A 144,179-nucleotide genomic window follows, 5' to 3' on the forward strand; every position below is an offset into this window, starting at 1 on the left:
CAAATCCCTCACCATGGCAAACTTTGGAGCTGTCTGAATTGTTCTTCAACCAGGGCAAGTGTAAGTTTAAAACCTGAGTGTTCTATATTTACTCGACGTGTCTAAATGTCCAGAAGAGAAAAAGCTGAGTAAATACAGAATAGCCACTTAGAATAATATGTAGCCCCCTTTGGAAGATGGTTATGAAAGCCATATTGCCATACAGAGACTGCTTATTATACAATGCTAAGTGAAAAGCAAGATGAAAAATGCATTTTTTTTCTATTAGGCACATGGCATTAAAATCCACAGGAAAGGAACCAGATCAAAATGTTAATAGGAGTTTTCTTTGCATGCTAGGATTGGATGCCATCTTTTTTCTTCTCTATATTCCAAACTTAGTAATGTACTTATAATGAAGAATATAGGTAGATAGACGAGAGTTTTTAGAAGCTTCTGGAAAAAATACAGTCCTAAGTTATTCTATTAGATATCACCCTTCTAGTAAGGACACCAGATGAGAAGTTGCAATGGAAAGAAAATGAGGACTCGTTTCTTATCCTGATCTCTCCTCTGTTTGGCTTCCTGGGGAGCAGGTTTGGAGGAAATTGCATCTGGTTTTAGACGATTTGTGACTGAGGTGCCTATGAGAATCACAAGTAGCAATGCCAAGTGAGTGATTGTGACTGTAAGTCTACAATGAAGAGGATTCTTTTAACTTTAATTTTTATGACCAGAGGACAATCCAGGAGAGAAAAATATTTTCAATCTTCAGATAACATTCTTTTGACTGCTTTTAATAAGTGAAATTATAATGTCACGAAGGAGCTTGGCCAACCTTTCAGATCCCACTTCAATGCATTTTGAGTTTAAGGTTCCATCCTACTGATATTCTGGGGTTCTATGGCAAATGCAAATAAACGATATGCTGAAACAGAATTTGTTTTTGCAAGCAATAGAAGCCAATCAGAATTAATCCAAACATAATTAAAAAAAAAAAAAAAAAACTACTGGGAAGTTTTGGGACCACAACAGAACTGAAGAAAATAATGAAGTACCAAGTGTCGGAAACCAAAGATTCAGAGGACCTTTGGGAGTTCAGGTAGCAGGAAATAATGATAACCTCTTCAGGAAGCAACTTTCGAGAAGAATCCATTCAAATGGCTTCCATCCTTTAAGTCAATATGCAGATTCCCAGGAGAGAGAATTCTGATTGGCTTAGCTTGGTCATGTACCCCTATCCTGGTCAAGCAAGGGGAGGGCATCTCAATTGAAAGTCCCACCAAGACTGCATATAATGAAGAAAGGATGTCACCGAAGAGGGGGAATGGATCCAGGGCGGGAAGATAACCAATAGCCCTTCTTTATTCCAAGCCTAAGAACACATGTTCCGTGTGCAGTGTTTTATACAGATGTGGTGCAGAAAGAAAACAAGAGCAAGAGTTTTTATCAGGTCTGTGGAAGCTTCTCTGGATTATGGCCATGTGCGTGGGTCACCCCTCCTGAGAAAAGACTTTGAGTATATCCACCACACACAGAATCCATGGCTCAGAGCTTCAGAAAATCAACAACAAAAAAAGACTCATAACAAAGACAGTGCCTTTGCAGTTATGTTTATGAGCCCTGAGTTCAAAATTAAATGAGCCAAATAGTGAGGGGGGAAAAACCCCAGATCTTTTGAGTTAAATGCTTTGAACAGTGAAATTAATACCAGAACAAGTCCCATTGTACCAGGAGGCTGTTTTATTGACTTGTTTTCTAATTCCGCTTTGAACACAATGAAAGTTGTGTGTCTTTTAAATAAAACAAATATTTCTTCCTCTTCCAATACTACATAGAAACCCCCAGGGCAAAGGAAAATAAAACCTCATTATTTCAGATTCCACTCATTCCAGAATTATAATAATTTGGCTCAAGCTGCATTGAAGCCTGCCTTTGTACTCTTTTTGAGAAGTGGCTTCGCTAAGCAAATCAGTAACACAAACAAGATTGATAGGGGTCCTACTGAAGCTACTCAAGGAAGGTCTCCATGTGCAATTTGCATACCATGCCAGCGGCTCATTATAGAGGCGTCTTGGCCGTTAAAACAAAATTGGCAGGGTTGTCAGCAGCTAGTTCAAATTTCTACAAGTCTTCCATATTTCTTCTAAAATTCAAATCTTCCGCTCGTTCCAATGTGTTTTCACTCTGTTGCTCTAATCAAGTGATGGGTGACCAAGTGTTTAGGTGCAAAAAAGTAGAGAGTGGAAGAACCTGTTTGCCAACCAGCCTTTAAGAAACTTCAGGGCTGCTGTTTCTATTTTGAAGAGAGGCAACTGGGGGGAAAAAAGTGTGTACAAGTGGAACAAACATACCAAAATTGGCACATCCTGAATGAAATACAAAGTAATATAAGCCTGTTATAAATACTGTGATAAACTGATAAAGTACTTTAATCCGTAATTTCATTTGAGCATCACAGAACATGCATGACACACACTGCAAAGACAGGAAGTAATCAGCAAGCAGCGCATTGTGCGCCCTCTTGCATTTCCCAGCCTTCCATGGATGGGGGTGTGACTTGCTCCCGTGGACAGATGATGAATGTCACTTCCCAGGCAAGGCAGGTGCTGGGCAGTGAGATTCTTCCCTATCCCTTTTTGCCTTGTTGTGACTTTGGGAGTCCCTTGGTGAGATGACAAAGAAAATACAAAGAGATCTTAATCTCTAAGTCACCACATGGAAAAGACTCTAAAGACCAGCAGGGAATGCTCAAGAATTAAATACATAAATTTCACTCAAGAAAAAAAATAAGGTCTTATGACAAAAACAAAAAGGTTTGGAGTGGTATTGATGACCTCAGCAGTGAGTTCTGACAGACACACTAGAAATTATTGTTTCCATCTTACAGGTGAGAAGACCCAGACCCACAGAGAAGACAAGCCATTGAAGATCATATTGATAACAAGTAACAGGACCCAGAATATAATTCAAAAATTCTAATTCCAGCCCTTTTTCCCCTAAGACCCAAATGAAGATGTTCCTTGAATGCATGAATTACTGACCATCTGGGATCCAATGACAATCTGTACAATATGCAATTTCAGAAGAGACAGTTCCTTTCCTAATTGTTTGTATAATCCAGGGCCTCTTCACTTCTTCACTTGTAGGGACTGGAGAAGAGAGACCCCACATACCAATGAAGCCTAGAACATGTCATAAACCTCTTCTGCACTTCATTCTTTTCTGTAAAGGCTTCTTCATAAAATCAAAAGAGTATTGTTAGTGGTGAATGGTGAGAACAGCCTTGGGAACAAAAAAAAAGTAAATATAAGTCCAGTTTTTCACTCTGCCAAATTCAAACAAACATCATTTTAATGACCTGGCAGCCCCCACAAATTCAGCAGCCACCAGTTAAATAAAAAGCCCATTCATTTAAAAAAAAGAAGTGTCAACACAGGCATTTAACATATGTCAGGTTTCAACAGCAGAGTGACCCTGTGTATGGTGGCAGGCACACATGGGCTGGGATAAGGCAAACAGCATCACCCAAAGTAAATTCAAGGACCGTATAGAAATCATCCCTCCATCCCTGACCCGACTCACATACCATCACAGGGGCAGATCAGGATGTAAACATGGGGAACTTAGTGGGGATTTTTAAAGCTCTCTGTAATTCATCAGTCTGCAAGGTGATGTCTCCATCCATGATCAGAAGTAATACAAAGTGCATATGCTCAATTGCTCAGTCGTGTTCAACTCTGAGACCCCATGGACTGTAGCCTGCCAGGCTCCTTTGTCCTTGGCATTTCCCAGGCAAGAATATTGGAGTGTGTTTTCATTTCCTCCTCCAGGGGATCTTCCTGATCCAGGGATCAAACTCATGTTTCCTTCGTGCCTTGCATTGGCTGGCAGATTCTCTACCACTGAGCCACCTGGGAAGCCCTCATAAAAAGTACTGACTACCAACTTTTTTTGGTAAGAAATACAAGTTGGCATATACTACGGAGAACAATTCTGCATGTGCCTTGTAAAACTACAAAGCTTCTACAAGCAAACCTAAGACTACCTTTTTACGACCTTGGAATAGGCAAAGATGATTTAGAGACAGACCAGAAAGCCCTAAACTTCAAAGAAAAAAACAATTATTGAACGAAGTCAAAATTTTACAATTCTGCTTGTCAATAGATGCTGTTAAGAAAATAAAAAGGCAAGCCATGAACTGAGAAAGAACATTTGCAACACATATATCTGATAAAGGACTTGATTCTGGGATATGTAAAGAATTCATAGCACTCCATAATAAAAAGACAAACAACCCAATAAAAATGAGCAAAAGATTTGAACAGACATTCACCAAAGAAAATATTCCAATGGCCAATACGCACATGAAAAAGCACACGGCTTCATTAGTCTTCAGGGAAATATAAATTAAACTGCAACGAAATCATGGTACCTACTCACTAGAATGGCTAAAGTGAAAAAGACTGAAAACACCAGATATTGGCAAGGCTATGGAGCTATCAGATCTCCAATACATTGCTGGTGGGAGTGTAACAAGTTACAACCACTTTTGTTATATAGTTAAGTATACAGCTATCTGATGACCCAGCAGTCTCTGATGTATTTACCCAAGGGAAATAGAAACACATGTCCAGAAAAACACTTGTTTATAGCAGCTTTATTCATAATAGTGAGGTACTGGAAACCACTCAAGTGTCAATCAATAGAAGAATGGATAAACAAATGGTGATGGATTTATACACTGGACTACTACATGAGAATAAAAAGTCACAAAACGCAGAGACATGAAACAATATGGGTGAATGTCCAGAACATCATGTTGAGTGAAAGGAACCACATACAAAACAGTACACAGCAGATGATCACATCTGTATGGAGTTTTAGATGAGAAAAATTAATATATGCTAATAGAAATCAAACCAGTGATGGCTTCTGGAGTTCAAGGGGTTGATTAGGAAGGCATCCAAGGATACTTCTGGGAAGATGGAAGTAGACTACATCTTGCTAGGGGTGGGGATCTCATACACAGGCTTATGCATTTATCAAAACTGATAAAATGGAACAGGTAACATCTGCCAAATCATGCCCTACACCTCACAGTTTCCACTTTCTGCCCTGGAGCTTCTCCAAGGCCCTGGGGTCTAATCTAGGACTCGCAAGTACATCCAGGAGGTGGATGAGCTGGGGTCCTCAGGGCCCCCCTAGCGAGTGCCAGGCGGGAGCTGGCATGCCAGTGCGTCCTTCCACATTACCTGTACAGACACACCTGCAGTGCATTTCCTAAGCTCCTCAAAAGGCCCCTCAGGAGGCAGCACCAGTTGTCTATACAATGGTCAACTCAGTTACACATCTCTTTACTGACATGTCTCCTTCCTTTGTCCACTCCCTCCATCCTTCATTCCCGCTGCCTTGTTCCGTCACTAAGTCGTGTCCGACTCTTTGCGACCCCTGGCATGCTGGACTGCAGCATGCCAGGCTTCCCTGTCCTTCATTGTCTCCTAGTGTTTGCCCAAACTCATGACCACTGAGTCGGTGATACCATCCAACCACCTCATCCTTTGTCTCCCCCTTCTCCTCCTACCCTCAATAATTTCCAGCATCAGTGTCTTTTCCAGTGAGTCAGCTCTTAGCATCAAGTGGCCAAAGTATTGGAGCTTCAGCTTCAGCATCAGTCCTTCCAATGAATATTCAGGGTTGATTTTCTTTAGGATTGACGGGTTTGATCTCCTTGCTGTCCAGGAGACTCTCTCCAACACCACAGTTTGAAAGCATCAGTTCTTTGGCGCTCAGCCTTCTTTATGGTCCAAGTCTCACATCCGTCCGTGACTACTGGAGAAGCATAGCTTTGACTAGATGGACCTTTGTCAGCAAAGTGATGTCTCTGCTTTTTAATACACTGTCTAGGTTTGTCATAGCTATTCTTCCAAGAAGCAAGTATCTTTTGCTTTTGTGACTGCAGTCACTGTCCACAGTGATTTTGGAACCCAAGAAAATAAAACCTGTCACTGTTTCCACTTTTCCCCCATCAGTGTGCCATGAAGAATCACTTTTTAAACAAACCATCTGTGTGCAAGCCTTCATCTCAGGCTCTGCTTTCAGGGGACCTGAGGCTGGATAAGGCTTGTGAATATATACGCACAGAAATATGCACCTACATACACAAACGCTTCCCCAGGTGCTGAAACTTTGTATAACACAGATCCCTGTTCAACTGGCTGCTTGCCTGGAATGCTGTCCCTCGTATAAACTAGAAAGAGACCGATGGCTCTTGCTGAGATACACACCTTGATAGGAAACATGACAAGAATTATGACCCAACGTCCACGTCAGAACCACTGCCTTTCCACGTAAATAACAACCCCATCCCTGGACTACGTTCAGCCCCAGAAGCGTCGGGTCACTGAGTGGTACCATTGGTTTTGCTCCACTGACTAACAACCGGATGATCCACGGGTTAACAGGTCTTCCAGGAAGCATCTATCTTGTCTAAAAAGAGCTTAAAACTTGTGATTTTCACTTTTGAATGACTATTTTATTTTCCAGGGGCAGGGAGTTACCGGGTAGTTTCAAGTCCATACTGATAAGACAGCAACCTGTGGTAAGCACCAACCATTTCTGGTTTCACCTCTTGTTGGGTGTCATGGTTTGCCCAATCCTCAACCTCCACAAAAGTGGCTACCTTTTTTTTTTTAAGAAATGTTGTTATTTATTTATCTAATAACATCTTGTTATACAAAAAATAGAAAGTACTCCTGAGGGGCAAAGAAGGGTTCGTCTTTCAGGGCTCGTGTGTCCGTTATATATGGCATAGACCATGTGGCTACAGGAAAACTTTGTGAACGAGAAAATTTCTGTCTTTACCCTGAAAAGGAACTCACCTTTTTTATTTCTCCTCTTTCTCTTTTTTTCTTTTTTAGCTTAAAAGGAAACTAGTAAGTGAAAGACATAGTGTAAATATGACAAAACTCTTTCAGTGCAGATAGCTCATGAAAATCAAATGGCTTGTTACAACAGGCTTTCTCTGAATTGCTTAATGTATGTTTTATGAAAACTTTACAAGGCATCTGCCAACGTTTAACCAGAGTGGCGGCTTGGTGTGTTGGTTTTCCTCTGCAGGGAAGATTCTAGAAAAATGGTAATGGGATGTGAAGACAATTACTTAGAAGCATGTTGATGAAGACTGGAAAAATAAATGAGGAGCTATTAAATCTGCCAGAATCAGGGCCAGGCTCCAACTGTGGAGAGACAGACAGACTTGGGCTCAGTCAAGGCACGCTGAGATCAAGGTCATGAAGGAGTCGTCCACTTTCATCATAATTGCAGCCCCTGCTTCAGCTGCATGTAGTTCTCACCCCACACGCTGGTGGTGTTGGGAGAACAGAGAATCCAGTAGAGAGTGGTTTCTATTTTGGAGTTCCAGTGTGTGTGGAGGAGAATGAGATGAGTCCTGACTTTGTGTTTTCTCTAGTTTACAGATGAGCCCAAAAGAGACTCTGGGTTTCATTATGAGAAAGAGGATACAAATCTCTACTGGGAGGAAGATCTGCCCTTAAGTGCACACAAAATTGCTCATGACTGAAGCTGCCCAAACCTAAATAGCAGGAAAGATTCATGCATATGGCATCCCAGGCTGCCTCTAAGCTCACCAGCTGGGTTCACGATCCCATGCGTCTGCTCATCCTGGCCCTGCCCTCCCACCCACCAAGATACCTGCTCTTCTCCTTGTCTCCAGGTCAACAGGACCTCATCTTTTATAACACAGCTTCTAGAGCATCTTCTCTAGGAAATTTTCCACTCCAACTCTTCCACTTGGAACTTGACTTGTCCCCCACCTCCTCCTTTTTTTTTTAAACTAGTATTCTCACTGTACCCTGGACCTCCTTCTACCCACAACACTAGAAAGCAAATTCCTTGGTGGGTAGAAGCTGTCTGACTCATTTCTGTCTCTACCACATTATTGAACTTACAGTACATTTTATGACTAAAGGAATGAATATTATAGGAGGCGACTTGATTTCTTTACTTGAGAAAATGAGAAAACACTGGAGGAGTGCTGCCTTGAAAACCATTTGGAAGCATTTCATCTAGAGACTCCAGAATATTGCACACAAAGCTCTGATAAAGCCAGAGAGAAAATACACTCGGTAAATTCATAAACATTTCCCTACCCAGGAAGCTAATGCCGATGTAGCTTTAATCGATGGGCTATTTCTTCTGCCCCTTCTCTTTTCCTGATTAAAGTGCACATGGGGTTTCCAGAAGGAAAACACAGGCAGTTCAGATAAACAAGAAAGGTAAGGGAAAACCATTCAGATGGCACACAAGGAAGGCGCTTAAAGGTGGACTTGACTAGCTTCAGAAAATATGCCTCCTGGATGAGCTTTTAGAGAAAAGTGCATGTCGATCCTAAGCACAACTTCTCTTGAAATCCATAGGATGGTGTTTGAAACCACAAAATTTGAAACCAAGGGATCCATGGACCCCTCATGGTATTTCCACTTCTTAACTAGATGATGGATATACAACAAAGCCCCTCAATGATGGAAAATTTACCTGGAGCAAAATTCAGAGACAAAATAAGGAAGGAAACAGCACAGGGGAAAGAATGTAATTTAGTAATCCTTTTCCTCCTGGGAGGGGAACAACTAGTCATTTAGCCACTTTAAAAACAATGGTCTCCTACAACTCATCAAAGGGAGAAATCTGCACACGCCAGACCTCTTCATTATCCCCTCGGTCTGACAAACTCCTAAAGACCCCAGGAGCCAATTTCTGAGCAGGCAAAAGGATCCAGGCTGTACACTCCACAGGGGAGAGAAGGCTAAATCAACTGGAAAAAGGTGGAATCGTACAGTTCGGTAAGCAGAGTGCAGACAAGCGTGGATAATTTTAACTCCCAGTACAGCTGGACTGACCACTAAACTGTCGCCTCATATCGAGCCTGTAACTGAGAAACCGCAATTATCCTTTGGAGCACATTTATGAGGAAGCATGGGGCGCCCAAGGCGTTATGGGTGAGACTATTCAGAGCAGGTGGATTGGGGCAATGAGCAAGGATTGTCGAATGTGGTTCCCTGCAGGGAAGGGAAAAGCAGCCAGAAGGCCAGCTCCAAGGAAGCTCTGCTATAAAAGGGATAGAGCAGAGCGGAGACAGGGGTGAAAGGAGATGAAAAAGGAGACAGTAAAGGAGGGAGGCAAAGACAATCCTGACTCCTTCAGAAGTCCCAACGGCTTCCAAAAATGGATAAGCCTGGGAGGCCAAAATGATAACTCGGAAGAGATGGAACAGTCTTTTTTTTTTTTTCTCCCTCCTTCCCCCCTCACCCCCGCCACGCCTGTCCTTGTACACGAAGAGTTATTCCCCAACTAAAACCACCTCTCCTCTTCCTTTCCAATTTCTAAGCCTCAGGCAGCAACATGTGTGCTTTTAACTGTAGCTCAGTCTGATACTGAACTACAAGCCCAGCATGCGATACGTATGCCTGACACCGGCTGCCATGTTTTGAATCATGAAGATAATGGATCATTCACATTCTACAAATTCCTTTTGAATTTTCCCAAAGAAATGATTCCTGGGTGCTGCCCCCAGTGTGGGAAGCACAGACCACTCCTGTTTCTGCTTCTCCCCATTAGAAACAGGGTTTCAATTGAGAAGGATGATCAAGCGGTGAAATTCTCTATTGCGTTCATGACGAGTCGATTTTGCTACTTGTTCCCTCTTAAAAATACTACAAAGTGGAAGACCTGACGCATTTCACCTTGATTTCATGTGATTTCATTTTGGGCGTGTGGTTTACTTTCCATAACCCTGAAGACTTCAACTGAAGGCAGTCTCGGGGTAAGGAAGGTTTAGGTGACAGTTTTTGAAATGTCTGCTAACATCGGATATGAAAATGCTCAGGTGACAATTAGAGAGCTAAATTCCAAGAGTGTGAAATACATAATCAGTCAATCCACAGGAATGGGAGAATTTTCTGCTGATGAGGGCAGTGCCAAGAGTTAAGGTAGAATGATCAGTAGCAAAGAGCCTGGCCAGAGCGCTTGCAGAATTGAGAAAACGGTACGGTCGCAACCCAGAATCCTACACCCAGGATGCCATGAGCATGACATGGAGCCCCTTCCTTAACTAAGCGCTCCTCCTTAGTGCTCCCAGGGAATTCCACCATAAGGGACTCTGTCCCTGACTTGATTGACAAGATCAGCAAGCGAATAGGATTCATCTATACTTTGTTCATTTGTTCATCTGTTTGTATGCTGCTTTGTTAAAATACATCTATTCTATGAAGCCAGGAATGACTGTTTGCACCTTTCAAGCCACGACAAAATTATCTTTTGTAAGATGTTATCACGTTTAAATGGGACAAAGAATTGAAGTATGGGGTTGACCAAAGGGTTTGTTCGGGTTTTTCCACAAGGTATTATGGACACACACAAACAAATTTTGGGGCCAAGCCAATATTCAGTCCGGCATGGAGTTTCATCCCCCTTTGACCTCCCTGTGGTTCCTCAGCAGTGATTCTCTACATGTGCTCCATGTAGACCAGCAGCGTTAGCATCCCCTAGAAGAAGGCAATGGCACCCCACTCCAGTACTCTCGCCTGGGAAATCCCATGGACGGAGGAGCCTGGTAGGCTGCAGTCCATGGGGTCGCTAAGAGTTGGACACGACTGAGCGACTTCACTTTCACTTTTCACTTTCACGCATTGGAGAAGGCAATGGCAACCCACTCCAGTGTTCTTGCCTGGAGAATCCCAGGGAGGGGGGAGCCTGGTGGGTCACTGTCTATGGGGTCACACAGAGTCGGACACGACTGATGCGACTTAGCAGCAGCAGCAGCAATAACTTGTTAGAAATGCTCTTCTCAAGAACACTCCCACCTCCTCACCATGCCCCCTCCACCACCAGCCGTGAGTGACTGATCGTAGACTCTGGAAATGGGCCCTCGAGTGCAGGTTTTCATCAATGCTCCCAGTGATTCTGATGCAGGCTCAAGTATGAGAACCCCTGCTCTACATTAACAGACCCCCTTCCTTGGAATTCCCGCTACTTACAGACAAACGCACGATGCAGTGAGGCCCAGAGGCTCCATAAGGCACTCTTAAGTAAACACTAACAAAGGGGTCCCCTCTGGTCTGTTCTCGGGTCTGCTTTATCCTTCCCATGTGTTTGATAGGCACGTGTTGAACCTAGAACAATATTTCTCTATAAACAGTGTCAGCATCTTGCACTAACTTTTTTTAGCCATTTCAGGTAACAATCCCCCACGTGGCCTTAACACCCAGAACTCTGGTGAATGTTACGATTGTTTTGCAGACAGGAAGTGACTGTTGCATTAACACTATCCAGAAGTGAGTGGTGATAAACTCTGGCACTGCTACAAAAAAAAAAAAAAAAAAATAACCCAGGCTCAGACTCAGGAACTGAAAGAATACATTCTGCAGTTGAGAGGAAAAACCCACACAAACTCAAAACAAAATCAGTTCAAATAAACCTCGTTCCTTGCCATCTATAAACAGAGTGAGTTCAAGGGAGAATCTTTTGGCCCCAAGAAGAACCGTGGGATGAGATAAGATGTTTCTCCTTTATTTGAATGTGTGGACTGCTTAGGCACCCTATTAGAAAGGCATTTCAAATATCCTTTAATGATTTTAATTGACTAAGTCCCATTCTTCCCTGACGACCACATTGGGTTTATCTGTACACAACTTCCTGCTATTATCTTAAGTCTCTGGTAGCTTAATGAAGGCTGTATGTCAGCAAACACTATTTTTAAAAAATTGGAGGATAAACTTACAAGGAATAAATGCTCCTTTAGATGTTAGAGGTCACTCATGCCCCAACTTAACTTGAATGTCTAACACAGCTGCTTCAAGAAGTCCACGTGGCCCTGGGCTCTTAAATCATGTTCACTTAGGACATACCTCTTTGGGCTTGAAACACAATCTGGTTAATGAATTTACCTTACCAGGTACCAGTCAGGATGCCCAACATGAAAATCTTTGCGCAAAATATTTTCAAATCTGTATCGCGTCAAATTCCTACAAGCAAGTCAGCATTTTGTCTTTTAAAAGGGACGCTCATATCCAGTCTGTTGTAACGTATCTGAACCTGTTCTACCTGGCTGCATTTTCCAGGAGCAAGAAGTGGAATTCACTGTAACCCGATCAGACTCTTTTTGACCAGATTGGGGGAATCAGCATGTTTGTGTTGGCTTGTTAAGCCTTCAAGGCTCAGAGACTTAGCCAGTTCAGGCAGAGATGGGCAGTCAGAGAAAGCATTTGTTTCCTCACGTATATCCCGCTGGCTTCATGGTCAATGGCAATGCCAGGGAGTTCAAGCGATTATTACTTACTTTAGGGAAACAAAAGCCAACAACCTGAGAATCAGCGTCCCCAAGAAAAGGTCAATAGGCCTCAGTGCTGTAATGGATGTAACAAATACTTGAATAAGAATAATATAAAATATGTTGGCTCATTTTGATTTATTTCCAATGTCCTGGCTTGTGCCCCGCTGAGTGGTTCACAAATTCAAACTTGATTTCTGCTGACTTGTTTAGCCACCCCACTTCTCTTTTCCTTCCTCCAAAGTGCCTTTCAATCATATTTCACAGTCCCTTCCAAAAGGACCACAAAGTATAGTACCAGAGATATTCTCAGTCTGTCAAATGACTATATATTAAATGGTTTTATGAAGCCGGGAGCCTGAGCCAGGCTTCTGAACAATGCCAAGGAACAGTCAGGGCTCCACAAAGACAGGCCAGTGTGCGTGGCCAGGCCCAGCTCAGTCTCAACAGATAGAGTAGCTTCTTCTCTCTCCAAGCTTGAGTCCTACCTACAGGGATGAAGAAGACAAGAACCACCTAGAATTTAGAATGTGTCTCAGTCGAAGAGGCCCCAGGACATCCCCTATTTGGTCCAAGGAAACAGAGGCTGGGCCATGATATAAAAAAAAAAAAAAAAATTGGAGGAGGAAATGGCAACCCACTCCAGTATTCTTGCCTGGAGAACTCCATGGACAGAGAGCCTGGCGGGCTACAGTCCATGGGGTGGCAATCAGATATGATCGAACTACTAACACTGGGGAGAGGTCAGAGGTGTCCCCATGGGGCTCTGCTCCGCCCTGCAGAGGCCCAGTGGTCCGTGCAGCCAGCCCCAAGGGCTAGACCTGCCCAGCAGACTCCTCAGAAGCAGCCAGCCCTGAAGACAGTATTTACAAGGAGAGGTTCTAGGGGCCAGTGCCCCCTTACCTACTGGGGCTCATCCACAGAGAGCGTCCCAAAAAGTTGAAGGCCAGAGGGTGGGGGTGAGGAGCTTGTGGAAAACATGCCAAATTCAGGTCCCAGGGCAGAGGCCAAGCCTAGTGCATCTTCCTGTCCACGGCTTCAGCTTATCTGTTCAGAAAATGGTCCAGGGAGAGCTGAGCAGCATTGGCTCCAAAACTGGGGGTGGAGCGGAGGGGCTAACGGCAAACAAAACCCCAGCCCGCCTCTTGCTCTTTGCCAAAATCGTTTCTGTTATCCCGAGATGGGGGTGAGTGGATGTTGGCTGCACAGCGGGGTTCAGAGAGGCCGCTGCCCTGCCCAGGGCCTTGCCTTGGGGGTCTGGCATGCCCTGGGTCACCAGCAGTACCAGTGGCACTTATATCTATCTGTCCCACGTTCTGGGCGCGGGGAGAACGGAGCAGCCCTGCCCAGGGCCCTCACACTTTCTTTCTTGAAGAAACACAAAACCCTTGAGATTCATGTACTGTATGACAGAGAGAAAAAAAGTACCTAATGCTCCCCCAAAAAAGACAGTATATTTTGTACTTTGTAAAGTGTTCATTAAAATGGAAGAAAAAACAAACAAACAAACAAAAATTGCAAGATCCTCAATGAGAAGGGACTTCCCTGGCAGGCCAGTTATCCTCCAGTGCAGAGGGCGAGAGTTCAATCCCTGGTCTGGGAGCTAGCATCCCACATGTCTCTGGCCAAAAAACCAAAACATAAAACAGAAGCAATATTGTAACAAATTCATTAAAGACTTAAAAAAAAAAAAAAGATCCTCAATGAGTATACAGTGAAGACAAGAGAGGAAGAACACTGGCCTGGGGAGGCTGCCCTCCTCTCCCTCCCACCCACCCAACTGCATGCACGCATGGGTGCTGCAACTTAATTATAAGTGAGCTTCAAATCAGAGCCGAGGTCTGCTCTGATGCTTGCTGGGAAATAATTCTAATGCCTTCTCTGGGTAGAGTGAGGTTCATGGGGTGGGAAGGGAGGTGCCAGGCAGGAGGTTTGCTGCCCAGACTGGAGCATAAACTCCGCCTCCATATGCATCCCCCACGTTCTCTGTCTCAGGAAACCAAGGGCACTAGTGTTTCTTTGGCAACTTTTTTTCCACGAAAAATGTTTCCATGGGCACATTAGCCCCATTTCAAGAGTATTTGCTACATCTTCACCACACCCACTGGTCTCTCCAAGAGGACAGAAAAAGCAATGGCCTTTAAACTACTGTTATTTCGCTCAGCTGACTGTTGGGTTGGTCAAAATGCTCACTCTGGCTTTTCTGTAAGATGTTACAAAAACACCCAAACTTTTTGGTCAACCCAATACCATTGGTTGGCACACATTACACACCAGCCACACAAGTGTGTTCCTCATTTAATCCTTGTAACATGTCCCTTGGACAAGTAGCACCGCTGCTCTATAAGGTAAGTACAGCTGACCCTTGAACAACACGGGTTTGATCTGGGTGAGTCCACTTATATGTGGACTTTTTAAAATAAATGTATGGAAAATTTCTTGGAGATTTAGGGCAACTTGAAAAACACTTTCAGACAAACCCTGCTGCCTAGAAATACCAAAAAAATTAAGAAAAAGTTAGTTACGTCATGAAGGTAAAATAGAGGTAGAGAGGGCCTAGACTATCCTTACAAAGGCATAAGATGAGTGATATTTAATATAAAATTAGTAATGTGTAGTTTTCTTACTATTTTATAACTTTGCTTTCAAAGAACTACATCATCATACGGTCAGCCTCTCTTCGTAATTGGATTATAATTGGAAAAACTGCATTTCAGCCTATGATCACATTAAGTGGGGATAATTAATGTAAAAATGTTTCCAATTCTGTATTATAAATATGACTGTAATACTGTATGTCATAAAAATTGTATATCGATTCCTTTATTAGTGTACAGGCTAGGCTACTGTGAAGCAATTATATGGATTACACTAGGCTACCATGAAATAATCATATTGCTACTCCTTCATTCTCAATGCATGAATAGTCATACCTGTAGATACAAATTTCTCTCTTACATTATCTTTTCATTTTCAATGTCTAGTGATAGTAATATGTATAACATCTACAATGTTTTGTATATTATAAAGCAGTATTGATATAATTACTGACAGATGATTCATTTTGTAAAGGAACAAAGTAAACTTAACGGCACCAATAAATACTAGTAAAAAAATTTTTTAAAAGTAAGTAAAAAAAATGCAGTATAGTACTACAAATATATTTTCTTTTTCTTATGATTTTCTTAATAACATTTTCCCCTAGTTTACTTTGAAGAATATAGTATATAATACACAAAACATACAAAATATGTCTTAATCAACTGTTTCTATTATCAGTAAGGTTTCCAGTCAACAACAGGCTAGGGATTTCCCTGGCTGCCCCAGTGGTTAAGACTTCACCTTCCAGCACAAGGGATATGGGTTTGATCGCTAGTTGGGGAGTGAAGCTCCCACATGCGTCACAGCCAAAAAACCAGAACATAAACAACAAAAGCAAAATTGTAACAAATTCAGTAAAGACTTTTAAATGGTCTACATTAAAAAAAAATCTTTATAAAAGATTAGGCTAGTCATAGCTAATTTGGGGGAAATCAAAAGTTGTACATGGATTTTCAAATGTGCTGGTGGTTGGTGCCCCTAATCCCTGAATTGCTCAAGGGTTAACTGTACTGTTATATTTGCACTACGTCGCTATTGTATTTTTTGTTTGTATTCTGTTTGTGCTCTAAGTTTCAACCCGAATGTGAACTCCACGAAAGGGGCAACTTTGCCTGTCTTGTTTGCAGTTCTTTACACAGCTCCTGAAACACGGCTTCACATAGAGCGGGTATTTAATAAGTGCTCGCTAAAACAAACCAGAGATCAAACTGCAAACATCCGTTGGTTCATAGAAAAATCAAGGGAATTCCAGAAAAACATCTACTTCTGTTTCACTGACTATGCTAAACCCTTTGACTGGTGGATCACAACAAACTGTGGAAAATTCTTAAAGAGATGGGAATACCAGAACACCTTACCTGCCTTCTGAGAAATGCGTATACAGGTCAAGAAGCAACAGTTAGAACCAGACACAGAACAATGGACTGGTTCCAAACTGGGAAAGGAGTACGTCAAGGCTCTATCTTGTCACCTTGCTTATTTAACTTGTATGCAGAGCACATCATTTGAAATGCCAGACTGGTTGAAGCACAAGCTGGAATTAAGATTGCAGGGAAAACATCAATAACCTCATATATGCAGATGACATCACCCTTATGGCAGAAAGCAAAGAGGAACTAAAGAGCTTCTTGATGAAGGTGAAAGAGGAGAGTGAAAAAGCTGATTTGAAACTCGACATTCAAAAAAACTTAGATCATGGCATCTGGTCCCACCACTTCATGGCAAACAGATGGGGAAATAATGGAAACAGTGACAGACTTTATTATCTTGGGCTCCAAAATCACTGTGGATGGTGACTGCAGCCATGAAATTAAAAGTGCTCACTCCTTGGAAGAAAAGCTATGACAAACCTAGACAGTGTATTAAAAAGCAGAGACATCACATTGCCGACGACGGTTGGAATAGTCAAAGCTATGGTTTTTCCAGTAGTCATGTACGGATGTGAGAGCTGGACCACAAAGAAGGCTGAGTGCCAAAGTATTCATGCTTTTGAATTGTGGTGTTGGAGAAGACTCTTGAGAATCCCTTGGACTTTGAGGAGAACAAAGCAGTCAACCTAAAGGAAATCAACCTTGAATATTCATTGGAAGGACTGATGCTGAAACTGAAGTTCCAATACTTTGGCCACCCGATATTTGGGCCAACTCATTGGAAAAGATTCCGATGCTGGGAAAGATTGAGGGCAAAAGGAGAAAGGAGTGACAGGGGATGAGATGGTTGGATGGCATCATTGACTCAATGGACCTGAGTATGAGCAAACAGTGGGAGTTAGTGAAGAACAGGGATGCCTGGTGTGCTGTAGTTCATAGGGTTGCCAAGAGTCGGACACAACTGAGTGACTGAACAACAACAAAACAAATATAGTATATCAACACATACACACACACACACATATATATATATGAAATCTAGAAAAAATGGTACTGATGAAACCTATTTGCAGGACAGGAATAGAGACTCAGGCAGAGAACTGACTTATGGATACACCAGAGGAAGGAGAGGGTGGGACGAATCGAGAGAGTAGCATTGAAACATATACATTACCATGTGTAAACAGATAGCTAATGGGAAGTTGCTCTATGATGCAGGGAGCTCAGCCTGGTGCTCTGTGACAACCTAGAGGGGTGGGAGGGAGGTATAAAAAGGGAGGGGACATGTGTTTACCTATGGCTGATTCATGTTGATGTATGGCAGAAACCATCACAGCATTGCTAAGCAATTACCCTCCAATTAAAAATAAATACATTAAAAACAAAACAAATAAAATAAGTGCTTGCTAAATGAATGAAGGAATTCTCATCTCATAGGTGAGGACACTTAAGCTAAGGAGAGGAATTAATATACACAAGGCCATCCAACTAATTAGAGGTAAAATTGCCTTCCAAACACAGATATGTTTCTATAAGTTTAATTAGACACAGAGATGTGCTCAAGATCAAGGGAACTGGAAACTGTCAAGATTCCCAATTATTCTACCCAGAGTCCCTGCAGCACAGGTGTGCACACTAAAGGCCTTGACCTCTGTGACCCCTGAACTTGTCATACCAAGAAATAGCAAAATTTAATACTTTTAATAAATGGAGTATTCTACATTAATGACATGTTTCTACCACTCAAGAGACTGGTAATTTGTGGAGAAACAGCATCTACTAACCTTACTTGAATGAGTCAGCACCAAATCTGTAGGAAAAACGTTAGGTTCTTCTGATAAGCTCTATATTGTGACAGATTCCATGTATGCCCACAATAATGAAATCTGTTATTAATAGGAAATCTGCTAAATACCTAGAATTACAGCCTTCCTCGGAATTTTCACCATTAGAAAGGTTGCTATAACAAAAATTGATTAGGGAGAGAAATAAAGACTGCTTGGGGAACTATTAAGAGGCTTAGATTCATGAACATTTATTGAACAAAGGATATTTTCCAGATGCTCTGTCTTCATTGAACAAAATAATAACTGAAGCTGAAACCAGCCTCGTGGAGGATGTGGGAATCACTATAAAGGGGAATTCCCTCACGAGGAGGCCAAATGGAGGTGGGAAAATACTAAGTCCAAGAGTTTTCTGAAAATAGAACCAATAAACCGAGATAGCTGTAACCAAAGCTGAAGGCAGGAGTTAGTTGAGCTGATCTATCTGGGGCCCTATAATGGTTTATTTTTTACTTTTAGGCAAGCATAAAGGCCACCGCAGAAGGAAAAGTCCCTGACATTCAATTAAGTCTCCTTTGTACCGCGTTACAAATAAAATTTAGGGAATCTAACAGACTCTTAATGAAAAAAAATAAATCTTGAGAAGTTATTATCTGGGAAACCTGGACATTGTCTGAGGACTTGGTTGCCTGTAACAACCTACGTTCGCCTTGTGGGATTGCCAAGGGATCAGATATCAGACCATAAAGCTGCTAATATAACTGATGCAGCTTGATGGAAGGGAAAGCATCAATCAATTAGAAAGTCTGTGTAGGCAAAATAGGGGGGCAGGCAGAGATGCCTGCTCTGAAGCCTTGATTTTGAAAACAGAAGGTCTCCCTGGAATTCTTCTGTAGGCTACAACAGGAGGCCAAGTAAAACCAGGTGTGAGGAACAGGTGATGAACGCTGGACTGAACCCCTCTAAATTAAGGATGGAGACCACTTGTTTCCTCCAGATTGCAGGAGCCGGAAATTTAGTTCTTCCTTTTAAAGGTGACTTAGTTTTAAAACCTCTCATATTAGGTTGTCCGTGTTTAGTGGCAAACGAGGAAACAGAGAAAACGTACGTGGGCAGAAACGTGTGCACATAGAGTTACTTTCCTGGCATTCTGGATTTCAGAGACAGACGGTTGAATTTATCTTACGTCTCATTCATAGCCTATTTTCTTCATCAATCCAGGCAAGTCTGCTCTCTTATTTTATTTACTTACTGACTTCCTTAAAAAAAGTTCCCACTCCCATTATCCCTCACAGGCAACAGTTCAAATGTACTTTATATGTATCCATAAATTTGTAGGTATCTCTGTAAAATTTTCAATTCAGTTCAGTTGTTCATTCATGTGCAACTCTTTGTGACCCCATGGACTGCAGCATGCCAAACTTCCTGTTCATTGCTAACTCTCGGAGCTTGCTCAAACTCATGTCCATCAAGTCAGTGATGCCATCCAACTATCTCACCCTTCGTTGTCCCCTTCTCCTCCAGCCTTCAATCCTTCCCAGCATCAGGGTCTTTTCCAATGAGCTGGCCCTTTGCATCAGGTGGCTGGTCACCCAGGAGAGAGCTGGAGTTTCAACTTCGGCATCAGTCCTTCCAAAGAATATGCAGGACTGATTTCCTTTAGGATGGACTGGTTTGATCTCCTTGCAGTCCAAGAGACACTCAAGAGTCTTCTCCAACACCACAGTTCAAAAGCATCAATTCTTTGGGGCTCAGCTTTCTTTATGGTCCAACTCTCACATCCATACATGACTATTGGAAAAACCATGGCTCTGTGAGGTGTAGAATTGTTTACTGTGTGTATATGCATTTTGCAATTTACGTAAGTAGCACTGAGCTATGAAACACATATTCTTCCTTTTTCAGTTGAGTTCTGTGTATTCAAGTTTGGTCCCTGTTGCTATGAGTACATCGATTCTGTGTCCTGTAGCTACTGCATGGCGTTTCATTATCTGCTCACCATGCTGTGCTGAACTACTTCCCCTCTGATATGTATGATGACACAAACAGTATATATGTACTGAGCATTTGCATCTGTGCCTTCCTCTGGATTCATGCAAAGACTTTTTTCTGAAATCACCCACAAGTGGGCTTTTGAGTCTCTACATCCTTACACACAAATCATTTAAGTAAGCCCTGCCCAGTTGCTCTCCCAGGTGACTGGCCAGTTTCCATTCCCACCAGTAGGATAGGAGGGTTCCTAGCATCCCATATCCAACCCATCTGTTAGCCAATTAAATTGATTATAAATTTTGCAATTAAAATGGGAATAGAATGTTATTCTATTCTTATTTTAAGTTGCATTTCTCTGAATATTGCTGAGTTTGAGCATCTCTTTATATTTTGCTAGTTATTTAGGTTTACCCCTTCTATGAATTGCTATTCACATCCTTTGTCCATTTTTTTCTGTAGTCTTTTCTCTTATTGGAAGAGTTCCTTATATTCTATACATTGGTTTCTCATTGGTCTTAGACATTGCAGATTTGTTTTCCTAATCTCTCATCTATACATTTTGTCTATGTTGTCTTTTTTAAGCTGAACTCTTTTTGTGTATAATTAAAAACATCAATTATCATCTAATGATTTGTTCTTTAGGCCATGTCGAAGAAGTCCTTCCTTCCCCCTAGGTCCCATCAGTCCTACCTCTTCTATGAACACCCTAGTTTTACTTTTCACATTATACCTCTTCATCTATCTGAGATGCACTTTGTATATGGTGTAAGGTAGGGATTTAGCTTTGTCTTTCTCTGTACAGTGAGCCAGTGTTCTCAACACCTTCTATTAAATGATGCTGAGAGCTCACTGACCTTTATCATGCCAATATAAGTTATGTCTGTTCATTTGGTCTATTTCTCTGTTCTCCTACCAATAGCACACTGTTCTTCTTTCTCTCTCTTTCTTTCTTTCTTTCTTTGTACTGTGTCTTAATATCTAGTAGTGGAAGTCTGCTTTCTTCCTCTTCTTTTCCAAACTAACTTATTTATTCATGGATTTACATTCTTCTGTATATAGAATAACTTTGTCACATCCCTTAGAAAAACTAATTAGAACTTTGTTTTGGATCACACTGAAATTGTACATGAATTCAGAGAAAACTGATATCTTTATAATGTTAAAGCACAACATTCATAAGCATGGAGAAGATAACCATATTTTCTTAAAACTTTATCCATAGATATGATGTATATTCTTTGTTCATTGCTAGATAATTATTGCCATTTTGAAGGCATCTTGTTTTCTATTTCATTTTCCAGTTGTTTGCTGGTGGTACAGAGAGCAACCATACCACCACAATTGATTTTTCTAAGTTTATCTATGTGTTGCACATTTCCTCAACTCTCTGTTCTAATCTTTTCCTGTTGATTCTTATAGATTTTTATTTAGATCATATCATCAGCAAATGACAATTTAGTACCCTCCCTTCAAATCATTAGACGGTATTGTTTTGTTTTGACTTGGTTTTATCTTACAGAGTTGGCCAGGACCTTTGGCACGGTGTTAAACACCAGCATATGTTTCTAATAATAAAGGGGACTGGTCCAGGGTTTCTCTGAAGTATGTTGTCTGCTGTAGGTTGGAGGCATACGTCTTTATCACATTAAGGAAGTCCCCTTCTAGATATAGTTTGCAAGATATTTTTATCATAAATTGATGTTGAACTTTATTAAGATGGCTTTTTATATCTAAGATGGCTTTTTTTTTCTTTTTGTCTTTTTGGTTTTTTTTTATTATTTTTTTAATTTTATTTTATTTTTAAACTTTACAATATTGTATTGGTTTTGCCAAATATCGAAATGAATCCGCCACAGGTATACATGTGTTCCCCATCCTGAACCCTCCTCCCTCCTCCCTCCCCATACCCTCCCTCTGGGTCGTCCCAGTGCACCAGCCCCAAGCATCCAGTATCGTGCGTCGAACCTGGACTGGTGACTCATTTCATACATGATAGTATACATGTTTCAGTGCCATTCTCCCAAATCTTCCCACCCTCTCCCTCTCCCACAGAGTCCATAAGACTGTTCTATCTGAGATGATTGAGTGGTTTTTCTCCCTTGGATTTATGTAGCAGTGCATTTTCTGAGGTTGAACCATCTCTGCTTTTCTGGGCTAAACTCTCCATGATCACCCGCTCCTTTTATTTTGTAGCTAGTATTTCTTCGTGCATTCTTATATCTACGTGTAAAAGCCAAATGACCTTGTGTATTGACTCATACAGAATTTGGAATCAATAATATACTACTCTTATAAAGTCATTTCTAATGCTTTTACACTTTTTCTATTTCCCAGAGCTATTTATTTTTACTGTTTTTTTATTTTGGTAGAACTTACAAATAAAACCACTGGATCTGGAGCCTTTGTGAGAGAAGAGTCTGAATATAATTTTAATTTCATTATTGATTATTGGTCTATTCAATATCGTTAGTTTCTCTTACACTATTTTGGTATTTTATATTTGTCTATCCGGAGAAGGCAATGGCACCCTACTCCAGTACTTTTGCCTGGAGAATCCCATGGATGGAGGAGCCTGGTGGGCTACAGTCCATGGGATTGCACAGAGTCAGACACGACTGAAGCAACTTAGCAGCAGTAGCAGCAACATATTTGTCTATACATGTAGTTTTCAAGTATATTGATAGTTATTCATAATAATTTTTCATATTTTTTCAGCTATATCTACTTTATTTCCCTGTTTTTCATTCTGTAAGTTTGTTATTTGTTCATTCTCTACTTATCCTGATCAGTCCACCCAAAGAGTATCTCTACTGTGGGTTTTTGTGTTTTTTTTGAAGTACAAGATTTTGGTTTCATTAATCTTTTCTATTATTTTTAAGTATTCTTTAAATTTATTATCTTATATTTATTATAGCTGTCTTTCTCATTTCTTTGTGTTTATTCTTTTTCCAATTCTCCTCTTGAACTCTTTGATACTGTGTTTTCAATCTTTCTTGTTTTCAAATAAATGTATCTAAAGCTATATTTTCCTCTAAGTGCTACTTTAGCTAATTTTGATAAGCAGTTTTTTTAGTTCTATTTAGTTCTAAGTATTTCATAACTTTCCTTTTAACTTGTGAGTTAGACTACAGATATGAGCTATATTTTCGCTTTCTCTTGATATTGATTTCTCATCTTATTGCATTTTTATTAAACAACATAACTCTCCATTAAATAGGCTTCTTTGTCATCAGAAGCCTTCCTGGATGAATTGCCATTTTTAAAAATATAATCCAGTCTGAAAAAAATACCTTTACTGTTTGTCGGATATAGTATTCTATACATATCTACTAGTTCCTCACCTTAATGTATTATTCACACCTATTATGGTTTAGTCGCTAAGTCGTGTCCAACTCTTACAGCCCCACAGACTGTAGCCTGCCAGGCTCCTCTGTCCATGGGGTTCTCCAGGCAAGAACACTGGAGCAGGTTGCCATTTCTTTGCTGATATTTGGCTTGCTTAAGCAGTTTGAGAGAGCCGCTTTAAAATTCCTACCCACAGTAATTTTTGTTGACTTACTTGTTCCTTCCCATAGTTCTATCAGTTGTCATTTATGTATTTCAAGATGATGTTATCAGGTGAGTTTATGTTCATTATATAGAAATTGAAAGTGAAAGTGAAGTCACTCAGTCGTGTCCGACTCTTAGCAACCCACGGACTACAGCCCACCAGGCCCTCCGTCCATGGGATTTTCCAGGCAAGAGTACTGGAGTGGGGTGCCATTGCCTTCTCCATTAACAGCGGCTAGGCATATTATATTTACTTGGAGCTGGTATACTTGGTGACAGCCTTCGTGCCCTCGGACACGGTGTGCTTGACCAGCTCCCCAGGTAGCAGCAAGCGCATGGCGGTCTACATGTACATATATATATGTACACATTCTTACTCTATGGTTATGTTTACAAGTGTATCACATCCCTCTTTGCCCTTAGTGGTTTTGCCTTTAATTCTGTTTCATCAGATATTTGTATTACTCTTCCAACTTTCTTTTGGTTCACATTTGTCTAGGATATATATTCTTTCCTCCTTTTGTTATTAGTCTAACCAATTTCTTTCCTTCAGTACTCTCTTAGTGACAAAGTATTGCCAGATTTTATGTTCTACATCCAATCTGAGTTCTTCTGCCTTTTAATTGGTGAGTTACTGTTTACTGTAATTACTGCTGCATTAGGATTTATTTCTGCCATCTAACTTTAATTTTATCCTAATTACTCAACTTTTTTTTTTTTACTTCTTTCCTGACTTCCATTAGATAGGTCAAACTCTTTGACTGTTTGAAAATTACATGACCCATTTTTGTTTTCTGATAGTTGTTCCTAATTTATGAAGATTCACCATCACATTTTCCCCGTTCACTGCTTAACCTTACCAATATTTACATCTTATCCTGAAGAAAACAAGTACCATGGAATGCCTTCACTTGCCTCTGTTCTCACCTTCCTCCCCCAGCCCATCCTCTCTAGGTTCATTATATATCAAATTGTAATTCTGTCTTGTTAAGCAAGTCAACCATGGTGGTCCTAGGAACATGCATCAGTCTCTCTGCTGGAGGTTGATGACTTCAAAAACACTTCTCTAGGCTCCTCCTTCTTAAAGAACTTGAAAGTGTGCACACTAGAAAATGAGCTACTTTCTCCTGGAAAAGCGTGGTATGGTTGTTGACTCACAGGCAATTAACAAAAATAAACTTTACCATGTGGATGAACATCATAAATAATACGTTAGCCTCAGACACCTCATGGGCGGAGAAGGGAATGTTTCACGATTCCCAGGGAATAAGCGATCCCACTTCACGGCTTGATGGTAGCCCAGAGTGCTACTTGACCCAACTCCCAAACCACACTTTCCTAAATAGCAGGGCATTTATGACCATAAAGGATTCTAAGTATTATGGAAGGTAAACCTTAAGCAAATGTATATAAGCCAAGATGTGCCCATAATAAATAATTTCACACATGTATACCACATACAGATATTACTGTTGCTATTTTAAGTCGCTGAGCTATGTCCAAAATGTAGATTGTCTGACTCCTCTGTCCATGGGACTTCCAAGGCAAGAATACTGGAGTGGGTTGCATTCCCTTCTCCAGGGGATCTTCCCGACCCAGGGATCGAATGTGCATCTCCTGCATTGGCAGGTGGGTTCTTTACTACTGAGCCACCAGGGAAGCCCACGTACAGATATACCTCATTAGTAGTTCTGCGTTTCTACACACACACACACACACAGCAACACTTTCAGAAAACAGTGATCAAACCAAGCTATTCGATATTCATTTTTTTAAATGTAACTGTCCATGTTACTGCTTTACTGACACACAAAAGCTATTTTGCTCAGTGAGAATCAATACTTAAATCAAAGGTCTATAATCTTTTCAGAGACTGCAATTTCACAGATCTTTAAAATCGTTCGTAAATCCTCACATAATTAGAATTTCCCCCAGGCTTCACAAGCCTTTGGATATGAAGGAGATTATATTAAGTTAATGCCCAGACTCTTCTGGTTCCAAAACTTCAGCTGCTTATTTGCAAGAGGTCAGCCCTCTGCCTTGGTCTTACTCCTGGGAGACCATAGGAGCAGCTCAACTACTTCCCCACCCCAGCCTCCTTATCATTGGCCACTGTACACTAAGCCACCTGAGAGAGCCATATCATTTTTCCTCTTCACTGCCAGGAAGACACCACCCCATTGTTGATGGGACCCCACTGGCTATCCATGGAGGCGTGAAGAGGCATCTCCTCTTTCCTACTCCACAATGTTCCATCATCAACAAGGCACCCACATTACACTACTTATATCCACAGTCTTTCAAAGTCAAACCCGCTCCTTAAGTTCTTCGTTTGTAGCTTGCTCTCTTCCCGCGGGCTCAGATCTTTTGGTCCACAGAGGCGGGCTGGGAAATAGGGGACAGATCACTACAATCTTCCAGAGACGAACATACAAAAATCTTTACACAAAACTCTGATTGTGGGACTTCCCTGGTGGTCCGGTGGTTAAAACTCCATGCTTCCTATGCAGGGAGCAGGGAGGGGGTTTGATGCCTAGTCAGGGAACTATGATCCCACATGCTACACAGCACAGCCAAACAAAAAAAAAATCAAAACAAAAACACTGATTGCACAACCCTCTGTTAATGTAGATAGACATTAGTAGGTCCTGGTAAGAGATATGGACAAGGCACAGTTCGTATGCAACCAGATCCTATATCTTGGTTTAAACTTGGTTGGAACATCTTCTGTACAGATGACTCCTGTGTAACTTTCTCTTCATAAAAAATACCTGGATATTTGGAGACACTCATTCTATCCAAAAAATATTTTTGAGGCCCTGTCATAAAGTAGCAAGGCATGGATGAATCATTTATGTATTGATTCTTCATTAACAGTTTGGCCATAATAGTACCATGCTTTGTATTTCAAAGCTGTGGTGATCATTGAAAGTGAAAGTCATTCAGTTATGTCTGACTCCGCGACTCCATGGACTATACAGCCCATGGAATTCTCCAGGCCAGAATACTGGAGTGCGTAGCCTTTTCCTTCTCTAGCAGATCTTCCCTACCCAGGAATTGAACCAGGGCGTCCTGCATTGCAGGTGGATTCTTTACCAGTTGAGCTATGAGGGGAAACCCATGGTGGTCATTAGGACTGCCCACAAATATTCTCACATGTCTCCTCCCAGATGCAAAGTAAAATTGTCCTTTCCTAACTCCCTGAGGTTAGGCATGGCCTCATGAATTGGTCTGGCCAGCAAAAAGTATGCACAAATGATGACTGTCATTTCCAGAAACATGATTGCCAGTGTGAGACATGGCAGTACCCACCCCTCTCTGCCATGAAGATTGGGGAAGCACATGTTGAGATATAGACCCTAGCATCTTGGGTTCCTTGAGTGACACCAAAGAGCAGGTCATCTCTGACCCTCATAGGAAATGTGTTGTGAATGAAAAATAAACCTTCAATGTTTTAAGCCACAGAGATTTGGGGGGATATTTGTTACCACAGCATAACCTTGCCCATCCTGACTAACATAAAGTGGGGCATATCTAGGAATCTCTTCAGGATCTGGAAATTCAGGGCCATGGCCATTCTCAGCTTTGAGGGGTGGAGCACCATTCAAGCTGCATTCTATGGGCGTTGCATGCATACAGCACAACCATTCACTCCGTCTTTTATGTTCTGCCCCTAGAATGAGGCATCACTTTGGCACTGAAAAAAATGCATGTATTTCCTGAGTTCTCTAAGTTAAACTTATGAATGGGGGCATTCTTACTGGGGTATAATAGTTTTGTGCCCAGAGAAGGAATATTTTATATTATTATATTTTTTCTTTTCTTTTTTTTGGAAGATCTTTATTCACAGTGCTATCAGAGTATTGAGGCAGCAGTTCTCAAATGTGGCCAGGAGTAGTGGGGAACTTTGCCCCATGCCAAAGTGACACTTGGAAACATGCGGAAACATTTTTGGTGGTTGGAAATGGTTTGCTGCTTGTATCTACTGCACAGCAGGCAGGGAGGCTGGTAAACCCCCTCACTAGGGCAAGTGAAAGTGAAGTCATTCAGTGGTGTCCAACTCTTTGCGACCCCATGGACTGTAGCCTACCAGGCTCCTCCATCCATGAAATTTTCCAGGCCAGAATACTGGAGTGGATTGCCATTTCCTTCTCCAGAGGATCTTCCTGACACAGAGATCGAACCCAGGTCTCCCAAATTGCAGGCAGACGCTTTACCATCTGAGCCACCAGGGAAGCCCACTAGGTGGGGTAGATGGTACCACAAAGGGCAAATGATACCACAAAGAATTATCTTCCCCCAAATGTCAGTAGGACCAGCATGGAGAACCCTTGCCCTAATGGAAGGCTGGAGAAAAACACAGTCATCCCATGTAGGTAATTCCCACTTTCTACTCCTTCACCGAGAACAGACAGGAGAGCAGTAGAAGGTGGTGTGAAGCTCTCAGAGGTGGAGTGTAAACTTTCACTCTTTCAGAGCAGATCACATAGTGATTTCCTTCCTGAGAGTACAAGATGGAAAGGAGGAAAGAGTACCTTTACAGCAGAGAGACCTGGCAAACGCAACCTCAGCCAGCTGGTCGAGCCCAGCATCCACAGTGATGAAGCCATGTTGACAGTATGGACCCTGGTGCATGTGTGCTGAGTCACTCAGTTCCTCAGACTTTTTGCAACCCCATGGACTGAAACCTGCCAGGATCCTCTGTCCTTGGGACTCTCCAGGCAAGAACACTGAAGTGGGTTGCCATGCCCTCCTCCAGAGGATCTTCCCCCATGGGATCAAACCTGTGTCTCCTGCATCTCCTGCACTGGCAGGTGGATTCTCTACCATGTAGCCTGATAAGATGCCTCCCTGGTAGATCAGATGGTTAAGAATCTGCCTGCAATGCAGGAGACCTGGGTTCGATCCCTGGGTCGGGGAGATCCCCTGGAGAAGGGAATGGCTACCTACTCCAGTATTCTTGCTTGGAGAATTCCACGAACAGAGGAGCCTGGCAAACTACAGTCCATGGGGTCCCAAAGAGTCGGACATGGCTGAGCAACTAACACTTTCACAATTTTCCACTTCTGATAAGACACAATAAAAATGACACCACCTCCCAAAGCCCATTACCCCAGTCTTGCCAAGAGGAAAACATCTGAAAAAAATCCCAGTCGAGGGACATTCTGTAAAACACCTGACCGGTATGCCTCAAAACTGTCAAGGTGAGACTTCCCTGCTGGTCCAGAGGCTAAGACTGTGAATTCCCAGTGCACGGGCCTGGGTTGATCCCTGGTTATGGAATTAGTTTCCACAAGCCACAGCTAAAGATCCTGCATGCCACGATGAAGACTGAAGATTCCCAAGTGCTGCAAATAAGACCTGGCTCAGCCAAGTAAATAAATATGCAAAAAAAACCTGTCAAGGTTATCGAAAGAAGGAAAGTCTGAGAAACTGTCGCAGCCAAGAGGAGCCTAAGAGGACATGACAACCAGATGGAATGTGGTGTCCCAGATGGAATTCTGGAAACAGGACATTCGATAAAAACAAAGGCAACCTGAACAAAACATGACTTGTTTAATAACGCTGTATTTGTATTGACTCATTCGTTGTGGCAAATGTACCACACTCGTGTAAGACATGAATAGAAGAGAAGATTGGGCATGGGATATATATCAGATCAGATCAGATCAGTCGCTCAGTAGTGTCTGACTCTTTGCGACCCCATGAATCGCAGCAAGCCAGGCCTTCCCGTCCATCACCAACTCCCGGAGTTCACTCAGACTCACGTCCATCGAGTCAGTGATGCCATCCAGCCATCTCATCCTCTGTTGTCCCCTTCTCCTCCTGCCCCCAATCCCTCCCAGCATCAGAGTCTTTTCCAATGAGTCAACTCTTCACATGAGGTGGCCAAAGTACTGGAGTTTCAGCTTTAGCATCATTCCTTCCAAAGAAATCCCAGGGCTGATCTTCAGAATGGACTGGTTGGATCTCCTTGCAGTCCAAGGGACTCTCAAGAGTCTTCTCCAACACCACAGTTTAAAAGCATACACACCTATATAAATATATATACATAGATACAGATATATTATATTTGCAATGTTTCTGTAAATCTGAAAGTATTCTGAAATAAGATATTTATTTCTTAAAAAACTAAGATGGGGATATAGGAGAACTCTAAATAATTTTCCAGTGGTTACAAAGGTCAAAAGTGAAATTGCTCATATAGAGACTATACAGAAATATATAATCACTCCACAAATGATCATTCATCAAGTCTGAGTCACAGCAGTTCTATCAATCCTGTTATTGAGTTGGCACTTTTTTGACCACATATTACACATAACATGTAAAAAAAATGGGCCACAAGGAGACAGAATTCTACTCAAAGGCATAAGAGGCACACATGATATGACTAAATAGGGCTAAATGGTTTCTGATCATGCAAGCAGTGGTTTTCAAACTGTGTTCTGTTGAAAGCAAGTGGCCCACAAGAGTCTGGTCTAGATCTGCTTAAATGTATTTTAACTATTTTTAAAACTGCAATAAAAAGCAACACAATATCAGAACTCTTTTCCAGAATCTAACACACAAGAGATCTATAACACGCATGTGATGATTAATTTTATGTGTCAACTTGATGGGATCGTGGGGTAACCAGATATTTGGCCAAACATTATTTCTGGATGTGTTACGAGTGTTTCTGGATAAAATTAGCCTTTGAATCAGTGGACTCAGGAAAGCAATTTGCCTTCCCCGTGTGGGTGGGCATCATGCAATCTGCTGAAGGGGTGAACAGAACAGAAAGGAGAGGGTCGGGCAGAATCTGGTCCCTCCTGCCCAATTGCCCCAGCTATGGCATGGGTTTTTCCTGCCCTGATGTTCCTGGTTCTCAGCCCTTGGGACTCAGACTTAATTATACCCTCATTCTTCCTGGGTCTCCAACTGTAGATGGAAGATCAGGGGATTTCTCATCCTTCATAATTTCATGAGCCTTATGCTAAATTTCTTCCTACCTGGAGAATCCCGTGGACAGAGGAGCCTGGTAGGCTATAGTCCATAGGGTCTCAAAGAGTCAGACATGACTGAGTGACTAACACACACACACACACACACACACACACATCACCTATTTGTCTTGTTTCATTGGAGAATGCTGACTATTACAATGTGGGTTTACGTTTGGTTCCCCACAAAGAACAAAGCTTCTCCTGCTATCCCTGAATCCGTCTTCAAACATCTAATAAAGCGGCGTTAACTAGGAGGAATAGAGAGTCATAGCACTCTTCTTACAAACCCTTGACTGTGTGTATTCTCTTTGTGTGGTTGTACAGGTGAAGGTTCTATACAACACTGAGCAAATTACCTCCTCTCACACTCAGTTTCATTCCAGGTAAGAGTGAGAAAACTGTCAGAGTTGTTGGGAGGATTAAACGACCTCATGGCGAAGCCCTTAGCTTTGCTGCCTGGCACATAGTAAGTGTTCAATAAGTGTGTGCTTGCTTTCTTTCCATTACACTGTTTCAAGCCTGCCCTACTCATCAAGTCTGCAAGAAGTTTCATGTTCCCAAAACAAATTCCGCTTGTTTAGACTTCCATATCCTACCTGCATCATTCCCTCTACCTGGAGCACAGTCCCTTCCTCTACAAGATGCTACCCAAATGAGGATGCCTCCTTCCACACCACTGTCCCATTCAACAGCCCCAGAGAGAGGCAGTTTCTTTCCACCCATGCTCCCACTGTACAAGGACCGCACATCTCTTATAGCCCTCATTAGGCCATGAATAGTTACTGAAGTTCTGTTTAACTAACTTATTTTTATTGGGGTAAAATTCACATCACATAAAATTAACCATTTAAAGTGCATAATTTGGTGTCATTGAGAACATTCACAACACCATGCATTCATCAGCACTAGATATTTTCATCTCTGAAATGACACCCCGTACCCATGAAGCAGTCACCTCCCACTCTGCCCTCCCCTCAGCCCCCAGTAATCACTAATGACTCTGTCTCTATGGATTTGTCTAGTCTTGATATTTCAAGGAAGTGGAATTATCAATACTCAATAGGTAGATTTTGTGTCTTAAATCTTTCACCTAACCTAATGCTTTTGAGGTTCATCTGTGTTGTGCTAAGTATCAGTTCTCCGTTCCTTTTTATGACTGAATTATAGTCCATTGTATGGATATATACCGATTTTTTGGAGATACACAAATGATCAACAAGCACATGAAAAGGTATTCAACACCTTTCGTCATGTTTGTTTTACCCATTCATCAGTTGATAGGCATTTGGGAAGTTTCCATTTTTTGGCTGTTGTCAATAGTGCTGCTATGAACATTCATGTATAAGTTTTTAACACCTGTTTCAATTCCTTTATTGTTCATACTTAGAAGTGGAATTGCTAGGTCATCTGCTAATTCTTTATCATTATTATTATTATTATTTTGGCTGTGCCACATGATTTATGGGATCTTAGTTCCCCAACCAGGAATGGAAATTTCACCCTCAGCAGTAAAAGCGCAGAGTTCTAACCACTGAGCCACCAGGGAATTCCCTACCTGCTAATTCTATGTTTAACTTTTTGAGGAACCTCTGAACTGGTTTCCACAGTGGTTGCACTATTTTACATTCCCACTCCATTGCATAAACATTACAATTTCTCCACATCCTCACCAACACTTGTTATTTTCTGTTTAATTATAGCCATGCTGGTGAGTATGAAGTGGTATCTCATGGTGGTTTTGACCAGCAGTTTCTTAATGACTAAAGACATTGAACATCTTTTCATGTGCTTATTGATCATTTGTATATCTTCTTTGGGCTCCCTGGTGGCTCAGTGGTAAAGAATCCACTGGCCAATGCAGGAGATGTGGGTTCAATCCTTGGGTCAGGAAGATCCTCTGGAGAAGGAAATGGCCAACTATTCCATATTCTTGCCTAAGAAATCCTATGGACAGAGGAGCCTGGTGGGCTCCAATCCATGAGGTCTCAAAAGAGTCAGACGTGACTCAGCAGCTGAACGGCAACAATAGCAGCGTATCTTCTTTGGAGAAATTGGCTTTTATATCGGCTTGGTTATCGGCTTTTATCCTTCCGCCTATGCAGTGGACTTCTTTGGGTCTTCAATACAAAGAGCAGCCCCTGGTAATGGCAAACACCCCAGGAAAAAAAAAAATTCCCTTATTTTAAAAACAGACAGAATGAGACGAGTAAAGAAAGGCCCAAAGTATTCTCCCCAGTGGTAGACTATAAGAATCAAGGTGTAAAGATACATACCTGGTGAAAAGACCACACAGACAAGGTGGAACTTCAGCTAGGACTTCAAGAGGAAGCAGAAGTTGATTCAAGGCCCCCATTTCCTGCTTTTGTCTCCAAGAGTCCATTCATTCATCAGTGTGATAAACAGACCCTGAGTGATTGTACCATGCTATAAGACTTGCTGGCCCCCTATTTGAGATGGAAGGTGTCTATCCTAGAGACCTCGCACCTGCCTTAGGTCCCCAGGCCCCCTCCCATTCCCTCAACTGGAGTTGCCCCCAACATTGGATGCTTCCCTCTCCATGGAGAGAGCTGTTATCATCCCAAGCTGATGCGCCCATCATCTGGGGAAATGAAAACAAGATGAGGGGCTCGCAGTCCTCCACTGGCTTAAACATCAGACCAAAACCTGCTGCAGACTTGTTCTCATTGTATTTCCCCTTGCCTTTGGTTGCAATCTGCTTCCCAACGTCTTCCAAGTCCATGACCCCCGAGTCAGAGCTGAAACGCTTGCCCTGACTCTTTCTTTTGATTGTTCAATGAAAGAGCCCCAGGAATTTTCAAATGTGTTGAGATTATTTCTGAACTCTTCATATCTGCAGTGCTCAGTAGTGACCCTTACCCCCTATCTTTGCCATCAGTAAAAGTTAGAATGCATGCTTGTGCCTGCTTGCAAGTTTAAAAAGGGCTTCTTGCAAACACGAACTCACTGCTTCTTCTAAGCCTGTGGGGTGTGCATTGCCCTTCCACCTTACAGATGAGTAAACGTAGGCACAGTGTGATGACTTGCCCATGCTCATGCCATCTGTAAGTCACAAAGCCAAGATTTCATAGTGGCCCTTTGACTTTTAAAGCTTCCAGGATTTCTACTCACCCATCAGAGCACACAGAAATACTAGGCTAGGAACAAATTATAAATTAGTAATGTAACAGAATTACTCAGCAATATTCTTTTCCAACAGGTTAGTAAGAGTTAAAACTTGGTGAGCTGAGTTCCCTGCCTTGGTTTCCAACTCTCTTAATGTTTGTCATATTGAATTTTTGGACGTCAATTTCTTGGCAAATGATCCAAACAAAATTTCAAACCTAAGCTGGATCCTTGATGAAATGACTGTTTTTTCCCGAAATAGTCCCCAGGCAAACTGTTACATGTTGTGCTCAATGACCAGGGACACAGCTGGTGAAAAGCTCCATATAAAGTTTCTCTATTTGCTAAGATGTTTTCATGCTTGGTCCTCATGGATTTGCTCTTAATAATTTAGTCACGCACTCCTTTGCAGTATATTGCTTCCACAACACTAATTTAAACCATGTCAGTGTGCTTGCAAGATGACTGACAATAGCCAAAATTTCAAAAAAAGAATTCATTCTTCAAATCAAATGTACACTATTCATCTGTGAACATCATGCTTGGGTTGCTAGTCAAAAATTTTCTTGCCATCTTTTCTCCCCCTGCGCCCACCCCGCCTCTCTCTCTGTCTCACACACACACACACATCTATGCATGCACAAAATGCCCATTGGACAATTTCCAAGAGTCTAACATACGCTTTACTGAAACAGGCTGGATTGGACCACACACACAATAGCAAATTGCCTAAATAAGTCAGATGCATAAGCAACAGCCACTCAAGTGCAGAGAATGTTTAAACTTTAGAGAAAAAAAAAAAAAACAATAAATTAAAGCACAGCCTTTCTTCTAAAGTGATTCCTTATTGAGGCTTCTGCTCTGAATTAGGAGGTTGTGTCAGAGTGGTGTACATATCTGGGGCCCACCCTGAACTCTCTTTCTCCCTGACAAGTCCACTGGTTCCCTGGGGAGGTACAGCCCCAAGAAACAGAGGGTCCATGCCCATCTCCAGTCAATCCTAAAGGAAATCAACCCTAAATATTCACTGGAAGGACTGATGCTGAAGCTGAAGTTCCAATACTTTGGCCACGATGCAAAGAGCCAACTCATTGGGAAAGACCCTAATGCTGGGAAAGATTGAGGGCAGGAGGAGAAGGCAGTGGCAGAGGATGAGACGGTTGGATGGCATCACTGACTCAACGGACATGAATTTGAGAAAACTCTGGGAGATAATGAAGGACAGGGAAGTCTGGTCTGCTTCAGTTCATAGGGTTACAAAGAATTGGACATGATTTAGCGACTGAACAACAAATGCCCATCTCCCAGGGTGAAGAACCAGAATCTAGGCTACATTATCCTGCAGTTTCCTAGGCTAGCATTCAAATCCCTTGAGAAAAAGCCCTGGGGGTTTCTGGTCATCCATCTTATAGGTTTTCAAAGCTGATCTAAGCTACTTGACTACTTGCCAGACAGTAGGTACCAGACATGGCCAGAGTTTTCTTTAGAAAACCTAAGTACACTTGTCATGCTCATTCTTCTCATTGCAAACCCAAACCCTCACTGTGACCTGTAAGACCCTCTGAGATCAAGCTTCTATAGACTCTGAATCTCTCTCTTGCCTCCCTCCTTCAGCCATACTTGAATCTTTCTGTTTCATCCAATCCCCCAAGCTTGTTCCTGCCGTGGACCTCCTCCCCACTGGGCCCTCTGCCTGGAATTCTTTCTTGAGATGATTGTAGGGCTGGTTCCTTCTGTTTGTGTAAGTCTCAACCGGCACATTACCTACACTGAGAGTTTCTGAGCTCTCCAGGGTAGACAGGATCATGGTTCCCAGCTCTTTGTTCCTTGTAAAAGGATGATACATCCACACTTCTGCAGGTGTCTTTCCAGTGCCTCTCACTGTAGGCAGAGAACATTTCTCCACTGATACTGATCATATGATTTGCTTTGGTCCTGAAATGTGGGTGAAAGTGACTGTGGGCCAGATCTGAGCTGAGGCCCTTAGATCAATTACATGTTTCCACTCACTCATTTTCTCTGCTAAGAAGAATATACCTAGATAATCACAGGTCCAAGGTGAATGAAGAACCCATAAACAGAGGAGGAACCTCAGAATAAACCCTTGTTGTTGAAATAAGCCACTGAGATTTTAAGGCTGCTTATTACACTGCAAAATATGCTACTACACTTTGCAACCTAAAATATCCCCCTCAGCCTCTACTGTTTCTCTTTGTTTTCAGTACAGTTTATATTCCTAATAGTTGTATATTTCATCTATTGTTTATTGCCTATTTCCTTCTACTATAAATTCCCTGAGGGCCTGGAATTCTCAGCCCCTGATAGAGTGCCTTATACATATTAGGCACTCAATAAATATTTGTTACATGAATAAATGAGATCCCAGTTCCTACCTTTGGGAGGATTTGTATTTCCAGTCTAGATGCCTAAGTTCTCCAAAACCTGAAGCAAAAGCACTATTTTTGTTAAAGTTAAAAAGATAACTAACAAATATATATAAATATCTGTGGCAACTTCATCAGAACTCTAGATGTTCCCATGAAACCAATGAATAACTGGTTATGTCTCATAAGAGGAAAATAACAACTGTCTAACTTTGACAGATTGGGGGCAGGAGGAGAAGGGGAAGACAGAGGATGAGATGGCTGGATGGCATCACTGACTCAATGGACGTGAGTTTGAGTGAACTCCGGGAGTTGGTGATGGACAGGGAGGCCTGGTGTGCTGCAATTCACGGGGGTTGCAAAGAGTCGGACACGACTGAGCGACTGAACTGAACTGATCTTGGACACCAGAGCTAAGAGCAACATGATGATCATGATGGTGGTGGTGGTGGTGATGATGGTGGTGATAGTAATGGCAGGTGGGGAGGATGTGTTTTGGCTAGAGCAGCTTGGATCAGGGTGGTAGTGACAGAAATGGAGAGAACTGTGTACCTACCAGAACTATATGGGAGCTAAAACGGGGCTGAACTAGATCTAGGGTGGAGATGGAGAGCTCAGTTCTCAATTCTCTGATATAAGTCATCCAAAAAAAAAAGGTAATTTATGATTCAGCTTTCTGGTGAGTAAAACCAACAACTATGTAGTGTCTTGAAAGAACAAAGACTGTGGAACCAGCAGGACAGGCTTCGATTTCTGCCTCTGCCTCTTATGGTCATAGTGACCTTGAACAAGCCCTTGACTTCTCTGACCCTAGTGTCCTCACAAGTAAAATGAGGACAACTTATTAGGCCAAGTAACTACTCCCCGGTCTTCTTTATTATTGTTCCGTGCCCTTCCTTCATCGCACTGGCCACTACCTCAAGTCGACTTATATTGCTTATTATCAATCTACTGTTACTTCTAAGTACATCATAAGTTCCATGAAGACAGAAAAACCCCACCTGTCCTATTAATGGATCTACCTTCTGGGCTTGATGAGCTTCCCACGTGGCTCAGTGGTAAAGAACCCACCTGCCAATTCAGGAGACACAGGATAAGTAGGTTCAATCCCTGGGTCAGGAGGTCTCCTGGAGGAGAAATGGCCATCCATCCCAACATTCTTGCCCAGGAAATCTCACGGGCAGAGGAGCCTGGTGGACTACAGTTTTTGGAGTTGCAAAGAGTCAGACACGACTGAGCAACTCACACACACACACACACACACACATACACACACACACCTCCAGGGCCTAACACACAGCAGAAGTGCAATAAGTGTTTGTGGGATGAATGGACAAAGACATGACTCAATTACACTGAAAGCATTAATCTTTTTTCACAGCTAGAATCTGAGCTCAGAGAAAGGAAAGATCTGTTGAAGGTCACATTTGGTAAAAGATGGAGAGGAGATTCAAACCAAAGTCCATTTCATTCTCAAGCCCACAGTGTCTCCAGGTCCCCAGTCTGTCTGCCCAGAGAAATTTGGAGTCTGCAAGTCTATGAGAGGCTCACCAATTCTTATAATTAAAATTCATGCTCTTATGCAAAGAGTTGGACATGACTTAGTGACTGAACAACAACAGTGTGTCTAAGATCCTGCCTTCTTTTCTGACCTCATCTCACACCAGGCTCCTTGTTCAAGCTCCAGCTTCATTAGCCCTATGCATCCCTCAGACACACAAAGCTTGCCCCCCATCCCCAGGGCCTTTGCACTTGCTCCCTGCTGCAACTAGAGCACTCTTTTTCCCAGGTCTTCCTAAAGCTGGCATTTTCTTATCATTCAAATTGAGTTCAAATACAAATGAAGGAAAAGCCATTCCCTGACGATATCAGCAGCCGAGCTTCATCTGCAGCTGTCCCCACCTCAGTCGCTGTCTAGTCCACGTGCCCGTTGTAACCTCTTTGCAGTGTTTATCAACTGCAGTTCTGAGCTTATCTCATCTGTTTTTACATGTTTATTGCCTGCACATCACCACCTCTACAAGAGTAAAAGCTTCACAAGAGATCAAGGACTCTGCAACAATGAGAATAGCACAAGGTACATAATAAGTGATCAATTAATACTTACCACATGAATAGCATTATTGCTATAACAGTTGTTTAAATCACTTTCTGCTGTAGACTTAGAAGAGGAAAAAATTCTCTTCTCAGAAGCAGACTCTGTATGTTGAAACTCTGATGAATCGGTTTTAAAGCTTGTGATGAGGACTCAAATGAAATGAGGCTACATTTCATTTTTATTCAAACTGCAGATTGCAATGACATCATACTTTAAAAAATATTTTTATTTTTTGCAGGCATACTATGTCCGAGAATTGGGGTTTTTACAATGAAAAGACAATTCTCAACCTCATAAAACTTAAAGTATGATGTCTAAAATATAATTACAAGAAAGCCTAGCAAAGGTTGGGGAAAGGATCGGGTTGGCTAGAAAGTTCATTCGAACTTTTTGAATTCAAACATACCAGACAAGGAGCAGGGCCACCTAATCCGACACAGGAATCAGGAAAGGTGGGGAAGGAGAGGTGACATTTAAATTGAGAACTCAAGGAAAAGGTAGGGAAGGTTGCCTTTTCCTCATAGAGGAAATAAAAGTGTGAAGTTGATAAGTGAGTTTAAGGTCCCAGCAAGCCCTGTAAATGAGCCTGGTCACCAGACATCTGTCAACATATGAAACACAAAGCATTCCACATTTCATCAAGCATACAGCCATCTGGGTAATTTTTTTTTTTTTTTTTGCCACTCTGTGCAGCATGTGGGTTTTTAGTTCCCTGCCCAGGGATCAAACCTGTGCCTCTTGCAGTGGAAGAGTGGCTTGCTAACCACTGTGTGCCTCTGTGTGCTCAGTGGCTAAGTCGCATCCAACTCCTTTGCATCCGTATGAACTGCAGCCTGCCAGCCTCCCCGTCTATGGGATTATCCTGGCAAGGATACTGGAGTGGGTTGCCATTTCCTCCTCCAGGGGAGCTTCCCCACTCCGGGATCAAATCCGCTTCTCCTGTGTCTCCTACACTGGCAGGCAGATTCTTTACCACTGAGCCACCTGGGAAGCTGGCTAGCCACCATACTGCCAGGGAATTCCCAAGGGTAAATTTTCTAAATTTCCATTTTGGATACAGACACAGATACAGAGAAACGTTGGGTTGGCCAAAAAGTTCAGTCGGGTATTTCCATGTCATTGTACAGAAAACCCAAACAAAATTTTTTAGGCAACTCAATATTTCTCTACTCTTAAGGGAAAAAAAAAAAAGTGTAATGACAAATTACAGACTGGCATTCAGCCTCAGGGGCAGGAATAATAGGAAGTGGTGGGGACTGTGAATTCGGGGTAAGCACTGGTCCTGGGTAAACCCTGTGTGATAGATCTTTTGCTATTTTCAGAGAAGCTGGAAATCCAGATTTTATTTTTAAAATCTCCTCCATATTGACTCAGAAAATATTTAAACAGTATAGAGACCAAGCAAAACATACTTACAGGGAGGATCAGGCTGATGGGTCTATAAAATGGGATACAAAAAAAAAAAAAAAAAACCAACTCTAAGCACACTCATTTTGAATTTAATAGAATTGATATTATTTTAGCCTATCACTTATCTTGAAAGTGCCCACCAAGCAGATAACTTACTCAATATTAGAAGGTAGGTAACAAGAAAGAGTTTTACTACAATTTTTCAATAAAGGCATAAATACTGATAATCTAGGTCTTTTCAAAATTACTACCGTATCATATCTATGCACAGGCTAAATTCAATAGACAATTATTAGGATTCTAAGTGCAAAAACACATTAATTTTTTTTCAGTGTCTAATTGCAGACATGTAGATTCAGAAAAAAACTTACGAAGTCAGTGCCAAGGTTTTCAGTCTAGCATCATAAATTTAAGCATGATATGGAATGCCACAAAGCAGGCAACTGAATCCCTCCCCTGCTTTCTTAGAATGGGGGTGGTCTTTTCTTACCTATTTTTTCCCCACTTTTCAAGTATGAGCTCCATTGAGCAAATGGTTTCTGTTCAACTCTCCAACTCAAACACCCTTGTCATTCTTCAGCAAGAGCTCTATTTAGAAGTTCCCAGAGAAATGAAAGTGAGAAAACTCAGTTCATAAAGGGAATGGATATAAAGAGCTCCATTAATACAGCTGCTGGGCTTGGACTCTCAACAGGGCCTGATAATGTGTTTTATTTGGACCTGTCCTCTGCTGTGCACTGGTGATAAGGAGGTACTTGAAGCTCAGACACTCACTGTGCTACGCGAACTCAGCCCCTTATTGATTCTGAAACAATGCGCCCTTTCAGATCACACCCGAGTAAGTGAATAATAATGAGGCGATACAGGGGAGAAATCGTGGTACCAAGCTTGGAGCAAAGGGAAGCAACACAGTGGGGCTTTATTTCAGGTGCTGCTCATGCCTTGTTGAGTCATTGTGGCCAATCCATTTAACTCACCATCCCCTCTTTTCCCTGCAAAATAGGGCTGAGCGCTTGCTTGTAGCAGCCTTACTCCTGCACATCTCATAAGAACTCTATTAGAAGGCCTGAACTCTCATTGGATGGCAAGCTTGCCGACCAGTCTCCATACAGCCCACGGAGGCAACAACCAGAGTTTCAGAATCAGATATCGAAGGCATCTGAATAGGGGCCTTGTCCAACTTAGGTACCACACCCATAGCCAATTCCAGCCTCCTCCAATGGCTTCCACAACTTTGTTTTCTTTTTTTAATTTTTTGTTGGAGTATAGTTGATTTATAATGTATTAGTTTCAGATGTGCAGTAAAGTGAATCAGTTATACATATACATTTTGTTGTTCAGTCGCCAAGTCATGTCTGACTCTTTGCGACCCCATGGACTGCAGCACGCCAGGCCTCCCTGTCCCTCACATATACATACATGTATACACGTATATACATATACGTGTATACATATACATACACATGGGCTTCCCTAGTGGCTCAGATGGTAAAGAATCTGCCTGCAATGTGAAAGACCTGGGTTCAATCCCTGGGTTGGGGAGATCTCCTGGAGAAGGGCATGGCAACCTACTCCAGTATTCTTGCTTGGGAAATCCCCACGGACAGAGGAGACTGACTGGCTACAGTCCATGGGGTCACAAAGAGTCAGACACGACTGAGCCACTAAGCATAGCACAGCATATATATATATGTATGTATAAGTATATATATATGTGTGTGTGTGTATAGACACATATATATATCCACTCTTCTGTAGATTCTTTTCCCTCATAGGCCATTACAGAGTATTGACTCAAGTTCCCTATGCTATGGGTTTCCCTGGTGCCTCAGTGGTAAAGAATCTGCCTCCCAATGCAGGAGACATTGGTTTGGGTCGGGAAGATTCCCTGGACAAGGAAATGGCTACTCACTCCAGTATTTTTGCCTGGGAAATCCATGGACAGAGGAGGCTGGCAGGCTACAGTTCATGGGGTTGCAAAGAGTCAGACACAACTTAGTGAATAAACAACAACAAAATCCCTGTGCTATACAGCAGGCCCTTATTAGTTATCTATTTTGTATATAGTACTGTGTACATGTCAATCCCATTCTCCCAGTTTAACCCTCTCTCCACATGCCTCCTAGTAGCCATAAGTCTGTTTTCTAATCTGCGACTCTGCTTCTGTCTTGCAGACCATGGCTTCCACACTCTGACTCCACCTGCGAGGACCACTGTACCTCTGTCATCCCCCTGCCATCCCTCACTCCACTCCAGCGCACTAGGCCTCTGCCATCTTATACCAGCCTCCCGAGTCGGAACTTGTTATTCCCTGGGCCTGGACTGCCACTCCCTCAAAGTCTCACAGGGCTCAGCTCAATGTCGCTCTCACGGTGACCATCCCCACCATCCCATGGAATGTTCCTCTTCTCTCACCCTCTGCCTTGTTACCTTCTACCATTTTCTGCAGGTCACACATCACTATCAAAAGAGATCTCGGAAGTTATTCGGGGGAGGAGTTTGTTCTGTTTCAGTCTCCCCTCCTAGAGCAAAAGCTTCACGAGGGCAGAGCTTTCCCTGTCCTGTCCACAGGTGGACATTCCCAGTGCCTGCGATCATATCTGGCAGGATCTCAGATGCCTTCAGAAGTCAGACAGGTGACAGCGATGAGTGATGAGGACCGGATGAAAGGCAAGAAAGAAGAATGTGTACTTCTATGAGTCCATGTTCCATGAAAAGCATTCAATATTGAAATCAAGCTGCAGGTCAAACAAAACACATCAGGCAGCTGAAAGCACTCTCTGCCACCATCTCCACCTTGACCAGGCTCGTCTTCAAATGCAGTTCCCAGTGTGGTACCTGCTGAGCCAGATGGTGTCTGGCAAGCCCAAAGACATTCTTTCCTCCCCACATGCAGTATCCTTCTTGGTTTTTGTTTTTGGTTTTTGGTTTTGGGCAACTATGTCTCACCACTGGCAAATTTATTCAACCCAAGACCCAGTTGGGTTTGTTCACCAATTGCCTTCCAAAACACAACTACCTTCTTTCAGAAAAGGCAACTGAAAATTTAAATCAAATGTTAATAAGAGAGCTAAAGAATTAGAGTAGAAAGAAATTGAGATTATCAAATTATCAAAAAAGATCAGTGATGGGAGAGGACAGAATGTAGTATCTGGCTTCTTTTGACTTGTTTTAGCCTCTGATCCCCACCAGATTCAGACTACCAAGAGAAAGAGATTTTTATCTCTTATCTTGGAATGTGCACTGACTGACACATGCTACCCAGAAGCAGAAAAACTATCACTGGAATTAAACATCTTGCTATAGGTAACCCACAATCAGTGTAATCCCCATGGATCTGAAATAGACTTCTTGCTACTCATCAGGAGTAGGAAAGACCACCAAGATAGGAAATTTTGATAGTCCTCAAGCAAATTTTGAGCAGATCTGAAATCAGAATATTCTTTTGAGGTTGGAAAAATTTGGCATTTCTCTAGCTCGGGAAAAAAAAAAATTTGAAAAGTGGAAGTTTATGTCCTCAGAAAGACTATTTGCTCTGGGTTTTCTGTTCAATCCAAACCAAAAAGCAATGGAAACACATCAGAAGCAAGGCTATATGTTTCATCCCAATTTTCACTGTGGTCGGGTACTTTTATGCAGGCAGAGACCTTTAAAGTTTTGGGGTGTACTTCTCCAAATAAAGTTAGACTTCTTAGGCTCTTCCCTCGCTAACCGGTATGATGCATGAATGGAATTAATCTGAAACTTCAGTTCTCTACATTTCTGAAATCAGAAATGGATGTGAAAAGAGAAAAGCTAAACTCCCTGAAAATCAAACAGTGATAACCCAATAGGATCCCTCCACCCTCCCGAATACTTTGGTATGGAGAAGTTCGAGTGTCAGCTCTTTAATAATAAGAACGATTTGGGGGCTACCCAATACTCCTCAAATTTTGCCAACGCAGAGTGATGACTGAAAGTATTTTTGATCTGCAGACTTAAGTCAGCTTCAAAGCAATGTCTTTCCTAGCCTGCTGGGGCCATCGGGTACAGGCAGTCCTCTCCCCAGTCTTTCAAAGAAAATCAGAAACTCTTAGGATCACGATCACTGCTCCCTGACAAAGCCATCGCCCCATTTCAGGCAGCCTAACATGGATTAATCTACATGAAGACTGCCTCCTCCCTTCAGTGACTTTCTTCCATCTGGAAACAAGACTTCAAGCAGAAACGCAAAAGCCCTGGCAAAGCTGCTTAGGTGTTGGCATTCCCACAATTCCATTGTTTGGTCCAATTTGGAAGGTCAGAGGAGGAGAGTTGAGAGGGGCGCCAGGGTTCTGAATTACAAAGCCCCGGGCTCCCATTGTTCCCAGAGTCGGCTCCCTCTCTCCTCTCTCTGAAGTGGCGGGACCCCCAGCGCCCTTTGCACGCCCCTCAGTCTTTGAAAAGCTCAGGCATCCGCTCCGCATAATGTCGTGGGAGGGATATTTAGGTTCTCGGAGACAAAGGTCCAGGCAGCTCAACGCCCTCTCTGCAGGACTGAACATCAGACAAGAAAAGAACCAGGCTGTCCTGAAGCCCTCGCCCTGGTGGCAGACTTTTAAATAAAGTTCTCGGGTGTCTGCATCCCTTTGGATGCGGTTCGGTCAAATGGGCGAAACATTAGTGGTGTCTTTATTATTTGTTTCATGCTTTCCCAGGTGGCAGCTTGGAGGGAAGCGGGGAGGGGACACAGACATTGATACCATCTCCCTCCCGTCTTGCCCAGAGTCCTGACAGTGGAAACAGACAACTGGAGGAGGCAACAGAAATCTACTTTGCCTCCTATTGCCCATTCAGAGGTTTATAAGAGAAAGCAGGAGAGGAATTTGAATGGGGGGTGGGGGGAGGCGGGGATGGGGACCCAGCCTATGAATGGGAGACAAATCATTGCAAAGCCATAAAACCCTTCTTTAGGGGCACAGAGCATTAAAAGGGGGCATGTTTAGGAGTCTTCTTGGACAAGACTTTTTGAAGGTTAATGTTGAGTGTGACACAGATGTTGGCAGCTGGGTTGCTTTTATACAAACATTACAGTTGGAAATAGAGATGGGTCCTGAAAGCCTTCTAACCCCCTACTGTTAACTAGGAATAAATGCATTACTGATTCTCAAGAGTTTCTCTCCTGGCAAAGAAGTCTTTATCAGAAAGAAAAATATATATATTTATCACTTGTCAAGTTACAAAATTCCTGCTGATACTAGAAGAAAAGTAGTCGATTTTCTTTGTCCAGTTACCCAGAAAATTGATGGGCAAGGGGAGAGCTCACTGTAGTACTGATCCAAGGCCAGCTGACTCCCCTGGCCTGAGAGTCTTCAAGTATTACCAACCCATTTCTTTGTTTTGGGCAGGCCTCCAGAGAATGACACTGGGGTGACTCCGAGGGGTTTCCTGGGAAGTGAATAGACAGGAGTTTGTGAAAGACCCCCAGGGGCCTTTTATCTGGCCCTTCAGCTGCCTGCAATCAGCTAGCCTATGAATGACCTCGGAGGCCAGTTGATGGCACAAAAGCCAGCTAGATGGTAGGGGATAGAGAGCACCCGAGCTGAGCTGTCCGCATCAGCTGCCACGGGGAAGCTGAAATTGAATACGCAGTCCTGTAAATTGGTTACAGAAACACAGTTCAGAAGGAGAAAGCTAGTCAGAATGATCAAAAGCAGGAGGGCCTAATACCAGTGGACACCTCGGTAAAACAATTGTAAAATTTGAGCCACTGCCCGGAGCGGAGAGATATCTGAGGATCTCCATTTATGCACCAAGCTGGAATCTGGTGAGCGCACCATAAAGATGGTTTTATATGGGGGGGTGGGGGGCGGTTCAATCTGACACTGACGACACATTTTTAAAAGTTCTACATGGATTCATCTCTTTTAAATTTGGAGGAATCATCCAGCCCAGATAACTTCTTCAAGCCTGTCCAGATTCTTAATATTAGCTTTGCATTTTTAATGAATAACAGTACAGCGCATCAGGTATTTGAACTGTGGAAGATAAACACATGAAACAGACATTTATTTTTAATTACCACCATAGTTGGTATTCTCTGGAGAAGAAGCGGGGAGGGGGGGTGCTGGGGGGGTGGGCACGGGCATCTGTTGCCACCCCAAGCCTTCACTCCCAGCTACAGTTGGGGCTGACCCTGTTCAGAGCCTGGCCAGGCATTTCCTGGGAATGAACTGCTCAACCATGTGAGATGAATTAACTGTTTAGGGCAAAGGAACCTGATACCGTTAGTTTCTTCTCACACCAGAGTGGGATTGTCAAATTGGAGTTGAGGGCAAGGCAATGACCCATATAATTTAGAGATGGTGGGGGAGGGAAAAGATGGTTTGAATGTATATCTTATGGCTAAACACCAAACACAGACTACCATCTAAGGCAGGATGGAACCACAAGAAACTAATGAATTAAGGACATTTTGTGCATCCTCCTGTTCTGAAAGATAATGATTTCTTTAAGGAAAATGGAATCTGTTGATGGTAGGAATCAGCACTTGAGAATGTTGACTCAGCCTGCTAAATTTAAGACCGTAATCTGTTTCTGGGAAGACAAACACATCTTCCCTTCTCCGTGATCACTATTGTCCTAAAAAAGAAGCCAAACAGCACATCAATCATTTCTTGGTTTCGTGGGAGACAACACCATGGAAAACAGAAATGTTAGGTGCTCAGGGAATGGGTACCCCATTTTTAATTTCCAGGTGCACTGGCTCATGGGCCATATTTGTTGATGATTCACATAAGTTTACTGACTTTCCTATTTGAGAGTTGCTCTTACGTGTCTCTGCTGGGAAGAAATACCAGAAAGTCTTTCTTCCTCCAGCTCCCCTCTCTCCAGTGAGTGCAATCTTGCTTATTTCTTCAAGTCTCGGTGCCGGCGCTACCTACTTTGAGGGGCCTTCCTTGGCTAGTTCTATATCCCTTCACCAACAGAATAAAGCACACCCTCTCTGTATTCTCAAAGTATTTTTCCTGTACACCTGAAACTAACCCAAGAGTGTGCATCAACTGTATTCCAACATAAAATTTTTAAAGATGTAAAGCATTTTTTGTTAGCAGTAAGTTAAGTGGCTTTCTCTCTCAAAGTTTCCATTTTTTCATCAGTAGGATGGAGGTTCTGCCTTGCAGAGGTGACTAAGAAAAATATATCACAAATACAGTAATGAGTATATACAGGCTATTTAAAAAAGGTGGTTTCCTCTCATCTGTCTATACCACTACTATTAAATATGCTTTAACATGTTCTTTTTACCTGTTTCCCAATATTAGTTTCTTGGGTGCAAGGAACATGTCTTTTGTTCATGCCCAGACTCTAGCATAAATCCTGGAACATGGTAGGCACATAATGTTGGATGAGTGAATTAAAGAATGATAATGAGCTAATGAATTCTTAATAAGTATTTATTTAGCACTTACTCTGAGCCGGGTAGTTTCCTAGATATTGAAGACAGGGGTGAACAAGACAGAGCAAATGTGAACTCCCATGGAAGTTAGTCTAGGGGATGTGCGGGAAGTGGACAGAAATAATACAGAGGCAAGCACACAGTGACACCTTGATCTGAGGCTGTCATTATTATATATTGCGTTCAGAGATGGACGGATGGATGAACAAATGGATGGATAGATGGACGAAGGGAGAGAGGGAAGAGTAGATGGAAAGACAGACAAGTATGGATGGGTAGATGGAGGGATGGAAGGAAGGATGGAGGGATATTAAAAAGGACCTACCTAGGAATCCTCTATGGCCCCAGAGAAGCTAAACTTTAAATTTGGATCTTCACATACACCTCACTGGCAATTACTAACACTATTTACAGTGCTGCCTTTAAAGACTCACAATTCATACAAAGCGTTTCTAGAAACAAAGGACTGGGCCCCCGACTTGGTGGCTGCCTGCGTTCTTGGTCTCCCTGCTGCCACCACTCACGGCAACCCTCCTCCCTGCCCAGGCTCACTGGGGCCTGCAGCGTGTCTTCTGGCTGCTTTTTCCAGCTGCTCTGTCTCAAGAGGTCCTCCTTCCTCCACCCCAAGACATTCTGTAGTATCCAATGAACATCTTCACCACCCTGGTCACTTTGAGTAATCTTCCCAAAAAAAGGTGTTTGAGATAAAATATCCTGGGTGTCAATGTAGCTCTCCCCAACTTGGCTTTAAATCATCAGATGCTGAAGAACTCCCTGCCTGAGAATAGTTTACTTCTTTCAATTCATCACAACATCACGGCCCCAAACAAAATAAGAAGTGCTTTGTTTTATTTTTAAATAAAAGAAGTGCCTTTTAAGTCCAAGATTTCTAAGTGCTCTTAGAATACATAATATTTCTCCCTCCTTGTAAGGGCTTTTGTTAGAGGAAAAGGAGAGGCGAGTGCAATAAAGTGACTTGATCATGAGAACAACCAGCGTCCTCATCAGACCCCACAAGAGGAAAAGACCCAGAATGCCCAATCTGACAGCCTCTTCCAAAGCAATGCTCGGTTTCCACTTCTGTCTCATGACCATCTGTGGTCCAGCCCCACTTTGCTTTCTGTTCCCAGGTACCATTGGATCTCTACTTACCCAGTCTCAGAACTCACTCTACTGTTTTGAGAACTCCACTTAAGCCAAAAGAAAGCAGTTGTGCCTCAAACAGCCCATAATCTCCCTGCCCACTCACCTTGCTACCTGCATGCTATTCGCTCCACACAAATTTGCCCCACACAAAATACTCTCCTTGTGTCTGTTGAAAGGCCATCTCCCTTTCAAGAGTCAATGCCACAGTCATTTTCTCTGTGAAATCTCAAACCTCCCCCAGCAAGTAAGCATGTTTCTTCCTTGTGTAGAACTTTGTTGTGCTAATTACATGGCATATTCCTATCCCAGTTTGTATCAATACTACTAAATCTATATGCCTTGAAATATCAATAAGAACTCAGATGTCAAAAATGATCTCCTATAATCTTTGTATCAATGAAGTTTAGCATGATGCAAGGCAGGTAGACACTTAATTAATGAAAGGAATAATTAAAGGATCAACTAATTAATTAATTGATGAGCTAATTAATTGAAAGAGTTAATTAATTAGTTAATTAATGAATTGCTGTTTGGGAGGGCTCATCTTTGACACTGGTTTTCCTCCATCACAGATCTAGTAACTATAAAGATGAGGAAGTTAATTTTTTTTTTTTTTTTCATCTTTAGGGTTTAATTGTAAGTCTCTTGAGTTAGGTTTTTCTATTAAAATACCTTTCAAAAGTCCCCTAGGCTTTGTTAATAAGACTAATGGAAATTTCATTTCCACCATGACTACCTTCTAATGGAAATTTCTAAAGGTACTTTTCCTCACTTTTTCAGACAAAAGACTATTTTTATTTTATATCAATATCTTTAAACTTCCAGAAACACTTATTCTAATGCATAACCACAGCCAAAACTGTCATTAAAAAAATTTTAAATCTCGGGGATAGTGAGAGAAAGAAATTTAACGCCATTTCCCTGTAATTAGGAGATTTCCAACGAGTTAGCTATTTGACAACTTTTATAGAGATATGGGAATACATTTTACTTCTAAAAATTGAGGCCAGGTGAACTAATTATTAATTTACATTCAGGTTTTAACTCCCAGAGACTTTCTCTGGCCAACTTTATAGTCAATAACTCATTCCCTCACAAAATGAGTAATTAAAGAACCAGGGAAAGGTTTTATAAAGATGAACTTCAACAAGCTGGTTGGTAACATGGGCTCTGGGGATAATCTTTACGTTAAATAGCACCTCACCACCATATTAATGTGCTGACACTTCCAGCTGTCTTTTCAATTTAATTTTGACAAAATTAAATCTTGCCCTTTTAGGAAGACTCTTTGAAGAAAAAAATAAATGCTATGAGAAATGCAACATATCTCAATTTACCTGGATAGTTATTAGAAAAGTAAATGTCATCTACCAAAATCAAAGTTTTGATATGGTTTCTTCTCTTTCTGAAAGGAATGTGCTTTGCTTCTCTCATGGCCTGAACTAAATACGCTGAAACAGATGAAGAGGGCTCCTGGGGTCCCAAGTAAGTTCTCTTATCTGGATCCCTGAACTATCAAACACACCAGGCATACTTGTTTGTTTCTTTGTCTCCATTGAGGTAAAATGCACATAACATGATATTTATCATCTTAACTATTTTTAAACATAAAATTCAGTGGCTTTCAGTATGCATACAACACTGCCACCATTAAATCCACCTGGTTCCAGAACATTTTTACCATCCCTAAAGGAAACTCCACCCTCGTTAACCTATCCTGCCCATTCCCCTCCTTGTCCCCACAGCCCTTAACAACCCCTAACCTACCTTCTGTCTCTGTATAAACTTGCCAATTCTGGATATTCCATATAAATAGAATCATGAAATGTGGGACCTTTTATGTCTGGCCTCTTTTACTCAGAATAATTTGCAAGTTCACCCATGTTTCAGCAAGTGTCAGAACTCCCTTTTTATGGCTGAATACTATTCCACTGGTGCATAGACCACATTTACTTTATCCATCACATCAGGTAGATCTCTTCTGTGATCTGTTAACTGTGTAAAGGGACACACATTTGGGGGCACGGGAATCCATTCTTGGTTTGGAAAATTGGAAGAAGGACACAAAAATGGGTGCCCCAGGAGCAGAAGCAAACTCGCCAAATGAAACGCTTTCTCCCATCTAAGAGCCAGGAGGTCTACAGTGGGCCCTGCCAGTTTGATATGGTATGCCAGAAGCCTAGAATGTGTTTATACTGCTTCACCCAGTAATTTATACATCTAGAAATTTATCCTAAGGAAATGAGATGAAAATAAATATCATATTCCAGACTGTTTATCATTCAGTTATCTGTATTAACAAATATTTGAAAGTAACAAAATTGCCTAACAAAATGAGAATGACTAAGGAAACTGTGGAACATCCTTTCCATAGAAATCTCTACAGCCATTAAGAAAACATTCTCAGAGACCATTTTGGGTTATAAAGCAACACTCACAATATATAATTAAATTAAAAATTTAAACAAAGTATTTTTTTCTAGTTCGTCAGGAAGCAACAGTTAGAACTGGACATGGAACAACAGACTGGTTCCAAATAGGAAAAGGAGTATGTCAAGGCTGTATATTGTCACCCTGCTTATTTAACTTATATGCAGAGTACATTATGAGAAACGCTAGACTGGAAGAAGCACAAGCTGGAATCAAGATTGCCAGGAGAAATATCAATAATCTCAGATATGCAGATGACACCACCCTTATGGCAGAAAGTGAAGAGGAACTCAAAAGCCTCTCGATGAAAGTGAAAGTGGAGAGTGAAAAAGTTGGCTTAAAGCTCAACATTCAGAAAATGAAGATCATGGCATCCGGTCCCATCACTTCATGGGAAATAGATGGGGAAACAGTGGAAACAGTGTCAGACTTTATTTTTGGGGGGCTCCAAAATCACTGCAGATGGTGACTGCAGCCATGAAATTAACAGACGCTTATTCTTTGGAAGGAAAGTTATGACCAACCTAGATAGCATATTCAAAAGCAGAGACATTACTTTGCCAACAAAGGTTCATCTAGTCAAGGCTATGGTTTTTCCTGTGGTCATGTATGGATGTGAGAGTTGGACTGTGAAGAAGACTGAGTGCCAAAGAATTGATGCTTTTGAACTGTGGTGTTGGAGAAGACTCTTGAGAGTCCCTTGGACTGCAAGGAGATCCAACCAGTCCATTCTGAAGGAGATCAGCCCTGGGATTTCTTTGGAAGGAATGATGCTAAAGCTGAAACTCCAGTACTTTGGCCGCCTGATGCGAAGAGTTGACTCATTAGAAAAGACTCTGATGCTGGGAGGGATTGGGGGCAAGAGGAGAAGGGGACGACAGAGGATGAGATGGCTGGATGGCATCACTGACTCGATGGATGTGGGTCTGGGTGAACTCCAGGAGTTGGTGATAGACAGGGAGGCCTGGCATGCTGCGATTCATGGGGTCGCAAAGAGTCGGACACGACTGAGCAACTGAACTGAACTGAACAATCATTTTCTTTCCAAAATGTATGTGTGTAACTATGGGCAAACACACACATGCATGTGTAAGTAAATACATTCAAATATTATGCTGACATAAGTTATTTCAGAACAGCAGGATTATGAACTATTCCTGTCCTTTATAGTTTTTTGGATTTCCCCATTCCTATATTTCATAGGCATGAATTTAAGTTAGAAGAATTTGGCAATAAAGAGTTCATGATCTGAGTCACAGTCAGCACCCAGTCTTACTTTTGCTGACTGTATAGAGCTTCTCTGTCTTTGGCTGCAAAGAATATAATCAATCTGATTTCGATATTGACCATCTGGTGATGTCCACGTGTAGAGTCTTCTCTTGTGTTGTTGGAAGGGGGTGTTTGCTATGATCAAGTGTGTTCTCTTGGCAAACCTCTGTTAGCCTTTGACCTGCTTCTTTTTGTACTCCAAGGCCAAATTTGCCTGTTACTCCAGGTAGCTCTTGACTTTCTACTTTTGCATTCCAGTCCCCTATAATGAAAAGGACATCTTTTGGGGGTGTTAGTTCTAGAAGGTCTTATAGGTCTTCATAGAATTGTTTAACTTGAGCTTCTTCAGCATTACTGGTCAGGGCATAGACTTGAATTACTGTGATATTGAATGGTTTGCCTTGGAAACGAACAGAGATCATTCTGTCACTTTTGAGATTGCATCCAAGTATTTCATTCTGGACTCTTTTGTTGACTATGAGGACTACTCCATTTCTTCTAAGGGATTCTTGCCCACAGTAGTAGACATAATGGTCATCTGAGTTAAATTCACCCATTCCAGTCCATTTTAGTTCACTGATTTCTAAAATGTCAATGTTCACTCTTGCCATCTCCTGTTTGACCACTTCCAATTTTCCTTGATTCATGGATCTAACATTCCGGGTTCCTATGCAATATTGCCCTTTACAGCATCAGACTTTACTTCCATCACCCATCACATCCACAACTGGGTGTTGTTTTTGCTTTGGCTCCGTCTCTTTATTCTTTCTGGGGTTATTTCTCCACTCTTCTCCAGTAGCATATTGGGCACCTACCAGCCTGGGGAGTTCATCTTTCAGTGTCATACCTTTTTTCCTTTTCATACTATTCATGGGGCTCTCAAGGCAAGAATACTGAAGTGGTTTGCCATTCCCTTCTCCAGTGGACCACATTTTGTCAAAACTCTCTGCCATGACCTGTCCATCTTGGGTGGCCCCACACAGCAAAAAACCACTAGACCATTCAGGTATCACCTAAATCAAATCCCTTACAATTATACAGTGGAAATGACAAATAGATTCAAGGGATTAAATCTGAGAGAAGAACTATGGACAGAGGTTCGTAGCATTGTACAAGAAACAGAGATCAAGACCATCCCCAAGAAAAAGAAATGCAAATAAGCAAAATGGTTATCTGAGAGGCCTTGCAAATCACTAAGAAAAGAAGAGAAGGGATAGGCAAAGGAGAAAAGGAAAGACATACCCATTTGAATGCAGAGTACCAAAGAATAGCAAGAAGAGATAAGAAAGCCTTCCTCAGCAATCAATGCAAAGAAACAGAGGAAAACAATAGAGTAGGAAAGACTAGAGATCTCTTCAAGAAAATTAGAGATACCAAGGGAACATTTCATGCAAAGATGAGCACAATAAAGGACAGAAATGGTAAGGACCTAATATAAGCAGAAGATATTAAGAAGAGGTGGCAAGAATACACAGAAGAACTATACAAAAAAGATCTTCATGACCCAGATAACCATGATTGTGTGATCACTCACCTAGAGCCTGACATCTTGGAATGTGAAGTTAAATGGGCCTTAGAAAGCATCACTACGAACAAAGCTAGTGGAGGTGATGGAATTCCAGCTGAGCTATATCAAATCCTGAAAGATGATGCTGTGAAAGTGCTGCACTCAATATGCCAGCAAATCTGGAAAACTCAGAAGTGGCCACAGGACTTGAAAAGGTCAGTTTTCATTCCAATCTCAAAGAAAGGCAATGCCAAATAATGTTCAAACTACCACACAACTGTACTCATCTCACACGCTAGTAAAGTAATGCTCAAAATTCTCCAAGCCAGGCTTCAACAACACGTGAACTGTGAACTTCCAGATGTTCAAGCTGGATTTAGAAAAAGCAGAGGTACCAGAGATCAAATTGCCAACATCCACTGGATCATCAAAAAAGCAAGAGAGTTCCAGAAAACATCTACTTTTGCTTTATTAACTACACCAAAACCTTTGACTGTGTGGATCACAACAAACCGTGGAAAATTCTTAAAGAAATGGGAATACCAGACCACCTGACCTGCCTCTTGAGAAATCTATATGCAGGTCAAGAAGCAACAGTTAGAACTGGACATGGAACAATAGACTGGGTCCAAATCGGGAAAGGAGTACATCAAGGCTTATATTGTCACCCTGCTTATTTAACTTAAACGCAGAGTACATCATGCAAAATGCTGGGCTGGTTAAAGCACAAGCTGGAATCAAGATTGCCAGGAGAAATATCAATAATCTCAGATATGCAGATGACACCACCCTTATGAAAGAAGAACTAAAGAGCCTCTTGATGAAAGTGAAAGAGGAGAGTAAAAAAGTAGGCATAACGCTCAACATTCAGAAAACTAAGATCATGGCATCTGGTCCCAACACTTCATAGCAAATAGACAGGGAAAGAGTGGAAACAGTGACAGACTTTATTTGGGGGGGCTCCAAAATCATTGCAGATGGTGATTGCAGCCATGAAATTAAAAGGGGCTTGTTCCTTGGAAGAAAAGCTATGACCAACCTAGACAGCATATTAAAAACCAGAGACATCACTTTGCCAACAAAGGTCCATCTAGTCAAGGCTATGGTTTTTCCAGTTGTCATGTATGGATGTGAGAGTTGGACTGTGAAGAAGACTGAGTGCCAAAGAATTGATGCTTTTGAACTGTGGTGTTGGAGAAGACTCTTGAGAGTCCCTTGGACAGCAAGGAGATCGAACCAGTCTATCCTGAAGGAAATCAGTCCTGAATATTCATTGGAAGGACTGATGTTGAAGCTGAAACTCCAATACTTTGGCCACCTGATGTGAACAACTGACTCACTGGAAAAGACCATGATGCTTGGAAGGACTGAAGATGGGATGATAAGGGGACAACAGAGGATGAGATGGTTGGATGGCATCACCAATGCAATGGACATGAGTTTGAGTAGGCTCCAGGAGTTGGTGATGGACAGGGAAGCCTTGAGTGCTGAAGCCCATGAGGTCGCAAAGAGTCGGACATGACTGAGCAACTGAACTGAACTGGACTGATGTTAGAAGAGACAAGTTGATAGCTGTGTGTGAAATCAACAAGAACGTGGTCCCTGAGCTATCTTTCCCTCTCTCCCACACCCAGATCATCTGTTGGTGATCTACAAGTTTCTCACCCACAACAGACCGTTCATCACATGTACAGGTGTCAACGCTTCATCTCAAAAGGTCATTTTCCAAATAAAATACAGGCTCAGATCAACCCCATGAAATAAGACCAGGTTCCCCCCCAGGCATCAGCCTTCACTACAGCTTCTGTACTCCTCTGTCCCAGCCACGGTCTGTCCCCTCCTCCTTGTCTTCCTGTGAGTATTCACCTGACATCTACACCTGCCTCCTCTTCCCCTCCTCCCACCTCCATTTCCAGATCCCCCTGCCCAAGGTATGGTCACATCCTTTGAATTCTAATTGACTTTTCCATTGTAACTATCAATGTGATGCTTTCCTAACAGTGCTTCTCAGGTGGAAGAACTTGTGTTTTATGTCTTCATTACAGCGTAAGCTCTGTAAAGATGGGGTGGAATTTTTTTCTTGGGGAGAGTAAGTCCCTTAGAAAACCTGATTCAGTACATGGCACATAGTAAACATTCACTATATACGTGCCCATTGGACCAACGGCAAGGAGCTCTTTACAGCCAATTCTGTGTACCTTAAAAGCCATTTTGGAAAGAAGTTTGGCAGAGTAAAAATAGTTGTTGTTGTTGTTATTGTTTTTTAATCCCATCACATAGTAGACAACTCAAGACTGTGGTTCAGACTGCTGCTTCAGCCATAATTTCACAGAATTTCTTCTGGGGTGACCTAGCCAAACTCCCACTAGACCTCGGAAGAGGTGGAAGAGATGTACATGAAGTTCTATTTTATTTCTAGTTTCTCATTTGGAGTCTCTTTGATAATAGTCTCAATGAAGACTTCTGTTTGAAAAGTTTGATTACAACATTTACCTCAAGGACTTGAATTTTTTTCCCCCCTGAAATCTGTGTGTTTCAAAATAACTAAAGGAATACAGATAGAGATGTATTGAAATGACAGAGATTTGTTGACATGAGGAAGTATATGAAAATAAAACTGAATAGATCTGTTGCAAATCTTCCCAGAGGATCAACTCTAACATGAGCCTTGTTCTTCTGGGGATTTATTTCTGTACAATAACTAGTAGACACAGGATTACTGAAACAATAAGACAGAAGTTTCCCACCCACACACTCTGGGAAGTGATTTATATCAGCAATAGGTTTAGAATTCCTGTTTGGATGCAGTACAGAGGGGGATATTTTTATTACATTGCCTTAAGGATATTTTATTTCCCCAAGTTGAATCAGAAGCTTCACGGGAACTGAAAGGAGGTTCCATTCTATTCCTTGTGAAGATGGGAAATGGAGTCCTCTCCCTGAGACACTCTCACTGCTTCCAACCAACCTCCTGTTATCCTTGCCCCACTTCCCACTCCTTGTTTCTCCACCATCTCTCTGCATCTCTCCCTCTGGATCCAGCCAAGACCTTCAACAGATCAAGCTCTTTCTTGTAACTTGACCTCAGCACATACCCTTTCCTCAAGCCTAGAAAGTTTTTGCCCCTCTCTTCCCTGGACAACTGTGGCTTCAATCCTCACTTTAAATGTCCACTTCCTGGGGAAGGGGACATCCCTCAAACATAGATGCATGTGTGCTAAGTCGCTTCAGTTGTGTCTGACTCTGTGCAAGGCTATGGACTGTAGCCCACCAGGCTCCTCTGTCCATGGGATTCTCCAGCAAGAATACTGGAGTGGGTTTCCATGCCCTCCTCCAGGGGATCTTCCCAGCCCAGAAGTGGAATGTCTCCTGCATTGCAGGCAATCTCTTTATAGACTGAGACACCAGGGAAGCCCACAGGACATCCCTCAGTGACCCCCCAAACCCTGACAACCCAAAATGAGGTCCCCTACTTTCACTCCCTTAGAGCACCCTATCCTTCACCACAGTAGCAGTTATCATAGTTTGCATTAAAAGTCTGTGTGATTGTTTATCTGAAGCCTGTCACCCCCACTAGAAGGGCAAGTTTGTAAAAGCAGGAGTCATCCTGTTTTGTTCATCCCGGGGGCTGGCACATAGAAGGTACTCAGTAAATATTTATAGCACGGAAGAATCAATGAGAGCCTCCAACACCTGGACCCAGACACTATGACTTGCTCTTTTCACAAACCTCCTCTCTCCCTTTACCCTTTATCCAGACTATTTCCATTTCCTAACCTGCACATTTAAAAGGAAGACAGATTTTGCCCACCTAGCTGGGCACTGAAGGACTCGTGCGTGCTGACTGGAAAACTCTGAGACATTGCAGAAGGGCTCAGTTACAATTAGCTTGCTTTCCAAATTTCCAAAATAAGAATATGATCACACAGATGTGATGTCCCACACATGTGTATGTTGGAGCTGAAGTGCTCTCCCTGGTGTCTGTTTACTTCCTGAATTTTATGATCCTTTTGGAAACTCAAATGAACAGTGAATTGAGTATGGAAATGGCTCTCTATTGGCATCTGCCAGAGGAGACGCTGCGCCTGCGCATGAACACAGAGACGGACCAACGCCCTGATTGGAGCTACAAATCCAACATGGCTGCCAGGCACGGCCAGGCTGAAGTCTTTAGGTTAGAAGCCAGTTTTCAAATGATATGTGCTTTTATGGATGATTATGTTTCTAGCTCCCTATATTTCATTATTAGATCTCCGGTGAATAATTCCTTGACATCTGCTGACAGTTCCATATTCCCTCTGATAATGTGCTCAGGTGTCAGCAGACAGAGGACGGGAGCTTTGATCTCCATGCGGTGATTGTCATCAGTCGCCATATTTTGGAGATGTTCCCCTTGGAAGCCCATCAACAAATTGAAACATTTACAGGGTGACCGTTTCAAATGTGGTCAGACTCTAAGGCCCCTGCCCCAAAATGGGCCTAAATGGCTCCCACTGAATAAAGCCAGCATCCTGATAAAAAATAATAATAAATAAGTACTTTCCCCCACCCATTTGCTTCTCTCCATCCCTAAAAACCCCCACCCTCAAAAAACAAGAAAAGAAAAGCTCGCAGCACTGCCAAAGTCTTTTAAGAACCATTCCAAGGAGCCTGGGACAGCTCTGGCTCTCTAAAAGGATACCATTGTAATGGCGAGCTCTCATATTTCAATGACATACGTATATGTCTCATAGAGACCAGGGTTTATGTGTCTCAGGATTTCTCCTTAGTTAACCACAATTGCAGGGAAATGGCACAACATTCATGGAGTTAAATGTGGTAGCAATTACTTTGCTGGCAAAGGAGAAGGAGGGTCTTGATGGCCTAAGTCCTACGAGTCAGGATTAAATAAACGTGTCTTTTAGAGTTACACTGATAACTTGGAACACTCTGTCTATGCAGACTGTTTGATGCTGCAACTGCTTCGGGAACCAACATTTCTCATAGACAAACCCATGACCAGAAGGCATGTGGGACAACTGCAGAATAAAAATCAGTTTAAGGAAAAAAAAAAATCAATACACATATATGTGTGCACGCATGCGTGTGTGTGTGTGTGAGCGAGCACATAAAGATACTGACTGAGAAAGTAACTCCAAAATATTCGACTTGTAGATTATTAAATGCTTTTAAATATCAGGAAATAACTTGAAAATTGCTTTCCTGTATCATATTTACTAAAATGGTGCTATCGCATACTTTAGGGAAGGAAAGATACGGTCGGGTAACCTGAGCATTGTTTAATGGTCACTGATTTTACTAATGGCCAGCCAGTCTCTTTTGGATTTCATTAGAACACAAGAATGCGATAAGATTCCTATGAGCTTGATAAAACTAGAGGGCCATTTTCAAATTCAATATGGTTTATGTTTAAGGTCCCAGTTCCAGCTGGAACAGAAAATGATTCTCTTTCTATATCTTTCCCCCAGTGGTTTGAATACCCACATACAAACAAATGAGACAAAGAGCTTCAGAGTCAACAAAAGGCAGAGAAATTTAGATCCCATCACTTCTTCTACCAGTAAAATATGTCAGGTCCTGGATTAGAATGGAGAAGCTCTGTGTAATAGGACACAAAAAAGAGCAAGTCAGGGAGGAAGCATTTTCCAGCATGAAAAATGGTGGAGGAGTCAGAAGTTTTCTTCTAATTGGGAACAGGAGAGATACTGAGTTCAGAAATCCAATAATCCCACAAATTCACTAGTGTGTGTATAACAGCTTGCCAGCCATTTGTTAAAAAATAATACCAAGAAGAATGACCCAAAGGAAATAGGTGAGGTGGACACAAGGGAAATAAGAAGTGTTGTATAGAGTGGACAATTTTCTTAGAAAAAAATGTTCTAGAAGAGAATGGAATTTTTAGATAGGCAGGTGGGTAAATGGATGGTTGGATGGATGGACAATAGATAGATAGAACTGAAGATTTAGATAAATAGATAAGATTTCTCTATTTCCATTTATCCTGGATTCTAACAGGTAGACGAGTGTTTCTTGTCTGTAGGTTGACCAACTCTAGTTCCAAAGACCTATTTTCCACAAATTCCTTTTTGAGACCAAGTGGCCATGACTGACTCTAACATTTGTAAGGCCCATAAAAAATAATAAATACCATAAATCTAAATATTTGAAAGTTATATATTATAATCAGAAACTGTTAACTAAAATCCAAAATGTTAACTAAAATCCATTCTGTCCTCCTACCTCAACAAATATGTCTTCCTAATTATAAATATGTCTTCCCTGATAGCTCAGTTGGTAAAGAATCCACCTGCAGTGCAGGAGACCCTGGTTCAATTCCTGGGTCAGGAAGATCTGCTGGAGGAGGGATAGGCTACCCACTCCAGTATTTGGGGGCTTCCCTTGTGGCTCAGCCAGTAAAGAATCTGCCTGCAATGCGGGAGGCCTGGGTTCGACCTCTGGGTTGGGAAGATCCCCTGGAGAAGGGAAAGGCTACCCACTCCAGTATTCTGGCCTGGAGAATTCCATGGACTGTATAGTCCATGGGGTCGCAAAGAGTCGGACACGACTGAGCAGCTGTCACTTTAATGACTTGAAAGGGCAAGTTCATACTTGAAAGGCTGGGTTCAGATGTAGAATCCTTAGAGTATCTTAGAGTATCTTGAAGAGGAAGAACCAAACCTAGGCCTGGAGCCTGGTCTTCTTATCTTCTTAATCCCTCACCATTGCACCCCATGAGGGTCCTATGAGCACCTGTGTGGACATCCTAGCCCACATATCCAAGATCTACCTGCATCCTCAGGAATAGTCATCCCTTTGATACCCACAAACTCAGGTTTGTTTCCAACAGCAGAGTTCACCCTCGTGTGATCAAGCCTTGTGTGATGGTGCCTCCCGGTCTCAGAAGCAGGTTTGGTTTCCTTTGAGCAGAGAGTCCCAGGTACTTGGATAGTTGCCATGTGGAAGTCAGGCAGTGAAGATTGCAGTCCTCTTGGCCCTGAAGATACTTAGCCCATGGAAAGAGACATGACTGGGTTTCCTAAGCATGGGGCCTGATGCAAGGCAGCTCTGCCCAAACCTGAGACCAATACTTCAAGCAGACATATTCTTGATTAGGAAATGCCAACTTTGGACAGTGGGAATAGGAAAGTAAATGAAGATGAAAGGAGGTAGGTAGCTGTTACACTAGTTATCTATTACCGTACGGACATGAGGGCTTCCCGGGTGGTGCTAGTGGTAAAGAATCTGCCTACCAATGCAGAAGATATGAGAGACCCAGGTTCAGCCCCTGGGTCAGAAAGATCTCCTGGATTAGGGCGTGGCAACCCACTCCAGTATTCTTGCCTAGAGAATCCTGTGGACAGAGGAGCCTGGCGGGCTACCATCCCTAGGGTCACACAGAGTCACACACGACTGAAACACCTTAGCACACACACATATGGACTTGAATTTGAACAAACTCCAGGAGATAGTGGAGGACAGAGGAGCCTGGCATGCTAGAGTCCACGCAGTCACAAAGAGTCAGACACAACTTAGCAACTGAATGACAACAACAAATTAACATATAAAAGATTAGTCCCAAATTTTGCATATTAAAATAATAAGCATTTATTAGACCAGGTTTCTCTGGGTCAGAAATCTAGGAACAGCTAAACTAGGTGGCCCTGAGGCTTCAGTCAGGCTGCTGGCTGGTCTCATCTGAAGGATCAGTCAGGGATGGGTGGACTCTGCTTCCCGGCTCACTTACGGTGCTTGTCGGCAGGCTTCAGTTCCTCACAAGGTTTTGGCTGGAAGCTTTCATTCCTCACCTCGTGAACGTCTGTGTAAGTGTCCTTGTGACAAGGCCACTAGCTCCCCCAGAGCAAGTGACCCAGGGGGGAGCGGACACGCCTGTGATGGAACCCGCTCTGTTTATAGCCTAGTCTCAGGGGTGACATACTGCTGTTTCTGCCATACGCCCTTAGTCACACAGACCAACCATGACAGAGCGGGAAGGGATCGCCCACAGATGGAATAGCAGGAGGCAGGCACAGTGGAGCCAGGCGCCCTACCCTCAGGAAACAAGGACTTGGGGGACCAGCTTTGGCTCAGAGAAGCCCTCCAATACATTCATTTGGAACAAAGGAAATGGGGGGAGGGAATAAGAAGGGGCAAGGATAAGTGAGGAACCTCTTCCCTTAGTCTAACTCTGTTCCCCACACCTCAAAGCTGCCCAAAGGATCAAAGGGCTGTTGCTCTCATTTCTCTGTGAGAAATCAGTCTTCAGTGCTTAGGCTTGGAGATGGAATGTCTTTTCCTAACTACCCCCATATCCCGCAAACCACTGCTTGCTCCTCAGATCCAGCTCAAATGTCCCACAGCCCTGTCTGTGAACAATTTCCTGGCTCTCCAAATCCCAGTCAGCCTCTGCCCTCCAGTTACCATACCCCTCTGTGGCACGTCTCACATTCTATGATAACTGCTTGTGGTTTGCTCTCAATATCCAGCTCTGAGGCTCAGCACTTGAGTGACCATGGAGCACTTCCTGAATGAATGGGGATGTGATCACAAGTCCTGTGAAGCCTGCTGCACAAGATGACGGCTTCCACCCACCCGCATCCTCAAGATCTCCAGTCCCTGGTTTGTGCAGGCCAGCCCGGCAGGGCACCCCACCACGTCTCCCTCCCTGAGTCAGATCAGGGCTGCAAAAGATCTCCAAAGCGCAGAGGCGCAGAGATGTGTGTGGAGGCAGGCCTGGCCCAGCCCCACCCCAGTGCCACAAGGGAGATTTTAGCCTAAAGAGGAAACACCTTTCTCTTTTCCTCAAATTTCCTTCCATCTCTCCCTGCCACCCTCTTTCCTAAATAACACTGGAGTTTGTGAACGTTCAGGGAGTCACACAGAAAATGGCACTGCTTTTTTCCTACTTAAGCCATGCTTTGTATAGCTTCACACTGCAGCAGCATCAGAGAAACTTGGGTTAATGCGTAGGAGTCATTTTAAGCCATCGCTTTTCACTAGAGCCTTTAAAGATATAGTCAGTTAAAACATTTTTGCTCTCCTAAAAGGATATTCTTTCCCCCTGATATGGCAGCTTACTGTAACAATATAACTGATCCCTTCTATAGGAAAAATAGAGTCCACACCTTTATTGATTCTCTAATTCTCTACTTCATTACATTCATAAAATCTCTTTAAAAATTTAATAAAATCTTAGGCAACTTATGACCACAACTGACTACTTAGCAGTTAGTAAATCACTTCTGATTTCTAAGGGTTGCTCAATGTCAGTTCAGTGGAAGCATAGCTGTTTTAAGTTGCAGTGAGATAAAGTATAACTGTCGCTGCCTCTCCCTTCCCAGCTGATGGGCAATGGAAAGCAGACCTTCTGTTTTTTAGAGCTGAGTTACATCGGTTCATGCTGCTAATGGTCCACAGTGGCCCACGTTCATTGTCATCTAATAGCTGCTTGGCCTTTGTCAGCACTGTCTAGAGTCCAGCCTGAAGCCTGGGACCCACATCTGCTGTGGGTCTTGGAATCCCTGCCCCTGGGACCTTCTTGCTGGCTTCCACAGAATCAAATGGACTGTGTATGTTAAGTGACCAGTCCTCTGACTTCAGGTTTGGGAAGGTGGCACGTGTGCATGGCTCTGTCATGTCTGACTCTTTGCAACCCTGTGGACTGTAGCCTGCCAGGCTCCTCTGTCCATGGGATTCTCTAGGCAAGAACACTGGAGTGGGTTGCCATTTCCTCTTCCAAGGGATCTTCCCCACCCAGGGATCGAATCTGCATTTCCTGTGTCTCCTGCCTTTGAAGGCAGATTCTTTACCACTGTGCTACCCGGGAAGCCCTGACTTCAGAGCCTCAGACATTTATACTGAATGGGACCTTGGAGATGATGGAGTGGAACCAACCCTGACAGCAGACAGAAAGAGTGGGGCCATTTATCCCAGGGCTCCAATCCTGTGGAGGGAGAGTAGCCCAGAGGATCTGTCCTGGGGAAGGGCTGCAAAGTTCAGGGGGTTGAGAGGGCAGACCCAGCCAGACAGCCTTGGGCTGGAGCGCCCGAAGTGCTCTGGACCTCAGTTTCCTCATTTACAAAACAGAAACAACGATAGTACCTACCACTTAGGATGGTTGTGAAGATTAAATGAGTTTATATTTATGACTCTCCTAGAATCAAGCCTAGCATCTAAGAGGTGCTATAGGTGTTTGTTCGATGGATGGATGGATGCATAGATAGATGAATGGATAGATGGATGAATAAAAGAAAATGTGCCTTTAAATATAGCAGTGATCTTGAATTTTTGCTGGAAGCAAAGAATTGTTTCTTTAAATGAAACCTTACACAGAAGCCATGTAGATGTACTCTATACACTAAATGGGGTTTCCCCGTGGCTCAGTGGTTAAAAAATGGGGAAAAAAAAGAAATCCTCCTGCCAAGCAGGAGACAGAGGTTCAATCCCTAGGTTAGGAAGATTCCCTGGAGAAGGAAATGGCAACCCACTGCAGTATTCTTGCCTGGAGAATCCCACGGACAGAGGTGCCTGGAGGGCTACAGTCCATGGGGTCACAAAAGAGTCAGATATGACTTAGCAACTAAACGACAATAACAGCATATATACTATATACACATATATAACAAAGATATTTACAGTTAGGTTTGTACAGTATTATCTGAGATTTCCAGAGATTTCACTCTGCTTTGCAGATGAAGGCAAAGCTCCTTCAGCTATCGTGCTGCCTCAAGGCAGCCTCCGGGCTGAGGTCTGTGTGCTGAAACCCTGGACCACTATCCACAATCCTGAAAGTGCTGAGGATACAGGGCTGACCTCAGCAGACAGGGGAGGTGCCTGGGCCCTCCTCTGGCCAGCCCAGGAAAATCCCGAGGGACTTGACCACTTTGCCGGATGCCCTTGACCGCCTCTGGAGCTCCCACAGACCCCACCAGAGGAGGTGGCTCTGTCCTGGAGCCTGTACGTCAATATGGCTGCTGGAAGGAGTGAAAGGACCACTTGCTCCTTCTCTAAAAGCCCACCATCAAGGCCACCACTGACCACAGAGGGCATCTGGGTGAGGCTTGAATCAGCCTGTCACCCGGGTAACTGGAGGGTCTCATGCCCAGACGATCATCAGGTAGGGTGTCTGAGGAATTTCCTGGTGGACTTAGAAAAACAGGTCTGGGGGATTGGGGTAGAGGGGGGACTTTGATCTCAGAGGTGGTCAACACAGCACCTTGACAAGGCTATGTATTCCTTCATTCTGCATTTTTTTCTTGAATATAATGTAAATGGAGAAAAATGTCAAATTAAAATATTAAGTTAAAAAAAGTTTTTTTAATCTAGAGATTTTCTTCCGTTTTTTTTTTGTTTAAGGTCATGATTTTTTTTTCCTCCTCACCCCGTGACTACTGGTTTTGTTCCTTGGTTATTTGGCAATATGGTAAAATGTCATTCCTTCTGATCCTATTTACTAAGAATTCAGGAAAATTTAGACAGAAAGATGAAAAATTAACTTGAGCATTGTTAACTGGACATGAAATTGCCTAACAAATGTAGGAATTGCTTTTAGGACCAAAACGCTTTCGTTCATTTCATGGTGGGGAGGGGGGCTTTGGATTGTGGCTGTCTGCAGTATGACTACCCAACATGAAAATAACTCAATCACTAATTCTTTCAACCAAACTGAACAACATCAAGAGTTGCAGCAGGCAGACCAGCCTTTGCCATGGCCAAGAGGCTAGCAATACGTGTGTCTGTCACACGGTGATTCATTTGCTGCACCTCCAACGGACCAGAGGCAGGCTTCAAGTGGCTCAGATGGTAAAGAATCTGCCTGCAATGCAGGAGACCTGGGTTTTATCCCTGGGTCTGGAAGATCCCCTGGAGAAAGAAATGGCAACTGACTCCATTATTCTTGCCTGGCCAATCCCATGGACAGAGGAGCCAGGTGGGCTACAGTCCATAGCGTCACACAGAGTCAGACATGACTGAAGCAACTTAGCATGCACACATGCATGCACCAGACCCCTGAGGTCTGTGGACAAAGCCCACTCCCCAGAAACAGCCAAAGCCCCTGGGCCCATGTGAGCCTTCATCTTCGCAGTTGTTAAGATCATCCATTCTTTGAAGAGGTGACAACCCATTCATTCAACACCTATTTCAAAGGTCACTCAGTATTCATTAAACAAACATTTTCTGAGCACAGAAAAAGTCCAAAGCAAAGACAAAGAAGAAGGAGAAAAGAGATAAATTTCCTGCTCTGAAAAAGTCCCATGTTCTCAGGAATGCCTGACCAACTAAGAACCCTGTACATGCTAGAGCCTGAGGTGGAAACTATCTCAAAGAAACAAGCAGAAAAGAATGCGATGCTTCCTTAGAGAAAGTGATGTTTATACACCAGACCTCAAGAGACAGGAAGAAATGCATGTAGACTTTAAGAATTCTAAGTAGTTAAAGGAGAATATTCTGGATGGGGAAAAGTGTACATACTCCTCGTAAGACACAGTAGGTACTCAAGACATCTGTCGTGCATACATGTTAAAGAGTACAGTCTTCTCTTCTCACCAAAGGAAGTAGCCAATGTTCCAATGCTTTGAAAACCGAAACACTCATTAAGAGTGATAAATCAATATCTGAAAGCATATGACTCAAACTTTATCAGGAAAGCCTTTGAAAGTGCTATCCACCAGGAGTGAAAATCTAATTTAGATTCCACTTTATCATTGTTCCAGTTTATATTTGAACAGAATATGTACCAGTGAAAGCCTGTTTTCAGACCCCAGCAAGTATTTCTTAATTATCTCATCAGCCCAACTTAGATCAGGCCCACATGATAAAACATGACATCTTTAGATTTCCCATAGATATTTCTTTCAAATAAACTTGATTAGGAGAGTTGGAAGGTGGCATTGTATCAGGAATAATGCTGGAACATTCCAAGTAGGAATCAAAGAACAAAGTATTAATAGTTCTTTGCTCCACTCCAAAAGAAATAGTTTCGCCTAACAGATTTCCTTATTAAAAGATTAATAACTTGCTGGATCGCAAATCAACTTATCTTAAAGGTCAGCGCTGTCCCTCGTTCACGCTAGCTCATTGAGTGAGTGCTCTGGGAAGGAAAATTATAAAATAGGGACTCAGTTTCTAAGACCAACTTCATAACTGTGTTCTACACAGGTCACCTTGAAAACACTCACTGGAAAGCCTAAAAGGACCAGGAAATACAGAGATTTTACTTGGGAAAAATGAGAGAGGAGGAGAGAGCACTTCAAGTCACCATTGTGTGGAAGAGTAGGATTAACAAGTGAGAAAGAGGGTTGCATAACTCCCCAGAGACTAAGGAGCCCAGCCCTCCCGATGTGCAGGAGAACCAGCTTCATGATTCTGGGCTCAAATTTGAAATGAACCCAAACAAAAAATTTCGAGATTCAGAAAGTATCACTTCACTCTTTTTGTATTATTCTTGAGTTCTGCACATCACCCTGCTTCCGTGTTCCGGCCATCCCCTGCCAAAATACACAGGGAAGGCTATTCTCACGGTGCTGCCCGGACCAGGAGCAGGAAGTTCCAGAAAGCCTTCTTGTGAAATCAAAGCTCCATTTGCAAACCCAAGAGATTTAGATAAAGGTCATGTGATGTCCTCAAGTTTTAGGTGCTTCTCGGAAGCTCAGATTTACACACTGGAGACTTATCTGAAGGCGTAAGTACCATCCCTAGAGCTCTTCTCTAGACCTTGTGAGTCTGGAGGGGCAGCATTAAGAGGGCTTGAAGAAGGCCCTAAACCCGACCAACAAAAATTCTCCCCTTACAAAACTTCCTGGGTTGAGTGTGACAAACAGCACCAGGTTGATGATAAAAACATGAACATTTTTGAGTACTTAGCCCGTGCCGAAAGCCGGATACAGCACAGACAATGGCACGCATGAGTTTAATCTCACCGTCACTTTATGAGGCTGGCAGGATTACTATAGCCATTTTACAAACGAGAAACCTAAAGCTTACAGAAGTTGCAAATAACTTTCCAAAGATTCACGTTAGCAAATGGAAAAGCCAGGATTCAAAGCTGCTTATCCAGAGACTGACCGCTTAGCTTCATGCTAGAGGGGTTAGTGGGGCTTCCCCAGTGGCTCAGATGTTAAAGAATCTGCCTGCAATGCAAGGGACCCAGGTTCGATCCCTGAGTCAGGAAGATGTCCTTGGAGTAGGAAATGGCAACCCGCTCCAGTATTCATGCCTGGAGAATTCCCTGGATAGAGGGACATGGTGATGTACAGTCCATGGGGTCAAAAAGAGTCGGACATGACTGAGCGACTAACACTTCACTTTGAGAGGGGTAGTGAGGTTTTAGTAAAAAATAAATAAATAAATAAAGCAACTTCTGGGACTTCCCTGATGGTCCAAGCAGTTAAGACTACACAATCACAACAGAGGGAGCCCAGGATTGGATCCCTGGTCAAAGAACTAGATCCCACATGCCACAAGTAAAGCTGCTGCTGCTGCTGCTACTGCTAAGTCGCTTCAGTCGTGTCCGACTCTGTGCAACCCCATAGACGGCAGCCCACCAGGCTCCCCCGTCCCTGGGATTCTCCAGGCAAGAACACTGGAGTGGGTTGCCATTTCCTTCTCCAATGCATGAAAGTGAAAAATGAAAGTGAAGTCACCCAGTCATGTCCAACTCTTCACAACCCCATGGACTTGCAGCCTACCAGGCTCCTCCATCCATGGGATTTTCCAGGCAAGAGTACTGGAGTGGGTTGCCATTGCCTTCTCTGCAAGTAAAGCTGGGCACAGCCAAATAAATAAAATATTTTTTTAAAAAGGCAACTTCCAGGTATTTCTAGTTTATATCCTATACTGTCCACATTTACACAACAGGAGCTGAAGTCCATGAGGTTAAATAACATTTTTTTTTTAATTTCATTATGTTCATTACACTCAGCCATCAGGAAAGAGATTCGACAATCGTAAAACAATTTTCCAGGGAGAATGAATATTCTGCGGTCTTCCTGGTTGACCCTCAGAAGTCCAGGTCGTAGGCAGCCCCCAAGCCTGAGCTCTCCCACTCACTGAGATTCGACTCTACCCGAGACCTTCAGGGTGATCATTTCCCATCGCACTGGCCATTTCCATGTGACTGAATTTCACATGCCAGCCAGTGAGAGTCATTTGACCTCTGGCACCAAATGAGGGCTTTCTTTTTTTCCCTAACCACCAGCACTCCAGCAGAGGCACCTGAAATGTAATTACTCAGAGTGTAAACACATAAAGAGGATTTTCTGTTTTATTGGACCTGAAATACCAGGCCCAGCTTTCCCAGGCCATCATGTTTTTTCCTACGATCCAGGGTGCCATGTCCTGGCTTCACTGGGAGGATCTGTGCTGGGGATTCAGGCAAGTCTGGCCCTCCCTTGCAGCCAGGAGCCTGAATCTCTTCCCAGTGGAATGACCTACCCAACATGGGGACAGAGAAACAAGAGACAGAAACCACAGAGTTGAGAAGATGCAGGGCTGGAGAAGATTCAAGGAGACCAGACCTCTATCCTCCCCTCCCAAACTGTTCCCTCCATGGAACTGAGAGCAGAAGCTGGGCCGCAGCACACAGCAGGAGAGCAAGGAGCATCCACCCAGAACCATTAGACAGAATGGCGTTTTTCAGTCCATCTGGAACCTGCGGGCATTGGACTTTTTTCACGCTTGTCTTTATTGTTGGTGTTTATATTGTGGAGGGCTTACTGAAGGCTCTTTGTTTATCGGAGTTTGTAATATTTGGGAGCCTTTAGACATGTGGATATCCTACTGAGGGCCGGGGATGGGAGGGGGGATATTTCCGTCTCTAGGGCTTTCTCAAGGCTCTAAAAACAATTCCCAAGCCTTAAGTCCTTAGATAGTTCTTTATCTGATGCTTAAAGCATGTGCACACACACACGTGTGCACGTACACACGCACGCACACACACACACACACGTTCATTCACCTGCATATATGCAGAGGCCACACTAAGTGGGCATCGACTTCTACTGAATAGCAGTGGGTTTTGTAGTGTGGGTGACTGCTCCCTGGGAGGCATCTCATCCTCTGAGTTGAAATTTGTCTCCCGCTTGCTTCCACTGACATCCTGTTTCCCCCCACCCTTTGTACCGTAGTAGGGCTTCCCAGATGGTGCTAGTGGTAAAGAACCCACTTGCCAATGCAGGACATGTAAGAGATGAAGCTTTGATCCCTGGGTCGGGAAGATCCCCTGGAGGAGGGCATGGCAAACCTACTCCAGTATTCTTGCCTGGGAAATCTCATGGACAGAAGAGCCTGGCAGGCTACAGTCCATAGCATCGCACAGTCAGACACGACTGAAGTGACTTAGCAGCACGCACGGCACCATAGTAAATTTAAAAAGTTTGGCTCTTCTGTCAGATTGATGGCTCTTGGTTTCTGTTTAGGTTTAGAAGACATCTGTGGCTCAAGTCAGACAGAGGGATAGTTTTATAAATAAACTATTGAGGAAGGAAAACCACTCTGTTATCTACCACAAATCATTTACCCTATTCTCCTGCAGTATCCAGAATGCCAAAGACTTGATAAAGTGTTTATCTTCTCAGGTTTCAGACTGGTTCAATGTAATCCTTAGAAGGTTAGAATGTCAGAGCTAGAAGGAAAGACCATAGAGTCCATTTTACAGGGAGGGGAAATTGAGGCAAAGATACCAAACATCTTACCTAAAGTCACACCCTCAGAGTCACCAAAGGTGGGAATCAAATCCAGGTCTTATCTCCTAGGCCTAGGCTCTTTCTGTCTTCTCATCAATAAAAATAGCATTGGTCCACAATTTTTTATGACATCAGTTATGGGATTTCCCTATGTACCTGGGATGACTTTATTTCCTCAACTAAAAGCAGAGATATGTTGACAAATATGAGTGAGCCTGAGGAGGCAACGCAGAATAGTTGACACTGGAAGTCTTTCAAATAAACTGAGCCATGAACTCACACTGCAGGTTAAGACAATAAACTATACCTTCCCTACATAGTTCAAAGAAATGGTATATGAAGTACAGGAGATAATTGGGTTGTTGTTTAGTCACTCAGTCGTGTCCAACTCTTTTGTGACCCCATGGACTATAGCCCACCAGGCTCCTCTGTGCATGGGATTTCCCAGGCAAGAATATAGGCATGGGTTGCCATTTCCTTCTTCAGCGGATCTTCCTGACCCAGGGATCAAACGTCTGTCTCTTGCATTGGCAGGCAAATTCTTTGCCACTGAGCTACCTGGGGAGCCCACAGGAAATAATACATATAAGAAAACGTGGGATAAAATGTGAAGCAGGAAACATTTCTGTACTTGACTGCCCAGGTGCTTCCCCTAGCCTGTCCTTGCACCTCAAACGGCCTCCTCCCCTCCAGCCTTTTCACATAAGCACACAGATCATAGGATTCAGATCAAATGCCAGAGCACTTTTGGAGTCAATCTGACATGGACTCAGATCTTAGCTACCTTTTAGTAGTTATGTGACCAAGAGCAAATTACTTCTCTGAGACTCAGTTTCCTCATTTATAATATGGGGATAATAATGGTTGCTTTTAAGAATTAAACTAGCAGGGACTTTCCTGGTGGCCCACTGGTTAAGAATCCACCTTCCAGTGCAGGAGATTTGGGTTCAACCCCTGGTCGGGAAACTAAGATCCCACATGCTGTGAGGCAATTAAATCTGTGCGCCACAGCTACTGAGCTGGCATCATAAGTAGAGAAGCCTGCATGCCACAACAAAGACTCAACGGAGCCAAAAAATTTTAAAAGAAACTAACAAATCCGAAATTCCATGGAAAACATACTGTACTTTCCTTCAAGGGACTATTTTCCTACTTAGTTAACAGCACGCAAAATCACATCAGCATGCTGAGGGTTGCCTTTCTTTTCTCTGATATTTACTTGTAGTTTTGGTTCAGCCTGCCCTCAGGCTCTCTCCTCCTTCGGCAGGTAGCTCTGTCTTAGTCTGAATGTGAAGATAGTGGGCAGGCAAGAGGGAAGTAAAAGGGAAAAAAATGAAGGAGTGAGGTAATAAATGCATGAAAAAGAAGTCAACTGTATCCCAAGTGCTTAGCACACAGTCGTACTCAATAAATGTTTCTTATGTCAACTGAATAGAACCTGAAAATTATATGTACAATACAAAAGGGGAATATGGGGTTAGTGTGGAGACAGACAGACTCAGAGAAGAGGCAACTGAGCTGAGTTTTGAAAGCTAAGTGAACCAATAGGATGGTTGGAGCAGATGGTGAGGCTGTGGGGTGAGAATGGATCCTGGAAACTTCTTCATACAGGTGTAAAGTGAAAATATACAAAGGGTGGGCTTCACAGACATGTGATCTCTACAGGACATCGAGCTCAGAAAGCCCCCACACTTGGTTAAAGGTTCTGCTGTCACCATCTTGAAAGTCTTCATACTTTTTAAACAGAGTTCCATGTTATCATTTCACACTGGACCCTGCAGATTATGTAGCTGGTTCTGAATACCCAACAGTGTTTTTTCCACTTACCCTGAAAAAAAAAACCATATAAATTCCGACATCTGAAATACTTATACAGCCTCGTCACCCCCAGATTGAGTAAATTGATTAAAGTTATACTCAGAAATGAAACCACAACTCTAAAAGGGAGAAGGGTTGTGAGCAAGGGTATGGAAGGCAAATAAAATCTGATTTTCCTAGAGCAGATTTCCCTTGATGCAGCAAAACACTTTGTACTAGGTGACAACCATCCCAGCTATTTACTATTATAAGCTGGGCTAAAGCAGAAATCCCTGTCATGGGGTAAAAGCCAAAGGGTTAGTTATTTAGTGACATTCCAAGAAGCATTACAAGGTAGCTCAAGCAACCAGGATCTAAGGGGTTAACTTTTTTACATACAGAACAGTAGAGTCTCAAAGAAGCTTTACATTGAACAAAATACACACACACACACACACACACACACACACACATATATATACAATATGACAGCAAGAGGGGCCAACTTTCAAGTCTCTATGTAAACATCACGGCTGACTTTGGAATTCTGGAACTTTTGCTCCCAAAAAACCTTATATTTTATTTTCAAACGGCATCCCCCCTGCCAAGAAGTTACATTTTTTTCCCTTCTTTAAATAAGCAGCAAGGGTAATGGCATGATGAACAAATTTCATTTCTTCTGTTCAGCTTTTTCCATCCCAAGCACGGCCTCCGTGAGGCCAGATGGCACCAAAGCAATTGCTAGTAAGTCAATACATCTGGCGACATTCCTGAAATGACAAATCTGATGGAGCCACATCCAGCTCCTACACAAAGCCTCTTTTCAGAACATTTTCACTGGTACTTGTCTGCTATAAGCAGAACCTAATGTGTGAAAACAAAATAAAATTGAGCTCTTTCACCGCCCCACGCTGAAGTTTCATTTTCACTGCTTTTATTAATGTGACTCTCCCTGCCCCACTTCCACACCTTGGCCTGAAACCGATGAGCATTCTCCATCTGACATGGCGAGCCTGCTCCACAGCCTCCAAACGCTGACTGGGTTGGCCCTGCTAAGAGTTCAAAGCCGACTACAATGACCCCATTGGTCTTTGCACTGTAAGCCTCCAGCTCATTTAGGGAATTATCTGCAGAAAAGGATCCATGTGAGAGGCAAGCTTAGGAAGGAATTGGAACCCACCCCCCATGCCAGTCTTTCACCAGTGGAGTTAGGTCTTGTGCATGACCTCTGACCTTCAGCAAGACAACAATCTGTTACGGAGCTGTTGGCATGACCACAAAAACTGATATAATCAAGGAAAAAATAAAAGAAGGTCTGCTAGAATTTAGAGGTTTGTAAAGCTTAAAGTCACTTTCCGAAAGTCATTCAGGCAAGTCTGCCCCACTCAACCTATTCTCATCCTCATCCTTAGTGGAGCCTCCACCTAGTATGGAAGCAGTCATCTGGTCTACTTCTTTAACCAATATTTTCTCATAATTCCATTAAAATAAAATTTACTAGGTGCCAACTAGGTGTTAGACTCCAGAGTATAATCATAAGCAAGATAGACATGATTTCTATTCCTAAAAGCTCAGTCTAATAGGAGACAAATAATCAACAAAAAAAGCAAAGGAATATATAGATCATTCCAGTAAGGATAAGAAGTACAATGAAGGAAATAAAACAGACTCAGACACGACTGAGTGACTTTCACTTTCACTTTTTATTAATAATAGTGAGAGAGTGACTAAGATGGTAAGATGGGTGGCTTTAGAGAAGATCAGGAAGTCCTATGACTCAGAACTAAAGGATAAGAAGGAGCCAACCATTCATGTGAAGATCCGAGCAGAGCACCTTGTAGGCTGAGCTGTTGGCCCCGAGTGGCACCTTAGGAGGGAATGAGCTTGTTTCAGAGAACAGAGCCAGGAGAGACAGCTAGAAGAGACATCAAGGAGGAACCAAGGTTTTGGTGGCCATGCAAAGGAGTTAGATGTTACTCTAAGTCAGTAGTTCTCAACAGGAGGCAGTTTTGTCCCCCAGGGACATTTGGTAATGACGGGAGACATTTTTGACCGTCATGGCTGTGGGATAGAGCAAGAGAGGTTGGTGCCACCAGCATCTAGTAGGTGAAGACCAAGAATAGTGCTAAACATCCTACTGTGCACAGGACGGCCCCCACTACAAAAAAGTTATCTGGCCCCAAATGTCAGTAGTGCTGACATTCAAAACCCTGTCATAAGGGTAGTAGGAAAAACAATGGAAAGATTCAATGAGAGAAGCTGTGTGATGGTGCAAAAAGAAAATTCTGGAAAGCAAAACGTGATATGAAACTCATCACTGATCACCCTGAAATGTTAACTTGCAGAAGGGAACATTTATTCTCCTTCTGGAAGATAGTCTGTGACATCTTGGTGCCACATTCTGACTCCCCCAGATTCCCCAAGCACAGGGGCCACCAAAGACCAAACGTCCTGGTGCGGCAGCCAGCTTGGCATCCCTTCATTCCTTGGCCCCATCCACCAAGTTCCTCTGGCAAATGTGACTTAGCAGATACAGCAGGATACTCTTTAAGTTTACCGCCTGGTTCTAGAGATGGACTCAGATGGCCTGGCAAAGTTCATAGGCAGGTGAACTTCCAACTCCCAGAGTTGGAAGGTGAGTTTAAAATTCTGGCCATAGCTAGCCCATTGCTTCCACTTAGTAAAACTAAGGCAAGAATCACTCTGAAATGTAGTCAACACCAGCAATATTCCATTTCCTTTCTTCAAGAATGTCAGATTTAGAACCTTTCAATATCACCAGGACCTATTAATCAACTGAGCTTAGATAATAAATGGCATATCAAGCTACGTGAGTTTCCTTCAATGACTATTAATTTGCTATCAGATCCTTCCAAGCTATTCCTTATTTCCTCCATCATAAAATATAGAAAACATGTCCTTCATGTGCTTGCTGATACATTGCTATGAAACTGTTGCTTAATCATTTTTTGTTGAAGTCTTTCACCCACAACTGGATTATAAATTCCTTAAAAGTAGAAACTATATCTGGCCGTCTCTGAAATGTTTTCCATCTAGCTGTGCTCTGTAATATCCCCTTTCCTCCAGTTTTGCTGTGAAAAGGTTAAACCCTTTCTACATTTCAGATTTGTTTTAATAAGATGACGCATTTCTCTCTTTGAAGTAAAACACTTCAGGAATTTACTAAAGTGTGAGAGGTATTGAGCATCTGAGCACTTAAATGAAAAACATATTCCCTAGTCATAGCAATTGGAGACCGAGATTTTGGATCCAGCAAAATTGAAGCTATGGTGTAAAAATACATGGAAATCCATAGACTGCATGATATGATAAGTGAAGAGGCTATCTGGAAGTCAAAGATGCAAGATTTGTAATGTTTCAGTTCAAATTTTGTTAAATGCATGTTTCCTCAACTCATTTTATCCATTTGACAAAATACTTAAGTTGGTTTTTGAATGCTACCATGCTCCCAATCCACAGGAGCAAACTGTGACGAATCTATTTTGGAGAACAATTGATCAATACCTAATAAAGTTGAAGATGTGCTTTCTCACACATCCATAGTCCAAGGATCCCACCTGTATAGACAGTCTCGCTCATTCACCATGTGCAGAGTACAAGCTCTCACAAGTGGAAACCACCAAACTGTCCCGCAGGAGGTACGTGGGTAAATACACTATGCTTCAGTCATATAATAGAATCCCACTTTTCAATTAAAATGAACTAACTAGATTTACATATACCAACATCATTCAGGTAAAATTTTAGAACACACAAATATTTGTTGCTTATGCGTATATGCACACATGGTTAAAAACATACACAGATACAAGAATGACATATATCAAACCCACGAGGTAGAGCTGTGGTCTGAAGGCCCTGAACAATAGTGATAACAGTATTAATACTAAAAGAAAAGAGTGGCATTTACATAATGTGTGGACTGTGAGAGGGTGGATGGGTAAAGTTCTGTACTGCTCTCTCTTTTTAATAGGATCTGAAGCTAGTTTGGAGAAGGCAGTGGCACCCCACTCCAGTATTCTTGCCTGGCAAATCCCATGGACAGAGGAGCCTGGTGGGCTGCAGTCCATGGGGTCGCTAAGAGTCAGACATGACTGAGCGACTTCACTTTCACTTTTCACTTTCATGCATTGGAGAAGGAAATGGCAACCCACTCCAGTGTTCTTGCCTGGAGAATCCCAGGGACGGGGGAGCCTGGTGGGCTGCTGTCTATGCGGTCGCACAGAGCTGGACACGACTGAAGTGACTTAGCAGCAGCAGAAGCTAGTTGGGTAATGTTTGCTTTTGATGTTGGTATAAGAGTGCCTGTTTTGTTGTTTCCTGGGCTCATATATCTTTTGAAAGGAATAATACCGTTTGCAAGTGTTTCGAAGTTCAAACTTAAGCCAAGTTTTAAAAGTTCAGTGCTGCTGTTCTACTATCAGGAGCAAAGAGAATTTCTCTGCTAACTATAAGTTCTATTTCTCTAGGCACCTCAGCCCCTGACTCTATAAATGATCATAGAATATTGACCCTAGTCTATCACTTCTACCTGAAAGCTAATCTGCTGCTGCTGCTAAGTCACTTCAGCCGTGTCTGACTCTGTGCGACCCCAGAGACGGCAGCCTACCAGGCTTCCCTGACCCTGGGTTTCTCCAGCAAGAACACTGGAGTGGGCTGCCATTTCCGTCTCCAATGCATGAAAGTGAAAAGTGAAAGTGAAGTTGCTCAGTCGAGTCTACTTACCGACCCCATGGACTGCAGCCTACTAGGCTCCTCTGTCCATGGAATTTGCCAGGCAAGAGTACTGGAGTGGGGTGCCATTGGCTTCTCCTGAAAGCTAATCTAGAAAGCCCAATTATCAGTTCATAAGATGCTTAGCCTACAAAACAAGTGATTCATGGGAGAACCCTCTGGTAAAACCTAAAACTTAGACTTCCTTTCAGTTCAGTTCAGTTGCTCAGTCATGTCCGACTCTTTACGACCCCATGGAATGCAGCACACCAGGCCTCCCTGTCCATCACCAACTCCTGGAGCTTACTCAAACTCATATCCATAGAGTTGGTGATGCCATCCAACCATCTCATCCTCTGTCAGACTTCCTTTGCTGCTGATGCTGCTGCTAAGTCGCTTCAGTCATGTCCAACTCTGTGCGACCCAGAGACAGCAGCCCACCAGGCTCCCCCGTCCCTGGGATTCTCCAGGCAAGAACACTGGAGTGGGTTGCCATTTCCTTCTCCAATGCATGAAAGTGAAAAGCGAAAGTGAAGTCGCTCAGTCGTGTCCAACTTTAGCAACCCCATGGACTGCAGCCCACCAGACTCCTCCGTCCATGGGATTTTCCAGGCAAGAGTACTGGAGTGGGGTGCCTTTAGTCTTTTTTAAAACCAGACTGAGCAAAAGTCCCTAAAACATGTAGAAATGGGGTCCTGACATAATGGGAAATGATGACCCTGATAACAATACCAGTGGCAACCTCTGCCTCGGTGAGCCCTTGCTATATCCAGGCCTTGGCCCACACGCTTTGCCTTCAGTAAGCACGTGAGCCACACACCAGATGGGCAGGTCCTCTAATTACCCCTATTTAAATGGTGGGGAAATTGAGGCATAGAGAGGTTAAGCAGCTTGTCCAGGGTCACACAGCCAGTGTATGTATATTCAGTCACTAAGTTGTGTCTGATTTTTGTGACCCCATGGGCTGCAGCACACCGGGCTTCCCTGTCCTTCACTATCTCCCGGAGTTTGCTCAAACTCAGGCCCACTGAGTCAGTGATGCTATCGAACCATCTCATCCTCTGTCACCTCTTTCTCCTTCTGCCCTCAATCTTTCCCAGCATCAGAGTCTTTTCCAATGAGTCAGCTCTTAGCATCAGGTGGCCAAAGTGTTGGAGCTTCAGCATCAGTCCTTCCAATGAATATTCAGGGTTGATTTCCTTTAGGATGAACTGATTTGATCTCTTTGCCATCCAAGGGACTCTCAAGAGTCTTCTCCAACACCACAGGTCGAAAACATCAGTTCTTTGGTACCCATACAGTAGTAATGGTGGTAAAAATCCTATTGATGATTCTATCAGATCAGCCATACAATCTCTACACCCTTCCAATCATCCTGAGCTATAACTCAATAGGTTAAGCGGTTTGGGGTTTTTTTTCCAGCCTTGCCACATGGCTTGAACCCAGAATACGGCAGTGAAAGCACCAAGTCCTAACCCCTGGACTGCCAGGGGATTCCCTAGGTTAAACTGTTGACTGGGTTCTTCAGGGTTTTATCTATCAGGCTACTGTAGACAGTTGGCTGATATCGAGGGTTTGAGTTCTGAAACACTGCCTCTGACCCATCTGCCCCACCAGTGTTTGGAGCGCAGGCTCATTTTCCTCACAACTGGGTACAGACTTGGGTCTGGATCGATACCAGGGTTAGGCTCTGTGGCTCTCAGTCCAGCGTGGGATGAAGGTCAGCTCCAGCCCTGAGCACCAGGAAAGAACAGTCACAGAGAAGGAAGGAGTCTCAACTTTTAATCCAGATGATGCTAAATTATCGTACAACATAACCCACTGGGACTGCCCAAATAGTAATCAGATTACGTCCTCCTACTGTGACTCCACATTAGGACAGGAAAACAGACCAAACCCAGGCTGCACCATGCTTTGGCCTTAAATACAAGAATAGCTACTGTTAATTGGCCCCCTGCCATGTCCCACACACTGTACTGTCCACACACTTTCCGTCATCTCCCTTCATCAGACAAAAAGATATATTCAAGTGCTAACCCCTGGCACCCATGAATATGACGCTACTTGGAAACCGAGTCTTTGCAGATATAACTAAAGACGCCCAGATGAGATCATCCTGAATTAGTGTCCCTGTAAGAGAGAGGAAAAGGAGATTTGACGCACAGAGACGCGGGGGCGAAGACCATGTGGAGACGGGAGTGAAGTTGCCAGAAGCCAAGGACTGCCTGGATCCACCAGGAGCGAGGATGGAGGCAGGGAACTGCTTTGCCCTGAGACCCTCTGGCAGGAGCCAACCCTGCCCACTCCTTTACTGGAGACTTCTGGCCTCCAGAACTGGGAGTGAATCCATTTACGTTGTTTGAAGCCACCGAATATGTGGTAATACGCTATGGCAGCCCTTGGAAACTCATCCTCAACAGGGATGGGGCCCGGCAACTTGGTCAGTTTCATCACGAAGTCCTCCAGACAGCCATTGAAAGAGGGCTCCAGCTCAACAATTGAAGCCCCAGATGGCTCTTAACAAGAATGCCAATAACTGTGTTCTGTAGACACTCAAAGCCGAGAAGACAATAGGAAGTGTGCACTTCACAAAGAGCTTGTAATTTCTGCATAAGAGATTTACAATTTGGTATCATTTGGTGCTCTGTTTTCAAGGGCAGACAATGGAGATGGGAGAGTGTGATTTATGAAGCCGTCTGCTAGAATGCATGCCCAGTTCATCCAGATCCCTCATGACATCTTGCTAGACCAAAAGTGGGGGGGATACCATTATTCGTAAGCACTGTGACACATTTTCCTGGTGCCCCATTCTAAAATCTTTGGTCATACTTACTCTTCAGATGCCCAGCAAATCCACATGGCTTAGCATCAGCTTTGTGCTGAACTGTAAGTGATCAAGAAAAAGAGACTGCAAGAGGAATCTAATAGCCATGGTGGGACCATTGGCCCACTTAGAATTCCCTCCGACCAAAACACTTAAAGTCACCCCAAACTCTTTGGGGCCTGAGTTAGCGTCACAATGATGATTGCCTTTCTCACGTGGAATAAGGGCCTTGTGGGACCAGCCTGCAGAGAAAAGTCAACAGCAATGGTCTCAGCAGTGACTGTGGTCACTTGTCATAACAGCAGAGATTATGCTTTCATAGTCTAAACACTTTTAAAATTAGCGTCTTCTTGACATTTTCTCATACCCTTAATGAGGTGCTGGGTTATTGGAATTCTTAACGACATTCAAGCTACAGACAATGTTTTTGCACCCAAAATAGACTTCGGGTGAGGTCCCTAAATGAGAACTTTGTTATTGAAACATATTTAACTGACATCCCAGAGAAGCAATACTTTTCTCTGAAACCCTTCTTCACTAAAACTAATCCTTCTTCTTTTTTTCTTAATAATTTTTATTGGCTTATTTGTGGCTGTGCTGGGTCTTCACTGCTGCGGGCAGGCTTTTCTCTAGTGGCAGTGAGCAGGGGCTACTCCCGACTTGCAGTGAACGGGCTTCTCTTGTGGTGGCTTCTCTTGCTGGGCACGGGCTCTCGAGCTTCAGTAGTCATGGCTCCCGGACTCTAGTGCACAAGCTCAGTAGTTGTGGTTCACGGGCTTAGATGCCCTGTGGCATATGGGATATTCAAAGACCAGGGATCTAACCTGTGTCTCCTGCATTGGCTGGCAGATTCTTACCCACTGCCCCACTAGGGAAGCCCCAAACTAATTCTTCTATTTCAAGTGTTATAAGAGTCCTCATGTTAAACATGTATGTCCTTATGGGATGTTCTACATGCATTAGGAAACACCTGGAGATTCTCCTTTTCCCCCAGTCATTAGAGGGACATGAAGTTTTCCACACTAATTCTATTTACAGTCCAGGGCACTCTTCTACAGAGCCCTCTCTCATTCCCTCCAAATCTGTGTTGAATCCATCTTCGCACCATCTAGGATCAGCCAAAAGAGGATGGTGGCTATTCTTGATTGCTCTGATGAATGCTGTCAGCAGTGATGGCAACCACTTGATGCCTCTGTCCCCGTTCCCACAAAAGTCAAGAGAAAGGAATAGGCTGGCTGTGGGATCCAGGGGATCTTCACCTGAACTCACAGGGCCCACAAACTAGGATTCCTTGGTGGCTCAGACAGTAAAGAATCTGCCTGCAATGCAGGAGACCCAAGTTCGATCCCTGGACTGGGAAGATCCGCTGGAGAAGGAAATAGCAACCCACTCTCCAGTATTCTTGTCTGGGCTTCCATGGACAGAGGAGCTTGGCAGGCTGCAGTCCGTGATGGTTGTGAAGGTTTGGACACAAATGAGTGACATAAATGTGCTATAAACTAGAATGGGAAAAACAGCGCCTCTGTAACTACCCCGACCTCTATCTGAGATTTGGCATTTCCTGTAATTATGAGAGTAGCAATGAACTTTGGTCATCTTAGTAAGATTAGATATTAAAAAAAAAAAAGCTTCCTGGGGACTTCCCAGGTGGTCCAGTGGTTAAGACCTACCCTTCCAGTGCAGGGCGTGCATGTTCAATCCCTGGTCAGGGAACTAAGATTCCACAGGCTGGGCTGTGCAGCCAAAACAAAACATTTCCTATCCCATCACAGTGGTTACAAACCTCAAGATTTCATCTCCACTCATCACTATTGCAGAATTACATTCATGAGTAAACCTGCCTCTAGGTCTTGTGATTCACTGTCTTAATATAAGTATATATATTGTGACTTTTAACCTTTTGTGGGTAATTGTACTTTGGTCTACTCAGTTTCCTTTATGGTCCTATGTACTCTGTGTCATGCATTTAAAGCCATTATTCTCAGGCTGCCAAGGGGGTCCAGGGCACAAAACTAGGTTAAGTATCCCCCTCACCAAACAGACCCTCGACCCAACCTTGGCTGTGCAGGCATCATGTACCTCCTGGAGTCTCTTCAGCCCCCTGGACCCTCTGAGAAAGACAGCACTTTTCTCTGGCCCACTCCTTTGCTCTCAGACTTGCCCTGTCCCTCTACAGAACCACCTTGTCCAACCAGGAAGACATGGCCACCCTCTTCCCCATCCCCTGACCCCAAAAATGACTCTAGCATTTTGCTTCCTATAGCTTATGTTAATGAATCAATCTAATTTTTTGTTTTCTAAATGTAAAGTGATACCATAACATTGCATACACTTTTTTTAAAAAACACTCATGGACACTATTCCCCACTCCCAGAGATTCTGTTACTGCCCTCTGCTCCCTACTAAATTCAGGTCCTTCCAAACCCACCAGCCCTCACCCTCCCACCTCTCCACCTCCACCCTCCCACCTTTCCACTCCCCACCCACTGGGGATCAAGCTGCACCCCCTGTGTCATAAACACTCCCTGCACAGAGCATCTTTATTCTGCCTCCACTACAGGCCTGCTGAGAGGAATCTCATAACTCCCACTCCCTTGCATCAAAGATTTCACCGTTCCGTGTCCTCACTCTACAGCTGCCTCCAGAATAAAACAGAGACAGCTCAGGAAAGCTCACTACAAAAGGCCCACGGGGTTACCTGCTGCCCATTCTCACACTTTCCCACAACTGCACCCAGACACCTGACTCAGCATCCTCTGTGTCTTGTCCACCTGGATCTCCAGGTCCCCACACACCGGACCCCCATCCCCACTGTTCCCAAAAGACTTTCCCCAGCTCCTTAACTGGAGCTAACCTCAGTTCAGTTCAGTTCAGTCGCTCATTCGTGTCTGATTCTTTGCAACCCCATGGACTACAGCACGCCAGGCCTCCCTGTCCGATACCAACCTCACCTTCCCCCAAATTCCCCTAACCCTTCGGGCAGACCTTCCTTTCAGGACCTGGAAAGTCTGCCTGGCTTCTTCCAGCTGAATCACAACCCAGGTCAAATAACTTCTGCCAGCTCCATGCCCCAAACAAAATGTGCATCTGTGAATTCATGAGACAAAGGATGTGAGGTGGGCAGGGAATCCCAGCTGCCAGTGTCAGAGGGAACTTGGGAGAGACACACACGTCTGCTGTCCTCACATGCCTCTTGTCCCGTGGACATCCTCCTTCTCTGGGAATCATTCTAGCACTTAAAGAACTATACTTTTAAACCACAGGCCCAGACACAAGCCAGCTTCTCCAGCAGGAGCACAAATGAAAGGGCCGTGCTCTACCCCAGGGCAGGGAAAACACAGCTGAGTTGGACTTGTTGAAATGCCACTGGCTCTAAGGTGTTTTGACTCTACACAGTTAGTCTGTGGACTAACTTTAGAACCTCCCTTATTCTGAGCTATGACTCTCTCTGTTATTTATTCGTCTCCTCCCCTAGACTTTGGACCCCTAAAGCTCAGGGATGTGCTATCCATCTCTATGCCCCTAGTGGGACTCAGCACCTTGAAAGTACATCACATCGGGTACCTCCAACTGAGCAAAGTCATCCAAGTCTTAAACATTAACCCAGGCCTCATAAACTGTAATAATATTTAACCTATTTTCTCTGAACATAAATATAGACCTCCTAAAAATACTTTCGGAGGATTCCCTGGTGGTCAAGTGTTTGGACTTCATGCTTCCACTGAAGGATGAATGGGTTTGATCCCTGGTCAGGGAACTAAGATCCCACATGCCATGCAGCGAAAGAAAAAAGAAAAAAGAACTTTGGATAACATACGTTCTGATCAACAAAATGATCAATTTTCTAAAATTCCCCAATCTGACATTACATTTTTTTCCCTGTGTTATGATATCAAAAATTACAACGTCTTGGTGAATATTAACCCACCATTGCTGCCTCGTCAGAAGTTTCAAACTTATTTTCAAACTAAGTTCTCATCTATCTGCCACTTACCTTTAAAACTACGGGTCCTCATATCTTTCAAGCCTCTGGTCTAAGAGCAAAGTGAACCAAATAACAGTTACAATGAAATATCACTACATTAATTGCAAAAGGAAATGAGTTTTAAACAAAGCGAATGCTGCAGGCAATGAGCTGCCCCTGCTGTGTTCTGAGCATTTCAAAGGACAAAATAGAAAATTGGAAAAGATCAATATCAAGGCAACAGTGATCTGCAACAGTAATAAATAAAGATGTCTTTCAAGGCCCATTAACCACTAATCACATTTTGGATCAAAACTAGCATAACAGCTCCCGGCTGTTTGAAGGGACTGCCATTGGGCTCATCCTGAAAATGAAATGGGGCGGTCTGTCCTGGGTTTGTTTCATGTTGATGAACCCGCCATTGTTTTGGTTGCTGGTTAGGGGGATGGAGATCTTTGTCCAGGTCCTGACCACCCTCCCTAGGATGGAACTGGAGAGCTCCCTTCCAACCTGTAATTACACAGGGTTTGTAGAACAGACTTTGCAAAGACAAACAACAAAAAGGAACAGGATGAACGTCATTCCTGCAAAGAGCTTGCTGGCTGTATCAGAATGGATTACGCAGCTGTGTTATACCTTGCTATGGAGTTGGATTTGGGGGACTGGAGCGGTAGCCCCAGGCCTGATGAGCAAGCCTCCCTCAGCTTTTGGAATTAAAAAGAAAACAAACAAACAAATAACAGCAACAACAAAAACAGAGGGAAAAAAAAGGTATGGCTCTAGAGAAGAAGGTCCTCCAGACTCAGAGTCAGTCCTAACAGCTGAAACTATCCAACAAGCACATCCACAAACTTACCCTCTGGAATGGTCTAGACTTACTCCTCAAAGTGTGGCCGAAGAAAGGACAGCATCAGCCTCAATAGGGAGCCAGGCAGAAAGGCAAAATCTCAGGACTCCCCCTCCCAGACCTGCTGGTCACAGTCTGCATGTTGACAAGATTCCTGTGTAATTTGCAGACATATTAGAATTGGAGAAATGGGATACAATACAGTTGTTCTCATCGTAACTGCATACCAGAATCTCCTGGGAAGTTTTTGAAGCAATGGTTTAATATTGTTGTCTAGGCTTCAACCCCAGAGATTCTAGTAAGACTCGGGTAAGAGAGAGGTATCAGTTTAAAAAAAAAAACAAAAAACATTTTTTTAACACAAAATTGCCTGGAAGATGATAAGTCCAGATAAATGTTTGCTGAATGAGCTGCACGAATGACTCAATTGAACAATGCACTCACTGAACCACCGAAAGTCTCCCTCTGCCTGAGTTCCTTAATTGGATGAAGGAGGACTCAGAAAATGAGTAGACAATTGAGAAGGGCTTTAAAGGACAGTGGCTTTCAAGTACTGAGATCAAATTTTCTTGCCTTTTTAAACAAAGAAAAGCTCAACATATATTCTTAGAGTTATAACCCCAGACTTAGCGACTAAAAAAAAAAAACAAAACATTTTTTAAATGTTTCTTAAAAAACATTTTTTTAAACTTCTCCCTGTCTGAAGACACCTAATCTTCCCTTTGTTTCAGTGCTCACCTGCAGAGGAAAAAAAAAAATGTTTATCTGTTCTCTAGGAACAAATCTTCATACCAAAAGCTTAACGTGCCTTCCGATTCAAGCGACTGTGCTCACTCAGGGCTTAAGGCCAAGCCTTGGAGCCTCTGGGTAAATGGATATCTGTAGACTATAAGGAGGTGCTCCTGGGGCATGCAAAGATGAAACTGTTATAAAAATCAGTTATCAATAATAGGTGTGTGCTTCATGTAGCTGGCTAGACTATTCCTTGAATTGTACAAAACCGGGAATGATGCAACCTATTTTCTGATCAATGGCCTAATCCAGACTGTTGATTTCCAGACTTGGAAATTAAGGTTAATCTTGGTGTAGAAAAAGGCTTCCTACCTAAGAGCCAAACCTAGAGGCAATAAAATAAAAGCTTCAGAGATTTGGATACATAAAGAAAAAATTTTTTAGTTATTTTCGGTGGTTTTTTGTTATGCAAAGTCAACTGACAAATTGGGAGAAAATATTCAGGATATATCAATGCATCATAGACGAATAGCAAATATCCTTAATATTATATATAAAGACTTCATAATTGTGGGGCAAAGGAATAAAACCCAATAGGAAAAAAAGAAACAAATGAACAGACAATTCACAAAAAATGATCTAATAATGACACTTTGATAAATGGAAAAAGGCTCAAACTCCCTCATCATTAGAAAAATGGTACTCCTGAGATACCATTTCTCCCCTACCAGACTGGCAACAATTTCAAAATATGACAACATATTCTATAGTTGAGGCCATGGGGAAATTTCTGGCAAGGATGCAAATTGGTGTGACCCTTCTGGAGGGAATGTTGGAAAAACCTAATAAAACTGCATTGCACTTACCTCTACAAAATCGCACTTCTAGAAATCTACCTTGAAGACATGCTTCTAGTAATATAACAATACTTAGCACAAGGTCTTTTTATTGCAGCATCATTTGTAATCCCAAAATATTGAAAGCAATCTAAATGCTTATACACAGGAGAGTAGTTAAATAAACTATAGGATATCCACACACTGGAGTACTGCACAGCTATTTTTTTTAATGAGGAAGATCTCTATATCAACTGGTTTCCAGGACATAAATGTTGAGCGAAAAAACCAAAGCACAAGACTACTCTCTCAAACTAATATATACTTTCTTCCCATTGTATTGAAAATAAGGAAGAGAGTATATATTAGTTTGAGAGAGCTGCTATAATAAAATACCGCAAATTGGGTAGCTTAAATTAATTTTCTTAATTTATTTATTTTTATTTATTTATTTGGCTGCCCTGGGTCTTATGGGTGGCATGTGGGAACTTTGATCATTGTTGGAACATTGCAGAATCTTAATTCCCTGACCAGGGATCAAACCCAGGCCCCCTGCATTGGGAGCACAGAGTCTTAGCCACTGGACCACCAGGGAAGTCCCCCAGATTGGGTGGTTAAACAACAGAAATCTAGCATCTCATAGTTCTAGAGGCTCAAGTCCAGGATCAAGGCATTGGCAGGCTGGTTCCTTCTTAGGGTTATGAGGATGTACCTTCACTAACTGGGGTTTTGCTGCCCATCTCTGACTTTCCTGGGTTTACAGAAGCATCACCCTGATCTCTGTCTTTATCCTCACCTGGTCTCCCTGTATCTGTTCATATTTTCTCTCAGCTATTTTAGAGGACATCAATCATATTGGATTATGGCCCACTCTATCTTAACTAATTATCTGCAGTGACCCTATTTCCAGATAAAGTTACTTTCTCAGGTATTGGGGGCTGGAACATCAGCATATGAATGGGGGGAGGACACAATTCAATCCAAAAAAGGAACTGTAAGAAAATACATGCTCATGTATCTGCTAATTTTTGAGAAGGAAAAATAGGGGTGTGGGGGGTATGTTTAACAGGAAGCCAAAGAGATTGTTGACCAGGAATAGGGGGGTATCAGGGATAAGGAAGGAGTGACACTTCTAGAAAAGCACTTAATATGAGAACCACATTAAAATTTCAAATGCCCTCCCCATCCTGAAAAAAAAAATAAACAAAACCAAGATGTTCAAGAAACAAAAACTGAATACAAACGGTAATAAATAAAATGATAGAACCATAGTGAGGGAGGGAGAGAAGCAATGGCGACTGAGTTCCTCACCAATGGCCAATGATTTAATCAACCATGCCTGTAGTGGGACCTCCATTAAAACTCCTACTGTTTGGAGAGTGGAGAGTGTTTGGAGAGTTTGGAGAGTGTCTATGTTAAGGTGAACACACAGAGCTGCTGGGAGGCCAGTGCAACCAAAAGGGTGTGAATCTTCATGCCCACTCCCTGCCCCCGTACACTGCTCTATGCAGCTCTTCCATTTGGCCCTTACTGAGTTGTACCCTTTATAATAAGCCGGTAATAAGGGCTTTTCAGAGTTTGATGAATTCTAGCACATTACAAAAATGGAAGGGAGGGAATTCTCAACTTATAGCCAGTCTCTCAGAAGTACCAGAAGTCTGGACTTGCAATTGACATCCGAAAGAGGGCCATCTTACGAGGCTTATCCCTTATTCTGAGGAGTTTGTGCCGACTTCAGGTAGATAGTGACAGAACGGAATTGACAGGGGTTGTCCACAGGGTCAGAGAATGGTTGGAATGGAGGGAGGGGGGGATTTCTCACATTTTGTGTAAGAAGCATCATAAGTGAAAAATAGATCATGGAACTCAAGATATTTTGTATATACAAAGACACAGGTACAGAAAGATGTATGTGCGTGGGTTAGTACACATAGATAATATTTCCCAACTCTATCCACTGAGAGGGCCTAGAAGCAGACATTTCAGTAGCAATAAGCACACCTAACATTAGAATACTGGTTTCTACATATTATTCTCCAATAAAAAGAACAAGAGCTCCTTCGAAAAATGATTGATCCCAGGGCTGGGCCGGGGGAAATACAGATGAGCCTAGAATATCTTGTGGTGCCAGAAAGCAGGAAAGTACAAATGAATGAATGAAGGAATAAAATGGAAGGCTTTCCAAAAAAACTCAGGAGACACCCTGAAAGAGTTTCTAATTTTTAAAGGTAGAGCAACTTGAGTAGCAAAATGAAAAAAAAAAAAAAAAAAGTATTTTAATAATATTAATAGTAAAATAATATTTTATTTTAAACAGTAAAATAAAGTATACTAAAAAGGCAATGGCACCCCACTCCAATTCTCTTGCCTGGAAAATCCCATGGACGGAGGAGCCTGGTGGGCTGCAGTCCATGGGGTCGTGAAGAGTTGGACACAACTGAGCGACTTCACTCTCACTTTTCACTTTCATGCATTGGAGAAGGAAATGGCAACCCACTCCAGTGTTCTTGCCTGGAGAATCCCAGGGATGGAGGAGCCTGGTGGGCTGCCGTCTATGGGGTCGCACAGAGTCAGACACGACTGAAGCGACTTAGTAGTAGCAGTAGTAGTAGTAGTAGTGGTGTCTGCTCTAGAATGAATTGTGTCCTCTTAAAACTCATAATTTAAAAAAGCTGAGTGCTGAAGAATTGATGCTTTTGAACTGTGGTGCTGGAGAAGACTCTTGAGATTCCCTTGAACTGCAAGAAGAGCCAGCCAGTCCATCCTAAAGGAAATCAGTCCTGAATATTCACTGGAAGGACTGATGCTGAAGTTGAAACTCCAATATTTTGGCCACCTGATGCGAAGAACCGACTCATTGGAAAAGACCCTGATGCTGGGAAAGATTAAAGGTGGAAGGAGAAGGGGACGACAGAGGATAAGATGATTGGATGGCATCACTGATGTGATAGACATGAGTTTGAGTAAACTTCGTAAGTTGGTGATGGACAGGGAAGCCTGGCATGCAGCAGTCCATGGGGGCGCAAAGAGTCGGACACAACTAAGTGACTGAACTGAAAACTCATAATATTGAAGCCCTAAACCCCAGTGTAATTTTATTTGGAGACAGGGATTTTAAGACATAACTAAGGTTAAGTGCGGAGAAGGCAATGGCACCCCCCTCCAGTACTCTTGCCTGGAAAATCCCATGGACGGAGGAGCCTAGTGGGCTACAATCCGTGGAGTTGCAAAGAGTCAGACGCTACTGAGCAACTAAGCACACACATCTCACCCCAAGTTATTTATTAATTATGAAAGGGAAGATAGGAGCTTTACAGCAAATACCCCTACAGACACCACCTGAACCCAGTGATCAAGGTGATTAGCACCAGCAATGATACACACCAACATCAGAAACCCCCTGATAGGATACACCAACCAGGACGCAACATGACTTCTGTAGTATTTGTTCCAAAAACTCACAACATTCTAACCATTAGAAAGCACCAAACAAACCCAAAATGAGGGACATTCTATAAGATAATCAATCAGTACTCTTCTAAACTGGAGGAGGAAATGTCAACCCACTCCAGTACTCTTGCCTGGAGAATCCCATGGACAGAGGAGCTTGGTGGGCTACAATCCGTGGGGTCACACAGAGTTGGACACTACTGAGTGACGAAGCACACAGAACTCTTAAAAAAGTGTCAAGGCATGAGAGAAGGGAAAAGTAGTCACTCAGGTTGGAGGAAATTGAAAAGAAATTAACAACTAGATGTAATGTGGAATCCTGAAGGAAAAGGGAAGAGAAAGGGACATGCATGGAAAATCTAGTAGAATTCTAATAAGGTCTGCAGTTTGGTTCATTGCATGATTCCAATGCTAATTTCCTGGGTTTGATTATTATACAGTGGTAGCATAGCATATGTAGGATGTTAATATTAATGGAAACTGGGTGAGATGCAACTGACGACTCTCTGTCCTTTTACTGAAACTTCTCTCTGAGCCTAAGATTAGTCCAAATTTTTAAATAAGCTCAGGAAGTTAAAAAAGTTAAAAATGAATAGGGCTTGGCCACATCATTCATTCAACTTACTGTGAAATGCTCAGAGCTTCAGTGTTTCAGTGCAGACGGTCTTCATACTGATTCTGCTGCTGCTGCTGCTAAGTCGCTTCAGTCGTGTCTGACTCTGCGACCCCAGAGACGGCAGCCCACCAGGCTCCCTCGTCCCTGGGATTCTCCAGGCAAGAACCCTGGAGTGGGTTGCCATTTCCTTCTCCAATGCATGAAAGTGAAAAGTGAAAGGGAAGTTGCTCAGTCATGCCCGACTCTTCGCGACCCCATGGACTGCAGCCCACCAGGCTCCTCTGTCCATGGGACTTTCCAGGGAAGAGTACTGATTCTGCACCACTTGCCAAATGGGTATTCTTAATGTCCTCTTGCTCTGTTGGATCCCCAGTTAGGTTAAGCTCTGCACAGACCAGGAAACTGAACAAATGAAACCCGAGTTGTGACAGGTAAGACCTCTGTTCTCCAGCTGCTCGTGCACAAGATCGTAGCATTGGGCCAAGTTCACTATTAGGATGACCTGGGATATGGAGTCCAGGGTGGCCGCTTGGGTTTCCAACACCCCTATCCCAGCCCACTTCACAGTTTCTCCATCCTGCCCATGGAGACCCTGCTTTCTCCTCAGCACAGGCTGTTGCAGTTTCCAAAGCCTTATCCCAGTAACACAAGGACTCTAGTTTGCCATGCCCCATCCACCACCCAGGAACTAGTATTTGCCAGTGGAAACTGAGCCCTAATTTCTCACAGAGAAGGATGCATGGTGTCCAGGTAGCCTCCACCTCTCTAGTTCAGCCCCTTGATCCACAGCACCCCTCCTCATCCCCCCACTGTCTCCCACCCCTGCTTTCCCAGACCCCTCACTCCATTCTTCCAGGATAAACATGATCTAGAAATCACACTTTGTTATCCAGTCCACTGACTCACTGTTTCCCACAGAGCAGGAAAGAGCTCTAGAACCCATAAAACTTCTAAATGAATATGTGGAGGATATAAATGGTACAAAAATTCACATTTCCAGCCCACGCTTTAATCTTAATTCTTCACCATTATGACTACTCTGCTCCACAGTCCCAATAAGAAAATCCTAGATGGACACAAGCAGATTTTATAAAAAAAAATATCAACTAATGTCAACAGCCTACAGCTTTCCTCTCCACCCTCTGCCCTCCCTGATAGGTGAGCTACAGTGAAAAATATTGGCACTTGTGAAAATGTGCAGTGTTTTGAAGTAGAAGAATGAAGACAGGAAGGGAGGGGAAGAGGGGAGATCGAAGGAGGGGGAGGGGAGGGAGGGGAGGGAAAGGAGGGGGAAAGGGAAAGGAGGGGGGAGGGAAAGGAGGGGGGAGGGAAAGGAGGGGGGAGGGAAAGGAGGGGGGAGGGAAAGGAGGGGGGAGGGAAAGGAGTGGGGAGGGAAAGGAGGGAGGAGAGAAAGGAGGGGGGAGGAAAAGGAGCGATCCTGACCTTGGGAACAGACTCTAGTCCAGACTGGCCCATCTGTTTGGCGGGCGCGTACCCAAAAAATTATTTCCTCTTCCTAGCTATCTGCACTTTTTCACATCTTTTTCCTTACTGTTGAAAGTTACCAATTAAGGGATAATTGAGATTAATAAGCATTTTCTTTCACAAAGGTAAATGCATGAGGGGAGTTTGTCTCTGTGGGGCTCTCTGTCATAACTGTATGAATGCATATGAATATGTTAAATCGGGTGGCATTCCTCCTAACCCCTAACTAATTGAGACCATTGGCACTATGGGAATAGGAATTTTTACTATGTGATGGGAGGAGAGGTAGATGGAGTCGTGCTAGTTCAGAGATCACCTGGGGGATGAGGGAAGGATGGATAAAATGCTATAGTCTGGTAATTAGGAGATTATGAAAGCAATGAGTGAAAGAACACAGAAGGACTCAAGGGGTTTAAAAATGGCATGGAAAGTTCAGACTCGGTGGGGAGAAAAGACCCACGGTGAACTTTGGGGAGGGTCTCAGCAGCAACGCATGGTAATACCCTGCTCAAAATGCTAAGGGAAGACACACATTCTGGCACACGAGATGGAATCCTAGGAACTGAATACATGAAAAACCCAGAGCACACAGCGGACATGTCCAAGGTTACATAGTCATGGGATTGTAGACAAGAAGAAAGGTTAAAGTTGATCCAGTCCAACAATCCTCAAGTTTGAGTAGAGTGTCCATTTTTAATGTCAGAAAACTTGACAAATCACAAATTCCCTTCATCACAGCATGTTGTCTCTTGATTGGGAAAAAAACCAGTAAACACTTACCGTTAATTCAGAAACTGAATTGACCCACACCTTTAATTCCCAAAGCAGCTACATATATGTAACAACCAGATTGCCAGGAGAAATATCAGCAACCTCAGATATGCAGATGATATCATTCTGATGGCAGAAAGTGAAAAGAAACTAAAGAGCTTCTTGATGAGGGTGCAAGAGTAAAGCGAAACAGCTGGCTTAAAACTCAACATTCAAAAAACTAAGTCATGGCATCTGGGCCCATCACTTCATGGCAAATAGAAGGGGGAAAAGTGGAAACAATGACAGATTTTATTTTGGGGGGCTCTAAAATCACTGCGAACAGTGACCGCAGCCATGAAATTAAAAGATGCTTGCTCCTTGGAAGGAAAGCTATGATAAACCTAGACAGCATATTCAAAAATCAGAGACATCACTTTGTCCACAAATGTCCTTACACTCAAAGCTATGGTTTTTACAGTAATCATGTACTAATGTGAGAGATGGATCATAAAGAAGGTTGAGCACCAAAGAATTGATGCTTTTGAATTGTGGTGCTGGAGAAGACTCTTGAAGGTCCCTTGGAGCGCAAGAAGATCAAACCAGTCAATCCTAAAGGAGACCCACCCTGGATATTCATTGGAAGGGCTGATGCTGAAGCTGCAATACTTTGGCCACCTGATGCAAAGAGCCGACTCACTGGAAAAGATGCTGATGCTGGGAAAGATTGAGGGCAGGAAGAGAAGGGGGTGACAGAGAATGAGATGGTTAGACAGCATCACTGACTCAATGGACATGAATTTTGAGCAAACTCCAGGAGATAGTGACGGACCAGGAAGCTTGGCATGCTGTAGTCCATGGAGTCAAAAAGAGTCAGACTCAGCTTAGTGACCGAACAACAATATATATGCACAAGCTTCGGTGTGCATATGAATTCAAAAATCTTTTTACTCTGAGACATCTCCCCACCTCCACCCGGCACCATCTCCAGAATATCACAGCTACCACATGTAGGGACCAACTTCATGGTATGAATTAACACAATGCACTCAGCTTGGGAAAGGAAGTGTCATCCACAAAGCAGCACATCTGCAATTCCACTTATGAAGCCTGCAGGTAACTTCCTTTGGAGAGAAAGATAAAGAAAACAGATGCCATGTTTTATCTTCAGTGAGAGAGGTGGTGCTCAAGGGCAGTTTTGTTTTTGGCCAGAACACCCGTGTAGAGAAGTTACCTGCTGTAATTCCTCAACAGTTTCTGATGTTTTGGCACAGAAAATGAGATATTGCTTCCCTGAGACTATAACATATGCTCCATTCTTCCCTCGGAGGTATTTCTATTTTTATTAACTATGCAATTTGCTACATGATGGCCAGAAGTGCTGCTTCTTCTGCAAACAGCTAAATGATGCCTTTGAGAGCATCTATTCCTCAGGATATGTGAAGTAGCATGCCCTGTTCACAAGGGGCCCTGATCTCTGAACTTTATGAAGTGGAACATTCTGGAGAGCTTGCTCAGAGTAAAGATGAAAGCAACCCAAGGCAGAGGGAAGGGTTGAGTTTGAGGTCTATGCACTGAGTCAAAGCACCTTAGTCCCACCTGAAATATCTGTAAACAGCCATTCAACTCTTCCTTGAGCTGGCTGATGGGTACCCAGACAGTCTTTGAGTCTCAGAGATTTTGTAAATGTTCCTTTGCTGGCATTTAATAATTGTTCCGTTTTTCTTTAACAGGACAGAAAGAACAACGACAAAAGTATCATAACCAAGAAAGGAAAAGATATCTGTAAATGGCAAAGTAAATGCACAAGGACAGAATTAGTAAAACCCAGTAAATCATCCTAATGAATAAAAATGATTCTGAAAGCAGCTGCCTGCTTTGTTCAAATATCAGAGTGAGCTCCTTGCAGAAGGGTAAGGATGTGGACTGTGGAAAGCAGTTCAGTGGCCCGAAGTGACAAAGGGCTAGGGTCTTTTTTCCTTATTCTGCTTTGCTATCCTTCTATTCTTTCTTAAATTTTGGTTTCCTCTTCTGAGATACACTGCTAAGAAGACCTTGATCAACATCTTGTCACAAAAATGAAATTATACAAAGCATGTAAAACAGCTAACATGGTGCATGCCTCACTGAAAAAGTATAATAAATACTATTCTTCTCATGCTATACTCAGTGCTTAGTTGTGTGGGAGATGGACATAAGAATCACCAGTGCTAATTGCTTGCTGCTGTTATGATTTTTGTCTCCTCAATTCAGAAACTTAAACACTCTATGCCCACCTCAGACCTACTAGTGAACCAGAATCCCAGGTCTAGGATCTGACCATGTACATTTTTAATAGCTCTGCAGATTTTCCAATCAAGATGCAGTTGACATGAATTGGATTTACCCTGTCATCTGAAGTAACCAAAAACCCAGAAAAATATATAAAGCAGTTATCATGACACTAGGTATTAGGCAATGAAGCAATGTGATCCCTGAATATAGGAAACAAACATGGTGAGCCCCACAACTTCCTATAGTGAGTTTGCAGGATGTAGCAGAGGAGGGGAAACAAATGCACAGCTTTAGAGATTTTCTGAGTCGAGCATACAGAGCTAGGAGTCCAGAAAGACCAAGGAAGCTAGAGTCATAGGACAAAGAGGAGTAAACTGCACAGAGAAAAAACTCCAGAGGTCTGTAGAAGGTCCTTGGCAAAGGCTCAGCAGAGTAATAATCAGCGCATGGGTAATAGAAAATGACCTAAGGACAAGCAAAGAATTCATTCAAAATGATTAGAAGAAATAATGCCTAAGTGTTCACACATGGCCAGGTATAGTACTAGTTCTCACCAGCATACCAGTAAAGTTCATAATTCACAGAGTATTTTGCTGAGTATTCAGGAAGGTCTTGCCTCAGTGATGGGAAAATATTAACCCTAGAATGAGCATGGCTATGGGTCAACCTAGCTAATTATAAATGCTAGACTCCAAGAATTAAACTGCTTCCAACTCATTTAATTGCATCCTAGTATAAAGCTTAAAAATATTTATGGTGATGGGGGTTAAGCTGTGTCTGACTCTTGCGACCCCATGGACTGTAGCCTGCCAGGCTCCTCTGTCCATGGGATTCTCCCGGCAAGAACACTGGAGTGGGTTGCCATTTCCCTCTCCAGGGGATCTTCCTGACCCAGGAATTGAACATGGGTCTCCTGCATTGCAGGCAGATTCTTTACTGACTGAGCTACAAGGGAAGCCATCAAAAATATTTATAGTAACATAAAAATGTTAAGCACCTAACAAGGCGAAAATCACAATGTCTGGCATCCAATCAAAGATTATCAGGCATGGAAAGAGACAGAAGACCATGACCCATAATAAAGACAATCATAAGTAAATTGAAAGTGATCCAGAAATGGTAAAGACATTAGAATTAGCAAAGAAGGATACTAAGTCATTGTTAACACTGCTGCTGCTGCTGCCAAGGCACTTCAGTCGTGTCCAACTCTGTGCAACCCCATAGACGGCTGCCTACCAGGCTCCCCCGTCCCTGGGATATTGTAACACTAAGTTATTATAGTTGTTGTCTTTGTTGTTCAGTTGCTAGACATTTCCAGCTCTTTGCTACCCCATGAACTACAGTCCTCTGTCCTCCACTATCTCCCAGAGTTGGCTCAAATTTATGTCCATTGAGTCGGTAATGCTATCTAACCATCTCATCCTCTTCAATCTTTCCCAGCGTCAGGGTCTTTTCCAATGAGTCAGCTCTTTGCATTAGGTGGCCAAAGTCTTGGAGCTTCAGCTTTAGCTTCAGTCTTTCCAATGAAAGTTCTGGGTTGATTTCCATTGATCTTGCAGTCCAAGGGACTCTCAAGAGTCTTCTCCAGCACCATTCAAAAGTATTGATTCTTCAGCACTCAGCCTTCTTTACAGTCCAACTCTCACATCTGTACATGACTACTGGAAAAACCATAGCTGTGACTACAAGGACCTTTGTTGGCAAAGTGATTATAATACTAAGTTATAAAACTATTCAAACATACAAAATTGTTAGCTACAGACATGGAAGATAGTTTTTAAAGTCCCAAGTTGAATGTCTATAAGTAGAAAATACACTGGATGAGATTCATGGCAGATTAGACGCTGCAGAAGGAAAATTTAGTAAACTTGAAGGCATAGATAGCAAAGAAACTAACAAAAATGAAAAACATTTTTTAAAAATCAAAGTAAACAGCACATCAATATGCTGTGGGACAATTTCAAGCCACCTCATATATAGATAACCAGAGTTCCTAAAGGAGCAGATACAGAGTGGGTGGCAAGAAAAATATTTAAAGAGGTAACAGCTAAAACTTTCCAAACTTAATGAAAATTATAAATCCACACTTTAAGAATCCCAAGAAACACAAAGCAGAAGAAACATGGGGAAAAAACTACACCAAGATACATTATAGTCAAATTGTTTAAAACCAATGATAAAATCTTAAACGCAGCCAGAGAAAAACACATGTTATGTACCAAGGAACAAAAAATGACAGCAGATTTATCACTGAAAATATGTAGACAAGAAGACACGGATGGGACATCTTTAAAGTACTAAAAGAAAATATATGTCAACCTTGAATTCTATATTTGGCAAAAATATGTTTCAAAATGAAGGCAGCAACAAAATAAAAACCACAGTATCAGATTATAACCCAAAGTATAAAATAAAGATCCATGAATCCACATCAATAAAATACAATGATAGAACAAATAAATAAGTAGAAAATAATTTATGCAGAGACAACCTACTCAAGAAGGTGGAGTATGACTCTCCGCTCCTTAAGTGTGGACTGCATATAGCAACTTTCTTCCAAAGGGTACAATATGTAAGAGTACTGAAATGTCATCATTATAGTACATTACAGTGATAAAACCTAATAAACCCCAAACATCAGCAGGGATAAGTCATGCTGATACTATGTAGCCTTGATGTGACATGATGAAAATGGCCCTTTACCTCTGTGATCTTCCTCCCAAAGCCCCATAACTCCGATCTAACCACGAGAAAAACATCAGAAAAAAATGCCGTATTATGAGGAATTTTTAAAAATATCTGACCAGTGTATTTCAAAACTTTCAAGGTCATAAAGAACAAGGAAAGTCAGAGAAATTGTCACAGGCAAGAGGAACCTAAGAGACATCTTGGAAGAGAAGGACATTAGGTAAAAACTAGTTGAGGATATACAAATACAGTATAGACTTTGATAATATTGGCTCATTACTTGTGACAGGAGCTTCCCTGGTGGCTCAGTGGTAAAGAATCCTCCTGCCAATGTAGGAGATACTGGTTCAATCCCTGATCTGGAAAGATCCCACATGCCTCAGAGCAACTAAGCCCATGTGCCAGAACTACTGAGCCTGTGCTCTAGAGCCCAGGAGCCCCAACTGCAGAGCCCACCCACCACAACTACTGAAGCCTGCATGCCCTTAAGCCTGTGCTCTGCAACAAGAGCACCCACCACAATGAGAAGCTGCAAATGCTGAGTAGCCGCTGCTCACCGCAACTCGAGAAAAACAAAACCCTCACGGCCATGAAGACCCAGCAGTATCAAAAATAAAAAAATGAAATCTTTTTTTTTTTTAAGAAAATGTTTACTAGATGCGTAACTATGTAAGATTTTTTTCTTATTTTTAAAATCTTTTTAAAAGTTAATCAACCTTCAGTTCCACTGATACAGAGCAGGCATATTCTTCCCTGGTCCTCCATCTTACAACTAAAAAACGCTGGACATAGCTCCAACTAGAAAATGAAGAGCAAAACAAGCCCAAAGCAAGCAAAGTGAAAGTGAAGTCACTCAGTCGTGTCTGACTCTTTGAGACCCCATGGACTGTAGCCCACCAGGTTCCTCTGTCCATAGGATTTCCCAGGCAAGAATAGATTTTTCCGACCCAGGGATCAAACCGGGTCTCTGGCCTTGCAGGCAGACGCTTAACCGTCTGAGCCACCAGGGAATCCCAAAGCAAGCAAAAGGAAACAATAAAGATAAACACAGAAACCTGATAACATTGAAAACAGGAAAACCACAGAGAAAGTCAATGATATAAAAAGCTGATTCTTTAAAATATAAATCAATAAAACTGACAAATCTTCAGCAAGACAGAAAGATAAAAAGAGAAAAAGTACAGTCAACAATATCAGGAATGAAAGAGAGGATAGTATTGCATATCCCTTAATAGGAAAATAAGGGACTACTAAAGATAACTATGCCCATAAATTTGACAAGTTAGAGGAAATGAAACAATTCTTCGAAAATCACAAACTACAACAACTCAATCAAGATGAAATAGACAACCTGAATAGTCCTATAACCAATTTAAAAATACAATTTGTGGGTTTCCCTGGTGGTCCGTCCAGTGGTTAAGAATCTGCCTGCCAATGCAGGGGACACTGGTTTGATCCCTGGTCTGGGACAATTCCACACGTTGCAGGGCAACTAAGCCTGTTTGCGAATGCTGAGCTCGTGCACCCTAGAGCCTGTGCGCCACAGCAAGAGCAGCCACCACACGAGAAGCCCGTGACTGCAACGAAGAGCAGCTGCTACTTGCTGCAAATAGAGAAAGACCGAGTGAAGCAATGAAGACCCTGCACAGCCAGATAAATAAATAAAAATAGAATTTATAATTGCAAAAGCTCTCCTCAAAGAAACCTCCAAGAGATTTCACTGGAGAATTCTACTAAGCATTTTTAAAAGAATTAACACCAATGTAAAACAATTTAATTCTTAAAAAAGAAGGAATATTTCCCAACTCATCCTATGAGACTAGTATTATCCTCACACCAAATAAAAGACAGTACAAAAAAAGAAAATTATAGACCAATTTTCTCATGAACTTCAAAGCAAATATCCTCAACAAAATGTTAACAAACCAAACCTAGCAACATATAAAAATAATTATATACCAGGACCAAATGGGATTTATTTCAAGTATGCAAAGTTGGTTGAGCATTAAAAAAAAAAAATCAATTGTTATATTTCACCATAAAAATGTGCTAAAGAATAAAAATTTTATGCTCACTGTCAATTGATAGGATAAAAGCATTTGATGAAATTCAACATACATTCATGACAATTCATGAAAATTCTCAGCAACTAAAAATAGCTGGGAAATTCCTCAACTTGATAAATAGCATCTATAAAATAGCTTATAGCTAATATACTTAATGGTGAAAGACTAAATTCTTTCTCTGTAGGACTGAAAATAAGGCAAGCATGTCTGCTCTTATCATTTTTATTCAGCATAGTTCTAGCCACAGCAAGAAAACAAGAAAAATAAATAAATAAAAAGCTTACTGGTTAGAAAGGAAGACATAAAAGTATCCCTCTTTACAGATAATGTGATTGAAAAGACTCCCGGAACTAATAGGGCTGTTCAGCAAGATTATAGAGAACAAGTTCAACACACACAAAAAATCAATCATATTTCTATATGGTAACAATGGACAGGTGGAAACTAAATTAAAGACACTGTACCATTCTACATAAATCACTCCAAATAAAATGTAGTATTAAGAATAGACTTAACAAAAGATATACAGGATAAGTGTGCTAGAAATTGCAAAATGCTAATTTTTAAAAATCAAAGAAAGAAATAGACATACCCTATGTTCATGGAGTGGAAGAGTCAACATAGTAACGATGACAATTCTCCCCGAATTGATCTATAGCTTCAATGTAATTCCTATCAAAATCCCAGCAATATTTTTGTAGGTATAGACAAACTTATTCTCAAATGTATATGGAGAGCCACAGATCCTGGAATAGCTAAAACAATCTTGAAAAATAAAAGTAAAGAGTATCACTCTATCCTATATTAAGTCTTACCATCAGATCAGTTGCTCAGTCGTGTCCGACTCTTTGCGACCCCATGAATCGCAGCACGCCAGGCCTCCCTGTCCATCACCAACTCCCGGAGTTCACTCAGACGCACGTCCATCGAGTCAGTGATGCCATCCAGCCATCTCATCCTCTGCTATAGTAATCAAGAGAGTGTGAGATCGATGGAAGGACAGACATAAATCAATAAAACAGAATAAAGAACTCAGAAATAATACCTACAAATATGCCCACTTGATTTTTGACAAAGGTACACAGCAATTCATGGTGAAGCACAGCCTTTGCAACAAACGGGGTTGGAGCAATTGGATAGCCTTAGGTCATCTCACACATTTTACAATTAATTCAAAATGGATCACAAATGTAAAGGTAAAACACAAAACTATAGTACTTTTAGAAAACGACGTAGGAGAAAATCTCGGGGACCTATAGCAAATCATATCAGAATGAGCTATCACTACACATCCTATCGGAATGGCTAAAAGAAAAAGTAGTGACAGCAACAAACTCTGGAAGAATGTAGAGAAACGGGATCGTTCATAAAGTGCTGCTGGGAGTGCGAAACAGTAGAGCCACCAGAGAAACAATTTGTTGGTTTTTACAAGACTAAACATGTACTGCTATACAGCCCTGTATTTGCACTTTGGAGCATTTATCCCATAAAAAATCAAAACATATTCACATAAAACACTGCACACAAATGTTCATAGTAGTATTATTTATAATAAAGTTTTTCTATAAAAACTGGAACAATTCAGATGTTCTTCAATGGGTGAATGGTTAAAGGAATCATGGTATATCCATACTCAGCAATAAAAGGAAATAAACCATTGATATACTCAAAGACGTCTATGAATCTCCAGGGATTCTGTTCAGTTCAGTTCAGTCGCTCAGCTGTGTCCAACTCTTTGTGACCCCATGGACTGCAGCACGCCAGGCCTCCCTGTCCATCACCAACTCCTGGAGTTTACTCAAACTCATGTCCATTGAATTGGTGATGCCATCCAACCATCTCATCCTCTGTCATCCCCTTCTCCTTCCACCTTCAATCTTTCCCAGCATCAGGGTCTTTTCCAATGAGCCAGCTCTTCACATCAGGTGGCCAAAGTATTGGAATTTCAGCTTCAACATCAGTCCTTCCAATGAATACTCAGGACTGATTTCCTTTAGGATGGACTGGTTGAATCTCCTTGCAGTCCAAGGACTCTCAAGAGTCTTCTCCAACACCACAGTTCAAAAAGCATCAATTCTTCAGCCCTCAGCTTTCTTTATAGTCCAGCTCTCACATCCATACATGACTACTGGAGAAACCAAAGCCTTGACTAGATGGACCTTTGTTGGCAAAGTAATGTCTCCAGGCTGCATGAAAAAAAAGCCAGTCCCAAAGGGTTACATACTGTTTAAGACCACTTATATAACAATCATGAAATGACAAAATTATAGAGACAGAGAAGAGCTTAGTGGTTGTAAGGAGGCGGGGGTTGAGAAAAGTAGGTGGGTGTGGTTATAAAAGAGCAATAGGAGAGATCCTTGTAGTGATGGAAATGTTTCTGTATTTTGACTGTATTGGTGCCAACATCATTGATGTGACATTCTACTATAGTTTTGCAGGGTGTTACTATTGAAGAAAATTGGGTAAATTGTATGTGAGGTTTCTCTGCATTAGTCCTTAGAATTGCATGTGAGCATGCAATTACATCAAAATTAAAAGTTTAATTTAAAAATTAAGTGTAAGGGGAGGAGAGGGTGAGATGTATGGAGAGAGTAACATGGAAACTTACATTACCATATGTAAAATAGATAGCCAATGGGAATTTACTGAATGTCTCAGGAAACTCAAACAGGGGCTCTGTGTCAACCTAGAGGGGTGGAGTGAGGAGGCAGATGGGAGGGAGGTTCAAAAGGGAGGGGATATATATATACCTATGGCTGATTCATGTTGAGATTTGACAGAAAACAAAATTCTGTAAAGCAATTATCCTTCAGTTTAAAAATAAATAATTTTTTAAAAATTTAAAAAAAGAAAAATTAAGTGTAAATGTGTCATGTATATGTAAGACCTAAAACTATAAAACGTCTAGAAAAAAACACAGGAGAAAATCTTTGTAACCTTGTGCATGTGTGTTCAGTCGTGTCCAACTCTTTGCAACCATGTGAACTGTAGCCCACCAGGTTCCTCTGCCAGTGGGGTTCTCACAGCAAGAATACTGGAGTGGGTTGTCATTTCCTTCTCCAGGGGATCGTCTCACTCCCAAATCAAACCCGTGTCTCCCACGTCTCCTGCACTGCAGGTGGCTTTTTTACCCCTGAGCCACCAGGAAGCCCCTTGTAAACTTGAACTAGGCAAATATTTGTGAGGTTAGACAGCAAACCACAGTCCATGAAAGAACAAATTGATAAAATGGAATTCATTGAAAATAAAATTGCAGCTCTTCAAGATGATGTTAATAGAATGAAAAGACAAGTCACAGCCTGGGAGAAAACTTTGCAAAGCATTTTCTATTAAAGGAGTGATATCCAGAATATAGGGCTTCCTTGGTGGCTCAGTGGTAAAGAATCTGCCAGCAAAGCAGGAGAGGTGGGTTCAATCCCTGGTCAGGGAAGATCCCCTGGAGAAGAAAATGTCAACCCACTGCAGCATCTTGCCAGTAAATCCCATGGTGAAAGAGCCTGGTGGGCTACAGTCCATGGGGCTGCAGAATCGGACACTACTTAGAGACTAAAACAACAACAGCAATCCAACATATATATATATATATATCCAATATATGTATATTTTATAATCCTATATGTATATATATGTTTAACTCTCAAAACTCAACAATAAAACACAGCCCAATTTTTTAAATGACCAAAGTATTTAAACAGAAATTCAGCAAAAATGACATACATGAAATTCACATAAAAGCTGCACATTATCACTAGTTGTTAGAGAATCGCAACTTGAACCCACAATGAGATACCACCATCAGTTAGAACAGCTGAAATTCAAAAGACTGACCACGCCAAATATTGACAAAAATAGGGAAGAACTAGCAGTCTCAACTCTAGTGGTGGAAATGTAAAATGGTACAGTTGCTTTGGAGGACAGTCTGGCCGTTTCCTAGAAAGTTAAACACATGCCTACTATATGATCAACTATTCCACTCCTACATATTAATATTTACACAAAAGAAAAAGAAGCATATGTCCATATAAATACTTGAACATGAATATTTATAGCAGTTTTATTTCTAAGGCCCAAAATTGGAAACAGCCTAAACGTTCATCCACAGATGTATGAATAAACAAACTGTGGTAAATCCATAGAATGGAATACTTCCCAGCAGTAAAAAGGAATGAGTTATTGATACACACAACAGCATGGATGAATCTCAAAATAATTACGCTGAGTGGAAGAAGTTGGGGGAAAAGGGCTACAAGCTGTATAATTCCATTTATATAAATCCTACAAAATGCAAACTAATATATAGTGACAGAAAGCAGATCAGTGGTTGTGGGGTTAGGATGTTGGATGTTCTGTGGTGGTTTCAGGGTATATATCTATGTCAAACATCAATGAATACATTTTAAATATATACAGCTTATTAGATATCAATTACAATCCAAAAAAGTTGTCTAGAATAAAGACAATATAGTTTTCTCATTAAAGTGTTTTTTTGTGTTGATGTGTATGGAGGTTATTTTTTTAATGAATTAAAAAATAAATATGTTAAACATTTCTCTGCATTCCTAACATGATAAACACTGACAAATATAACCCCCAAGGGAAAGTTCTTACAGGATCCCAATTTATAAGTGTATGAAAGGTCCTTACACCAAAACTTTTGAGACCTGCTGTCCTAGGGGCTAGAGACCCTGTCTTCTCATCCTTCTCAGCATCACCAGCACCCACAACCATCTTGGGCACGGAGCAGACGTGTGCAATGGGTATGCGCAGAGTGACGAGATGGGTCTCTCCAGCCAGGTTTCATCCTTCTCTTTCCTTCACTGGCTTCCTGGGGAAATAGGTTTGAAAACTATGGAACCCTATCTCCTCTTACCGGAAAGAAGAGATGCTGTCTGAAGCCATTTCCCCAGGTTCCAGTCTTCTTGGTAGGAACAGTGAACCTGATTTCTGGAATGTTCTCCTCACTACTCACACAAGATGAACAGACTCTCCTACAGTAAAGCCAGATCTCATGCCCAGGTCAACACAGGCTGCCACAGGCTGGCCATGGCAGCTTTAAGGCACCCTGAGGCCCTAACCCACTAAAGCTGAAACTCCAGTACTTTGGCCACCTCTTGCGAAGAGTTGACTCATTGGAAAAGACTCTGATGCTGGGAAGGATTGGGGGCAAGAGGAGAAGGGGACGACAGAGGATGAGATGGCTGGATGGCATCACCAACTCGATGGACGTGAGTGTGAGAGAACTCCGGGAGTTGGTGATGGACAGGGAGGCCTGGAGTGCTAGGATTCATGGGGTTGCAAAGAGTCAGACATGACTGAGCAACTGAACTGAACTGAACTGAACTGACGCCCTAACAGAAAGGAAACCTGAGTAGAACACCCCTGGCCTGGGAGCCAGGAGACACCACTGTGTCTTCCCTTGTCCCCTTTTTGGTGCAGCTGGCCTCCTGGTTGCCCTGTCCCCTCCCAAGCATCCCTCCCCCTCAAACAGAGCCCACCTCCTCCACAGATAACTCCACAAGTATTTCAGGACTTAGGCTTACCTGGCCCAAGAGAAACAGGTAGAGAGGCCGTGCTGCCTGAAGACTGTGATGGCCTGTCAGATAAGCCTGGTGCTCAACAAAGACACCCTTCTATTCCCCCCAGGAGTGTTGCTTTTGACACTTGCTGCTTCTGTCCCATAGGCTAAAAATGGGGAGGATATTAGAAGCCTCTATGATGACCACAGGATCATGTCCTTTAAATTAAGTGGCTCCCAGGCCACAGGTCTGGACAGCAAATTATCCACCCTGGGGAGGTGAGAGACAAAGAGAGACAGCTCCTTTCTGCAGCAGCCAGGCCAGCCCTCGCCTTGTCCCAAGCTCCTTTTCAGATGGCATCACTGGCTTCCTGCCTAAAACCCTGCAGAATACCCATGAATACAGGGTTCCTGGGCTCCTGGTTTCTGAAAGTTCCAGGTTGGTGGCTTCTGCAGCCCAGAGCTCCCCCCCGCACCTCCATCTTCCTCTGGATTCCCCATCAGCTGCCCACACCTACAGCAGGCTCAGGTGCCCCCTGGCCCCCAGTCTGGACTGGATCCCTGAGCTGTGCTAAGACTGGATCCTCACTGGGCCCTGGGACATAGTCCAGCCCCATCCAGGGAAGGGGAGTAGTTTCGGGGGAATTTGGTTCTGGGAGAACTCACTGGACCCGCACCCAGAGTGAAAGAAAACCAAAAAAGGCAGGTCTCTCTTCCTGCAAGTCTGCTCTGCATTGCCCCTTAAGATGCCAGCAGAGGGGCCAGAGGACAAACCCAGGGTCAGTGGGCTCAGAAGAAATGTCAGGGTCTCTCAGTTGATGAGAATGGACTGAAGGGAAGAGCAGATGGAGAGGGTGATGAGAAGAAGCAGAAAATTGGAAGAACACGTGACCTAGGGGAAAGCAACTTGGCTTTATGGCCGTGGTTCCCAGAGTGTGGTCTCAGACCAGCGGCAGCAGCAGCATCTGGAAATCAGTGAGGAATCTCAGTTCTCAGACCTTCCCTCCCACCCCCGTCCCACCCCGCCCCTGCTGCATCAGAGTCCGGGGATGGCGCCCACCATGTTTTCAACCTGCCCTCCAGCTCAAGCCTGAGTTTGGGTGGGGCTTCTCAGCCTTGGCCACACATTGCAATCACCTGGGTAGGTTTAAAGCCAAGCTCGGTGATGCCTTTTCATACATACTGTCCATGGGGTTCTCCAAGCAAAAATACTGGAGTGATTGCCGGTGACTATAGCCATGAAATTAAAAGACGCTTGCTCTTTGGAAGAAAAGCTATGACAAAGCCAGACAGTGTATTAAAAAGAGACATCACTTTGCCAACAAAGATCCATGTACTCAAACCTATGGTTTTTCCAGTAGTCATGTACAGATGTGAGAGTTGGACCATAAAGAAGGCTGAGCACCAAAGAACTGATGCTTTCGAATTGCGGTGCTGGAGAAAACTCTTGAGAGTCCCTTGGATTGCAAGATTAAACCAGTCAATCCTAAGTGAAATCAACCCTGAATATTCACTGGAAGCCTGTTGCTGAAGCTCCAATAATTTGGCCACCTGGTGCAAAGAGCTGACTCATTGGAAAAGACCCTGATGCCGGGAAAGGAAAAAGGAGAAGGGGTTAGCAGAAGATGAGATGGTTAGATAGCATCACTGATGCAATGGACAAACTCTAAGACATAGTGAAGGACAGAGAAGCCTGGCATGCTATAGTCCATGGGGTCACAGAGAGGTGAACAGAGCTTAGTAACTGAACCACAACAACAGTGATCCCTGGGTCTCACAGCAGACAGTCTGGTTTGATGGATCTGGGGTACACCCTGGGCATCAGAATTTCAAGCCTGGCTGTGTGCAGGCAGCTGGGCAGGTTCTAAAACATGTCGTGGCTGGGCCTTCCCCCTGGGCCTAAGGAATCAGAATCTGCAGGGTGGACTAAGCATTTCTAACAAGCACCTCCACTTAGGTGATTCCAATGCAGTCAGGGTTTTGAGAAGCATCACCTTAGAGATTTCCCCAAAAGATTCGTTTTTCTGAGCTTTGCCAACAGACCTAAACTTCTAACATAGCGCCTCATCCCATTCAAATAACGTAACAGTCATTTGTCTGTCGTCAAGTGACATCTGAAGTGACTTCTGAGCCCCATGCACTGACCTCTAAAAATTTTTTAAATAAGCCATATGGAAGTACACGTTGGCCACATTTTATAATGGAAGAGCATGGGATGGGGGAATGGGGCAGAAAAGAAAGAAAAGAAAGGTGGATGGATAAGGAAGAATCAGAGAGGTGACTTTTTTTTTTTTTAATACAATGGGGAAAATGAAATAAGGTGAGTCAGTCAAGAGTCTCTTTGGAAATACCCAGGAAGGCCTGCCCACAAGAAAAATAAGTACGCTTCCCTTCCCACGCCTCCCCTGGCCCACTTATTCCTGGGGAGGTTAAACAAACAATTTGTTTTGTCTTTTGAAAGGGGGTGTAGAAATCCATCACCAAGGAAAAAAGTGAAAGAGCAGCAAGCCAGCTGAGATGCTTCCAATAAAGATAAAGGGCAAAATCAGCAAGTCGACAAGGCTCTGGATAAATGCGATGACTGAGATTAACCTGAACGTAACCTGCCAGCCCTGTGTGCGGGGGCAGGAGGGCGAGGCCTGAGGAGCCGCGGGGGAGAGCCGGGGTAGAGTTGGCTCCTGGAACCCCGGGTGATGCCAACAGCTCTGGAAGCATTGTTCTGGATGGAGTCCTGGACGCGCGCCAGCCTAATAAATAGGAGCATTGTATTTGCTTATTTACATGTCACTCTCCTCCACTAGACCGTGGCCTCCTGAAGGGCCGGGACGTCGGTCACCCTGTCCCTGGCTCCCAGCGTCTGGCACAGACCAACTGGCAGAGGAACCAACTGGCCAGTGGCTCTACAAGGCGTTTTCTGGGGCCATATGTAAATAGCCTATTCTTTAGAGGGACTGAGAAAGTTACATAAAACTCTGGCTTAGTTAACCTGTGCCCAGATGGTAGAGATAGAAGAGGGAGCTTCCATTCTCTGAAGCCCAGCACTACTCGAGAAGCTGCGTAGTGTGGGTGAAATACTGCCCTCCAAACACTCATGTCCTCCAAGAACCTCGGAACAGGACGTTATTTGGAAATAGGGTTTTGGCAGATGAAAAAGGTGAGATCATGCTGGATTTGAGTGGGTACTAACCCGATGAAGGTGTCCTTGTAAGAGACACAGAGAGGAGAAGGCCACGTCACAACTAAGCAGATGGCAATGATGCCATCAGAAGCTGAAAAAGGCAGAGAAGGATCTCCCCCTAGAAGCTTCCAAGGAAACATGGACCTGCTGACACCTTGATTTCAGACTTTCAGCTTCCAGAACTCTGAGACAATCAGTGTTTGCTGTTGGAAGCCACCAAGTGGGTAGCAATTTGTTTTGGCGGCCGTGAGGAATTCACGCAAGCTGTATGTGCACGTGGAGTTCAGTGCTTGCAACAACCTTGAGAGGGGGGGTATTACTAGCCCTGACTTACAGGTGAATGGAGGAAGACTGCAGGTAGTGAATGTCAACACAGCCAGGAACAGGAATCAAGGAATCATCGCTTTCCTGCCCAGTCGAAAACAATTCCAAACAAGGGGAAAAGGAACAGTGCAATGCAGCCAGGCGGGAGGATGCAATACAGCCTAGAGACGGGCACTCTCTCGACACCCGAGCTAAACGTGCGGCACTGACGATTATAAGCCAGGCAGACACGCTTCTCGGGGTAACGCCGGCCAAGACGTTTCTGCAGGACTGCGGTGTTTATAAGGCAAAGCCTCACGTTTTCGACTACAAAGACCTAGAGAGACAGAACACGTAATCAAAAGGAGCACATGAAAGGGAGAGACACATATGCTAACCATAATGTGCTATTTCTACTTAGAGAAGAAGAAAAAAGTCGTCTACATTTTTCTAGAGTCAATGTCTCCTGATTCTGTTTCAAGATGATAGTAAAAAGCTACTTGCATCTGACACAGGCATGTTAAGATCTTAAGAAGGCAAGAACATAATAAGGGAGACATTAAAAAAAAAAAAAAAAAAAACTTCATTCTTATTCTTGGCACTTCCTTTGAAGAGTATTTAAAGTGGCTTGGAGCACTGGAAAATATGGTCTTCCATATTTGGAATTCCTCTTTTTCTTTTACACAATAGAAAATGCTTAAAGCTATCAGTGACATCTCTACCTGCCCCTGAGGTGGTCTTTAAAGATTTTAAAGCTCCTGAAATATAATGGATGAAAAAAAAGACAAAATAATCCCAGTGTCAAATAGCCTGCTTCTCTGTCCTCCCTATCTGCAAGAGTAGAATTAATTTTTACATAAATAATCATGCTTGTCTGGAGTTCATTAAAATTTAATGATCGTTCATCTTTTGGAGCTTCCCTGGTGGCTCAGACAGTAAAGAATCTGCCTGCAATTCAGGGGACACAGGCTGGACCCCTGGATTGGGGAAGATCCACTGGAGAAGGAAATGGCAGCTCACTCCAGTATTCTTGCCTGGAGAATCCCATGGACAGAAGAGCCTGGTGAGCCACAGTCCATGGGCTCACAAAGAGTCAGACACAACTGAGCGATTAACTCACTTACTCATTCACTGTCCTTCCATATGTGCATGAAATTAGAGAAACCCCTGTTTAGCATTCAGATAATGAGATGGTGGACACTCTCTCTGGTTAATTTAAATCCCAGGTCCCTGACATAGGCAACCGGGAAAGATATTTATTCTGCTTAGACTGCAATTCTGCATATTCTGGACATTTATTTCTCCTCATCTCATGTTTTATTCTCCCACATCTCTCATGGATCTTTTCTTGGAGGGAAGAGCATTGAAAGTGGTGGACCAACACGGAACAGGAGGAAGAACAAGGGTTTGGAGGAGGGTTGCCAGATTTAGGTTTCCGCTTGAACTTGAATTTTGTATGAACAACAAATAATTTTAAGTATATCAAAAATGGGCTTCCCCGTTGGCTCAGCAGTTAAGAATGCCCCTGCAAGGACATGCAGATTCGATCTCTGGGTCAGGAAGATTCCCTGGGAGAGGGCATGGCAACTGACTCCAGTATTCTTGCTTGGAGAATCCCACAGACAGAGGAGCCTGGTGGGCTATAGTTCATGGGGTCACAAAAAGTCAGACATGACTGGAGGGACTTAGCATGCCACGCACTTATCCAAAATAATGCATGGAACATACACCCTAAAAAGTTACATCTTGTCTGTCTGAAATTCACATTTAACAGGGCATCCTCTATCTTTATTTGCTAAATCTGACAACATTAGTTGAGAATTGGCCAGACCTGGACTACCAAGCCAGTTTTGCTGTTAACTCTGCAAATGTGGGCAGGTTAGCGCAGATTCAGTCTCCACTGCTGTATAATGTGGTCGTTCCTCACCACTTACAGGGTGACGTCCCAATCATTCACAACCAGGCTGCCAGAGGCCTCACCATCAGCCCTCCCAATTGCATTTCTTCTGCCCATAGAATGGCATTTACAAGATGCTAATAGAGGTCGGGTGTCATGGTTCTCTTACTTCCATGTTTTTGTTCATGGGGTTACATTTCCCTAGAATAGCTTCCCTGCCCCAGTGTATGTATACCCACACACACACACACACACAACACACACCCTGCTACATTCCCACCCACTGCTGGCCTGTCTTCTGTTCATCCTCTAAGGCTTGGCTCTGGCTTCAGCTCCTTCAGAGTATTCACCCTTCCCCAGGGTTGGTAGAGATCACTTCTCCACTTTCCCACAATCCCTGGGCTCATAACATGAGTCTCTATTATACTTCTCTTTAAGGGTCTTTATTCCTCATCAAACCATGGGCTCCTTGTGAGTTCCCTTTGTGCTGCTGTGCTAACTTATTTCAGTCATATCTGACTCTTTGCAACCCTATGGACTGTATCCCACCAGGCTTCTCTGTTCAGGGGATTCTCCAGGCAAGAATCCTGGACTGGGTTGCCATGCCCTCCTCCAGGGGATTTTCCTGACCCAGGGATCGAACCTGTGTTGCTTATGTCTCCTGCATTGGCAGGCAAGGATTCTTTACCACTAGCGCCACCCGGGAAGCCCGAGTTCCCTTTGCTTCACCCTAAACTAGCAATCCCTGGTAGGAAACCTCAACAGCTTGTCCCCAGGCCCACAGAAACACCCAGGCATCTCTCTCACTACAGACATAAGACCAGCTTTCAGATTATAAAAGTACTCATCCTGCTTTATGTATTTCCCCCATTTTTAATTTAAAATTATTTTTAATTGGAGGATAATTTCTTTACAATATTGTATTGGTTTCTGCCTTATATCAACATGAATCAGCCATAGGTATACATATGTCCCCTCTCTTTTAAACCTCCCTCCCATCTCCCACCCCAACCCACCCCTCTAGGTTGTCACAGAGTACCTGATTTGAGCTCCCTGCGTCATACAGCAAATTTTTATTTCCCCCATTTTTTCATGCTGTTTTACCTGATTCCTACAAATCACACAATACAAATCTATGCAAGGCAAACTATAAAATATCTGGGTCACAGGGCTAAATGAAAATATAAGATCCCTCATTCAAAAAGTATCAAGATGATCAATACTGAAATCAGACTGATTATATTCTTCGCAGCCAAAGGTGGAGAAGCTCTATACAGTCAGCAAAAACAAGACGGGGAGCTGACTGTGGCTCAGATTATGAACTCCTTATTGCCAAATTCAGACTTAAATTGAAGAAAGTAGGGAAAACCACTAGACCATTCAGGTATGACCTAAATCAAATCCCTTATGATTATACAGTAGAAGTAAGAAATAGATTCAAGGGATTAGATCTGATAGACAGAGTACCTGATGAACTATGGATGGAGATTCGTGACATTGTACAGGAGGCAGTAATCAAGACCATTCCCAAGAAAAAGAAATGCAAAAAGGCAAAATGTTTGTCTGAGGAGGCCTTACAAATAGCTGTGAAAAGAAGAGAAGTGAAAGGCACAGGAGAAAAGGAAGGATATACCCATCTGAATACAGAGTTCAAAGAATAGCAAGGAGAGATAAGAAAGCCTTTCTCAGTGATCAATACAAAGAAATAGAGGAAAACAATAGAATGGGAAAGATTAGAGATCTCTTCAAGAAAATTTGAGATACCAAGGGAGAATTTCATACAAAGATGGGCACAATAAAGGACAGAAATGGTACGGACCCAACAGAAGCAAAAGATATTAAGAAGAGATGGCAAGAATACACAGAAGAATTATACAAAAAAGATCTTCACGACCCAGATAATCACGATGGTATGATCACTCACCTAGAGCCAGACATCCTGGAATGCAAAGTCAAGTAAGCCTTAGGAAGCATCACTACGAACAAAGCTAGTGGAGCTGATAGAGTTCCAGTTGAGCTGTTCCAAATCCTAAAAGATGATGCATGGTGTGAAAGTGCTGCACTCAATATGACAGCAAATTTGGAAAACTCTGCAGTGGCCACAGGACTGGAAAAGGTCAGTTTTCATTCCAATCCCAAAGAAAGGCAATGCCAAAGAAGGCTCAAACTACCACACAATTGCACTCACCTCACACGCTAGCAAAGTAATACTCAAAATTCTCCAAGCCAGGCTTCAACAGTATGTGAACTGTGAACTTCCAGATGTTCAAGCTGGATTTAGAAAAGGCAGAAGAACCAGAGATCAAATTGCCAACATCAGTTCAGTCATCAAAAAAGCGAGAGAGTTTCAGAAGAACATCTACTTCTGCTTTATTGACTATGCCAAATCCTTTGACTGTGTAGATCACAGCAAACTGTGGAAAATTCTAAAAGAGATGGGAATAACAAACAACCTGACCTGCCTCCTGTGAAATCTGTATGCAGGTCAAGAAGCAACTGTTAGAACTGGACATGGAACAACAGACTGGTTCCAAATCGGGAAAGGAGTACATCAAGTCTGTATACTGTCACCCTGCTTATTTAACTTATATGCAGAGTACATCATGAGAAACACTGGGCTGGATGAAGCACAAGCTGAAATCAAGATTGCTGGGAGAAATATCAATAACCTCAGATATGCAGATGACACCACCCTTATGGCAGAAAGTGAAGAAGAACTAAAGAGCCTCTTAATGAAAGTGAAAGAGGAGAGTGAAAAAGTCAGCTTAAAACTCAACATTCAGAAAACTAAGATCATGGCATCTGGTCCCACCACTTCATGGCAAATAGATAGAAAAACAATAGAAACAGTGACAGACTTTATTTTGGGGGGCTCCAAAATCACTGCAGATGGTGACTGCAGCCAGGAAATTAAAAGATGCTTACTCTTTGGAAGAAAAGCTATGACCAACTAGACAACATACTAAAAAGCAGAGATATTACTTTGCCAACAAAGGTCCATCTAATCAAAGCTATGATTTTTCCAATAGTCATGTATGGATGTGAGAGTTGGACTATAAAGAAAGCTGAGGGCCGAAGAATTGATGCTTTTGAACTGTGGTGTTGGAGAAGACTCTTGAGAGTCCCTTGGACTGCAAGGAGATCCAACCAGTCCATCCTAAAAGAAATCAGTCCTGAATATTCATTGGAAGAACTGATGCTGAAGCTGAAACACCAATACTTTGGCCACCTGATGTGAAGAACTGACTCATTGGAAAAGACCCTGATGCTGGGAAAGATTGAAGGTGGGAGGAGAAGGGGATGACAGAGGATGAGATGGTTGGATGGCATCACCAACTCAATGGACATGAGTTTAAGTAAACTCCGGGAGTTGGTGATAGTCAGGGAGGCCTGGCGTGCTGCAGTCCATGGGGTCGCAAAGAGTTGGACATGGCTGAGTGACTGAACTGAACTGAGCAAGCCACACAATACAAACCTATGCAAGGCAGACTATAAAATACCTGAGTCCCATGGATAAATGCAAATGCAAGATCCCTTGTTCAAAAATTATGAAGAATATCAAGATGACAAGAGCAGAGACTTAAACTAGATATGGGCCTTTTCTAAGCATGGGGCAGCTGCATGGGTCACAAGGCCACAGAGCCAGCCTAATTCCATGCTTCCTTAGTTGTGGCCACCTGGGCTACCTGTGCGTCCTTCACTTAATACCTGCAGGATTCAGCCTCCTGCCTGTACCCCTGGAGTTTCACCGAGAAATCTCTGGGACCTGCCTGTTTCAGCATCCTGTGGGCCATTGGGGAAGCGCTCTATACCCAGGGCACACTGAATAATCACTTAGTGTTTGAGGGTGATCATAAATAGAGAAGCCAAACATTTTGGTCAACAGTTTCAAACTCTACTGGACTAATTAGAACAGTCAGGTACAAAGGCAGCAGCAAAAGATACCAAGGGATAAACAGCCTTTAGGGGCTGCTTGTATTCAACCAGAATCCTGGGGCCAGAACCATGAGAACCCCAATATGGGTGGACCTCACTCAATCCAGTAAGGTGGGATAGAATAGAAGGATGAGTGAGAAAAACCTCTTTCTTTTTGCCTAACTGTCTTCGAGCTGGGACCTCTGTCTTCTGCCTTCAGTCACAGACTCTGAATGGAAAATACAGCATCAGTTCTTTTGAGGCTTGATTTTTTATCCTCCATACCCAGGTGGCACAGTAATAAAGAATCTACCTAAGAAAAAAAAAGAATCCACCTGCCAGTGCAGGAGACACAGAGATGAGGGTTTGACCCCTGGGTCAGAAAGATCCCCTGGAGGAGGAAATGGCAACTTACTCCAGTATTCTTGCCTGGAGAATTCCATGGACAGAGGAGCCTGGTGGGCTACAGTTCATGGGGTCTAGAGTCAGACACAACTGAGCACACACACACATATTCTCCTGAACACCAACGGGGCTGAAGGGCTATCTGTAGATATACATCATCCAGAGACATCCTCATAGACGCACCTGAATAATATTTATCCAAATATCTGGGTATACTCTGGCACAGCCAAGTTAACAACACAAATCAGCCATCACAGGGAGAAATCAAGCCAGAATTCCAACATGGACCCAGATTCCTGCCCCTGGGTGTCCACACCCAGCACAGTCCTTGAGTAGGTGGGACCAGTGAGTATGGTAAACTGTTTCTCCCTTGATTCAATTATGTTAGATAGCAAAGGTTATGAGACAGTCACTCGTATAATTAAATTACTCAGGAAATCAACCCTGAATATTCACTGCAAGGACTGATGCTAAAGCTGAAGCTCCTGAACTTCTGTCCTATACTGGACACTTGATGCAAAGAGTCAAGTCATTGGGAAAGACCCTGATGCTGGGAAAGATTGAAGACAAGAGGATAAGGGCGGGGTGGGGGAGGGGCGGGGGGCGGACAAACTCAATGGACATGAGTTTGAGCAAACACCAGGAGATAATGAAGGACAGGGAAGCCTGGCATGCTGCAGTCTATGGTGTCCCAAAGAGTCAAACATGACTTAGTGACTGAACAACAAATAAGACTCTGTCTTAGCAGACAGAAGGGAGAGATTTTCTTTTGCTTGATGACTGGCCCTGAAGAAGGGCACTGCCACACTTTAGGTGGGCCAGGGAGGGGGGCGCATGGCAAGGCACTCACTGCAGGTGACCTTTAGCTGATAACCAGCAGGAAAGCAGAGACCTCAGTCCTGCAACCACAAGGAACTGAATTCTAACAACAATCCCAGGAGCTTGGGAGTGAGGACTTCCTTGGTGGCTCAGATGATAAAGAGTCTGCCTGCAGGGTGGGAAGCCCAGGTTCAATCCCCAGATCAGGAAGATTCCCTGGAGAAGGAAATGGTAACCCACTCCAGTATTCTTGCCTGGAAAATTCCATGGATGGAGGAGGAGCCTGGTCAGCTACAGTCCATGGATCACAAAGAGTTAGACATGACTGAGCGACTTCTCTTTATTTTCTTTCTCTTTTGGAAGTGAACCCTGAGTTCAGGAAGAGAAGAAGCCCGATGGGCACCCTGACTGCAGCCTAAGGAGACCCTCAGCAGAAGACCCAGTTAAGCCATGCCCAGTATCCTGACCCATAGCAATGGTGAAACAGGTGTTGTTTTAACTGCTAACTATATGGTGATTTGTTACTCAGCAGTAGAAAATGAATACAGTGGCAAACAACATGTTTAACATGAAAGGACTTTGAGGAGTCCTGTTTCCTAAACATCAGCCTTTGCAGTCTATCTTCCCAAACCCCAGCAGGAGTACCATCCTGCCCCCAGGATTTGTGACCACGACTCACAAGGTCTGCCATATTGGACACCTGAGAGCTACTTGCTTCAGTCTCTTTTCCTGCAGCAACACCCAAAAAACAAAGCTTGGTGTGCTGGCTGTGTGAGGTTTTTTAACTTATTTATACTTTATAAGTGAATATATATAAGTATATATTTATACTTTAATAGCTATTAAAGTGAGGAAGTGCTTACTTGTGTTGCATGTAAGGTCACAACGTATTACCCCCCTGGTGTGAGCCCCATAAGGGGTTACCCAGGTGAACCCAGTGGTAAAGAATCTGCCTGCCAAGTGGGAGACACAGGTTTGATCCCTGGGCTGGGAAGACTCCCCTAAAGTAAGAAATGGCAATCCACTCCAGAATTCTTGTCTGGGAAATCCCACGGACAGAGGAGCCTGGCAGGCTACAGTCCATGGGGTTGCAAAGAGTTGGACATGACTGAAGCGACTAAACAGCGACAGAAATGAGTCCCATATTCCAGAAGATGCAGCACTGCAGGTTACACCACTGTCTTCAGCAGTTCCTGAGGGTCTTCAGTGGCCTCCCTCAGACATACCCTTGGCTTTGTCACAGCTGTCAGGGAGAGAGGCGTTCGTTGTTTTCTGCTAAATTGTGAGAAGTTGAGTCACTCCGCCATCTGCCATCTTTCCCAGTCTTTTGTCACTCACAGAAGAATGTCCATCACTGAAGTTCTTTGTCACTCTATAAACTTATCCTTCCAACAACTTAAGAGCAAAGCCAGAAGCTGCATGCCCTGTGCTGATTTGTAAATTTCCAGGGCATGAATTTTAATTGGTGCACCTTTAGGCTGGTGAGGGTCTTAGGAGTCCTCTCTGCATTCATATCTGTAGCCGGTTTTCTGCTCAGCACATAAAAAGCTTCAAGAAAAATGACACTGAAAAGGAATCTTATGATGGAATTTTTAAAAGTGCACATTGTGTAAAAACAAGAATATTGAAGAAATAGCAGAAAACAAACTTGCTAAAAGATGTGGAGGGGCAGAGTGGACCTCTGCAGTTTTTGCCATCCACTTACCATTCCTCTTCTTGTAACAGTCCCAGTTTCCTGGGAAAAGCAGGCTTTCTTCATGGGCAGCCTCTGCCTTTTCAGGTGAGGTTGACTCTACGCTTGCACCACGGCTGGACAGGTGGCTGAGGCCTAAATCAAAGCATCACATTCCTTGGGGATCACACAGTCCATTGGAGTCAATGGAAACAATGAGCCTTGCTGGGACCCTTGAGGGAACTTATCCTTTTAGTGCTGGACTTGAACCACGGAGACTGTGGACCTTTAACTGATGACAGCATTTTTGCTGCCACTTGGGGCCTTTAGTCAGCTCTAAGAAGAGCAGAACTGAGCGATAGAGAGAAACTAAGGCTTAATAACATCACTGAGCCCTGGATCAAGCCATATCGGACGCTTACATTTCTCCATCTTTTACTTACTAGGTCAATACACTCTTTTCATCGATTTTTCAGTCATTTTCAGCCAAAATATTCCTTATTAGGACAAGAAGTCCCTTCAATGTTTTAGTAATGTTTTATTGCTGGTCTTATCATTGATTCATGATAATGGGATTAATCAAGGTCTCAGGACATATCTTTCATCAGAGATGACTATTCTTTGAGAGAATTAGTCACTCTTGCCTTGATTTGTTCCTTACTAAGTTGGTGATGGACAGGGAGGCCTGGCGTGCTGCAATTCATGGGGTCGCAAAGAGTCGGACACGACTGAGTGACTGACTGGACTGAATGAACAATTATTCATTTATAAATGCTCTCAGCCACAAGTAACAGAATATTCAACTGAAAATGATTTAAACTACTAGTTTCCCACAATTGGACTGCAGGTTAGCCTTCTCAGAATTGGTTAGGTAGTTCAACAATGCCACCAAAGACCCCAGCTCTTTCTATCCTTTCTGTCCTGCTATCCCTACAAGTTGGTGACCCTCATGGTCACAAGATGACTGCTGTAGCGCCAGACATCATATCCTCATATGACAGTGTCCCATCTGTGCAAGAAGGAAGAGGGTAGGAGCAAAGGGCTTTCTTCTCATAATGTTCTCTGCCTTTTATCAGGAAGGAAATCTTTCCCAAAATCCCTCACAAACTCCCTGTTATTGGCCAGGACTAGGTTACATGTGCTCTCATAAATCACTCACCAGCTAAGAAGCATAGAACTTCCATGGCTGGTTTAGACCAAGCTTATCAAGGAATAAAGGAGAGTAGCTCTTGGAAGGCATCTACCACCTACAGTGAAAGTTAGAGGACTCATTAATCTACCCTCAGAGAACCAAGACTAACATTAACTTATAAGAGGAAAACACACCAGGCAGGTAAATTCCAATTTTAGCCAAGCCGAGCTCAGCGTTCTTCTTTGCCCTTAAAATAAGATCAGAATAAGCCAGAGGGAAAGGCACCAATGTTAAAAATCTATATTTGGATCCCCTAGGGCTGGAAGAGATGAGTGAAAGCCAGAGGGCCTGTCCTGTACACAGCTTCATCTGCCCCCCGGCAATGAATTCTAAAAATATAGACCTTTGACAGTCATGTATTTTAAATAGCAAATCTCCTCTCCTTCCCTGCTACAAATTAAATTTTCATGATGAGGAGGGAGTGACAGATACATTTTGCTTTAGCAGAACAGGTGAAGGTGACACTTTGAACCTTGGAGCTGGCGTTTCCTAGCTGTGTGGCCTTGGGCAAGCTGGTCCCGTTCTCCATTCTCAGTTTTCTCGCCTGGACTGTGAAGGTATTGGTAGTATCTGCCTCAAAGGGGAGCGTTGCAGACTGATAATCTGTTGTTCTCAATTATGAGGTTCTTTTGGTCTAGTATCAGTTGTTCAGTTGCTCAGTCATTTCTGACTCTGCGACCCCATGGACTGCAGCACATCAGGCTTCCCTGTCCTTCATTCTCTCTCACAGTTTGCTCAAACTCATGTCCATTGAGTCATTGATGTCATCCAACCATCTCGTCCTCTGTCATCCCCTTCTCCTCCTGCCTTCAATCTTTCCCTACATAAAGGTCTTTTCAAAGTATCAGTAGTCTCCAACAATTAGATATAAATGGGGCTAGGGTTTCCTCCCCATAACCTCCCTTCTAGGTTACAATGAAAGTTAGTTTCAGACTGACTGTGGCCCATATATAAACATTTATTAGCAAAGAGACAGAAAAATGATCACATAGCTCTCCTGCAAACTTGAGGAAGTGTCAGTTGCTTGTTTTTTTTTTTAATATCTATTTATTTATTTGACTGTTTCAGGCAATTTGTTTATTTGACTGCACATGGGATCTTTAGGCATATGATCTTAGTTGCCACATGTGGGATCTAGTTCCCTGACCAGGGATCAAATCTGGGCCCCCTGCTTTGGGAGCTCAGGGTCTTAACCAGCTGTCTTCATTTCAGGTGCTTCAGTGGCACTTGCATGAAAGGTCAGTGTCATTCAAAGTCATGCCCAAGGTCACTCCTTAGACACAGGCAGTAAGACTCCTCCAAAGCACTAGCTGGACTGGGCCGGCTCAGAATCAAGCTTGGGTATAGACTGCTGGACTCCCTGCACATTCCTCTACATGCTGACACAGTGGGGAGACACTGGTTTCATACCACAGTCCAGTCTCCAGACATCAAACACATAATTCACCAATGGAAAGCAATTTCCCTCATCCATTATGCTATGAACAACAGCCCTGGTTTTGATTGTCCAGAAGCCTGGCTTACTGCAGTCCGTGCAGTCGCAAAGCGTTGGACACAACTGAGCGACTGAACTGAACTGAAAGATAACTAAGGGGCTTCCATGGTGGCTCAGTGGTAAAGAATATGCCCGCTAATGCAGGAGATATGGGTTGGATCCACAGGAAGATCCAAGAAGAAGATCCCCTGGAGAAGGGAATGGCAACCCACTCCAGTATTCTTGTCTGGAGCATCCCATGCACAGAGGAGCCTGGCGGGCTACAGTCCATGGGAGCGCAAAGAGCCTGATACAACTAAGTGCATAAACAGCAACAATGACAACAAAGATGCCTAAAGCCTACAGTACCTACTTACAGGGGGCACCCTTGGGAATAACGTTTCAAATACTAACTGATCACCTCTGGGTGTTTCTTCCCAAGTTGAGCAATCGATTGCCACTAGAGTGTGGGTGGTAACCGTCCAGTGCACACGTTTAAGTCTAATAGTCCAGGCTGAGGTATTTTAAATCGTGTTAAGACCACAAATGAGGAGAAATGCTAGATAATGAATACAAAACTGCCAGCATGTAGACAGGATGAAAGAAAAGAGGGAAGCAGGACTCAAGCTAGTGCCTGCCTTTCCCTCCTCCCATGACCATCCAGGAACCAACTGAAGCCCTCATCTTCTTGCCACTTCAAATGTCTTGAGGAGCAGCATTGATTATATGCTCCTCTTTCTCCTCTAAAACCATCCCAAGCTCCCCTTAGGTGCTCATTCAAGACTCGCCACAATCTGGTCCAATCGTGTCTCTCCATCTCTCACTACCCACAGCAACCAGAGGGCTCTCTGTGCCTCTGCTGGCAGCATGTCCTTCGACCAGGATGCCCTCACCACTCCTACATCAGAAGCCTGCCTGCCTTCAGAGGCCCCCTCCTCCACCCACTTGCTCCATGTCCTGGAATAAGTCACTTTGCCTTCAATTTCCTCATCCCTAATCCAAGAAAATTCAATTAAATGATATGTAAAGTCTACTTAGACTTAAGCGTCTATTCCAGAACTGCAGAAGGTTTGAGGTTTTGCACTAATTGCAAGCACACCTGTGAGCCTGCCACAGTTTCCTTAATGCTAGAAGAAGACACGAGACTCCCAAGTCAGAGACCAAGGACATTATTGCTGGTACAGAGCAGCAGGTAGTATGAGCTTCATTTTCATACCGGACTACAAACAAAGCTGCTTGATCTTTAGGGTAGACGTTATTTTACTGGACGGTAAGTACTCTTGCCTGGAAAATCCCATGGACAGAGGAGCCTGGTGGGCTGCAGTCCATGGGGTCGCTAAGAGTAGGACACGACTGAGCGACTTCACTTTCACTTTTCATTTTCATGCATTGGAGAAGGAAATGGCAACCCACTCCAGTGTTCTTGCCTGGAGAATCCCAGGGACAGGGGAGCCTGGTGGGCTGCCATCTATGGGGTGGCACAGAGTCGGACACAACTGAAGCGACTTAGCAGCAGCAGCAAACAAACTTAGCTTGTGCTCCAGAAGAACACACAAATCCTTGAAAAAAGAGTCTGGAACCAAAATCATCAGCATCTCTGCTCAAGAAATGTGCAGAAACAGCAGAAACCCATGGAGAATGTATACATCTCTACCCACTTCCCTTTAAACTTGACGATTCAGTTGAACTCATCATCCTGCCCTCAAAATAGTTCCTCTTCACAGTTATGTTTCTCTGGATGAGAGCACTCACCCTCTCTTCAGCTCCTCTCATCCCTTCTCACCATCTCCACCTGCATGGACTGTTGTGACCTCTATCCTGAACTTTGGGTGTACGTTTATCACAGTCTCACTTTCCAACCCATCTTTCCCATACTGCTTTCCAAGAGCCCAGCTCTGTATCTGCCTCTGATGAAAAACTGCCCATGCCTCCCTCCTGCCTCCTGGCTTAAGTCTCAACTCCTTCCAGACACTATATTCTTTTTTAAATAATGCGTATCTTGAAACCAGGTCCTATCTATTTTTCCAGCACTAATTAATATAAAAGGTCCATATCGTCAAAGCTATGGTTTTTCCAGTAGTCATGTATGGACATGAGAGTTGGACTAGAAAGAAGGCTGAGCGCCAAAGAATTGATGCTTTCAAGTTGTAGTGCTGGAGAAGACTCTTAAGAGTCCCTTGGACAGCAAGGAGGTCAAACCAGTCCATCCTAAAGGAAATCAACCTTGAATATTCATTGGAAGGACTGATGCTGAACCTGAAGCCCCAATACTTTGGCCACCTGATGTGAAGAGCTGACTCACTGGAAAAGACCCTGATGCTGGGAAAGATTGAGGGCAGGAAGAGAAGAGGGTGATGGGAAAAGATGGTGGGATGGCATCATCAACTCAAAGGACATGAGATTGAGCAAACTCCAGGAGATAGCAGAGGACAGAGAAGCCTGGCATGCTGCAGTCTTTGGGGTTGCAAAGAGGTGGATACGACTTAGCAATTGAATAAGAGCAACAAGAGATAAATATATGTAGAATAAACTGCCTAAGTAACCTCCTGGTTTTCCAGTCATTAGATTTAAAAGACAAAGATGGGATGCACTGAAAGAGTAGCGTTGACGTATATACAGTAGCATGTGCAGAATGAATAGCTAGTGGGAAGCTGCTGCATAACACAGGGAGCTCACTCACTGTCCTGCAGTGACCTAGAGGGGTAGGACGGGATGGGGTGGGAGGGAGCTTCAAGAGGAAGGGGATACAGGTACACATGGGGCTGATTCACGCTGCTGTATGGCAGAAACTAACACAACATTGTAAAGCAATTATACCCCAATTTGTTAAAAATAATTAAAAAATAGTGAAAGTGAAAGTGAAGTCGCTCAGTCGTGTTTGACTCTTTGTGACCCCATGGATGGTAACCTACCAGGCTCCGCAGTCCATGGGATTTTCCAGGCAAGAATACTGGAGTGGGCTGCCATTTCCTTCTCCAGGGGATCTTCCCAACCCAGGGATCAAACCCAGGTCTTCTGCTTTGCAGACAGATGCTTTACCGTCTGAGCCACTAGGGAAGCCTATTAAAAAATAGACCCAAAAAGTAAAAGACATTAAGTTTCCACTAAGCATGGGATAGGCTTGAGGGAAATAGCAAGCAAGAATAAGCCATTAAACAGTAGATGTTCCTTTTTTATAGTTTTTTAACGGGTTTTTCTTAAAGGAGGGGGTGGAGATATGGGTGTTTGTATTTGAGGATTGTAATCATTGATTTATTCATTAGCTACAGAAGACACTGTTCAATCAGAATCTGCCTCAAACACCCGAAGCGCAGGCCAGCTCCATGGAAGGATCAAGGGACCTGCGCTTGACATGCCTTTCTGGTAGCTGCTGGAGAGCAGACAGGGCTGCTTGTCAGTACTCTGAGGCCCAAAGAGGTGAAACCCTACACTCAAAGGAAAGGTGCCCCATAAATGGACCAAACATCGCACTCTCCATCTGACAGGTATGATTGTCCTTTTCGTGGTAATAAGACAGAACATTTTAATTCAGGTCTGGTTTAAAAAAAAAAAAAATTCAAGACATATGGAGTAAGGGAAAGGAGTTCCAAGGGCAGAAAAAGCCAGTCCTTTCTAAGCAATCTTCACCAGCTACAGGAGGGACGACCCCGTGACCCCTGTTGATCCGGTTACCCGCGGTCAACACACACATCATTAAAAAGAGTCCGTTTCCAATAATGGGCACTTTTCCCTAAAGACCCAATATTCTTTTGCTATTCAAACACTGTGTTGTTCAGAATCCTCTGGGCTTCCTGGAATTTCTCTGAAATGTTTCCGATGCCTGGGGAACCATTTGCAAACATTAGAATTTTAAATCAAAGCTTTGGGTGCGAGTGGCCTGTACCTGGACCCCCGCCCCCCCCGCCCCTCCGCTCCCTTCCCTCCCCCCACCCTAGTCTCGTGCCACCTCAAACAGCTTGGCATGGCATCCCGAAGCAGGTTCTCACTCTCGTCCAAGGAAGGACAATCAGAGGAGCCATCCTCCTCTTCCCTTTTCACCCCACATCAAAGGCACAGAAAGAACTGCCAGGGTTGCTGAAGCAGGGCTGGGCTGGAGCTGCGCTATAAAGGCTCATGAGAACCCACTCTGCATATATCTCTTCCCAAATCTGTGTTCAGTGACATCACCTTGGAAGCTTGAAATCAGCCACAGTAGGAGCATTTATTTACACCAAAGAAATCAGCAAACACGATGGACCAGACCTTGCCTCCACCCCACCCCCAGAGCCCCTGGTTAAACACTGACCAGCACATCACTGTTTATCTGACAACTAGCTACATACAGGCTTTTTTCATCTCTGCTTCATCAGCACTGATAAAGAGAACTGGAACAGCCCCTGATTTCTGCTGGGCTGCAGTTACAGTAAAACCTTCATGAATTCCACCAAATTAAAGAGGCATGACTTCTCCTGTTGAGAGCTCAGGCCACCTTCCTTTTATCAGGCTCTGTCCTCTAGAACCATCTCTCATTTCATCCATTAAGGCACTTCCTAAGCCTTTCCCCTCCAAACGTGCAATAAAACAAACTGGTCTTTATTGCTGTCTCTCTCCAGGGCCCCTTGAAATTACATTTTCCAGTCTATAGCAATCTCCTCCGCCCCAAGGAAGCCTGGGAGAGGAGCGCCAGGTTTGATCAAGTTTCACTCTGTATTTTCACTTGCAGTCTTGCATGGACTCCCATTCAAGGACTACTTTGCTTTCCTTCTGCTACAAACCCTCAAGTTGTTGGAAAGGTTGGCCTCGGGCCCACCGGGAGGTTACGCTGCTTGACGGATTCCCATTTCTGCAGCATCTTTTTGGTACTGGGAGGCACCCTCCTTTGTGCAAATCAAGGACACTGAATGAGCTTCAGTGTGTCCCTAGAGGTCATGTTCTAGCCCCAGGACTGTGCCAGGAGAATGTAGCTTCTTCCTCGCAGCAGAGAAGCACCAAGCTGTAAACAGACAGGAAATCGCCTGTGATGGGCACTAAGCTGATGGTCACTAGTACCTTTAGCAACACCTTCTGGAAAGCCTGCGTCCCATGACCCGTGAATTCTCAGCCTGTTGGAAGAGCACTTTGATCTGTAATCAGGTCTTACCGGGAAGCTGGACATCCCCTTTTCCCTGTTGCAATGAATTGCAGCGATCCACACGGCTGTTAGGAAGCAAAATGGTGCTCAGCCCTCTAGCAAGCCCTCTCCCTACTCCCTCACTCACCTTGTCTGATTGCTACTAGGTAGCAGCTCATAAGGGCTTCCCTGCTGGCTCAGCAGTAAAGAATCTGCCCTGCAATGCAGGAGACAGGATTCAAACCCTGGCTTGGGAAGATGCCCTGGAGAAGGGAAGGGCTACCTGTTCTAGTATTCTTGCATGGAAATCCCATGGACAGAGGAGCCTGGCGGGCTACAGTCCATGGGGTCACAAAAGTGTCGGACATGACTGATAGACTAAACGACAGCAACAACAATCAGCTCATAATGACTTGAACACTTGCCTCTTAACAAGAAACTCCTGATAACCTAAAATCTTTCACAGCCTGTAGGAATGGAGATAAGAAAGGGGACTTTGGTCACTGTGACAGGCAGGTGGGATGGAGAAAAGAGGATAGATGGAAACAACGATGCACAACCCTCATCTCAAGTCATGCCACTTAAGGAGCCACCTTCTTCAGCTCCACAAGTGGCCCATCCCCATGAAAGATGCCATGTAGTGAGAATTATTTAAATCCCAGGAGGCAGGGAATGGCGTGTGGGCTTCAGCTCATTAGAGGCCACGTTTCTCCACGTTTGGGGGTCAAAAGAGAACCCCAAGGATGGGCTTCTTCAACACATTTTCCCAACCAGCAGGCTGAGGGTCAGGCCACATCCGATGGTGGGCAGAAGTAGCAGGAGCTGGAGTGGAGAGGCAGGGTGCCACAGGCACACGCATAGGTATGGAGACATGTGTGAGTGTGCAAGCAGATGTGCTCAGGGGCTGTGACAGGGAGCACATGTGATACGATGGAGACAGACAGAGCTGCTGAGTGGATGAGGATGGATAGAAGGTCACTCGCTTCTCCGTGAATTATTAGAAGTCTTATCTGCGTCAGCAACTGAACAAGGGTAGAAACCTCTAATATGTGAAAGCCACAGTGAAATGATCCTAAGTCTCGCTGGAAACCAGCTTTTCAGTAAAACCTCATATACTCGTTTGTCTCTGAACAGTATCCAGCCCCATTTTTTCCACACAAAGAATTTTCAAATCCATTTCCTTTTGCAAACATGGTTTGAATGGCCTCATGGTGTAGATATTATGCTGGTGGCCATGCTCTCTGGGTGTGTGTGTGTGCGTGTGTGTTTAATCACGATGCTCGCCCTCTTTCTGTGCTTCAACCTTTTACGGGCATAAGTACACAAGCCAAGTCACAGCTTGGCAGCCCCGAGGAACAGCTTAGCACCATCATGTACCCACCCAGCTCAGTTCTGAACCACCAGGAAAAAAATAGCTCTGTACTTTCAGTCTTGGGTTTTGGGATGAAAGCAGGAATTTTCTGACCTACAGAACAACCTCAAAACCATACTGCCAAGTACACAGGGGCTAAAGCAGATATAGAAACTTGATTGATCATGCTCAGTTGTTTAAAAAAAAAAAAATTAGAGTTGATGACCAAAAGAGCAATCCAGGCCCTAACTAGTCACTCTTGCAAAACTATTTTAGAGAACTTAGATAACATAGAGTTCCAGTCTTTAACAGCTTTGTCCAGGGCCGTGCAGATCTTCCATTCCTGATGGTCACATCTGGAGCTGAAAGGGACTTCAAAACTATGAAGATCACAGCAATTTTGTCTAGAGAGAATGAGGGGGCAACTGTGGGTGGGGGAATCAAGGGTGGCCTCTGGGTGTGGGCATGATTCTAAGTCCTGACCTGGGTGATACTGACACCATTCACTCCAGTGTTTACTTTGTGGAAATTCACATGTTCTGTGTGCATTCCTGTATCTATGTTATCTTTCTTCTAATTTATTTTTCTTTGTTTTTCCTGAAGTTGTTTAGTCCCATCTCTTCACAGAGAAGAATAACAAATTGAGGCCCACACAGCCAAGTTAAGGAGCAGGTGGGGAGTTAGAATGGGGCATCCTCATTACTAGGGTAGTTCTCTGACCACCATAATTTAGCACTTAATACATGGCTGGCCATGTTATATAGGTTCTTTGCATTTTTCTAAATGGATTAGAAACTATCACTAAGGACTGTGTCTTAAGCTTCATGTTGCACATAGGTACACACACACACTCACACACTGGGCTGAAATCACAGCAGATGCTATTAATTCTTCCTGGTCTGTATACCAAGCTGAGCATTCCCACTCGCTCTGGTTAACACAAAGGAGTAGCCCTGCTCTAGCCAAGCCCCCCAGGGCCTGCACTTCAGGTTTCTCTCTTCTTGTCTCCCTGTCTAGTCTCTGGACTTCAACATCTGCAATGGCTCCTTTGATTTGGGGAACATATAGGCCCCTGCTTTGCCCCCTTTCCACCGGTCCTGTGGCATCCTCACTGCCCTGCATGAGAAACTGCTCACATTGGTCCAGGTCCCCCAACCCCTGGCCCAGCCAAGACCCACCCACTTCCATGAGTGGGTGTGGAGGGGGCTAGAGGAGAATGAGAAGGGATTCAGTCAAGTGATGGATCGATAATTAGGAACGATCAGGACTCAGAAGCCAAGCTAAGCTGGACAGCTTCAAAGCTATTTCAGTCAAATGTCCAAGATGCTGAAGCACTGGGAAAATCTTTTCAGGAAACACAACACAGATTGCTTAAGAAAGAAAGAGGGGAAAGGGGGATGGAACAGGAGCGAGGAGGAAGTGAGCACAGAGCATCACCATCCAGGAGGTGAGCGGGATGTACTGCTGGCTAAGGACCAGGGGGGACCACAGAGGACCGACAATCGGATGACAGTCAGGATCCCTCCCCTCTAAAGCCTTCCCTCTTTGACTTCATTCCCAACTAGTCTAAGGATCTTCTTAACCCAACAAAGGAAATAAACAGTGAATGCCATAACCAACCAAGAAAACGTACATTCCTGGCTAAAGAGATTTGCCTGATCTAGGGAAGTTCGTGCCCCATAAAGGATGGATTTCTGGTGAGCCAAGACTGGTTTGTGTAAAATGCAGGGAAAAGCTAGCTGCTATGATACTTGTGATTTTCCCATGTAAATATTCTCATATAAACCCCCTGATCAAACGTTTACATATTTGTGCTTTCTTCGGCCAGGGCCTGCTATACTTAGAAAGGTCACCTCAGCTGCTAGGAGCTCTTAAACAGTATCTAAATGTTGGCCCTTACACACTGGTCTCTGTATGTATATTCAGCTTCTTAAAGAGGCTCTAGGCCCTTAATGTCAGGTGAATAGAATCCAGGAATTCACACCTGACCTCCACCAAGCTAAAGACCAGGGGCAGGGAAATTCAGCAACAATGTTGACACTCTTACTTTGCTGCTTTTACTTTCTGTTTTCTTAGCAATGAAATCCACAGAACTTCCATTTCTGAACCTTTACCCAGTTTGGGAAGCTGAGCCATCAAACTCAACTTTATCTTGTGAGGGTTAACAGGTTTGAATCCAAATATAGCAGTCCTATATACCTACCAAGATTTATTACCTATTTATGTCCACGTTTGCACTGACATAGTTTTAACAGCCTCTGTTTTACCAGAAACCATGCAGATCCAGATATTGTGGTTTTGACAACATTGAAATTGAAAAGAAATATGTTATTTCTCCAGTGTTGCTCTGGAATGAAGTGACCACATGTGAGTCTGTTTCTTATAAATTCAGAGGTTGCTAAGTGTAAGAGGAGGCTTGGCCAGCCCCTTCATTTACAAAAGAGGACGTGTGCTCAATGTCTCACCTTGTCACTGGCAAAAGGCAACCAAAATCTCTGTCCAGAGTCCCTCGTGCCACGCCACATTGCCCACCCCACTAGCACATAAAATGCAGAGAAAGGCATTTCCAGGGGATGTGTTGCACAGCAGTTGTGCTCAAAGCTCTGTGGAGGCAGAGGAGGACCAGGGAGTTTGACATCCAGCCATGTGCACACCCTGCTCTTCATGTGAGCACACAGAAATCACACAGAGAACACCAGCAGGTCCATCCAGAAGTTCCACTCTGCATCCTGCAGGGAGCCCTGCCTATGGGACAACCCTGGGGTGGCGTATTGATTCTCAACATCCATTGGTACCCAACACCCATTCTGCCCTCCTTAATTCCTACTTGAGTTGCAAAGGCTAGAAAGCTTAAAAACTGCATTTCCCAGACGCTCCTGCAACTAGGATGCATGATGTGATTTAGTCTCAGCCAATCAGATGCAAGCATGTATGATTAGGAAGATGGAAGTAGATGGAGGCAATACTTTGTTGACTCTCCCTACTGATACTCTGGCCTTGGAGCCCTTTGGCTACTCTGCAGCAGTGCTCTAGCTTCACAGGGGTCGGGAAGCAGAGTATGGAGCGACCACTTTGCTGGGGTGCATCACAGCAGATGCAGCCTGGTTCTGGGGCTGGTGGACAGCAGTGGCCTCCAGCTTAGGGCAGCTTCTGAATTGCAGGAGCCAGTGGCTTCCTGTTCATAGAAGAACCCATATCTCCATGAAAGTCTGTTCTGTCCTGTCTATTTGGGACTTGTTCTTGAATAGTCAACCTATAGTCCATTTCCTCAACCTTTTCAACACTTTTGTATGCCATTTAAAACTTTGGGGAAAACAAGGCAAAACACTAATGATATTCTCCACCCAAAGCAGGAAGCTAGACTTTAAGAAGTGAGCATAGCTGGTCTATTGACCCTTTCCAGACATGCTAATGCTCAAATGAGATGTCAGACTGCCCACTACCTTACCAACACTGACGGTTCAGATATCAGCAGCAGAGGCAGCAGCAGGATGATGAGAGAACGCTAAACTTGGGATCTTTGGTCACTCTCAGTTCTCTAGCTTTCTACTTTGGTGAACTTGACCCTCAGTCTTTAAAATCTTGTGCCTTCATTTATTTATTTTTAAAAGTTCACAGTGCTGCCTAGCACACAGGTTGCTGTCAGATCAAATGAGAAGGCAGGACCTAGCACTGCTGTAGAGAGAGCACTCCAGACAGCAGTTTTCTTGTGGTTGGAGTGGCAAAGCTCCATTTAACACACATCAGCAAAATGTGCGATGCAGTGGTTGGCAGACTGAGAGGAGGGTTCAAGCAGCGGGCACAGGCAGGGCAGAGACAAGGTGGGTATCTCTCTCTCCATCTCCCTTCCCTGTCAGGGTTTCTCCATCAGCACATTCTCCTGCTCCAGACTAGCTTAGAGCTTCAATCACACAGAGGAATGGGCTTTAACCCTCGCTCCAGTCCAAGGTAGCCAACTGCCTCACTTTGCTGGGGACTAAGAGGAGCAGAGACATTACTTTACCAACAAAGGTCCTTCTAGTCAAAGCTATGGTTTTTCCAATAGTCATGTATGGGTGTGAGAGTTGGACTATAAAGGAAGCTGAGTGCTGAAGAACTGATGCTTTTGAACTGTGGTGTTGGAGAAGACTCTTGAGAGTCCCTTGGACTACAAGGAGATCAAACCAGTCCATCCTAAAGGAAATCAGTCCTGAATATTCATTGGAAGGACTGATGCTGAAGCTGAAACACCAATACTTTGGCCACCTGATGCAAAGAGCTGACTCATTGGGAAAAACCCTGATGCTGAGAAAGATTGAAGGCAGGAGGAGAAGGGGATGACAGAGGATGAGATGGTTGGATGGCATCACCGAGATGATGGACATGAGTGTAAGTAGGCTCCGGAAGTTGGCGATGGACAGGGAAGCCTGGCATGCCGTAGTCCATGGGGTCGCGAGAGTCAGACACAACTGAGGGACTGAACTGAACTGACTGAGGGGTTTCTCAGGACATGGAACTGTTAGTCCTAAAACTGGGCAAGTCCTGGCAGACTGGGACCAGCTGGTCACCCTCCTCCAATCTCACATCCAAAAGGAAGGGGCTGACTGGCCCAGCTTGGGTCAGGGGCTACCCAATACCAACTGACAGTGTCCAGCAGGGTAGGTCACACTGAAGATGTTAGCCCCTGCAAAAGCCCTGTGAATTCAGGGGACAAGATGTCCCCAGATAATAAGGGAGGGGGAGACACCAGGCAGAGAACCCCATAAATGTCCGAAGTGGAGACTTAGTGAAGGGTCCTGCATTCTTTCACACATTCAGCACCCCTTACACCAGCCTCATTCATGAGTCTCTATAAGACAAAACTGAGCTTCCCTGGTGGCTCAGCTGGTTAAGAATCTGCCTGCAATGCAGGAGACCCAGGTTCAATCCCTGGGTCAGGAAGATCCCATGGAGAAGGGAATGGCAACCCATTCCAGTATTCTTGCCTGGAGAATCCCATGGACAGAGGAGCCTGGCAGGCTACAGTTTATGGGTTGCAAACAGTCAGACATGACTAAGCGACTATCACTCACTCAAGGAACTCAATGGAATCTTGACTCCAGAAAAAATGCAATGGATTCATATTTGAGATTTGGGTTTCAAGGTCAGAGCAAAGGTAAAAATCATGTAAGAGTCAAAATCCCTCCCTACCTCTAAGCCCTGTCATCTCACTTAGCACAATGAGATGCTCCCTTCAGAGAGCAGAGCAGGAACTAGACCCAGCAGGGTCTCATGCCCACTGCAAAATCACTTTGGGACACAGTCTGACTGTATAAAAAGTGGAGGGCAATCAAAATGGCTATTTCTCCTTTACCCAAAAGAGACAGGCAACATAGTGGTTTCAGATGTTGGAAGGTTATGAAATGTACTTAAGAGATTAAGGCTCTTTGACCCAAGAGGGGCAAACAGAAGAGTTAAATGGCACTCAGCCTTCAGAAATAAAAATCATTTAGTTGGATGAAATGGAGCATTTATCCTCCACAAAATAAAGGTTTTTTTTTTTTTTGGTCTTCTCATAAAGAAGAATTTCCAATGGCGATTTTGTATTATTCATCAGAACAAGTCACCCCAGCCAATAACCTATATAAACAGAGACAGTGAAAAAACCCATTTTGCCTGGTTGAAGGCACATCATTCATTCCTATCCAAACAGTCCTGCAGGCAGCAGCTCACACAGCAGATATTCACGGCAACAAAGAGGAATCTCAATAGCGGAATGCAGATTTGAACAGAAAAGCATCACCAACAATTTTAATTGCTTTCTAGACTGCAGCTGGGGAGTCAGGCAATTCCCCAAGCTATTTCAAACAGGGATGAGCTGCTGATTTTACAGAAACTTGTGAGGGCAATTTACGCTTGGGATTGGCTTTTGCTCTTCAGGCCAATGTACCTGAACAGGTGGGAAGGAGGTGACAGTGGCTTCTTACCCATCCCCAGCTCTGATGTCCTGACCTCATCAGAAACCTGTTCTCCACTGAGACCACTGCTCCCTACAACTCTATGTCATAGGAATTCTGGTCATCTTCCACATTCAATGCGGCTTTCTCAGAAACCTCCTTGAGCCTCTCCAGGTTTCCAGACAAGCATCCTCAGATAAAATGGTTCCTTTCACCCTTCCTTCCTGTTACCCGCCGTAAACAGTCCACCTGGCCATCCCGTCACTCTCCCTTTCCAGTCTAACCCTACTGCAACCCTGGAAGAAGCTTCACTGGAGGGCGTGGGAACATCCCTCCTACACTCCCCACTAACACTCTTGACCTCTTAACTCCATCAACTTTATTCTCCACTCCCATTCAGTCATCCCGTGGTCTTCTCTGCAGAATGTTCCACCTCTGAAACCACTCCTGAGATCCTGGCTTCCTTTCCCTTTAGCTTGCTCTTCCAATAACTCCCAATACCCCCATTTATTTGCTCCTTTATTGACTAACCACCCCCCGCATCTTTCTTCAGTTCTGTACTTCCCCCATGTTCAACTTGGGTTCAATGACTGATTGAAACTTCCTTCTGCCAACACCTAAATTCCCTGCCTGTTCTTCCAACTCCATTACCAGGCGAAACTTAAAACGCCAAATCATCTCAAGGTTGTCTTCTTAGCACGTGCACCCAGACGACTAAGCCTTGTTGGCCTCAATGGGATATCCACAGAGATGGGTGCCACCATGAAGTCATGCTCACCAGCGCTGCCTGGCCTTTCATTTCGCCGGGCCATCCAACTACATCTCCTTGACCGGTTCAGACTTTCCCTCCCCATAACAATTATTTCAGACTTGCATGCGGCTCAAACTTGCTGCCTCTTCTCCTCCCTCCTCACTCTCAGCAGGTGACAGAGGAACAAGAAGCCTTAGTCAAAGGAGAATGTCCTCAATGTTCAGCAATCTCCAACTCCTACCCATCTTCCCTCCTCCCCCAAGAACTCGGTTCCAGCCTCTTGGCCACTCTATCAGCTCAGCTCCTCACCCTGCACCTGCTCTGTATTCTCAACCGCTCTTGCGCTAATGACTCTTCTTTCAGCATTTGAGTTTCTCAAGTCTCTCATGTCTTAAAACAAACAAGCCCTTCCCTCCACCCCTTGTCACTGCCAGTCACCACCATACTTGCAGCATGCATGCATGACCATGCTTCTTAAAGGTGGACTCATGTTCCCCAGCCCTCATCTTCAGATCACCTGAATCATAATTAACTGGGAAAAATTAAATACACACAGACACACACACACATAATCAAAAAAGAAAGGTGCTAGAAACCAAAAACTACATAGTGTATGATTCCACTTATGTGGAATTTCTGGAAAAAGGCAAAAGTGTAGACACAGAAAGATTAGTGGTTGCCTGGGGCCATAAGTGAGCAGTGATTGGGAATGTGCACAAGAAAACTTTTAGGAACGATGGAAATGTTCTAAACCTGAACTGTGGTGATAGTCACAAAATTACATAAATTTACAAAAGCTTATCCAACTGAATACTTAAAATGGTTGACTTCTATGATGTAAATTATGTCCCAGTAAAGCTGTTTTTGTGCATATAAACACTTTTCACTCAGAAAGAAAAGGGAAAAGGAAACCCAGAAGCTCAGGTCTGGGAGTTCCCTGGCAGTCCAGGGGTTAGGACTCAGTTGCTTTCACTGCGGAGGGCCAAGGTTTGATACCTGGTCAGGGAAGTAAGATCATGCATGCCAAAAAAGGAAAAGGCTCAGGCCTGAGAGGACCAGGCTGAAGTATAACCTGGGAGTTTCCATGACAACAGTTTGAGTCGTGCCTTTCATACTGGGTAAAAGAGTCTCAAGTTGAGAGAAAGGGAGAGTCCTCAGATAGAGAAGGTAGCTTAGGTAATGGGGGGTTCCTAAGAGGGAACCCAAGTTCCCTACCCCAGCCCAAGATTTGAGTGTGGCAGGAAAATGAGAAAATCCAAGGAAGATTTCTGGAAGCCTTGAGAGGAGTGACCTATGCCCCAGATTCTGACGGAGCCACCAAGAATGTGGCCAAACTCCAGCCAAAGCGTGACTGCACTTGTCTCAGCAAACAGCACCACAGCCTTCAGAAAGCGGCTCTTACCCGCACGTGGTGCAAAAACAGCAGATGATTTCCACAGGACCTGAAGTGCCACAGAGAACATCAGACCTGGTGGGTCTCAGAGAGGTGAATGAGAATGACCCAGCAGCAGTCAACGCTGGTGACAACAGACAGTTTACAGACACCAGCATGAAAGATGGCAGTAAGCAGGACTCCCCTGGCAGTCCAGTGGTTAAGACTCTGAGCTTCCAATGCAGGGGCCGTGGGTTCGATCCCTGGTCGGAGAACTAAGATTCCATATGCCATGTGGTGTGGCTAAAAAGAAAAGACTTCATTAAAAAAAAAAAAAAAAAAGATGGCTTGTAAGGACCTGGCCTCCATAGCCTTATAACCTTGGTACCTCATGAGCCCCTGGATTTTCAGACCCAACCCCAGGAAGAGAGGATAGTCTTCTTGAATTGACAGACATTTGACTTCCCCCCTCCTGAGGTTTAAGATAGGCATCAAGTAAAGAATTTAGCCAAGTAGGGGACTTCACCCTTTAGACCAAGATGGTTGGATTGTATCACTGACTCAATGGACATGAGTTTGAGCAAGCTTGGGGAGATGGTGAAGGACAGGGAAGCCTGGTGTGCTAGACTCCATGGGGGCACAGAGTCAGACATACCTGAGCAACTGGACAACAACCCTTTAGACCCTTGAGATGATGAGTTGATGAACCACTACCTGGAAACTGTGGCATCACCCACAGGTTAGGCAAAGGGTAAGGAGTCTGAAAGGAGGCTGAATGTCCAACTCTCCCACATGAGTCAAAGCCAACAACTTGCTTTTTCCCAGAGTAACATGGAGAAGTGTCATAGGAGCCTCCGAAAGCAACAAGGAGAATCGAAGCTTAGCACTGAGGATTCCTCCTTTTCCCACCAAATCAGGCTTCATACTTACTGGATGTCAAAGAATGTGGATGGCCGGGAGAGACGCACATTATCTAGGAGAAATAACACAGAGCCTGAGAAAGTGGAGATAGAACGGGAGCTGGCCTCTGAGGTCTGCCCTGGCCTTAGCTGCAGTGGCAAGAGTCTCACCCTGAACCCAGGGCCCCAGCTCTTACTCAACCCACAGTCAGTCCAAGAGTTGAGCTGCTTGCGCAGGGTGAGCAAAAAGCACCAGTCACAAATACAGCAGCCCAGCCAAGCTCAAATCAGTCCTGAGTCCTGAGCAGGTTGAACCTCGGGGTCTTGGTGCAGCAGGAAGAATCCAGGCTATTTAAAGCAGAGACCTGGGGCTCAGCAGGTCTGATCACTTGACTATGGACAGGCGACTTCTTCTCCCAGCCACAGTTACCTCTCTGGAAACTGCTAGGGACTGTGGGGAGAGAGGCTCACAAGAACAGACATAGGTTATCAACATTGTTCCTTAGATTTCAAGTTTGGGGAGATTTGGGGGTTTTTTTCTTTCTTTGTTGTAGGGTTTTTTGCTTTGTTTGTTGACCTCGTTGCTTGGCTTGTGGGATCTCTGTTCCCTGACCAGGGATCAAACCTGTGCCCCTTTCAGTGAAGCATGGATCTTAACCACTGGACCTCTGGAAACTCCCTGGATTTCAAGTTCTGATTCCATTTCAGACACAGCAGCCCAGGCCTCGGCCGCTTCCACCCCACATATGAATAGGAATTCATCGTGTTCTCCCAGACACACCTCTCCAGCTGTGCCTGATATTCATGTCAGTGCTCAGAACTGTCCCCCGTGGCCACCATCCCCCACCCCAGGAAACTGCTCCCTCTTCCACCCTCCTCAGCCACCCAGGTGTTGGGGAAGCTGATTTCTTTTCTTCTACCCATTTGTTGTCAAACAGTTATGCTGACAGGTCAAACACTAAAAATATTACCTCTTTTTCAGAGAATACATTGATCAAAGGGTCTATTTCTCTCCTCTGAGAAAGAGACCAGAGGTGGGACTCAAGCCCTCAAAATGGGCCTTTAACCAAAATGATGAAAAATCGACTTGTACAGTCCCAGCAGATGAAAACAACTCCCCCAGGAAATAACTTTATTTTTATAAGCATCAAGTCAACACAAATATATAGCCCCAGTCTTGGCAATTCATTAGCACTTTACCTGCAGAGACAAAAGCTCTGGGTCTGTCTCCCTGTGATCTGAAAAACCAATAAAGAATCAATAGCTGAGCTACAAGTCTTCCCTGGTGAGTGGAGGAGTATTAGTGGGTTTTATCACTGGTGAGCCCGAGCCCAGGACACAATCCTGATTCAAACCACAATCCCAGTGTTGGAGGATACACTTTGGGCACTTCCTTTACTACCTTTTCTGGGTCTTTTTCCATTTCAAAACTTTCTTTCTTTTTTCTTTTTTTTCAGAAATCTGTACTATTATGCTTGGAATTTTTGCTCCAACTGTGGAAATGTGGTTTGGACATTTTTTTTTTTTAATTTTAAGACAGCAACCACAACAAAAATTCACACCAGCACAAGGCTCCTCTTTTGGCAAAACAATGTAATAATTCCAGTGGACTCAGTCCACGAGAAGTCGCTATTGTGAAATGGTCTAACACCCACTTTATTAACATTAGGGCTAATTTCTTTGGAAGGGAGTTTAAAGCCGCCAAGACTTCGATTCTGGGGTTAATTGGTCTGTTTGCCACTGTTCGTCAGAACTGTCTTTAAAGAACATCTTCAAAGACTGCCCTGATATTGGCCCCTGTCTTGTCTGAAATGTCTTTATCAATGCCAAAAATGCAGTGAGTGAAAGGGCTTTTTACTTAATTATTTCTGAAAACCAAAAAAGGAATTCCATGTAGACAGATAATGAGAATTGACACAGTGAAATTAAAATGTGTGTTCAGGCAAAGAAAGCCAGAGGAGCTGAACTTCTAACTAGAGCCAGCACATGGGGAGTCCGCCTGCCAGCCCACCGCTTCAGACAGAGCCCTGGGTGCTTCATTTTGTCTCTTGGAACAGATTCCATTTTAAAGCCCATGCTGATTGGTTGCACAGGTTGCTTAGCAACCCGCAGGCCAATAGTATTTGGTTTTAAAATGCCAACATCTGTAGGGCACTCCAAGTACAATTGTTTTTATATTTTTTTTTCAAAGAGCTTGGGAATAGGCTATTTTGTTTATTTTTTTCCCCCAACCAGGAATCAAACCCATGCCCCTGCATTGAAAGTGCAGACTCTTAACCACTGGACTACTAAGAAAGTCCCCCAAATACAATTTTTAATTCGATACTTATGTCTGGAAACAGGGAAGAAGGTGTATCTTAAAAAAAAATAAAAACAACATGTATTTCTTTACACAATTCTCCACCTCCTCCCACCCCATGCACCCTTCCAGCCACTTTCTGGCTTATGTTGCTGCTGTCCACAACCACATGTCCCCATTCCTATTTCCAGTTTCTTTTTTGGGTAGAGGTGAATAAAAAGGAGGGATGAAGTGGGACAATTCTTCAGGCATCCATACGAAAAGTAGAAAAGTATGCACTTTATTTTAAACATAATTAAAATACTTCAGAAGAGTATTAAAAATACTAACAGAAGAGAAAAACCGTTTGGTCTCCATTTTGCCGAAAAATGCAATTACTGTGGATCCAAGTTTCCTTCCAAGCCAGAGAAGAATCAGGCTCTGTCTCTTGACAACTATCCCAGGATGGGGTGTTTGGTCTACAGGAAGACACTACTGGCTACACCTCAGCACTACTTCTCTGTCCCCAAAATCACTGAACAACCCCAAAATGAAAGCAGAGAAACAAACCAACAGAGAAACTCAGACACCCAACACCCAATAATGAGTTAACTTGGTGATCTCTAAACATCCATCACATTTTTTTAACCGTTTTTTTTTTAACTTATTTATTTTAATTGGAAGCTAATTACTTTATAATATTGCAGTGGTTTTTGCCATACATTGACATGAATCAGCCATGGATGTACATGTATTCCCCGTCCTGAACCCCCCTCCATCTTCCCTCCTCATCCCATCCCTCAGGGTCATCCCAGTGCACCAGCCCTGAGCACCGGCCAATGAATCGAACCTGGACTGGCGATCTATTTCACATATGATAATATACATGTTTCGATGCTATTCTTTCAAATCATCCCACCCTCGCCTTCTCCCACAGAGTCCAAAAGTCTGTTATTTACATCTGTGTCTCTTTTGCTGTCTCGCATATAGGGTCATCATTACCATCTTTCTAAATTCCATATATATGCATTACTATGCTGTATTGGTGTTTTTCTTTCTGGCTTACTTCACTCTGTATAATAGACTCCAGTTTCATCCACCTCATTAGAACTGATTCAAATGGCATTCTTTTTAATAGCTGAGTAATATTCCGTTCCAGCTGGTTTTAGAAAAGGCAGAGGAACCAGAGGTCAAATTGCCAACATCTGCTGGATCATGGAAAAAGCAAGAGAGTTCCAGAAAAACATCTATTTCTGCTTTATTGACTATGCCAAAACCTTTGACTGTGTGGATCACAATAAACTGTGGAAAATTATGAAAGAGATGGGAATACCAGACCACCTGACCTGCTTCTTGAGAAACCTGTATGCAGGTCAGGAAGCAACAGTTAGAACTGGACATGGAACAACAGACTGGTTCCAAATAGGAAAAGGAGTATGTCAAGGCTGTATATTATCACCCTGTTTATTTAACTTCTATGCAGAGTACATCATGAGAAATGCTGGGCTGGATAAAGCACAAGCTGGAATCAAGATTTCCAGGAGAAATATCAATAACCTCAGATATGCAGATGACACCACACTTATGAAAGAAAGCAAAGAAGAACTAAAGAGACTCTTGATGAAAATGAAAGAGGAGAGTGAAAAAGTTGGCCTAAAGTTCAACATTCAGAAAACTAAGATCATGGCATCCGGTCCCATCACTTCATGGTAAATAGATGGAGAAACAGTGGCTGACTTTATTTTGGGGGGCTCCAAAATCACTGCAGATGGTGACTGCAGCCATGAAATTAAAAGACACTTTCTCCTTGGAAGGAAAGTTATGACCAACTTAGCATATTCGAAAGCAGAGACATTACTTTGTCAACAAAGGTCCATCTAGTCAAGTCTATGGTTTTTCCAGTGGTCGTGTATGGATGTGAGAGTTGGACTATAAAGAAAGCCGAATGCAGAAGAATTGATGCTTTTGAACTGTGGTGTTGGAGAAGACTCTTGAGAGTCCTTGGACTGCAAGGAGATCCAATCAGTCCATCCTAAAGGAGATCAGTCCTGGGTATTCATTGGAAGAACTAATGTTGAAGCTGAAACTCCAATACTTTGGCCACCTGATGGGAAGAGCTGATTCATTTGAAAAGACTCTGATGCTGAGAAAGATTGAGGGCAGGAGAAGGGGATTACAGAGGATGAGATGGTTGGATGGCATCATTGACTCAGTGGACATGGGTTTGGGTAAACTCCGGGAGTTGGTGATGGACAGGAAGGCCTGGCGTGCTGCCGTCCATGGGGTTGCAAAGAGTTGGACATGACTGAGCGACTGAACTGAACTGAACTGAACTAAATATTCCATTGTGTATATGTACCACAGCTTTATTATCCATTCGTCTGCCAATGGACATCTAGGTTGCTTCCATGTCCTAGCTATTATAAACAGTGCTGCAAAGAACATTGGGGTACACGTGTCTCTTTCAATTCTGGTTTCCTCAGTGTATATGCCCAGCAGTGGGATTGCTGGGTCATATGGCGGTTCTATTTCCAGTTTTTTAAGGAATCTCACACTGTTCTCCATAGTGGCTGTACTAGTTTGCATGTAAGAGGGGTCCCTTTTCTCTGCACTCTCTCCAGCATTTATTATTTGTAGCCTTTTTGATAGCAGCCATTCTGACTGGCGTGAGATGGTACCTCATTGTGGTTTTGATTTGCATTTCTCTGATAATGAGTGATAAACACCCATCACATTTTGAGGATCCTGGCCTCAATCACATTCAACCCATACATGCCTGGTCTCTGTTTTTGGCCTCATCAAACCTTGGCAATTGCACCTTCCCATTCTTGCCACTGTCTAAAGTCCCAGGTATCAATATATTTGCATGTTGTTTGGGTAACAATGCAACAGAAACCCCCTCAGGGAAATCACATTTGAAGAGAATAAGGGCAACTCTAGAACAGCACCTTTCTTTGAAGAATTCCAAATGGCATTGCAAACTGATGCTATCATTCAACTGGCCTCTGGTTGAGTGAATACATTAGCCTTCACTCCTTCCAATATGGAGAGGTCAGATTACCTGCTGGAAAGCAAAGGGAGCCCTAAATGATCTGATGCAAGAAAAAATAGCCGAGAGAAACTAAGCATGGCAGGGAGCTTCAGATCTCCCTTTAGGGTAGTGTCCCCTTAAACAGACAATTTCTGATGAGCTTTAACCAGGAGATCCTCTGGCAGAAAAAGAAAAGTGCTTGGTACTTTGATAAAACAAAACACACAAATACATTCCCCTCACCTTTCAGCATAAGCCTCAACCCGTTGTTAGATTTTGGCCATTGGTTTTGCCCAGAGATCTGATTACTGTTATCTCTGCTTGCATAACTACAAATGTTATCATTACTGCTCAACTGATACAGCTCTGTTTTACCAACACAAAGGGAGACTGTATGTACACTTGCCCTCTCACCAGAAGGGCTGGTTTAAAAGAAAGAGAAGAAAAGGGAAAGAGCAAGGCTGGGAACTAAGGGGAGTAGGCCTGCTGAATGAGCCTTTCAGAAAGAATTATGTGATAGGTTTTGTGTGTGTGCTTTTTTAAAACGCTGCTGCCAAAGCTCAGAATTGAAAAGTATTCAATGGGCATCATGTCAGAAACACAATGATTCATTTGGCTGGTTCATTTTCAAACATGAGCATTCTCCTTATTCCTTGAAATGGGTTTTGGGCCCGAACCTTCAAAATGTGAGGAACAGAAGTTATGCAGAGAGCCGGGTCTGATTCAAGATAAACAAGGATTCGATTAAAAATATGACAGTGGCATATCCCTGGCCTCCAAAGAGCCTTGTCTGGTTGCCCACACTGCAGACTTTTCCTCCATCCAAAACTGCACGGAGGTAAAACTGAGGTTCTCTCTGGCCAGCCCTTCCCAGCACAGAAGGCATAGTTTATAAGCCTGTCCCGCTGCCCCATTACCTATGGTGTCCAAGGGAAGCCTAGTTACACATATAGCAGACTTGGGTCTCAATTCCAAAAGTCAGGAGTACAAGAAACGAGACTGCTTTATTTTCCTGGTGCCATCCCACAGAACTGAAGTCTTGTCACCGTTAATTTCCACTCTTCCTTTGCGATTGCAAGGAAGTTCCCAGAGGCTCACTCAGGCCTGGGTGTGAGAGGCAAGCCACAGAGAAAAGAAGACCTAGTCCCCAGGGGGCCATATATCCAGACCATAGTTTCTAGCAGCACTGCTCTGGCTGGCCCTCTGTCCACACCACTCTTGGCCACACTGGGATCGGAGAGCCCAAGGCAAACACAGCTCTGCTTCAGGTCCTCTTTTGTTTGACTCCTTCTAGAAACTTGTGGCTGAAAATTTTTAACAGAGTATTTTTTAAATTGAGATCTAATTTACAGACCATAAAATCTACCCTATTAAATGGGGTTCATTTCCGGCTTTAAGGACTTTGTGCGATCTTTAGCTTCCCTGACGGTTCACATGGTAAAGAATCTGCCTGCAATGCAGGAGACCTGGGTTCAATGCCTGGGTTGGGAAGATCACTGGGAGAAGGGAATGACTACCCAATCCAGTATTCTTGCCTGGAGAATTCCATGGACAGAGGAGCCTAGCAGGTTACAGTCTGTGGGGGCTCAAAGAGTTGGAGATGACTGAGCAACTAACACTTCAATTTTCATGCTTTAAAGTGTACAATCCAGTGGTTTTTCATATATTTGCAAAGTTCTGTTGTAGCATAAAAGTGGGGCACAAGAAGACGGCCATGTCCTAGGTCTCAGGTGAGTCCCTGGGATGGCCACATGTGGGTTCTTAGCTTCATACAGGAAAGGATTGAAGGGCAAGCCAAAGTAAAGCGAAAGAAGATTTATTCAGGGAGACACACTCCATAGACAGAGTGTGGACCATCTCATCAGGCAGGAGGTCCAAGATATTGGGGTGGTTTTTATTGACTGGGTAATTTCATAGACTAATGAGTAGGAAGATTTTTCCAGCTCTTTGGGGGAAGGGCAGGGATTACCAGGAATTGGGTCACTGCCTACTTTTTGGTCTTTTTGATCAGTCTTGGAACTGTCATGGCACCTGTATGTCATCTAGCCTAGGCTAATGCATTACAATCAGCATATAATGAGGCTCAAGATCTAGTGGGAGACAAGTGTCTGCCATCTTTGACCTAGTCGGTTCTAACCAGATTAAATCATGTTCTCAATGGCTGTGTAATCCTTTCAAAGGTGTGCCCTGACCCCCTTTCTGTCTCAGTTCTGCAGCCTTTCTTGTTGTTTGTTTGTTGTCTAGTCCTAAGTCATGTTCGACTATTTGTGACCCCATGGACTGTAGCACACCAGGATCCTTTGTCCATGGGATTTCCCAGGCAATAATACTGGAGTAGTTTGCCATTTCCTTCTCCAGGGGATCTTCCCAAGCCAGGGATTGAACCCACTTGAACTGACGTCTCTTTCGCCACCTGTATTGGCAGGCAGATTCTTTATCATTGTGCCACCTGGGAAGCCATTTTGCAACCATAGCCATTGTCTAATTCCAGAATATTTCATCACCTTCCAAAGAAACACCAGCCAAACCTAATTTTGAATTCTGTCTTCTAAAGAGGATCTCAAATTGTTTAAGCCTCACGCCGATAAAAATTAAATCCACCCCAGGATTCGGAGACCTTTTGCAAAGCAACCATTTCCAGAACCAGAACCACTTAGTGAGTGGAGGCACAGATCCCCTGTAACTCATATCCCTGGGGTTTCTGGTTTTGCCACCCCTTCCCCTAGGGGACTGGGAGGCTGGAGTCTCTTCTGAAGGACCCACCAGAATCTAATCTCTCCTCCTTTCTTGTTATCTCTCTCCAGTTCTGAGAACTACAAGGCTTTATCTCTTAATCCATGTCTTCTTTTTAAAAACTTTAAAAGACAAGAATTTACCTCTTTTTCTCTGAATTGTGTCTCCCTTCCCTGAGGCTGGGAAGAAAAAGCAGTAGCTGCCTCTTCAAAGGTCACCAAATCACAGAAAATAATGGTTACCAAAGCCCCGGTCAGTTCATCCAATGACTGCCCTGATACCCAGGAAACAACATAGCTCCAGGCTTTCAGAAGCTAAAAAGTCACTTGGGCACTTCTCAGACAGAGGAATGCTGAGGGTGATGCCAAGTGACATCGCAGAAGAGATCCTCTTAGAGACTGATGCAACCCCCCCAAATAAAAAGGTAGCTTTATTATCCATATTTTTTAAAAAAGAAAAGAAAAACCAACGGATGGCACCAGAAACTGTACTCGCTCTCGTGTGGACCAAGCCTTAATTAGGGAGTCAAGGCCCTCAGACCTGGTCTAACAAGAAACCATTCCTTTGGGATTATGAATTCCCTTTCACACTCTGAACCTCACTTTACCCCCTACAAATATCAAACTTTGGTACTAATCCATTGCTGAGGTCTTGTCTCCCTTCAGAGCTACACTTGATTTGTGCTATTATTTAATTTCATCTCATTAAAAAGATTGAAAAACGGATGGTGGCACAAAAGTGCCCAGAACACCCCCCTCCACCAGAGTAGCCAGAAACTTAAGGGTCACGACTTGCTCCCCTGGAAGAAAACAGGACAAATGATGGATCCAGTCCAGGTGGAGGAACCCAAGGTCCACATCCTCTCTGTGGGCGACCTGAGTTTGGAGCCATCACAAAGCGCCCAGAAGATGATCACAGTGACAACAGCGATGGCAGCAGCTCTCCTGTGTTTACCACTTGCAAGGCCTTGTGCTGAGCAATTTCCATACAGAGCTCTGTTTACTTCTCATCACCATTCTACGATGGTGTTGTGCGTGTGTGTTCAGTTACTCAGTCCTGTCTAGACCTTTGCAAACTTCATGGACCGTAGCCCACCAGTTTCTTCTATTCATGGAATTTTCCGGGCAAGAATACTGGACTGGATTGCCATTTTGTCCTCCAGGGGATCTTCCCAACTCACAGATCAAACCCACGTCTCGTGCATCTCCTGCATTGCAGGCAGATTTTTTTTTTTTTTTAAACCACTGAGCCACT

The 144,179-nt window shown here is 43.4% G+C and overlaps 1 long non-coding RNA gene across 1 annotated transcript; it reads right to left on the reverse strand.

The window, feature by feature from the left end:
* Positions 1–29,155: 29,155 nt before the first annotated feature.
* LOC139179917 (uncharacterized) lies at positions 29,156–100,107 on the reverse strand. The gene is made up of 2 exons (XR_011564214.1): positions 99,952–100,107; positions 29,156–29,655 (listed from the first exon to the last, which is right to left on the reverse strand). It is a non-coding gene; the product is annotated as an uncharacterized lncRNA (long non-coding RNA).
* Between the last annotated feature and the right edge of the window lie 44,072 nt (positions 100,108–144,179).

Source organism: Bos indicus, chromosome 26, assembly GCF_029378745.1.
Source record: "Bos indicus isolate NIAB-ARS_2022 breed Sahiwal x Tharparkar chromosome 26, NIAB-ARS_B.indTharparkar_mat_pri_1.0, whole genome shotgun sequence".
Lineage (NCBI taxonomy): Eukaryota > Metazoa > Chordata > Mammalia > Artiodactyla > Bovidae > Bos > Bos indicus.